We start from the raw sequence: 144,179 nt of genomic DNA, 5'->3' as shown, positions 1-144,179 counted from the left end.
ACCATCTAAGATGTTACTAGGCACCAATGGAGATGTGTCATCAGTGCCACCACACCTCTTTTCAGGGCTTTGTGGGAGTCAATCAGTTGACTCTCTCAGTCTGTTATGGAAGAAAGACCTGAACTTCTAAGCATGAAACTGAAGAATGAAAGTCAAACAAGCTCCAGTGAGGATTTATTTCCTTAAATACAATTGTTCATGGATCAGAAGGCTTGTCTGTTATTCCTTTGGCTGGTTTTAGCTGAGCTCTATGTCTTCATCTTTACACATTTAATTGTCATATGCACTTCAGCAACCTGTTTGTGGCTGGGCTGAAGCACCAGGCCGGAGTATGCAATGACTCCTCAGGCATGCCCTATCTAATTTCCTTGGGGTAATGTTTACTTATGGCAGCTGCCAGGTGATGTTTGTACTTTGCTAGACCTCTGCAGTCTTTTGCAGCTAGAGCTCTGTATCTACCTGTTCTTGCTACGTTAGTGGCTGTGGCAATGTAAAGGCATATCAGCCCTGGGAGGATTGAGGGATGCTGCAGGTGGAGGACAGTGCATTGACAGAGGTGCATGCGCCTGGGCATCTCAGGTGGGAGGGCTCCACCTTATGCAACACAGATGTGCTTGTCCCTCCCGTTTCTGTTTTATGTTATTGCTATGACATCACTGATGCAGCGCTATGAACACGTTATCTTCTACTTGTGAAACCAGGACGAGGCTTTCATACCATACAGTGTTCCCTCTGCCTCATTAATGTTATATGCTGCCCTACTTATGGGTCGTCACCCCCAGCAGAAACACATGCACATTCTTCTCCAGCCTTTTGGGTAGGAAAACATCACTGCTATTTAGAAACCCTCAGAAAGTCTCAGGGAGCCTGATACTTACCAATCTCATGAGATTAAAACCTGCCCGTAATCAGACCAATGAACCATCGGTCTCATGATGCAAAAGCTTCTTAACACAGTTCTCATCTGCATCTAGCCTACAGAAATTTTCTTAAAGAGCTATTTGAGTGACCCCCTGCTCTTTTCCCCGTCTTCGAACAGCAGGAATTTGAGCAGACAAGTGAGATTAATAGCACCAGTTAGAGACAGATCAGGTGTAGTATAAGTTAGAGAGGTGGAAATTTCACACCCCTGGAACTCAAGCTGAAGTTGCCATGACTTCTGCAAGTCTAACCTTCCATGTAGCACTTTTCAGGCACATTAGTTTTGACATACAACAACCTCTGTTTTTTTAGTTTGGTATCCTCATGCTGTCTTTCCTATGTACCTTTCCCTTGGCAAACAAAACCCATTTGTTTTTCTGATCCCAAACCACTCCCAGTCAAAGACTGACAAAAGAATTAAAGAGCAGTCTAATTTCAGGAAGCAGAGGAAAACCCATGAGGACAGACTGACTTTGCAAATTTTTGAATGCAGGAAATAACGTGTTTTTCTTTCCTCTAAGCACCCTTTGAAACAAACATTTCCTCCCTGTTAGGAGACTTGTGATGCTGACCTGGTGGCAGTTAAAGTAGTTCTGCATGTTCTGAGCCTTTCTTGGGCATGGCCATGCATGATGCAAAGACCAAACTAGACTTGTTTGTATTGGGCACTCCATCAGCTCTACAGTACACTGAATCCTGATTAGAGCTCTCTATATAAGAAAGCTTTCAGTTTGTATCTTGAATTCTGTATTCAGTAAAACAATATCTTTCATTTTGGGGTCAAAAAGGAACGCTTTATTCAAGCCTAGAAGATCATCTCTTTCACTTGGAGTTATTCAAGGATGCATTATGCTTTGTAAAAATACAGGCTTGTTACATAATGTTTGTGAGTTTTTCACCAGAGACTACACTTTTGGACCAATTTACGGTTTCTAAAAACAGTTGTCAAACTGTTCACATTTACCAACCTTGTTTGTATTCAGGAAAGCCTGAGACAGATAGACACTATGAGCAAAAGTCTGATGGACAACATTTTGAGATCAGTAGTTCAATATCTGATTTGATCCCACATATATTGTTTAGCTCTTCAGTTTACTGTTCATGGTATTAATAGCAGAGGGAAGCTCCGGAGAGAAATGTCATGGCAGTTGCACTGTGTCCTAGTAGCAGTGAAAAGCTCCCTGTCTAACATCTTGAAAGGTAACTGTAATATATGAAGAGTGATTTAGTTTCTCTATGTTTATTGTACCAAGTACTGCCGAATATAAACCCTCACTGATCATGGACTTTACAGCATGGGTTTATTTGTATCATTTTGGGAGACTTCAATGGCTTTTGCATTTTCATTTCATAATGATAAATTACCTGAAGTCATTCCTCTCAGAACAGATTCCCCCAGCTTTGGCTCCTGCTAGGATGTTTCATTTTGTGTTGAAAATTGCAACAGAAAATTTCCTTGAGCCGTTGATATGTCAGAAGAGAGTTTATTATCACTTGCAGTCCCAACATATTGGAGCTGTGTGAAAGGTTTTGTAAATAATATGACACGGGTAGGAACTCATCTGATGCTGTGATAGGTGGTGAATATTCCTACCCAGGCAGGCAGGGTGAAACGAAGTAACAGGAAGAGTGACCTTTCCCGGTAAGAGGCGTTCTCGCTCTGTAATGCATATTAGTAATTAATTAGTAATTTTAGTAGAGGAAAAAAGATTTCAGTGGCTGACTCTGCCTCATGTTAAGGGAAACAGCACAATGTGTTGTCCTGTCGTGGTGTTATTATACCTCTTTGTGGATCTTATACGTGTGTTGTCAATCAGAAGCTGGTTTCTGCACCTGGTCGCTTAAATTCTGTTCCTGTTCCTGCTACAAGTAAATTTTTTGAGAAGGTATGAAAATTGCTGCTTAACACATTTGGCAGAAGAGGGTCTGACAATAATTATCGCAATCCACATCCAAAGGGGATACAACCTCTTAGATCGCTTTGGTGAATTAGACTGTTGGCCCTCTTCACATGGCATTTTCCCCAACTATATGTTAACAACATTCATTAAATATCAAGATACTCAAAGTTAGGAAAATCACAGAATTTGAAACAATAGGATATTTAAATGCATTTATTTCAGCCATTGTCCCCTTAAAGATGATTGTTGCTCCAAATGCCACTCTTGCAATGATCTGAGTCCTGTAAGGGCTACTCTGCTTTACTGAATGGAAAATGAAAGGCACTGCCTGACAGAGTCTACCTTGTAGCGTGGTGAATTAACAAATTTGTGTAAACACTGAAACCCATGTCTGTATTATATTACAGCTCATACTCATCTCTCATTTAAATCAGGCTAAAGCCATTCATCTATTAGCTTTCAGGTGAATGTAGCAGAAGGAAATTAATTTTAAAAAGTATCCCTGGTTTGCCCAACTGTCATTATCCTGGTATCTAATCATAGTTCTTAATCTACATATGAGGAAATTGACACATGGAGAGATAAATTTTCTCATTACCAAATGAATATCCAATGTTAGGCAGCTACCTATTTATTGGAAATTTTAACCTTTATATGTCATATGTCAAGTTTTTCTCTGTGGAAGTGTCTGTAGGGCCAGGGATTAGCTGTTGACCAGAACTGGAGTACAAGGCTACTGATTTCTTCGGAACAATGCTGCTGAATCAATGGGAATGATGCTTTCAGCTTTGGCCTGTTTCTAAGCTCTTTATTTCAGGTCTTGCATGCTCAGTATTTGTGGTGCATATCTCTCAGGCCATTTCTCTTGGGCAGTTAGTTGTTCCAATTATTTTTAAAGAAATTTTGTGCACAGCTCAGTTCTGTATCTTTTCCTTTTTTCTCTACTCAGGGGTCTCCTGACACTTTCTAGCAGCTTTAGCGTTAGTTTATATGCAGACAGAGTATGGATTTAGTCTTCCTTCCTTGGGTTTTTGGTGGATTTTTTGTCAGTGCATTTGTCATAGCCCAAGTGGTGTTTCCAACTGGATGCCACTTATCATTTACTATTCAGTACAGCTATGAGATTTTATTTTTAGGTTCTGTCACTTCATGTCTTCCCATTTTGAGATAAATCCATCTCTGATGACTCGTGTTTCTGAGTTACAAAATCTAGGTTTCATTTTCAGCTCCAAATTGTAATTTCATTCATGTATTACCTTAGTTGCTAAGATCTCTTGATTTTTATTTATCAGACTTTTCCAGCAGTTGTTTTCATTTCACTGAGCCCCAGCAGAGCGGCTGGTGCACACTGGCTCTGTGGCAGGCCTTGCATTGCAAAAGGTCTGCTGATTGTTGACCACGTTACTCTGTTACCTTCAAGTAACCTTAATTTAGATCCCGAACTGTGATCTTAATACATTTAATAAGGCTGTTCTTTCCTGAGGAAACTAGTCATTCCTTGAGGAAGCCTGTGCATAACCTTGTTGGTGATGGGAAGAAGGGGAAGTGAGGGAGTGTGAGTTCATCCTCTGGGAATTTTCTTTAAATTTCATCTTCCTACCAACCTAAAATCTCCCCAGAAGTTCTCTCTCCTGATTTGGTTTCCATCCAAATTCTTCTTATGAGGGTTTATAGTATCAAGCAAAGAACTGGAGACTATGGATATAAACAAATATTTTTCAGACTTCTCCAGACTTCAGTTTTGGAAATTATTACGATTTAATATAGTAATATGCATTTTTTCAGGTTGATCCTCTTCCTAGTGACGCTGCAGGCAAGATTTAGACAAGGCAGCGAAGGACAGCAATAAAATAAGAAGGGTGTGTTTGACCACATCGGCCACAATGATGCAAAACCATAAAAAAGTTAGATTCCTCAGGTGTTTCAAACAAATGCTGAAGAAAAGGTCAGATAAGTGGAGCGAGAAGGAAGAAAGAGATCTCATGGAGCCAGGCAGTAGTGGATGGTTCACTGAAAGCTTTGTAAATATTTGCAGGCCTGGTCCTAACTTCAGATTTATAGAAGAGCCCAGATCACTCAAGCTGCGCCTGATTGTACTGTGGACAGTTGTATACAGCTTTATGTGGAAGAGCAAAGCTTGTTCTGCTGCTTGTAATAGCTTTTCTAATATGACTGAAAAGCTTTTCTCCTTGTTGCCATTCTCTTTTTATATTTTATTATTATTGCATTTCACGGAGGGAGGACTATCCTTATCTTGTACTATTTTATGTTGTCATTGGAAACTGGTTTCAAGAAGGTAGTTTTTCGCCCTCTCTCTTTCCCTCTTTCCTGCAGAAGCAAGTGTGTCCATGCAATCAGTGCTGTCTGCTCTACACCTACAGTTCTGTTGGGAGAGCAAGTCTGTCCGACACAGTCGGAGCTACTCGTATTTGCTCTGCAGTTGTAAGGGAAACAAAATGAACCCATTTTAAACTTTCTGAAAAGAAAATGTTTATTTCACTGCCTCCACACAGTGCTGAAAAATTGTATGGCCTAATGTAGTCAGTCCCAAATATTTTGAACTTCAGACCACTGATGACCCTCCACGTTTCGCAAGGGTGAAACTTGCGAATGAAAGCAGTTTAAAGATGATGCGTTTCCGTGAGCCACATGCAGGCAACTTTCTACAGCTTGGGGAATTACCAGTTGTCCTACGGCCAGTTTGGAAACTGTTGGCATAGGAAGTAAAGAACAGAGCTGGCTCTCATGAGACCTGTGTTTTCTTTCTGGATTCCTCATTCTGCCACAAATGGCTTGAGGTAAGTCACACCATCTCTCTGTGCTTCAGTTTCTCCATGTGTGAAATGGAGTAGAGCCTACACTCTTTATAAAACCCTCTGACAGCTACAGCTAGGATGTATCTGACAAAAATGAACTGGCCTTGTGATCACTATTCCTACCATTCAGGCACTGAGTTTCCTCTGTGTGTTCAATGTCATTTTTATCCTTGCAGGCTGTTTTGTCACCTTTTTCAAATTCCACACTTTGAGCCTTTTGTCTTGTGTTTTGCAGCCTGGAAGATCTCTTCTTTCAGAGAGTTGTACCTTGGACTCATTAACTCATTTAAAATCTAACTCAAGTTCTTTTATACATTTTTCCCACCTTGTCTAATCTCCTTTTATTGTTGCTTTATGTGCTTATCCATGTGCTTTGTGAATGGCTTGTTTTTCCTATTCTGCACTGTGCTTTGACTCTTGTGAAAGGCACTATATTAAATCTCTAATAAAGTGTGTGTAAGCTATTCATGTCACACTCGGCACCAGGCAGCAGAGTTCCTTATGCTAATGGTCAGTGCAAGCTTCCTATAAATTACATATACTCAAAGGGCGCTGTCTTTATATTAGCCTTTAGCCGATATAGAGGTAGAGTATAGAGAAAGGAATAGGGAGAATATGGGAAGGAAGATCTCTTCTATCGAGTTCTTACAGACTGCTTCTTTCCACAAACACAAATATCCTAAGGAGACAAAGCAATAGTTTTCTAACTCCAGGTACGACACTGGGCCTGCTGGCATTAACTCAGTGAGAGTCCTTGTCACTGAGCCCACTGGATTTAGTGGGGTATAGTAGAAAATATCTCAGGCTCACTAGTCAGGAAAGCAGTCAGCATTGTGTGGAATTCAATGGGGATTTTGGTGCCTGTAAGAGCAAGTTGTGCCCGTGCCTCCAGTGCTGCAGTAATCTGGGCTGTGTGACAGAGCAAGGTCAGAGAAGCCCACTGTAGCTATGATCAGCCTTGCATTGCTAATATGGCTACAATAGAGAGATCCTCATATCGCACAGATCTACTTTTAGCTATTCTTCAATGAACATTGCTAAAGGCATGCTAAGCAGATTTCTAATGCGCTGTCCTTAATATCCACGCTGGCTTCCAAACCCAAAAGCCTCTCATCCAATCAGAAGAGAGAGCCACATCACGGGACGTGGGGAATTGCTCAAATCAGCTCACGTTTTGAGCAATGCACACCCACAACAAATCCTTCAGAAATGGCCCATGATTAGACACATAAGTAATTGTCCACTGACGAGTTCCAAATAATGGACACATTTGAGAAAATGACAATCTGCTGGCAGATAGTTTGCAAACAGAAAAAGAGATAAAATTCGTCAGCTAAATGATTCATTATGGCTTTCTCTGACTTTTTCATGGCAAAAACAAACCATGCATAGCTCCACCAGGCAGTTTCTGAGCTTTGCAATTTCTTTCTGTGATTGTCATGCATATAATATCTTATTACATTTGATATTAATGGCAGCATGGTGCTCAGGTATTGAAAATCCATATGGCCTGTATAATATTTACAGTATGACAAAGTAATAAGTCACAGCGACAGCCTGCTGTTGTGCACTTCTAGCATTTCGCTCCAAGCAAACGCAGAGAAGTACCATGATGTTCATTGGGATGTGGATGAGTCTGGCTTTTAATTAGCTGGATTTGTGGCTTATGGTGGTGGAGATGTGAAGAGTGGGGGTTGCCCTGCATATGTTATCACGGCATGAAGATTGATAGAGGAATAGCTAAGTGCAGTTTGAAGGCTGTGGTTGTTTTTCAGATCTTTACTACACGCTGGCGAAGTGGGCGGGGGAACACAATGAGAACACCCTTGCTCTTTCTGGTAGATTGCCTTGTTTGCTGGAGACACGAACACAGAGAAGGGAAGAAGTGCTTCTCTCTGTCACCCAGCAGATATGGGAACATCACTGTTTAGCTGATGTACCAGAACTGGTTTCAGGAAAGGAACGTTGATCTATGACCCTCAAAGTGCGCAGGAGCTGTGGAGACCAACCAGACAAAGAAAAGGAGAGAAGGCAGGAGGAGACGTGTGCAGATGGCTGCCAGTGGCACCTAGGTAATACATCTGCCAAGCAAGGGGCAGAATGTCAAGTTTATGCTGTCAAGAAAGGAGATCAGGTGAGAATTTTAGCAAAGCCTAGATCTGAGAAGACAAAAATCCCACTGAGATTTATATACAGCTTGGTGTGGTTGTGTGCAGCCTGGGAGGAGAGGAAGCAGGTCAGAAATGGCTGATAGAAGCTGGACCAGAGCAACAAGAAGGAAATTGCTGTTGTGAACAGGAGGCACAGAATGGAGGCTATAGAGACAGCCCCAGGAGAAAGGTCAGGCATTAAGTACTACAAGATGAGCATGGCTAAAAGTTCTGCTCTACAGGAGAGGAAGTGAGCAGTGTTTTTAAGTCCCCATGACCCCCACATGTGTAATGAGGGACACCTGCTGCTCCGTTTTTTTGTAAAAGCTGTGGAAAACAGACCCCATATCATCATGCCCTGCAGCTGTGTGCAGCTCTTTCTCTGCACAATGTCCATCTCAGCAAGCTGGGAGAGTACTGTCCTCACAACCTGTGAGGACATTCAGCTCCACCATGCTGACCTGGGATGAAGTGATTTTGTGGTTCCCTAAAGCCTGTTTCTGACACAGGCAGGTTTCTGAGGCTGTGTGCCCACATCTGTCACTTAGGTTTTGCTCTCCTTTCCAGCTAGAAGACTTCTTATAACAATGGGAACTTATCAACATGAAAAACATTCCAGATATAGTCTATTCTTGGGGGGACGAAGTGGAAATGGGATCTCCTTCTCCAGAATTTGACGGCCTTTACCAGGGGACAGTTTAATCTTTCAGAAACAGATGAATATGAGACTCAATAATCTGGTAATACAGGCAGAAGATGAGGGGAGACGGAGGGAATTTCAATAAAGCAGCTGAAAGTCAGCTGCTCTAGTATCCTTCAGATCTCTGGATAATAAACTGGGGTCAAGCTCACCCAAAGCAAGTGGCAAAGTATGGCCTCATGGGCATAAAGATGCTTTATAAGAGATTAGTTAGTCCATTCTGCTCTTCCTTTGCATGTTATGGCCCCTTATGACTTAATTGCCTCCCTGTAATCCAGTTCCCCTATTTTTATTGCTTTTCAATATCAAATCCAGTGACTATGTACCCTCATATCTCTCAGGCACTGTATTTCTGCTCTTCCCTCCTGTAGCCTCATTCTGTACTCTTGCACAGGCTTTTCCTTTCCTCAACAAGAGCTTGCCTGTGACCTGAACTATCTTCAGGTTTTCTGCTGACTGTCAGAAAAGGGGTGGATTTTGTCTGGACTGTGCAAAGCAGAGAAGCAGGATGGGAGGAAGCATGTCAGTATAATTTCTGCTTTCAAAGCACTAATCTTTCAGTAACTAACAAAGTAACAGGCATTGAAAACCAGCTAACTGTACGTGCGTGTGAAAGAAGGCTCACTCATACTATTTTTTATGCTATTACCTTGCATAGCCAGACCTCTCTTACTTGCTATAGCACTTAATGTCCCAACAAAAACTCAAGGGCCACTGCATGGATGAGTTATCGGAGTGTTGCTTTGCCATGCCCAACCCAAAATCCCTCTGCAGAAAAGTCACTGTCTTTAACCCCCCACAGCAAATCTGGGCCCTTGGGTTGTTTTTATTCTAGTAGAGATGTCATGTCTGACAGCTGCTGTCACCCTATGATTAGGCCAGCAATCAGCCCTAGCTTCTTTTGATAGAATATGAGCCCTGACTGATTAACAAAGTGGCCTTTGGCCTCAGGTTAATAACAGATTTCACAGTATTGCTGGAGAGTAATTATTATTTAAAAAGGTCTTAGTGGAGGTTTTGATATTCTCCTACTGGCTCCTGTCCATTTGAATGCAGAATCGGAAAGTAACAATTATGAGATGAATACCAGCTCAACTGGAGCTCTCATGGTCCTGCTACATCAGTATTCTTGGTATATCAGTCACAAATCTGTATTAGATGGACTAACGTATTGCGTTTGCTCCTTTTTATGACACCTCAGTATATTAATCAACCAACGTATAAAGTTGTCTCAGTCCATCAGTTATCTGAGTTATCAAGTTATCTAGTGTATCACTTTCTTCCATCTGTCGGTTGTCTCACTATATCAGCTAGCACAGTCCATGGCAGGTCTGTCTTCCGGGTGTATCTCATTCCCTTGTTTTTTGAGTGTCATGGAGATATCAATCAGCAAAGCAACAATGATCGTTGCCTCAGTATTTTAGTTAGATGAATTTATCAGCTGTCTGGGTGGATCTTTTGCCTGGGTGAGTTGGTCAGCTGAATGGCACAGACTTGTCTCTTGCTCTTATCTTGTCTTTTCTTTTCTTCTTCCCTCAATCTCATTTTTACTCTTCCATCTTATATGTCTCTTCCTACCCATCAGATTGTCTGGAAGGAGTGACAATTAAAACCAAAGGGAGGTGTTTGTGCAGCATGTTTTGTGAACTGCAGTTCAGGACAGAGCTCTGTCTACTACAGATTTTTGTGATGATACGTATTTGAGAACGGATGGTCAGGTGGATGGTCCTGAACTGGCCCCAGCCCATTTTGCAAATACCTAATTCTCCCAGACTTAGAAATTAGCATGTTGCATGCTGAAGAGGTCCTGAGCGATACCTGCTGGCTCCAACTTTGCTATGTCACAAGCGCTTTCCTACAGCAGTGATCCTGAGATTTTTAGACCTGACGAACCAGTAGCGGCCCCAGAAGACCGTCACATGGCTCTCTTCCCAACAAGCGAGCACACTGTAGAAGAAATGTGGATGATGATGCACTATAATTACAGAGATAACTTCAGACCACTCACTGTGACCCATGTACCACAATTCAAGAACTGCAGAGCTGAGCAGTGTGAGTCTATCCCTCCCTGAAACACCTTGGTGCCTCAGTCTTCAGTACAATAATCTTACGTTAGTTCAGCTTGGTACAGAAGTGCTGTTACTGTCATGTCTCAAAGGGTGACCTGAGAGCAGACACTCTAATGTCCACATTCATAAAGGAATTTCTGCTCAAAACCATATGAGTTGAGTGATTCAGATGTCCAAGTGATATATTCAGAGTGATATATTGAATTAGGAGCTGAAGTTTAGCAGAAAGTTAATGGATTTAGTCTCCTAAGTCTTATATATTGCAGCACTTAGCAGAGCAACGCCTAGGTATTGCACTTAAGTAGCTTATTGGGAGGCCCACAGGAAGCTTGTAGTGAAAATGGGTACCGAATCCAGGTCTCATTGTTCGCAGGTCAGCTTTCTTCCAGAGTATCATTCTTCTTTTCCTGATAAAAAGAAAAGGAGTAAACAGAGCAGCCATGCCTGTTTTGCCAGTTTTGAGTATCTCAGAAGCTAGACACTAAAAAGAGAAAACGGTCACCACTAAATGCCAGTAGAGAAGATATGGCAATTTCTTCTTCTACGTGTTGAATGGACCTCATTGAATGTGCTCCTTTACCTGCAGACCTCTTCAGCTGAGCAAATGTTTTGCCAATTAAAGAGTTTCCTGCTGCTGTGGTTGATCCACATAAATGGAAATAGAGGGGAGGTGTGGAGGAAAGAATCATTAAATCAGCAGAACAAAAGCATGAGGGCAAGTTAAAAGACCTGATCTGAATAAAGGAAGCTCCTCAAAATATCAGCTTCTTTGTCCTGTCTGTCCTTCATCCATCCAATTCTCCTGAATGCTGTAGAGAGGCTTTGTCATTCTCAATGACATGGCAGGAGGAACCAGTCCTTCAGCACACTACCTAAAATAGCAACAGACAGGAGACAAAGTGCCCAGAGATTCAGTTAAGTCTACGAATGCTCAGAATTTCAGGGCCATATCTGGATTGTTCAGTTCTCACAAAAAAGATACCTCATCATGGACACTTGGTATTTTATAGATTGAGCTATAAAGATGGCCTCATTTATGGTTGCCTGTCTCGTGATTGTTATCTTTTCAAGTTAAGGTACTGTGTGTTAGACAGGTGATGTACCAATGCCACAATAGTATTGTAATTCAAAATTGCGGCCAGATTATGAGGATGACTTTATTAGCTTTATATGCCACTGATGAAATTGGGATCTGCTTTTCCATATCTCCAAAATTGCTCATTAATTAGATGGTCACTCCAGCATCCTTACTGTGTTCTTTCCAGATTCTTGTACAAGGTTTATCACTATGACATTTGAGCAGCTTCCAGTGTTTAATTAAGTGACTTAGGAGCATCTGAGTACCGAGACCACTACAGATACAAAATACTCTATATGATCAGAATTTCCCCTACTATTGTCTTCCTCTCCCATCCTTTCCTTTCCGATTTATCTAGTAATTTACCTTGTGTGTCTGTGAGATATATTAATTGTGCAAGGTTCCCAAGCTGAACGTGCCAGTTACTTATAGGTAACTGTTAATATTAGGTCTCCAAAACTTGCTTATAAGACATGCCCTGTGTCAACAGTCTGCAACAGTCATACAGGACTTTACATCCTCACACGGTAGTTGCACCAAGAGGCCTTTTACAATCCCTGATAATATCTTACAGTGGTCTTCCATGACATTAAGCAATGCAATCACATCATTCCCATAGATCCTCTCCAATCCATTGTTCAGTGTATACTTTCGTGCATATGAAGTGTGGGTCCTGTGTACATGGACAGAATAAAATAATCCTGCTAAAGTCATTGTATTTCAGATGGAGGGATCAGACCGTTGGAAACAACATCCTTGTGCCACACTTCCAAAAAATATCTTGTGTTTGTGTCTCCTTCTAGGTTGCTTACATAGAAGATAGTATCCTATCGTTCACAATAGATGGAGTTACTTTTTCAGTACAGTGGAAGATATGGAAGTTCAAATCCCTGACACCTGAATCACTGACGCCTTCTTTGGAAGTCATGACTACTGCTAGAGATTTTTTTTTTTTGGCCAATCCACGAGCAGAACCTAGTAGGTAGCAAGACTGTAAGTACCACTACTTTCTGAGCAACACCAGGGTTAAATGGGCCTTGCTGTGGAGAGAGTCTGTGTGTGCATAAGCCTTTTCAAAGTCCCTGAGCATTTATCATCGTTCCTGTCTCCCAGCTAATGAGCAGCTAAAGTGATTTTCTATTGCTTGTAATTCACCAAAATTGTTCTAACTGTTCGAAGAGCCAAAATTGACAGGCTAATGTGGCCGCTCGCCTGACTGTCTCAATGGCTCATCGAAGAGTGAGCTGATTGCTGCCTTGGTGATCAGCTGAGGTGCTTCAGACAACATCATTTCTGTAATACATCAACAATCTGAAAGCTGAAAACAAAGGCCAGAGGAGAGCAATCATCAGTCACAATGCAAAGCTGAAGGCTAAAATAGGTCAGTGCTGAATACTAAAGAACGCAAGGAGGAAAAAAAAATACTCCCCCGTTCTAGTTCTCTCTCTCTTTCTTTCTCTCCTTGTGTTAGTCCTCATGGATTTGGACCTTACCTTACTTTAGCAGGCTAGAATAGAGTGGAATCAAGGACGGAGTGGGCTTATTTAGTCTGTTGTTATCCTGATAGGTTTGTTGCTGGATCTGAAAAGACTGTAGGTGGAAGGACTCCCCTCCTCTTAGTCCCAGATAATATAGCAGTTAACGAGTTAGCTCTCATGACTGTAAAAAACAAGATCCCACAATGTGGATTCTCTGGCATTTAATAATATAGTTGACCTCATATTCTAGCCATTTCCTGAGTGAAGGCCTCTAGGATCTCTCTTTTCTACTTAGCCATCTATTTTCACAAAACCTGCTGGAGCTCAGTGTGTTTTAAAGTGCTTTACTCCTCTGGCCTGCAGGCTTCAAAAGGGCCAACATACTCCGAAGTTATTCACGGGGAGGGAATGAATTCACACAAAAACAGTGGTTGCGTGACCATCATTTCTTTAGGAATCAAGACTAAATCAAAAAAAAAAAAAAAAAAAAAAAAAAAAGAAAAGAATAAAATTCTTACTTAGTTCTAGATGTGGAGACTTTCAGAGAATTCCCTGGATGTTTGGGCTCAAGAAAATTATCACAAGCATTGGGAACACTGAAGCTACAGAGAGGTCTTCCAGGCTAAGATGTTTAGCATTGTGGAGCTAAATCCTTCCTTCTCATGCTCAGAATACGAGTAAGAATGACAATCTCGTTTCTTGTCCAGATGCTCCATCGCTAACTTTGTGGACCAAGAAGTGCCTTTTAGTCAGTTTCCTTGCAGACATAGGTGTCACTTCTGTGAGTTAAAGCTTCTGTCAGTGTGGTCTCCAGGGTCACTGGAACCCCAAAACTTTCTCACATCATCAAGTGCAGACCCCAGGGAAATTATTTTAACACGGTGGTTATGCACTCAGACCTCCGGCTGAGCTAGGCAGCTTGAAACCTTGAAATACTATGGCAATTCTTCTATGTCCAGTCCAGTCTCTTATTGTTACTGGGCTCAACTACAGCTGAAATATGAAGGGATTTATCCTGTCCCTTTCATCAAAGCCAGCCATTACAGAGAGCTCTGAATATTAACCCCTTGCTGTGTATTTTTATTCAACAACGACAAAAAAATTCTTTGGAGGCCAAATTATTTTTTGAATCTGATTTTCAACATTTGCTATATCTAGTGTGTAAAGCCTGAGTCTGTGTGAACTGACCACAGGGCTGCCTTAGCAACCACTGCCTTGTCCTCAACAGAAGGACAATTACACTAATTTAGCCTGATAGAATGATGGCTCTGCCTTCAAACTTTAGAGCTAAATGACTATCAAAACCTAATGGTATTTAAGATCAGAGTCCTGGATTCGATTGTGAACTTACAGCCACTGTGAACTTACAGCAGTTGTCATTACAGGTTGTGACTTAAGAGTGGAGTCAAAATAGCCAGAGACATATATGATCAGGTGCCACAACCCAGGAATACGAATAACCTGTGCTGCAGCGAGGATGGAGGTCTTTAGATAAAGGGTGGTGGATGTGTATGAACATAATGTAAAACATTTACTATCTACAAGAACTTGCAGACAAAACAGAGAAAGATAGGAAAAAAAGGAGTGGTAACATCTCCCTTCTTAGAAAATGAGCTGATTGGTAAAATGACTTGTCAAATTTCATGGAGAAGCTGTAGCAAAGGTAGAATTTAACATGTATCTTCTTTATCTCAGTAAGTATTGCCCAAAGAGTAACATAAATACCACCATTAATTGCTTTTCTGAGACCTGTTTGTATAGGTTCTGGTTGTAGTGATGGTAGAGGGCATGCAGGTATTTCTTGAAAGGCTTGTATATGTGCTAGTCTTTCTTGGCTCCTACTGAAGAGAAGGGCTCTTCTAGAAGCTGAGATTATGGTTGAATTACTGTTTTGAGCAGAAGATTAACATAGAAGGTTTAAAGCCAAAGAGAGAAGCAGAGAAGAAGAAATGATAGAAAACACATCTGCAAATGAAGCTTAAATAGAAAGGATGCTTAGTTTAAAAAATTGTCCCCATATCCAATAGTGACGCATTAAATCACTGAAGTTTCAATAACTCATACAGTATCTCCATGGAGATGTGCACCATATGGAGTTAATTAGTAGAACAACAAAACAATCAATTAGTTCCTTAATTAGTTTTACTAAGAAATGATAACAAACACAAACAATTTATTCAAACAAATGCCCAGACTACAATAGTAGTTTAATGGGCCCTGTGAAACTACCTCCATGCTGGGCCCCTTAGTGTTGCTTTAATTGATTTTGGAGATAGTGAGGGTAAACGTCAGCTTTGGTCCAGCCAAAATGTTTTATCTGTATGATCAATTATTTATAGTATTAGAACATAGTGAGGAGATTGCTGAGAGCTTTTCATTAGGAAAAAGCCCAAACTCCTCCCCCCTAGAAAAACCTGAAATAGCATGGTTACATCAAGCCAAGAGCTAAAGTGGCAGCAATTTGTGGGGATTAAGACAATAGAGATTTGCCCTGACTGCCACAGTCCTGTTTGATCCTAGAAATAGAATGTTTTTCTGTATGTTATCCAAACTGGCATTTTTGATACATTCATTGCTGGCGAAGACTGGATCAGGAATACACAGGTCATTCATTAACTCAGACTAGTTCAAACCAAAGTGATGCTAAATGGAAAGTGGGATATTGGCGATAAAGCAGGTGGATATAGATCACATGAAGCAGAAAGTGCAAAAAGAATTTGCTTTTTTTTTTTTTCTTTTTTCCCCTCCACTGATTTATATCACAGGTATAAGAAACAAGAGGTGTTTCTTGGGTGAAGAGTGAAGAGAGGCAGCTCTACATATCATACCTGACTTTTACTGATCTTAAGAACGGGGCTTGAGAGTTCTGAAGAATCTATTACCTATGCCACTAAGAAAAGTAAATATCAAAATTAGCTCCTTTGCTGCACTCAGCAGCTGTGATTAATCTCTTGTTAACAAGACATTGAAAGCACAACGATTTGTCTGAATTTGATCAGGCAGATTATAGGATATAACATTTTAATACATTTATTCTGACTATAGGTATATGTTAAAATGATAAATAGGTCAAGCTACTATAGATGTTTTAGTTCCAATAGTTATTTTTAGAACATGTTTATGTGATGGAATGACCTATTATTTATCCAGTTTCATTTTTATAAACTAGTATTTTCCTAAAAAAAAAAAACGCAGAACTTTAGAATGGTAATTTATTATTGCCATTTTTTTGCATAATTTTTCTTTCTCCAATAAATAACTCTCTTTTTTTGGCAAAACAGCCTTTCTTTGCAACTTTGGGAGAAGCTCTGCCTTGCAGCCAAAGGCTGTGTGGGATTGACGCTCAGGTTGGAGACTGAGCAATTATACCTGGAGGGGGCGAATCTAGCAATACTCTTTTCTTTCTGGGGGAACTCATCCACTGAATGGCCTTACCCAGCCAGGACATTTGCCCCAGGGGATTAGCTGGTGAAAGCCGCTGCCAGAGAGAAATGCAATCTCTTGTTAAGACATCAAAGCCGGTATAAGCCTGTAGTCTTCATTTCTCTGACCACTGAAGTGTGTGCATGTACACATGTCTGTGTGTCTGTCCTCTTGCTAAGTCAGCAAGCACAACGGCCCCTATCTCTCTTTTTATGCCCTGCACAGTGGCTCCTTTTGCTAGTCAAGATGGCTGTAGGTGGGTTTCCAAGGTAGCCTTGTTTCAGGAAACCCTCAGTCAGGACTGATTCCTACCTTGCAAAGGAGGAGGTGGCACTGCTGGTTTTGTTTCTGGTGTATCAGCTATTGCTACAATCCCCTGAAGGTGCTTATTTAAGAAAAAACTAATACATTCTTTGCAAGTCTCAGCACCTGTGGCTTCTTTACAGTATCTTCACTTTGCTCTGCTCTTTTTGTGGAGGCCGTATTTAATAGCTGTTCTAACCTTGTGGATAGAGCGGATTATTTTGCTAAAGAAGAGGAGTAAAATGTCATTTCAGGACTGTGTAAACTAACTCTTCCTCTCGGCTTCGTCCTGCAGGTCAGCGTGAGGTGTTCCGGCAACTGAGCCAGTGGCTTCAGCTCCCTGGCAGCCTCTGGTCAGCGGCTGAGTAGCAAAGGATAAATCGCTGCTTGCAGCTAGGCTGCTGGTTAGAATGTAAATGTCTAAACTTTGGAGAAGTGACCCCTGTTAAGTGGTTTAATGTAGTCTGTTGCCAGGAGCTCATGAATTCTGTATTACAGCAAGTAGTTCCATGAGATTGCAACTATCTTGCTAATAATACAACCTCAACATATTTATCACAATAACTCAGGCACAGAGAAAGTCTAAATATCTTTGATACTGGGAAATGAACTGTCTGCCTATAGGCATCCTCCTCGCTTTATTGATTTAACCTGTTATAGGTGTCTGTGTCAGAGACTAGTGCAAACTTGGTGCAGAGAAACAGATTTAAGATGGATTAAACAATGATGGTGTGTCTGTGTACAACATACCTCATTCATAAATATCCAGAGTGTTTTGCAGAAGTTACCAGTGGATCTACAGTTTGGATATGAGCAGGCTTGCTTCATAAACCACTGAAATGCAGCAATTTATGCATTTATACATTTTTACTTTTATATATAGAGCGAACTAGGTTTCTCTCACTCTGCAATATATTTAGGGCAGGGGCTGAAACCTGCGTCCAGCACCATGAGTAGTTTCAGGAAGACAGAACGCCGGTCCCGCGGGCTGGTTCATACCGTCAGGCCTGGCACAACGCTAGAGACTCCCCCCTGCTCCCAGGCCCTGCAGGTTGGACGCTGCTGGTGGTGGATCTCCACTCACCCGTGACAGCTGCAAAGGGTGTAAGGTGCCGAAAGGGGAGCAAAACCACAGCAATCTTTTGTGAGCGTGGTAATGGGAGAGTCACTGGCTGCTTTTGCCACGTAATACGTATGTTTAGATCACTGTACTACTCTGGAACTGTTATTAATGACCTTTGTTTTAAGTCCTCTTTCTTTTTTTCTTTTCTTTTCTTTTCTTTTCTTTTCTTTTCTTTTCTTTTCTTTTCTTTTCTTTTCTTTTCTTTTCTTTTCTTTTCTTTTCTTTTCTTTTCTTTTCTTTTCTTTTCTTTTCTTTTCTTTTTTTGTTGTTGTTGGAGGATCAGAACAGACCCAGAGGAAACAATGACACTGCTAAACATAACCACCATTTACTGTACCTCATTTTGCTCTGGAGGTCGGATGGTGCCTGTTTGCTAGCACTAAACCTGTCTGACTCATGGGATCTGATGTGATCAGAGACTGTACTGCTACCTGATAGTTTTTAAAGAACATGGATATGGTCAGGTAGAGCTGATTTCTCCATTTCTAAGGGATTTAGGAAAGAAATAACTAGAAGTTATTATGCACTAGCTAAAATCTTTTGTGTGTAATCAAGTCCATGTGACAAAGATAGTCATGGTCCGTTGTGATAAAAGCCTAATTTCATGGGCCATCCACACTGTTTTTTTTGAGATAGGTGATGTTCCTACCACACACACTTTCCCAGCCTCCTTTTTTTTGGTTAAGATCTCCTTCTCTGTCTACTTCTTTTTTAAATGAAATAAAACTTTGGAGTTGCTGAAGAAATACCACTTTTTATAGGCCTTTTCCCCCCTCAAAAAAGGTCTTCCAATATTTCAAGCAGCAGCAAACTTTGATGAGGAAAAAAAAAGGTTTTTGAGGTTCTTTTGATCTGAAATATGGACTGGATACAGACAGGAGAAGGTCAGGGCTGCAGTGGCTGAGACAGCAGAGGAGGAGAAAATGTCAGGGCTGCTTTTTATTGTTTTTATGGTACTACTTAGACCCAATAAAATGTGTCAATTTCAGATATAAACAACTTGAGATGGGTCCAGAAAAATGTGATGACATTATTGAAATGTGGGCTGTCCTGCTGAGCTGCATTTCGCACCGCAGTTTCACTTGCTGATGGGTGCACAGACCCTCCATTGAGTTTGGTGGAGTAATTCTTTAAGAGTACATTGTTCTTGATGCACAGATTTAACACTTACTTATTTATTTGTCATGGAAGAATGTTTTCAGCTGTGAAATCCCTGTGAAATTGAGATTTCACTGTATATTGAACTTCAGGCCCTCTGGATAACCAGGGCTCTGTTTCCAATGGTGCAATGTGCTCTGCAGACAGCCAGAGCTTCAGTCGGAGTTTGTGCTCAGCATGTTCAGGGCACCAATCCTGATAGATACCAGGCACTTCTCAACTTCTGCAAAAATGTGAGCAATGCTCACAGCACCACGTCTTCTCTGCTGACTGAGTCTGGAGGGAGGTTTTAAAGAAAATAAGAAAACCACTCTTTAGCTAACCCTAACATCTAATTTCGTTGGGTGTGTGGATTCTTTTAAATTCGAGAGTGCTTCACGTCTAAGCAAAGTCTACTAACAGAGAACCACATCTCCAGATTAGAGATTTGGGTAGGATCTCAGTATGTTTTTTATTAGCCTGGGTCATCTTTGGCAAAATCGGTTCAGGTTGCCTGTAGTCTTTGCTACACGGCAGTTACTGCAATATTACCCAAGAGGGATGAGAAGCGGCGATGCCAGCAAGAACCTATTAAGATAAGAGGAAGATGAAACCTCTTTCTTTTGCCAGTTTTTCTGCAGCCAACCCACTGATGTACATTTGCTCAGCCACCCTTTTTAAGGCACATGTTGCCTCAGGACATTATAGCCATGTTACAAAGGAAAAGGGTTTTCTCCTAGAGATGTAACTATCTCCAAGTAAAGTGCCTGGTAGAAGATCCTAAATCCACCCAAACTCCCCACAACATCATCCCTGCAGGTGGAGACCTCTGAATCTCAGAACTTGTCTCTCCCTTATTTATTTTTTATTTTTCTCCTGGGGCTCTCAGATTGATAAAACCTCAATTATCTTAAACTTGAAGCTAGGCAAATTGAGACAGCTATATCTGAGGACACCACCACTCTTGCCCATTTAGATCAGACACTCTCCCTCTAGTATTTTGAAAATTTTCTAACACGTGCTTTATTTTTTAATGTCTGACTTTTTTCCCCCCTGAAGCTGCAATCTTTTACACCACTGACAACAAAAATCCTCTTACTGTTTCTGATCCGTGCTGTTTTCCCAGCCCGGGGACATCTGCAAAAATAAGCAGCCCCACTGAAGACTGATTTTTTTTTTTTTTTTTTTTTTTTTTGCGTAAATATGGTGGTTATGGAAAGGTGTTCATTCTATTTTCTGCAGCTGTCATGTTGACTTTATAATGAACTGGTTACTCAGCTCTGGAAAGCAGATGGAAACCTCTTCTGACAGCCCCTGTCAAAGGAATAGGCAGGAAGAAGGAGAAAAGAATCGCAGGATATGAACTCCTAGTTCTTACATGGACAGTGGTAGCAACAGAGGCAAGATGTAGTTTTTGAACAGGATTTAAAGGTTTGATCAATTGTAACAATGACAGAAATGTTGCCATAATAATAAAAAGATATATAACTGGTTTTACCCCCATCAGTTATTTTTTTCCCTGGTGAAGACAACGTAAAGGTGATATTTTGAGAACAGAATCAAGAAGCAGGTAATATTGATCAGTATGTTTACATACTCGAAGCCACAGGGAATATAAAAAACCCGGGGAAACAGCAGAAATGAGTATTAGTAAAACTGATCTAATCTCTGGTGTTATTAGCTGCACAAACCAGGCTGTTTGATAGATATACATATATATTGCTTCTCTCCTCTTCCAGCCACGGCCTCATAAAACATCTGTCATCTTTGCTCGTCCCCAGTGATGGAAACAAGGCCTTCTGAGTTACTGAGCTTGCCCTGCAGATTCGGCTCGTAAGGATTGTCTTCCCTGAGCAGTAAAAGCATCGCCTCCTCCATGGATAGGGCATGATACTAGCAGTGAATTCTGCTCGCAGCATAGGTAGCTATTCAGCCCTAATATAAAATGAATATGTTAGCATTTTGCACAAGAAGGAAATGCTCACTGTACATTATTACAAAAATGTAGGGATGATAGGAGGCTGAAGAGCCTGAACACAGGAGTTTTAGTCTGGTTTCCTAGGGAATAGAGATGCCTGTGATATAGTGTCCAGGCATCCGTCGGTCCTCATGTAACAACTTCTGAACCTGTTGCCAAAGTCAAACAAACTTTGTAGATGGGTCAAGCTCCCAAAAATCTTAAATTCCTACAAATTTCATGAAAGCAGGCAGATGGATCAAGGAGATGAGGAGCCCTAATAATATTCCCAGGCTTCAGTGTTAGCTCAGCCCTTGCTAGATACCAGAAAATGTGCATGGGCATTCAGTCCTGACACATAAATCCACTGAATGCCCAGCTTCATTGGTTCTGCTGCTCAGGGAGCAGCTTCCTTAATCTAGCATTACTTCTAAAATTAAAAACCCTGAAGAGAGCTTCCTGACAGTTTCATTCTTGCTAAACACCTTTTCTTTCTCCCCCGGATGATATAGTTAGAGCAGAAATCTCCTGAAAATAACCCCCCCCCCCAAAAAAAGATGACATTTCATGTGCTAAATCCTAATGTTAAATGGCAGAGACAGCCGCAGCCTTCTTGATGATGATCAACAACCTCAAGCAGAGATGACAACCAGTATTAAGCAGTACAACAGCCAGATGATTTTTTTTTTGTAATTTTGTTGTGGACGACAAACAACAGGAGGAATCTGAAGAGAGGTGAGCATGTTTATGTCCTACTCCACTGCTTTGTTGTGATGGGATCGTGCAAGGTCTTCGACCACTTCAGTTATCGTTAGGTCAAGGTCAAGGGTCAGCATGTGCTCAGATGCCATCAGGCTAGCTTGATGAAGGCAATCCAGTATCTACCGCTAGCATTCTGCCAAGGTTTATATAGCTAACATCATCCCTCTCTGCCTTTGACTTTCCAAGTGAATAATCAATAAGTGTTTATAGCGGAAGGCAGCCTTGAAATTCACGTCTAGACCCAGAGGATGACACCTTATCCTTTTCCCACCATGCCTGTTAGTTACACATGCAAAATCAATTGTCAGTATAAGATGATGGGATTTATTGTTAGAGAAGCGTAAGGGGAAGAGGGTTCAACTACAGCTGACAAAGGACAAAATAGGTGGATTTTATCAACTGAAAAGAAGGATGTGCGTGGAAGAATCCTCTCCCTTACTTTGACTCCCACTGAGGTGACTTAGGAGCCTAAAATAGCTTTTATTTGGTCCCACTCTTACTTAGATGCACTACAAAAGTGACTGTGAGCTGTTTTGTTCCTCCTAATGCTACAATCCTTTGCATGTAGCACTAAGACTTGTGGTTGGTGGTAAAGGAGGAGAAAGATGCAGAGAACCCTATGCTACGTTTTCTGACCGTTATATGATTTTCTTTCCCTGTGGACTGTGAGACAGTTGCCTGGACAACGAAGAGCCAAAGGACAGGAATCATAGGAAGGTGCTGGAGGACTGGTAGTATCTTGTGTCAACACTGTGATTATTATAATGGACAGTAATGTGGGTGAACTCAAGATTTATCCTATATATCCACCAGCCAAATCAAGTTAAATAGCTCCAGCACGAAAAAGAAAAGGGATTTTTGACATGAAAGGGGTTTGAACAAGGAACCAGTCTCAAATGACACAAGCTGACTTGCATATTGAGTTAGAAGTAAGGTTGGCCCAGGACACACATTTATCTCCAGGGGTTGTGGGGTGCTCATTACTCTGGATAGAGGTTGACTCAATAGCTGGCAAGGATGGTTGGGGCTGCCATGGTCATCTCAGAGGAACAGACTGAGAAGTGAATACAGGAGGACAGTGAGGACCTTGAAGATAGGATGGAGATAGGGTGGGCAGTATTCTAGATGTAACCGTGAAATTCTGCCCACTTTGACATGCGCCTTCTAACACATCAAACAACGAAACCATGATGGAAAACGTGCTTGGAATAAATATACAGTCAAGGATAGGAGGACTTCAAAGGATGCTAAGTGCTGGGCACCTGGATCCTATAAATAAATCAGACTTGAACACCTAGCTGCCCCTAAGATGCTTTTTGAAAGCATCAGCCAAAGAGCCTACACCTGCTTGAAGAACGTCAGAAGTACTAGAAGGGGCAGCTGAAGGAGGAGAGCTGAGGAAAGAAGGACTCTTTCCCTTCTTTGCAAGGAAAAAACATCTGCCAGCACTTTAATCCAGGCTGATCTGTTCTCCTGGGCTGAGAGGGAGCGGTTTCTGGTGTGCAAAACTGGTGTGTACAGATGAAAGTGCTTTCAAATATTTTTTAAAGAGCTCTGAAGAGAAATGTGATTTTTCTGTGAAACTCCTGAGAGTTTTTAAGCATGGATTTGTTTGGGTAAATTGTGAGTGAGTGCCCTCCTGTGAGCACATGGGAATGGCTGTTTAATTGGCCTACACCTGGTGTTGATTATAGTGTTTCTATTTTCTTTTTTTTTTATTCCCTTCACTATATCTCCTTTTGATTGGCTTTGCTGCTGCACCCCATAGCTTAGCTTGGCAAGCTGGTAAAAGTATAAAACGGCCTCCCCACCTTGATATAATTCTATGTTAAAAAATGAATGCACAAGTTGTTCAGCTTGGCTGGGAAGTGTATGATTTGGCTTTGAGAGGGAAAGAAGAGCTGGCTTTATGTGTGGCTGCTGTATTTGCTAACCTGGACTTCCCACTCAACTATGAGGTGCACAGCAATACTTAACTGTATGGACCTGGAAACGAATCTCACCTCACCCAGGCTTCGGGGTGAGGATTGAGGAAAACGCCATATTCCCTCGCACCACCTCCCTTGTTGCTAGCAGCTGTGGGCTACCATGGCTGGCTCAGTGGGCTAGAGCAAAGGTTTAAAGGTTGAACCTTGCTACATTACAGTCCTTTATTGTCTACTAATTAATTGCCTTGCAAGTAACTAATTGGGCCTTGATGTGCCTCAGTTGAAGTAGGTAGATCCCAAGTCAAGGACTGGCTGCATTTATGTGACTGTTCTCAGAAGACACTGTGGACTCTGGCTGCCCAAATGACCCTTTGGGGGGCTCAGATTTTGTTGTTACTAGCTGTCCATGGCTCCCTTGACTTTAGTCAGATCTCTGGGGACTCTCCTGAGAATCAAATCCCTTCTTAGATCTAAAATGAGACATTTCAGACCTAGAATCTTATTTATAGGGCTCTGAACTGTTGCTCTACTCACAGTTAAAGGCAGAAAAAAATAGACTTACACTTGACATTGTCTTGGTGTGAACTGAAAGGGGAAAAAATACTAGCTGCTTCTTCAAATATTGTCATTTCATTTTTATCCAGGGCTGTAAAGCTAAAGTAATCTGGCTTTGAATTTGAATAGAAACTGAAAAGCAGGAGAATTTGGGAAGGGGTGGTACTCATGCAAGGCATTAGCTGTTAAATTATAGCCTTGGTATGAAAAGCAGTTGTGTGTCTGTGTAAGTGTGTAGAGAGGAGTTAGAATGAGAAGGGGGAATGGGCTGGAAAATATATTTGAAATAATACACAGATTTTGCTTAGTTCCTTGGAGACCACTTTTGGTGCAAAGAAATAAGAAATTTTCAAGGACTAGATTCTGCATAGTATTTCAGGATTAAAGAAACAAACAAAAAAAACCCCAACCCAACACTGATGCTCTGAGTAAGTACCCTTCTCATGGGCCGTTTTGTTATTTTCAATTCTGAAGCTTTTCTTTTTCACATGGCTCCAATCTTTATTAAAATGATGAAACATCTGGAAGTGCGTGTGTGTTTGTGTTTGTAAAGAGATCCTCAGCACTGAGCCTGTGTCTCCTCTGTGCTCATTAACTGGCTGCATATTCTAAATTAGGGCTGTGACTGGAGCTGGGAGAAGTGCAGAAGAAGCAAGACTTGCTATTTATTTTTCTTAAAGCCATCGAAGTTTACTCAGCCAGTGAAAGAACAAAGCTCATTCTTCAGCTGAAATCTTAAAAGAAAGAGAGAGAAGGGAAGAATAATAAAAAAAGCAAGTGGAGGAAACAGAGATGCAAAGAGGAGGGAAGAAAAGGAAGGAGAAAATAGAAGTATGGAAGATGAGTCTAGAGAGAGTTGCCCATTCTGCTGCTGGCTTTGCCACTTGCTGGATAGCACACAGGCAAATTACACCAGCATTACACCAGTCAAAGAGGTTTCAGTGCCCTGGAAGGTCTCTTTAGCATCTCATCATGGGCCATTCATAGCAAGATTCAAGTCTTTTTAGTCCTCACAATTCCTTACTTATATAAACACTGGATTTGCAGGCCCTAATTCCAGGTCCATAGCCAGAACACAACCTCTCTGCGTGAAACTTCCCATGATATGAGAGGAATATTGTAGACAAAGCAATCTGATGGATCTGTCAATTTATCAGACAAAAGCCACCAGTCCAGCTGCTCACGGAGGAGGGACATCAGCCCTACAACACTCCTGCAGGACCCTTCTCACTCTCCTGAACCTCCCAGCCCACCAAGGACAGAAACCCTTAAGCTTATTACTTCAAGCATTAACTTTTTCTTTGTTGTGTTTGTTTTCCTTTGCCTTATTCATTTTGTTTAGGACTGAGAATAAGTTTTGTTCCAGTCTAGTAATAGCCCACGGGCATGAGCTGGAGAGTTGAGATTTCAGAGAGATAAAAAAACACAGCAGAAGAAAATATATGAAAAATTGCAATGACAAGGTTTCTGCTGGTAGCTTGTGATACAGAGAAATGAAGTCCCAGGCCAATGTGCTTTGGCAGCTGAGAAAGTGCTAGTGCTGGTGTTGTCTGTCTGGCAGACAGGCAGGCAAAGGGGGTGAGTTGAGGGGGAATCAGGTATAGAAAACATGTTGCAGCAGGCACTACAATACAAGCAAATCTAAATTTTCAAGCAAACACTCAGTACAGTCTCCTGTGTAGTATAGCTGTGGGTCTTAAACACATTTATCTCTTCCTCTTTAACCTGGAGAGCCCTCCAAACGCAAATAGGGAAGGTTGTTTTCATCTAGCCTGGAAAATACACAGGTCTCAGGGTATTTAACTTTGTAAGCTCACTGGCAATGAAGAGCACAGAAAATGTTGATATACCTGTTCCTGTGAATTTGTAGGACCTGTAAGCTATGCACAGACTTCCTCTGTGGAGTTCAGTCTACACAACGTGTTCTGCAGTGTATTGTGCTGCGTTATGGCTCCAGCTCACAGGAGCATCTGTGTATTTTGAAAACTTGTCTTCGCACATCTTAGGAAAGTGCAATGCTCTGCCAGGCTCCAGCAAACTGAAGGTCAGAAAAGTTCCCTGTGGACTGCACTGATAAAATCCAGCTCTTGCAGACAGCTAGTACTGGGGAAGATTGGGCTGGGGGATTAAAAGCTCATTTCTGTTCCATCTCTTTTGGCAATCCCATTTCCCAACTCACAAATCGCCTTTGTTCAGTGCTCGTCCCTGCCATGTGGCATTATCCATACGCAGGTACCACTGGCAGACTCTGTCCTTCTCCTAGCTTTAGCCTTGTTCTACAGGAAAAGGATTCATCCTCCCTTTTGTAGGAAAAAAAAAAAAAAAAAAAAAAAAAAAACTTTCCAAAGAGATTTTGGACCACAGCTCATTTTAGATGCATGTAAGCCTAGTTATAGTGAAAGGTGAAGGATAAACACAGTATTGCCTACATTTATATACCTGCATCATAATGACAGAGCAGTTTCCCCTCTTGCTATAGTGTTTAGAGGTAAAAGTACCACTTGTGAATAAGGTAAATTTCTTTCTCCCTCTCTGACATTTGGGCTTTTTGTGGAGGTGATCAGCTGAAAATATCAACATGAAGTTTGTTGATAAAACTGATTTTAAGATGGCCCACAACTAGCTGCCTCCTGGAAGCATCTCTTGCAAAAGTCCTAGGTTAGATTCGAATCTGTGGTCAAATTAAAGGAGCCACATCCTGCTGTCAAACCACGGAGAACATAGTCCTTTATATGCAGTAAGTCCTCGATGGCAGCTAGCCACAACCTCACTGTATTTCTTCTGCCCACGAGAACTATCTACACACCTACCTCCTCCTCAGCTGTACGTGATGTATTTTGGGCACGAAGAATTATTTGCAGAAGAGCTGCGACTCTGAGTGGCTGTAATAAACACGCTGCCACGTTGATGATTTATTGAAGTCCCACCAGCACCCAATTATGTAAATCCGATTATCTGTTGAGGGAAGCTTTGCTGGAACAGCTTGTAGTTGTAACACTTTAATTTTTGTTGGAAATTGGAGAATTTAGTTGAAAGTGACTTTTGAGACTTAAGCATTAGGCTCCCACAGCAGAATACGGCCATCTCACATGTAGCTCTGGAGGGTGGGTTAGTGTTTTCAACAATAATGTTCTTATGCAGTCTGAGGCTAGTGGGGTGCTGTTGCTTTGTACCTCGACGGACGACGTGATGCACCTGAATGAACACAGGTGGGGATGCCAGACCTGCTGCTGGCAGCAGATCCCAGTAGCTGGTCTGGGGTGGGTTTTTTGTCACTGATAACTTGCTCTGCTACTATTACAAGGATTGTGCAATACTAATGGAGGTACCTTATCACCGCAATAAACTTACAAGGAGCTAAAGCCATGCTTCTGTCTCACCATTGCGGCTAGGTGTTTGAAAAAGCGATAAAGTCAAAGAACAGAGAGACAGGTTAATTACAAAATAATAATGACACATTTATGGAAAGATCTGCTGCTGCAAAACACTTAGCTTTAAGTAAGTGCCAGAAGGCTGTACAAGTGCAGAGCTGAGCAGTGGTTTCCTTCCAAAACAGCTGGGGGACCTAGACACCCTAATGTCTTTGAAAGCAAGTGAGACCCTAAAACCATGACTAACAAAGAGATAGACTCCCGCTAATGTCAGTAGTTTTGTGTCAGGCTTAGGAGTCTGACGTTTTAGACTGCTTCTTTTAAAAGACCTTCCACAAAGCACTATGTCAGCCATTTAAATCTACTGATCTTCATTGCACCAGTGCAATCAGGTCAGTAAAATAACATGGAATCTCTTATAGGACTGCCTTATATCTCCAGCTGTTTGGTCACAAGATGCTTCCAGATACAGAGTAGCTAGCTCCTCAAGTGCTGAACTGACACACTAGACCAGTGACTTATGTCAAAGTTTTGGGAGCTGCTCAACACTTATGTATCCGCACCAAATCAGCTGCAGTTGAGGGTGCCCATGGCCCCTTTAAGAAACTGGTCCCTATTGAACCATTTACTTCCACTACCACTAGCAGGGCAGATGCTTGCTGGCAGCACACAGATTCAGGAGAAGATTTTTGGGACTTGCCAAAGAAATCATCTGCTTGTTAAGAAGATATAGGGGTTATGCTGGGAAGTGAGCATCCTGGAGACAATAAGGCACTATGAAGGACAGTTGGACAACTGCTGGCAGAGCAGGCTCCAGGCTGCTCAGTATTTCCAAGCTCTTCCTGTTGGGTGGCTGCAAGAAGATGAAGGTGTGAATACCCCTCCCCACTTGTCACACGCAGAGCTGTGAAGCAGAGTCCAGCCTGGCGTTCATGTATTTGCTCCTCATAGGTTGATCTATCCAGTGAGACCTTGTGCCTGGGCTTCGCTAGAGGCAGAATTTGACTAAAGGAAACAGCACTGGTGCTTCAGAGACGCATGAGCACTGCAGGGGTGTGAAGAGGTAGAAAAAGTATATAGACACCCAAGAGGCTCTTCTTGGGGAAAGATAGACATAGCCTACCCTGGACCAACTAGATGCACGGATTTGGGGAGGTTATGATCGCAGGGGATTGCCTTGCTGAGATCCAGCTCTGTGTGTATGTGCGTGAGATAAGGCTTGTGGCTGATTTTACATACGAGTATTTTATTTGACTTTTCTAAAGCAGAGGGAAGGTGGCAAACAACCTTGCCGCTCCTGCTAGCGCTTTCTTAAGAAATCTGTCAGCTGCGCTGTCAGCACGGGGTAACCCATCTCTCAGCACCCCTGTGAGCCCACCAACACGTTTTAGGGGCCCTGGTGTTCCTAGTGAAAGGCATGGTGGCTCGGTTAACGCCGCTGAGGTTAGGTTAGTCTTGCTGCCACTCAGGGCTGTGCCGAGCTATAATCACTGCTCCCGGCTAACGCTGGGAACGCGGCATGCAGCCCTTTGCCCCCCAATTTCCCTTCTGTGTGGATTTACATCCCATGTAGGAAGGAAAAAAGAAAGGATTTATTGTTTGTGAGCATTAAAAGCAAATGTTCCAGCCAAAAAAAAAAGGGGAAAAAAGAAAGAGCAATTAAACATGTAGCAAAGGGACAAGGATAACAGCAGACAGAGGAAGCCTTAAGTAACTGGGCTTTTTCCAGACCGGCTGAGCACCACCACAGCCTGCTGCCGCACACCTCGGGGACATATTCCTTTTCCTCTGTAATTAGAGGCTCTGCTAATGCCTCTGCCTATTCCTCCCTCCCGGCTCGCAGGAGCTCGGCTGGAGCGGAGGGAGGGCGGCACGTCTCAAAGCGCCAGGAGACCGAGAGAGAAACGCGTTTGCTGTCGGCAGCTCCGTCTTGTCACTTTAATCAAAATACGATGGCGCTTCACCAACAGCCACGATCCCTGTCCAGCTGGTGGTGGGCACGGCGTGAGGACTAGCCCCGGCAGCCCGCTGGCTGCCTGGCAGGCAGGAGAGGACAACGTGTCCTGCTCCCACTGGCGTCCCAGGAGGATTTTCTGTCGACTTTGCTGACGGCGGGAGCTGGATGTGGCTTCCTCGTCTCTCTTTCCTCCCCCAGACTGTGATAAATTTTTCAGTGTTGTATCCTGCTCGTACCTGCTCCAGGATGAGACTGGCTACTGCTTCCTCGCTGTGCCGATCCCTTTCAGAGCCATTTGAACTCATCGTGGGGAGTTAAGTTGATCAGGACTTTTTTCAGGGGCTTTTAAAAGAAAAATAACAAAACTAGCCTTTTCTAAAGTAGGCAAGTCTGGAAAGATCTACTTTTTGTGAAAAGCAAGAGTGTTTTATTAAAATATTCAGTATTTCCTGAACCCCTTGCACTGTAAACATTTTCAAAATGTATACGACATACTTTGTTTATTAGCACCTGTGTTTTGTTTTGATTAAAATATTTCACCATAAGTTTCTAAGAGGAAAAAAAAAAAGAAAAGAAAAATAAATGATTTTATTTTTAACCTTTCAGGATGAAAACAGTTTCGAATTATTATGTGAAACTCATTTCTCATTTTTTAATCAGCTTTAACCAGGTGGAGGAGGAATGAGAAACAACTTACGGACACCGAGAAATGAGAATAATGCAGTCGTCAGGCTGGATCAGACTGAGGCCTGTGTAGTCTCTGACCATAGCTAGCACCAGATGCTTCTAAAGAAGCTGTAAGCATGGCACAATAAACATATGTAGGATAATCCATCTCCCCCTCCCTCCCATTTATTCTCTAATATACACTGTTTTCTGAGAGACTTGTTTCAAGGCCTGTTGCATGATGTGTGTTGTCTCTTCCAAGGGTTTGTAGCATTAACTGTTCTAATTTGGGGCATTCTTGTTATCCATATGAACAGCCCATCCCTGCGCAGTCTTGTTAAATTCTTATTCTCAGAGGCTTCCTTTGGCAGTGAAACAAACTGTGAAGAAATATTTCCTTTTATCAGTTTCAAATTTGCTGCTTCTTAATATTCCATCAACTGGCTCTTTGTTCTCCTGTCATGAGACAAGGGGAATCGTTCCCAACCCATCCTCTCTAGCCCCTTCGCCATTTCATGTAGTTTTCTCATATTTCTTTTACATTTGTTCTCCTTCCAAAACGAGCATTTTTTTTTCATGTGGGAATTTTCTCAGATCCCTTTAATGAACTCTAATTTCGCAGTGCCCTTTCTCAACTGGGGTAAACTGTACCACACACAGTACTCCAGAGGTTACCTCATTGATTTAACTAATGGATGCATAAAGCTATCTGTATAAATTTCTTCTGAAATTCTTCCTCATTCAGCTTCCTGGGCTTCATTTTTGGGAATGTTTGTTTAAAATGGCTTTGAATAAAGGATTAAGTCTTAGTTAAGCTGAGTGTTGAGTCACTGCTTACAGGGCTGAATGAGGCAAAGCAAAGCAGTAGGCAGGATGCTGGCAGCTCCCTTAAGTGCTACGCGTGCTGCACAGCCTTGGTTCTGCTCCCTTCATCGTTGTATTTACCCAAGACCTTGTAGAGCCTGCTCCAGACACATGAACTGGCACCTCCCTGCAACAGAGCTGCTTGCTGCATGCAGAGGAGAGGGTTCTTCAAAGTCTTGCTGGTGTGAATTCCCACTACTGGTGTGATTATAGGCAAAGCTGTTGCTTCACATTCACACCTTGCAGGTTCAAACCCAAGAAGAGATGGCTTGGTCCAGTATAAGGCAGCTCAGATAAACACTGTGAAGTGCCCATGAGGGTTTTGAGTGACAGAGTCCAACTTATACTGAACAAAAATGAAAAAGCCTCACAGTTGGGGCTTTCACTAGGAAGAAGGATTCATGTCTACGATGTTTTTCTTACCAGCACTCCCCAGGCTGCTGAAGGCCAGAAATGACACACTGGCCTGAGATACCCTCCCTATCTGATGTACGAAACAAGATGAATAGGCTTCTGCAGGAGTACCTCCTCTGGCCAGTAGGAGACTGGTGGAAATAAGTGAAGAAGTGGAAAACATGAAGAAGATCAAAGTATGTGGCACTGTGCATCATACTGAACTCATGAAGCAAAAAGACGAATGCAGCTGAATAGGGAGCTATCAGAAAGATCTCACTGGATGATCCAGAGAAGAGGGATGTCCTTCTGGAGCTGTTTATTAGAAAGGTGTGAGAAGTGAGGCAATTTGTGTATTGGCTGTGATAAGAAATGGATTCGCCAAAGTGAAAATCACAGCAGTGTTTTTCCTGTCTGCTTCAACCACAAGGAGGTGGTGAGCAGTGGAGACATGTTGTGCAGACTCAGGTACATTTTTACATGAGGGGAGATACGTTCCAGAGAAGTATATGAGTGTGGGCAGGGAGAGAAAACCTGGGGCAGTGCTGGGTGAAAGGTGTTGGCAAAACTCTTCAGTGTGCTGAAATAGTCAGCAGCCGTAACTCATGTTGAGGTGGAAAAAGGCCAGCTATTGCGAAGACATCATGGTAAAGGATGAGAAAATATCCTGAAACTGTATGTGTATAAGGCATGAGGATTGGACAAAATGTCCAGATACCGAAGGGCAAAAAAAAAAAAAAAAAAAAAAAAAAGACCAAAATTATAAACCACAGGAGACCAAGGAAGATGACAGGAAAATGTTATAGCAGTGGTTAAACTCTGGGGAAAAAGTGAATAAAAAGAAGAAAAAAAGCAAAATGAATTAATGACAGTTTTGAATAAGAAAGAGTTTTAGGAACGCAGTAAATATTGGGGTTTGTGTGCAAAAGGAGTTGTAAGAGAGATAAAGCAGGCCCTTTAATAAACTAGAAGAGGAATAAAATCAATGATGGCTGAGTTACAAATAAGACAGCTGAGCTACTGAACTCCTCTTTTAAAGCTAGCCCTTCACATAAAACCACAGAAAAATGGGACAGACAATTAGGAAGCAATGAAGATCTTGTCAATAGAGCTGTTGATAAGGAACAGATAAAATAGATACTTAAATTGAATACAGTGGAATTCCATTTTACTGATCACTTCTCCTAGCGATCATTTAGCTCCCTGGATCAAACCTTCCTTTCAGAAGCCAGTTCCCATTTGTATTGATATGTTTGCTTCTTATTTAGACTGCTTGGCAGGGCTTTTGCTCATGAAGATTAGTCTGAAAAGTTATTTCTTTGATTTCTTTTGATGTTTACAAAGGTGGAAAAAGCTGGTGCTCTTGAGAGTCCATAGATCTCTGTGCCAGTATAAAGGAATGTTGGTTTGAGCCATTTATGATTTAACTTATCTATCTTGGCATTAAAATGCCCAGCAGAACTCACTTCATCCTCCCAAGATGCAGATTTTGGTTTTACACATATGCCTGATTTGGAAAGCTTACAGTTTCATGGGTCTCATGTGGTAAGCATTCAGTCTTAATAATCATCACTCACTGAAGCCAATGGGAGAGTTTTCACTGAAAGTAATGGAAGGTAGTTTAGCATCTACAAAATCAGCTTTTTAAATAATTTTTTATTACAGTTCATCCTTTATGGACAAAACAGATAATATAGGTGAGCAACAGTCTAGTGCCTCAAAAGAGATACCATTTATTGACATTGCTAGAAGAATTTCTGAAAAATCACTTGGTGATACCAGAGAAGTGGGGAAATGTTTTGGGCTGGATGGTTTGTAACTGGTTCACTACTAATATGAAACTCTGTGATATCAAAATTGGATCTTGTATGTGGTACTATACTTAAAAGGACCAAATAAGAGCGATACTGGCAATTACTTAGCTAATTATATCCGATTTCTATTCATAGTGATGAGCAGTGAAACAGTATCCCAGTCTTAGCTCTCTCCGCCTCATAGATGACTGTAGTCAAATAACATCCTGCTGGATACTAGAGTGTGTGAAGCAGTACTTGATTTCTTAGAAGGGGGTTTCCAAGTCAATGTGAGGTCAGGGGCAAGATCCTTTTGAAAGTCCAGTTAAGCACCTGTTTATAGAGAAGGATTTCTGCTGGCCACTTCAAGCTCCTTCCAGTAGTGTATTTAGGCACTGGATATCTTTACAGGTCAAAACTTTAACCACCTGTTCCCATCCTTTGGTCGCTTTCGTTTAGATGATGACCTCTTTACTTACCCTGCAGACCTCTCTTTACAGATATGTACAGCACCCACCCAAAACAGCACCATGATTTTGTTGGGGGGACCTTAGTTATTTCTATGCTTTGTATGGTAATGACAGAATAATATACAAATGATAAGAGCACGTAGCCTGGTTTCACAAGGGAGCATCTCTCAGCTCTCTACTTTTTGGTTAGAAATATAAAATGAACATGGGAGGAGACCCTGTTTATTTAGGTTCCAGTGAGACAAGTGAGAGTACACCCCACCAACAGTTCTTCAAAGCAGAAAGGATATTGGCTGAGATTGGAAACTGCCAGCAAGACACCAAACGAAGGACAGGAGATCGGGCGCAGCAGCATGGATGAAAAGATTGTCCAACATAATACCAAAAAAGATCAACATCACCGCCATTTTTATTCCACATCAGTCTTAATGACAAGGAGGAAGGCATAAATAAGGTGTTCATTATGGTTGCAGATTATACTCCAGGGCAGTGCTTGCCAACACCGTAGACAGTGAAATAACACAAATCTACTGAGATGATCAGAAGTATAAGTCAATGAAATCTAACCCCCTGCCATATTCAGACTAGATTTCTCTAGCCTGTTTTATCTTTTACTTATGCTGGTGTAAATTGCTAGAGAAGTGAATTGAATTACACCACAAAAAACTAACAAGCTCACCACAGAGCTCCTGCATAAATCTATTAAATTCAGCGGGATCACAGAGTTACTTATTGTTAACTTCTGGACTCGATTTAAACAAAGGAAGAATGAAGACCGTGCACTATAATTAGGGATAAAACAGAGGAAGAAGACTGGAGCCAAGCTTCTGCCTGTTTTATTCCCACCACTGTTGTACCCAAAGGAAGGTGGGAATAGGCAGTGAGTTGTGTGTTGGTTTCTAGCAACAAATCCTAAGTAAGTATGCAAGGATCATAAAACAAGAGTATCTACTCCCGCCCTCTTCCCTTGGGGTGGATGCAGACCATACCATAATCTGATTTTCACTTATATTTCTTAAAACTAGTATTAAATATTTCATTATTTATTAACAGCAATAAAATAGCTGTTAAAAAAACAGTGCCTGTGGTTTGTAAGCAATATTTATCTACTTTGTTCTTACACAGCGTATCTCAGAGATATTTCATAGTCGTCTTTATAATGGTGATGCTAGAGATATAAACTGCATTAATAGAAAAAAATGCATAATAGCAATACAAAAAGGGCTGATTATTAATAAAACACTGTCGGATTAACTAACAGTAAAGTAAAGCCTATCTAGTAAGTACTTGAGAGATAATTCTTCATTCCAAAGTGGTATTTTAGAGTTATACACTAATAAAAAAAATTGCTTTAAACTTTCCCTGAAATTAAAACTGAATAGTTTTTTAAAATTTCTGGTAAAAATTTAAGTTAAAAATAAGTACTAAATAATAGATGTTAGTGTAAAAATCGTATTATGGGCAGACTACATTTCAAAGAAAGGGTATTCTCTACATTTTGAAGTGGCATCTGATATCACAGCATCTTCATGGTTAGCTAAATCAGCCCTTCAGTGCTGCACCAATGATTTTAAATGACAGTAATAGTCTTGTCTGTAGCCAAATGAAGGCAATAGATTTTTCTCCAGGCTTTTGCTGGGCTGTGAACTCACTTCGTAGCACAGCAAAATTAGGTGCAGATGCATGTATGTGACCATGAGGCCTATACTGATGACCAGCTTAGAGTCTCAGAAAGCCTACAGTCCAAGCACTTTCAAGGAACCAATTTGGTAACAAATGGGCTCCTAAATAAACTTTCTGCCCCTCTTCACACGAGACAACCCAGGACACCTCAGAGTAAATTGGAAAAAGATGTCAGAAAGAGGGTAAAAAGCAGTGGTTTGTAAGATAAAAGTGAAAGAAATCTGAGCCCAAACAGTTCAGAATATGGTTGTCCCAAATCAGACACTTAAATCTTATGTTAGTATTATGAAGCACCAATGTGAAGAGGTGCTGAATGTGCCTGTGAGTCTGCTTATCAATCTACACAGTTAACTGCAGCTGCACTGCACTGGAAAATTGCAGTTAAAACACAAACTGTCCCTTGGCAAAACAACAAGGAAGCAACCCATGCAAGAATTTTGGGAATGCGAAGCACATTTGTGTTCTAGTCTGAAGCTAGGAGTTACAATAATATAAATAATAATGGTAAACAGTAAAGAGAATAATTTTGGGGAGTAAAAGGGTAGAGACAGTTGAAATAACTATAATAAATCATTCTGGGATATAACCAAATGAAGAAAAACTGAAGATGATTACTGGCAAACACCTTACACGTGAGCATTTTCCCTGTGTACAAGAGCTGATCAAAGAAAATGTAGATCCAGTAGTTGATACAAACAAAACTAGAGAGGAGATAAAGCTGGAGAGAATTACCCCATGGCAAGGGGATGGACAACACGACCAGAGGAGAACTGATCCAGGACAAAAGGGGAGAAATTTGCCTGATTAAAACTCCCATTCATGACTCTATTTTGTTAAACTATTGCAAAACTTGAAACAAATTATTTTGCATCAGCAATAAAGCTGGTGGAGTATTTTCACACAAAGGCTACCAATGTTCTCGGCTGGTTTGTGCTTCTCAAAATTTGCAGAGAAAAAAAAATCTAGAATCTCTCACTCTCTCCCCCTATTCCAAACCTGATCCACTTATGGGCTCTGAATTTGATAGATCTTCTGAATTTGGGGAAATACATCATTTTTAAAGGTGTTTATTTAGTTGCATTGTGCCTGGGGACATTCCTTGTTGATAAAGAACCTCAGAAACACTATTCCAGCTTAAGAAAGGATTTTCACTAAAGACAGACAGAACCAAATGGTTGTCTGTTTCATGCTAAATGATATCAATTGAGCATCCAGCCTTGAATGTCTGGAAGGTAATTTTTGAGACTTTATGGCAACTGCAATCTGCCTGAAGAAAGCAAGGTGAGTCCTGAAACCTTTGGAAATGTCCAGGCATCTAGGATTCACCAAGGGGAAATCCTGCTTAACCAGTCTGATAGCCTTCTGTGATGGAGTGACTGGCTGGGTAGATGAGGGAAGAGCAGTGGACGCTGTGTAGCTTGACTTCAGCAAGGCTTTTGACACTGTCTCCCATAACATCCTCCTAGAGAAGCTCAGCAAGTCTGGGTTAGACAAGCAGAAAGTGAGGTGGATTGAGAACTGGCTGAAAGGCAGAGCTCAGAGGGTTGTCATCAGTGACGTGGAGTCCAGTTGGAGGCCTGTGGCTAGTGACGTCCCCCAGGGCTCAGTACCGGCTCCCATCCTGTTCAACTTTTTCATCAATGACCTGGATGAGGGGACAGAGTGCCTCCTCAGCAAGTCTGCTGATGATACCAAACTGGTAGGAGTAGCTGAGACATTTGAGGGCTGTGCTGCCATTCAGAGGGACCTGGACAGGCTGGAGAGTTGGGCAGAGAGGAACCTCATGAGGTTCAACAAGGGCAAGTGCAGAGTCCTGCACCTAGGGAGAAATAACCCTAGGCACCAGTACAAGCTGGGGGCTGACTTTCTGGAGAGCAGCTCTGCAGAGAAGGACCTGGGAGTGCTGGTGGATGACAAGTTGACCATGAACCAGCAATGTGCCCTTGTGGCCAAGAAGGCCAATGGTCTTCTGGGGTGCATTGCAAAGAGTGTTGCCAGCAGGTCAAGGGAGGTGATCCTGCCCCTCTCCTCAGCCCTGGGAGGCCTCATCTCGAGTACTGTCTCCAGTTCTGGGCTCCCCAGTACAAGAGAGACATGGAGCTACTGGGGAGAGTCCAGCGTAGGGCTATGAGGATGATCAGAGGGCTGGAGCATCTGCCCTATGAGGAATGGCTGCGAGAGCTGGGCCTCTTCAGCCTGGGGAAGAGAAGACTGAGGGGGGATCTGATCAATGTGTATACGGACCTGAAGGGAGGGTGTCAAGGGGACAGGGACAAACTCTTTTCAGTTGTTCCGTGTGACAGGACAAGAAGCAATGGGCAGAAATTGAAGCACAGGAAGTTCCACCTGAACGTGAAGGGGAATTTCTTCCCTGTGAGAGTGACGGAGCACTGGCACAGGTTTCCCAGAGAGGTTGTGGAGTCTCCTTCTCTGGAGATCTTCAAGGCCCACCTGGATGCAACTCTGTCTAACATGCTGTAGGTGACCCTGCTGAGTGGGGAGGTTGGACTAGATGATCTCCAGAGATCGTCACTAGACCTGCACATAAGGCACTCTGTCCTCTATCATGAGGTGGTGGCATGGAAGCATTTTCCGCAGTAGGATATGAGAAAACTTAAAACCTGTCAACCCCTATCACAGTTGTTACCCTCGGCAGTTCTGGAAAAAACTACGGAAAATAACTTGTTTTAGAAACTTGTGTTTTGCTGCCCAAGGTACTCAGTGTTTCTTATGCATTGTCCCAGATGATTCAACAGCAGCAAATCGAAAGAGATGGAGTTGGAGGAAAAGTAAAACAGCTGGATAGATAGAGGGAGGTTGGGAGTGAAGCAAGGAATCTCTCTGGTCTGTCTAGCATTCCTTATTTCTTGTTGTTAGAGTTCCAGCAAGCAGGTATTAATAATAAATAAAAAGAATTGTGAAGGTTATCAACAGCGACCCTTTCCCTCTTTCAAGTAGATCTTGAATTCTTTTTATTGATTGGAAACAAACTTTATCACATTCAGACCAGTTCTGTCCTCCCTTTCAAAAAGACTGTAGTTTGAGCAACTCAGGCCAGAAACTGCTCATCTCTCCCCACCTCCTCTCTCACTTCTGATGAACAAAAAAAAACCTTGGACTTCTGGGAAATGTGGAACCAAAAATACAGGGCTTTGTGTTTTCAATTTGCTGGCTGAGTGCTGGTTTTTTGATGTCATTTAACACAAGAGACATCATGTTGAACAGCATTTTATGATGCTATTCCTGCAATAGTACAGGGATCTCGCCATGAGACCTCACCTACAGAACTGATGTTTAGCAACTAGATTATGTGCAAATCATTGTTAATGAAGACACAAATGTCATTTATTACATATCCCACTGTCCACTGCACCACATGCAGGTACTATCCCTGTCCTCGTTTGAATAATTTTAAATGAGCCCGAATCTCAAATGAAAGGATGTTGAAGGTCAAAGCAAGCTCCTAACATGGTGATGTCCTCTCAGGGCAATGCAATGAGCTGTTCTACTTTCCTCCTCACATCCTTTGCTTTAATTTTAATGGGCAAGAGAATGACGTGGAAGCTACTTCCTACTTTTTTAATATGAATATAGCATTATGAAAAGTGCCAGATTCAGAACTTCTGAAAAGCCTTTCAGAGTGATCTGGATGATTCCCCTCGGAAAGGCATGTTGGCAGTTGTTTGAATGCTGTGTGCTATACCAAATCTCAGTTCTGAAGCCAAGAACTTTAAAAATGAGCTCAATAATATCCAAAAGGAGAAGAAGCTTAAAGTTTGACTATTTTATAACCTTGTCAAATATGGATACTTACAGATTTGAATGGAAAGTGGGGAAGAAGAGGAAATAGCAAATTACAGAACTTAATATCCCAAATATTTGCAATTACTCCTCCTATCATGTCTTTGATACTCAGTATGGCAGCTGCTGCCCTACAGCCATGACCTCCTCTATATTTATATCACTTTGTACATGAAGCCTGCAGGGAAGAAACAGCCTCAGATTGCTTGAAGACATGTTCTGCTACCCTCAAGTTTGGTGGTGTGTCTCTATTGGAAACATGAAGCAGTGTATGTGCCAAATGTTGTAATATCAGGGCTATTGTTGGGATAAAATACCTTGGCCTGTTCTAAATGCTTCACAACCAAGAATCTGCCACTTAGCTGAAGGAGAAACTGTGGCATAGCAGGTGCTTGTGTGACACAACACAGCCCTGAAATGTGTTAGGAGAAATCCAATATTACAGAATTTATACCTGCAAAGTTCATCTTGTATTCTTCGCCCTTAGATACCTTCCTATATTTCAGGCCTGTTGAATCGATGGAACCAAGGGGCGATTTGTCGTAGCACCCTGTAGGATGATATTAAATTCTTGCTCTATTACTAAAATCAGCAACTTTTTTAGACTGAGACAAAAAAAAAAAAAAAAAAAAAAAGAGAGAGAGGAAGAGAAAAAGGAAGAGTGTCGGGCAGAGACAGAAGCTGCAAAGTACGTTGCTTATACTGCTGAAATCTTAACTAGGGACAAAAGGCCATGCCTCGTTCAGCAAACCTTAATAACAGAGGAGGCCCACCATTCTCTAGCTCTGTATCAATCCTCTATCAGCCCCAGCTAGATGAGACTGATGATGACAAGAAATGCCATTACACCCTGTCTGGGTAATGCCCAGAGTAGCTCACAAAGACCCTGCCAGCAGTGTTAAGCAATCTCCGTGTCCTATTTTGCCACTCTCACACAATTCCACCACTGAAAAATGCTGTTTTGGTCCCTCATTGTTACAGAGATAACATCCTGCACACTGACTTGTTACACACCATTTTGGGTCCAACTCTATCAATGCTACGCATAGATGCTATTTCTATGCTTCAGGGGCCCTCTGCAAGCTCCCAATAGCCATGGTTCCCATATCGTGTTGAGAAGAAAAGCAGACATGGCCTCCCTTTAGACGTCTGAAAAGTTTTACTGAAAATTCAGGAAGTTACTAGTGTGTCTAAGGATGGACTTGGTTGTTGTGGTAAAAGGCAGCAGTACTTGTGTCCCTCACTGTGACCCTTGCAAGCTCCTTACATCCTACCATCCTAAACCCTACTAAAGCTCTGCCTGGGACCCAGAACCAGCATACCAGAACCAACTCCCTAACAGTCCTTTCTGAAAACAAGACCTAGTATTGATTTTTCCAGCAGAATTATAATAGTAAGCAGTAAGAATGAACTGGTAATTGATGCCAATTCATGGTGAAAGGAGGAGCAACCCCTAAACCATATAGAGTTTTTCCCACTTATATCTGTGGTGAATTTGGCCCACCAAGCCAGCATGTGTAACTGATGGGCTTTCTGAGATCTCATTCATTTGTGGTAGTGCTCTGCTTATTGTGCAGTATGTATTTGATCTAATTTCATGGCAGCTGCATGGCAATTAGAGTCATTTCATATAAAAGGCTTCTTCAGAGAAGGCATCAAGACACTGGCTGGATGATATGGATATAATCTTCGCTAGGATTTAGAACTAATGTTAAGCATGATGATAAAGCCTAAAGCTTCATTGGGGGGTTTTAATTGCTCTTGGAGCCCTAAGAAATATTTTTTTCGCTGGTTAGAACTACAATAATATTTCATTCCCACTGCATACCCTAAAAAATGGATTTCCTTTCCCTTCTCAGTTGGTGATTTGTTTTGCATTAATGCCTTTCATAACTCATACATTTTGCCATTAAAAATTAATGCTTGGTGCTGACATAAACAAATGAAATTTGTATTATTAATGTTTTACATAGGTAAGACTTTGTAATAACAGATTCATCATAACAGACTGTTTTAATTAAAAGACTTGCTCGTTCCCTAAACTGATTTCAGACATAATTTTGGGCTTTGGGAAGAATGTCTTGTACAACTGCCTGTAAAGGAGTAATCAATAAGACCTCAGATGCCATTTTTATAGGTTTTCATCTGGATTTAGGCAAGAGATGTGCTCTCTTGACTCTCCTTAGTGACAACAACAAGTGGGAAAGGCACTAGTGGTGGCTTTTTCTTGGTGAAATATCAGGCCTCTACACCGTTTAAATTCTGTGCTTGAGGTCCAGGCAGATGTCTAACATGTCTTTGCTGCATGGGAGTACATTGAAGGTGAAGAAAATCTCTGAGTTGTGGAACTGCACTAAGGATTTGGCTGCATATCTCTGGGCTCTTTTCCATTTGGTTAGAAATCCAAGCCACAGCTAACAGTGCATCTCAGGATGACTCTCACAAGGAAAGTCTGGGGGATGTTCCCCTTGACTGACCTTTGAGAGTAGAATTTTAAATTTGCAGAGATGAGGGTTAGCTGGCTATTGCTGCTTTTACAGTATAATATAGAGCTTCTGGTAGCATCCATGGCTCAGTAAAAAGGATACTCTTCTCTTCACCACTGCAAAATTGGACATTAAGAAATAGAATGAGAAGCATCAAGTTTACTGATAACCTGCCTCCAATTTCTTTCCTTTAGCAGAATAGTATGTACAAGAGGTCCACGTTGAATATAATGCCAACCACAACTTTATTCAAACATTTCACTTTAAAAATTTGCTTCTGATTCTGTGGATGATAGTGTTGACTATCCAAGAGAAGAAAACGTTTCTCCTTAACTGTGAGGCTGCAGATGATGTCTTCATGATATGGTCATGTGATATATTCCTAAGCAAATGGAGCTCTGGTTGAGAATAACTCAGTATAAACTCCATTAAAAAGCAGCAGGAATCATCCCACAAGTCAGGACTATAGTCCTATGAAAGTCACAATTAAGTGAACTGAAAAAGAAATTCAAATATATTAAAGCATGGAGATGGACAGGTAAGAAAGAGAACGAAAATAGGAATGCACTTTATAGCAGAACTGGGAGCAGTGGCACAAAGCATGCTAATAAGAGAGAACAGGGTGATGGGAAAACATCAAGGGGGGGAATTTCTAAAGCCCAAAGCACTTGCCTTACTCTTTCCCTGTTGAAATCAATGGAAATGTGCAGTTCGGATTTTCTGTACTAGTGACTTCAAGGGGAGCTGAATTAAGCCAGGGCGCTTTAAAGTCTCCCACCTTCCATATCTATAAAGAACAATTGGAAGAGTGAAGAGCTAAGAATTGAAATCATTGTAAAAAGCGAGCCCTAGAAAATGGTTCTGGGAAACTAGGAGTGCTAAAGAGGAAAAAAAAAAAAAAAAAAAAAAAAAAAGAAAAGAAAAGAAAAAGGAAAAGATGATAAGAAGAGACTATCTGTATTGGACATCAGGAGCTTATAAAAGGCTACGGGATGTAAAATGGCATCACTCTGGAAGGAACATTAATGTGATGAAGTGAAGAGCAAGGTTATATGATGTGCTCATTAATGAGCAAGATGACTTAAGCTGTTTAGTTACCTCGAAGCAGCTGATAAAACTACCCCCTGGAACTATATTTCTCTACTTTATTGCTCCAATTCTGACCAGTGCAGCTCCACAAAAAACAGTGGAGATGGATCCAGGCAAAACTGATATTGCAGAACAGAGAAGGAGGCTTGCATATGCCTGACATGGCATGGGAATGCAGGTGTGTACAGAGCACAGGTATGCATCTGTCTCCATGTAGAGCTCTTACTATCCACATCAAGCAGTTTTAAGTGTTGCTCTTTTTTACATTGCAAGGCGATTTCCACTAAATGTAGTTTTTGCACCTTTTACAAGTGCATGTTGCAGCTCCACAGCTGCGTGTCTAGCATGAGATTGCAGCCATTTCTGCAGTCTTTGTGCTCCTGAACCTATTTAATTAGGTGAAATTGAATTGAATCTGCTAAGCAGTTATTGTCCGGATTGCTTTCTGTGCACGGACATGTTGTTTGGGAACCCGCAGGAGTGCCGTGCTGGACATAGGAGAGCTGTGCCTTCGGTTGACCCCCAACCAGCCCCACAAAGCTATGGTAAATAAGCTATGGTAAAATAAGAATGAGATTTTATGTACCAATCTCAAGTCAGAAATTCAAAAAGAGGCTTATTTTTCCAGCACAGTGATCACTTGAAAGGGAATACGGTCTACCTCTGACAGAGGCAGATAAGAAAAGCTGGTTCTTTGTGGTGTGATTGCACCTAAATTTCAGGAGCTCGAAAATGAGCTCTCCAAAGGACATTGCTGTGGTGGGGACTCTGCCCTCCACGAGGAACCCGGATCTCCCACACTAATGAGGAGCTGTGGACGGGAAGGGGAGGGGGGCTCGAACAGCACACTGTGCAACAGCCACCGCTTCATCTATTTGATAGGGCTGTGCCAAGACAGAGCGAATGTTCATTTTCCTAACTTTGCATCAATAATTAATCAAAACAGGTTTTACATAAGCCTGAACATAAAATTATTAGCTCCTGGAGGTTCTTCCAGCAGTTACAGCAAGACCTCTGTCAGCAGCTTTAGAATTGATGTGCTTTAAAAGGACAGAAACACTGATAAATACTCATTTCTTTCCCCTGCTGTTGCTCACTCAATCAGCTCTCACCTCTCATTCTCTTTTTGTCTTGTGTTTGGAGGAAAAGAAAAAAAAAGGAGAAGAAAAAGGAAGGGTTCTACTTGGAAGGGAAAGGTGAAGAAGGAAACTTTCTCTCTTGACAAACATGAGAAAACTGGTTTGCAGAATAATGCAATAAACTAAGCCCTTCCTCAAATCTGGGGTGTTCCTGAAATTTCAATTAGGTTGTAAGATCTCTGGGGCACAGTCTACCTTCTCTATTCTCTTTCCTTAAGATGTTTAATACGACAGGGTGTTGATCCTTGTTTATTTCTCTGGGGTGCTTTTCTGGTAAAAATAACGATAATGAGAGGATTATATCTAGACTTGGCTAGTCTGATGTCTGGTACTGAAGTGGAGATCTCAAGCAGTGAAAGGACAAATCTCTAGTCCTCAGGCAAAAACACTCATTGCTTTAGCTGGTAGCTTTTGTGGTGTTCTTTCATCTATTTGTGGGGAGCAGTCTTGAGGTCTCTGCCTCTGCTCTCGTTATCTGCAACGGACAGTTCAGAGCAGAAGATTAACATCAGGTGCAATGAATTATTGTCAGGAAGAGACTCCTTTTCTCCCTCGTTTATCCCTCTACTCGGCATGGAGGAGCCCAACCTCCCCAGATTAAAGCCAGCTTTGTGGAGACCTCTGCAAGACTCGCCTTCCCTCCCTGCCTGGGATGGACTGTGAACGTCTGAACCTCATCAAACATTTTAATCTCCGAATACCCCCACTTCCCTGCAGAGAAAGTCTACTTTCTTAGGAGCTTTCCAGAAAGTTTTGACAATTCAAAGGCAGATTCTTAGGAGATGAAATTCAGCATTATTCGCCTGACTTCAGGGAAGGAATAGCAGTTTGCACCATATTTATTGGCCTACTCATCTCAGAGTCTCTGTAGCATCCAGCCTTTCTAGTGTCCATGCCCTAGGGCATACAGAGTCTTGATCATCACTTAACTTTTGTAACTGAGCTGCTGAACATATTGGGGTGAATCATGTTCATTAAAAATTTCCTTTCTTTCATTAATTCTAATCATAGTAATGCATGGATATAGGATATAATTCTCAAAGTAATCTGAAGGGTTTAGAGGTCAAATTTCCATTGAAGTGAATGATAATAAGGCAATCAAATCCCTTTGGTGGCTATGAAAGATTTCTTTCCACTGGTTTATCCTTCAGGATTCACTCTACAGGATGAAAAAAAATGTAGATATTGGACTGCTGGAAAACTGTCTTACTGAGCAGTCAGTCAGCTAAGACACTAGCCAATTCTTCTTGCTCACAGTGTAACAATAGTAGAGGTGAATAATGAATAAAAATATGAATTTCAGAATTTCAGAAACAAACAAAAGAAAAACTCTGGAGGTTTACAGAGTTGAGACAGCTGTCTCAAACAGCTAATACTTCCTTAACGACCGCCCAAAAGAAGAAATCCAGCCTTGCAAAGATGCAGTGAACAAACCCAAGTTCCTTTAAATGTGAAAATATGCATAGGAGCGTTTTAAAAAAACAATGTTGTTGAGATACATCTACTATTTTCTCTTTGATTGCTGGTCTATTTCCTCACAGCCTTCAGACAGAATTGCATGCTCTTTTTTCCTTTTAATTTCCTGAATGTAGTTATTAACTGGAGTAAAAATAAATAAATAATCACAATGACAACATGTAATTTCTTGCAATGAAAACTTCAGATACTAGTTATTTTGCAAGATTAATCTGAATGTTTGCAAGTCTTTTTCTTCAGCTAGATGGAAAACAGGACTATCACCAGGGTTCCTTTCATTTGCTTACTTTTCGTTCTTTTAATGATCACACTCCTATTTTTTCCTTGACTGCAGTAGAAAACCTTCTTTCTGATAAATTTATTTTGTTCCCCTTGATACTTTCCAGAAGTCTGTCAGGAGCCCAGCAAGGAATCACTCATTTCTGCCAGGAGCTCCGTATTAAACATTAAATGTCTTCTAAAAAGCTACTCTGATGACAGCAAAACACAGGGTCACGCTTATTTGAACAAGTTTACTCCCTTCCACGGCAGAGAGAGAAACGCTTGGAACTGGAAGCTCAAGGTGGAAAGAAAAAACCTCACCACACACGTGCCTTAAGATGCTGGCGTGATAGGGTGCTCTAGAAATAAGATTACATTATGGTGTAGTTGAAGGGAAATGAGATGCCTTCGTGATCATCTGAGCAGCACCATCAGACCTGAATGGCACCCGCTGCTCCGAAGGTACGATGTGTCACTCACATGCACAGAGAGACTGACTCACAGCAAAGAGCAAATGACATGGAATAGCATCAGTCTCCCTCCCTCTTCCTTCCTACCTCTGCTGCATGCTTAAACCAGTGCCTAACAGGGGGGGCAGACTGTTCTTTGGGGAGCCTCTAAGAATCTTAAAGATACCACAGATATCCAAAGCAGACAAAGAAAAGCTCTCTATGCACAGACATCACTCACTGAGCAAGTGGCAACTGAACTCCAGCTGGAATTGTGTTACCATTTCTGGCCTTGTCCATCTTCTGTTCTGAAAGATTTTCCTAGACACTAAAAGATGCTGCCATCAAAGGTGCTGAAGGGAAGAGAGATACTTGGTCTTAAAATGGCATTTTCCTTCTGTTCTTTCTGATGCTATGTATTTTCATCACTATTACTGATAAATAGCCTGGCTTCAGCTATCACTTAGTTTCTTAACTAGAAGATCACTCATCTTTTCTGTATTACTGACAGGTGACACTTATGGACGATACTAAATAACAAAATACTGCAAAGCTGTCAAGGATTGCAATGTTATTGGTGAGGTTTTGGGGACTATCAGTAGAAATATGGCACACTTTCTGTCTCACTAATCTTGCCAAAGCTGATCTGATCTTGTGGGGCTGGTGTGTTACCAGCTGATTTCACCCTGTCAGTGCATGGTGCAACAGTCCTGCTTTGCTTCGGTACTTTGACAAAAGAAAGGGAGATACCACTAAGTAGAGAAGCAGGCTGTGCACCCAGCTCCTGTCTCCTCCCTACACAGAAGGGAGAAGTTTGGTAGAAAGCAGCACCCTTAAACTGGTTGGAGGGGAATCACTGGGGATTACATGGTGATGAACAGTGCACAGGGAGGTCAATGACCTTGCAAAGATCTAGTTTCACAAACACCTTAATGTGTCTATGCCTCCCCCTCAATATTTCTGATACAGATTTGTGAGATTTGCCCATCAATCTTCTGTATTCAACTTGACCTGTTCTCCACTGCCAGGAGGGTAGGTAGCAGATTCCTCATGAGGATGAATATTGTGTCTAATTCACTTTTGGAGAAGATCCTGGGAAATTACCTTGGCCTTTCTAATAATAATTATAAGAAAAATAGAACTACAATAAAAAGGAACATATTGCCAAATCACACAAGAGGGACCTCAACGCACTGGGAATTGTTGTTAGGCAAAGCATTCCCCATTTGTTCCTGAGTGACGGGTAACATCAGCCCACTAGAGAGTGACATTATCTCTGCTGCCCTTCCTATATCCTCTATAAAGTTGGGAGAGAGCAAGGGGGTAATTGCTGCTGGAAGTATCTGCAGGCTCCAAAGTCTAGAAGCATATTCAATACAGGGAGCATGAGGCAGAGGATGTATCTGTTTCTCATGTCTTCCTTCTTTATCTGTTTCTTGCCATCAGTATCTCAGATTCTGCAAATGTGTCAGAAAAGAAAAATCAATGTAAACTAGACAAGAGACTTTCCAGGTTGTAAAGCAGAGATGGCATTAGGTGTCCATTAATCCCATGGCTGTAGTAAGTCCCTGAAGTGATGAAAATAGAGGTGGCAGAAGAGGATGGAAATGGCAGGAGACAGAGAACAATCAAATCCATTCTTTATGGTGGTGGATCCCCCCCTCCTTTTCTTCATTTTTTAATTTATGGTCTAAAGAAATCTCATAAAATGAGCTAATGTAATATTCTATTTTCTGTGCCTCCATGCTATATTCAGAATGTATGCAATGGTTTCTATTGTCAGCAGGTCCAAATAAGATCATTTGCATTAAAAGAAAGCAAAGCTTGCAGCTACCCGCTTAAAAAAAAAATAAAAAGAAAAAACTAGCTTTTAAAGTAATCGATGATGCTCAGGTTGATGCGTGCATAGAAAGACTAAACTGAAAAAAGCTGCTTGTAATCATGAAAGCTCTGAGTGAACTACAGATTGGCTGTATTGAGGATTAATACAGCTCCTTCTGTAATCCACTGTGCTTGGTCTATGGCTCGGGGATGCTCTTACTTATGGAATCAGTGACATCTAGCATGATGTGCTCTTTGGAGAAGCTGTCTTCCTCTTCAGTGGGCAGGATGGAGCTTGGCATGCCCATGGAAAGCAGGCAGGGAGACAGCTCTTTCTGAGGATCTAACCTGTAACCACCTTTTCCCTTAATTATATGCAAAACTAAGACACATATTTGCACTTTTTAGTGCTTAATCTCAGCATTCCCTCAGTAATGAAATGATAAGTATGTTAAGGGTGGTGAGATGGCCTGATAGATGTTACCAGATTAAACTGAAACCAGAAATGGAGATGACCTACGAGTTAAGTTGCACTGTTCCTGCTATGAAGCCGTTTCCAGGATGAAATTTCTCCTCATGGTAGGGTAGCTCTGATGTTCTCATAAACATCCCTGGAACTTCTACCAGCTCTACTCTTGCTGACTCTAGTTGTGATGAAATGGCATGGTGTACAGTAGAAATATCATTGCAGTAAAGTGCTGTTTTGTGCATTTATCGTACACACTTGCCTAACATCATTTTCAGGGCCATAATATTGTCCTATGGCAATTTAATAAAACAGCAATAAAACTGCTGCCTTGGGGAAGGATATATCCATGATGAAGTACTCTGTGGTGACTTTGCCATTCAGAGTGACCTGCCTGGATGCCTGCCTGCAGGCATCTTCCCTTTTGCTTGTGTTTCCTCAAAAGAGCAGAACTTATAGAAGCAGGTGCTTAGCTGTAGCTGAGAAGCAAATGCTACAGTATAGGACTGGCTGTGGTGAAGCAGCTGTTAATGACTTCTAGGGGTAACATGGAAAATAGAAATGTGCTGCTTCCTCAGCTATTTCACCAATTGGAAGTGTCATAAGAGAAAACATCAACTCAGTGTTATATGAGAGTCCAGATATATTTGTTCTTGTAGGAATTTATCATTAAATCTCCACTAACGGAGGACGTCAGAAAGTGATCCTTGATATGACCACTCCTTCCTCTCCAAGCATAACACTTTCCATGAGTGGGGAAACTAAGACAATAGATGAACGTGCTTCTTAATTTTAGAATAGGGCTACAAAGATGATTAGGGGACTGGAGCATCTCTCTTATGAGGAAAGGCTGCAAGAACTGGGCCTGATTAGCCAGGAGAAGAGAAGACTGAGAGGGGATCTTGTCAATGCATAGAAATATCTTAAGCAGGGGTGTCAAGAGGATGGGGCCAGCACTCTTTTCAGTGGTGTTCAGCAACAGGACAAAAGGCAACAGGCACAAACTGAAACACGAGAAGTTCCACCCAAATATGAGGGAAAATTTTTACTGTGAGGGTGACCGAGCACTGTAACAGGTTGCTCAGAGATGTTGTGGAGTCTCCTTCTCCGGAGATATTGAAAACCCACCTGGATGCGATCCTGTTCAATGTGCTTTAGGTGACTACTTGAGCAGGGAGTTTGGACTAGACGATCTCCAGAGGTCCCTTCCAACCTCAGCCGTTCTGTGATTATGTGTGTGATTTTCATTTGACTAAAAGTAATAAGCACTGGGACAATATTACCCTGGAAGAGGAATGGATTTCCATCTTTCTGGTAAGGTAATGTGACACTCGGAATTCAGATATTTGAGAATACTCTTTTAGAGGACCTGTTGCTCCATGTTCCCAGTTATGTTGCTGTGGGAGAACAACATATAGAGGCCAGAACATGTCCTGGGACTGGGGAAACAAAATGTTCCAATGGTCACTAAATAATTGTATAATCTCCATTAGTCTTATCATCTCAATCCACTTACAGAAATTTTTCTCACTAGTTTTCTCACTAAATTTTATCTTTTTGAAAATAAAAATAGACATTGCGCAGTACCGCCTGTGATGGGACAAACTGCTTTAGTTAGAATCACATGAGGCAAAAACAGAACTACAGGTTTCCCCTCTGTTCCTGTTTCTCTACCCTTGCAAACAGACACTAAAGATATTGGGTCTTGCTCTGGGAACTGATTTTTGAGACCCCAAAACCCAGCAGCTCTCATGGGGATGAGAGGAGGGAAGATCTTTGTCTTTTCCTAAATCATGGTTGCCAGATCCTTTAGAAAATCTCTCTGAAAATCCTGATCATACTCCTTTTCCTAAGTTCCATTTTTCCTTACTTATCGAACTTCATTATAATTCCTGAAGCAACCCTGCAGGTGGGCAGTCCTACACTTTCTTTCTTTCATTCTTTTTTTTTTTTTTCCTTTCAAAGAAGAGGCCCATTCCTATGTTAAATTCTGTGCAATTCTGCAAGAATATGCAAACAGACCCCCTAAAAGAAAAGTGAAAAATCCATCAAGCCTGTACTTTCTGGTTCTTGTCCATTTTGATATGCTCCAGCCACGTCTCAGTTTATAATTTCTAATAATTTCCAGTGTTAGTGAGGCTGAAAAAGCCATTGAGTGTTTTCAGGACTGAAATTGAGCCATCAATTATGAAAATGTTTCTTCTGCTCGGTTTCCCGCTGAGCCATTATCTAATAAAAATCACCAAGAAAACACCTCACCCACCAGAGGAGGAAACAGTTAACAAACAAGAACTGCTACAGGACTGCCCTGAAAGCCGTAGTGTTGGGCTAGGTGAGGACACCCACAAATTTGGAGTGATCACTGGCCCTAGCAGCATGCAAAGAAAATTGCAGACTCTAACAGTCTCAGCCGGCGTAATTTTCTCTATGAACTTGTCCCCTTTTCTTGAAATACTAGAATTACTTTACAATATAAAAGCTCTTTGCAATAAATGGCTTTTTTTTTCACCATGAATCTTCCCTATCATGCCTCCTCTGCTCAGCACACATTGGAGGGAAAGTTTCATTTCCATGTAAGTCTTGATCATCAGGTTCCTCTTATTATAGGACAAGAAAAAGTAACTCCGTTTAGAAGAAGAGAAAGAGAAGTTGTGGGGGCAGTGAGAAAAAGTGTAGACACAGTAAATTACTGTGTGGATTAAATCTCCAACTGACTGGAAATGGAGCTGTTTGAAAACTCCCTTTGATTTTTTGCAGTGTAAGGTGGGGAGACTGCCATTCTTCTATTTTATGTTTGCTGATCCTTTCTTGCTCCTTTACGATCTTCGTCACCCTATGGTGTGTGATTTAGGGCCATTTCAGGAGCACAGAGAACTGCAAGGTGGGCTCACCTGGGCAGGAACAAAAAAGACCAAGGTTCAAGGTTGAAACCAAAGTACATACATGAGCTTCCTTACTGCATGTGTAATGATTCACTCCAGATGTTTCTACCAACGGTCTGGGTGAGCACATGCAAACAATTAGGCCCATCTTACTAAATATTTTCCTGCAGAGTCAGGATTTCCTACATTCGAACAGTATGTTTTTTCAGAGTCACAGATTTACTGGAGATGAATATAGAGTTTTGATTGGACTAACATAGCCAAACAATGGCAAAGTAGAGAAATAAAAACCAGTTATATCATTTCCCAGCTTTCTACTTTAATTTTAAAATGATGGGGAAAAAAGAGTCATTTTTCAGATGGCCAGATCTGTTCTCCACCTCACTGCAGTATGAGGTAAGAAGAAAGTATGGGAAGAAGAGAAAAAACAAGTAGCGTAGTAAACAGAGAGAAAGGACAAACACAGGGTGGTGGGACGGCTGATGCCATTAGACATATCTGTTATAAAATGAAGCTACTGGAAATAACCATGATCAAAAAGGGACAAAACAAGAATTATAAAGACCACAGGTACCTTGTTAATGGTGGCACCATAAAGAGATGTTATTGAGCTATTGTACCTTGTATCCCTACCCTTGCCCCTGGAGCTGTTCCCTCAAAGCAGCCGAGCTCACTGTGGAACTGGAGGGATTATGGCAGGATTCAAGGCTTTCCAGATGTCTCTCCTTCCTGTAAAGAAGTTGTATCATCTACTGTCTAGGAAAAGCTGAGAGTTCTCAAGTTAACTGTGGGAGAATGGACACTTCAGATATTGCCTCCTCAGGCATCTACGCTACCCTGTCTGTGGTAAGTAAGAGGAAGTTTGTGGGTTTGTTTGACAGCAGGGCTTTATTAAAATTGACTCCAGGTGATACTGTAGCTGGGCTAGCACAAGCCATTTACCCTTCCACCAGGTGGAAACAGGTGGTTAATTTCAGAGCTGATGTGAAACACAATTGATGTTAGTGGCATCTCAGCCACTTACCCAAAGCTCTGGATTTGGTCCAGGGCTCCAGTCTACAAAGCTGTCTTCAATAATGGCTCTTAATCCACAACAAATTCCTGCCTGAGCTCATCATACAGTCTCCAGACGAGCTCTCCACTCTCTGTAAAGCTCTTTGCTTTCTTACATCCTTGCTCGGCTGCCAGTGCAGGTCACTGCTGACTGATGTTGGCTGCCTGTAACGTACTGTTCAGCATCACTAGATCTTTAAATCTCTATTCTTTCATGGAGAAAAAATGCCAATTATCAGAGGCTCCCACGTGAATTCTGTTGATGATGGGAATCACTTACTGTTTGTCACTCTCTTGCCTATATCTGATCATCCATTCAAAAAGGTCTTGATTTATATGTGCAGCAAGATACGGCTTCATTGGTATTCCTTCAGTGGCTGCTCTTCCACTCTCATCTTAATAATCATCTCTGTTTCTTATCTAGCAGAGACTTACATGGAAAGAATGAGGGGCAGTGAGGGGTGAGGGACAACAATGTAGGATACACAAGGTTATTGGAGCTCCTTTTCTGCAAAGATGTGCATGGAGTTAACAGAATAATGCCCATCAAATAAGCCCCCTTCACAGGGGACCCTCTTTTCCGCAAGCTAGGTTTGCTTCCTAAACTTAAGAGTGCGAACGTCACCTTGTTCTACCCAGCCTCCCTGAAGTTACCGTATGAGGCTGCCCCTCTTCCTCGGCTGTCCTTAGATCATCCATCAGCCTACCAGCATGGCATGCCAGCTCACACTTAGTTACATGGGCTCATGTTAAATTATTTTGATTTACAGCTGTGTGGCATAATCCTGCATTTATGTCACCTTTGAATTGAGCTCAACAGCTAATGCCAGCTAGCACTATGGTACCTTTCACACAATCCTATTCTAATGAGCAGAATTTAAATAGAGGAAGATAGAATTAGAAACCAATATAATTACTCTCTGAGCTTTTCCGGAGTGCTCTACATACTTTTGCTTTACAGTCGAGCAGAAGTAGAAAACCACAGCCTGGGTGTGCAAGGATATCCAGCCAACTCCCTTTCTTACCAGTGCTTATGCACAATATGTTTTCTTGTGCTAGTGTTCTACTTCTGTTCATTAATTGTTCACTAAACTGAGTCAAAATTCCAAGAAAGACTTGTGCTAATTCACCCTACAGTAAGGAAAAAACAAATAAAAAAAACACATTAAGGGATGCATCCAAGCTGCACAAGCAAAGGCGGCAGACAAATGGGCCTCTCTTGTGGGAGCTAGGGAAGAAGACATGCAAGCCTTAGCCTGAAATATTTGGGCAGTATGTTGCTGAAACCCCAGCATGGGAGGCACAGAGGCAGAAACCCACATTGCAATTCTCAGCTGTGGAACTGTTGTCATGGAAGAGAAACCTGAGATATTACCGGTTCAAAAGAAAACACACACAGTGGATGTCATTTAAATGTAACAATACAGCCAAGACTCTCTTCATCCTCCACGCAGCAACCATACGAGTCAGCGTCTATGGGCACACTGAACCACACAGAGCAGTGCAAAATTTCTGCAGTTATGACTGCTCCTATAGCCCCATCAGGTGCTTCACAGATATAAAGATAACTGAACTTTGTTTTGTGGAGTCCATGATCTAAAACAGACAAACGAAGACAACATTAAGGGCATGTAATAAGACATATTCGCAACTGATCGCCCAGATCTGCTGAAGACACCATGAATATTCATGCTTGACTCGTTCATGGTGGAATTAATTCAGAATTTATCCTAAATTCTGCTGTTTCTAGATATCATTCATGTTTCTGAATGATTCCCCTCAATGAGCAGCACTAGCTGAATATCTGTCTCTCTGTTTATATTCAAGCCCAACAGAACAGTCAGAGGACCTGAGAAATCCTAAAAAAGTGTTTCTTCCTGATCTCAGACACATGTAAGCTGAACTCATGCTTGGTGCGCTGCTTGGCCAACTTCCTGCAAAGTTAAAGCAGCAAGTTATCCATTGCATTCAAACATTTTGCTCTGAATCCCGTGCAGACAACACATGAGTCCCATTACGCAGTGCTAATGACAAACAATTGCAAAATCTGCAAGTGATTTTTGAGCTGGCTTGTATTAAATCTGTTTCTGAGAATTAAGCGGGATCGCCTATTTTGGGGACATGAGTACGTCTACAGTTTGCCTTTGCAAATGATAAAGAAACTTGCACTGGCGTGCTGTCAATCTCATAAACAAAGGTGTTGTCAGGCAGCCTTATTTAGAAGTATTTTAAATTAACCTTGACAGAAGAATTAATAAATAATAAGAGCTGAATGATTTATAAAGAAATCAATTACACTATAAATTTTAAAATAGCACAGTCTCAGCTATTGCAGGGTGAGCAATACTGAAAACTTCAGGTGGGCTAAAAGTCCCCTGTAAGGTTTCTAATGTCCTCTCAGGGTCTCCATGAATCCTGAAGGAAAAATGAAAGAAGTCACAGACTGAGAGGGATGTTAGAAAAAAACCTGCACACCGTATAAGACTGTACACTAATACTTGATGCTCTGAATACTCCTTTGCTCTGTGTGTGACCCCAAGGGTAACAGTTCAAATATAAGTAAAGTTCATTCCTTTTAGGGTTTCCAGAAATTAAGACAAAAAGTGTTAAAGATGGTGCCTAATTCTGGCTGTCTGCTCTGAGCTGGACTTTGTAGTTCCTTCTCTAGTTATTAGAGAGAGAGAGAGGGAGAGAGAGAAGTCCAGAGGCCAAGTTATCCGATGTATCACAAAAACCTGCTTCGGGATGGACTTTTGGCAGACCTATTTAAGCTTCCAGGAAATGTCTTGCTAGCCTGCTCCCAGGCTTTGGCAGTCCATCTTCTGGGCTGCTGGAAACTCGGGCATCTGAGATCAGCAAGGTGAGTGCAGCCCATCAAGCCTATTGCACTGAGATGTTATTTGAAAGTCTGAGGAAGTGACCACATCAAAAGTTGCATTCTCACGGAGAATTTCAACACCTTACTTTCCACTCCAAACAGAAAACTCTGCAGACATTGACTTATTCACAGCATCACTGAAAAAGGAACCACCTCTCTCTGCCCAACTGTAAAATTTATGGACAGTTTTCAACCACAGAAGGGCTGGTCTAAGCTTATCTGAGTGTTTGACCACATAGAAATGAATATTCCTGCTAGTCAGCTTATTTTCTTGAATACCTGAGGAACACAACCCCCCCCCCACCACAAAAACAGGAAAAAAAAAAAAAAGGCGGTTCAGACAGTGGGGTAGTGGGCGACCTTATCAAAACTCTTTAGTCAGGTGGAAATTGGTTTAAAAATTCAAATGACTGTTCTTGGAAAATGGCTTGCAGGATTCACCCAACTGTAATAGCAATTCTCTGCAAATGATTATGCAATTACCTCCAGGAGGTCAAAAAGTAATTACCATGTAACCTGCTCTCTTCTGCTGGTTGCCTCTAATAAATAATAGATGCAAGCTGTAGTCTGTTTTAGAAAAGAATTTGCCATTTCTTTACCCTGTAATTACATTAGATTATTTACCCAGCATGGTCAGCTGTGACCATGTAGGTCCGCTAACATGATATGGGAAGGACTGATGAGAATGTTTTATGTTCTGAACCTCCTCCAGGAGGCAGGATCAAAGAGAACCTTGGTTTTCCTGAACAAAAGTTTCTCATGTACCCAGATCTAGACCTGCTCACAGGCTACAGCTGCACTTGTGGGTGCTGAGCACTCCCATGTGCAGGCTTGGCATGATGCTGAAGTGCAACGCAATATGTTAAATGCAGCTGAAGCCCCTAGCAGCTAAATCAGCCAAGCTGCTCAGTAGGGTTTACAAGGGAATCACTGGAGGACGTTTTGTTTCACACGTTGTAATGTTGTCAGTACATTGGGCCTCAATAAAGAAATAACATTTTTTCCAGCCTCAGGCTTATGAAGCCTAGGAGACTAGGGTCTCATGTATTTTCCCATGGGCAAGGAAGCAGGCTATCACCATTTTCATCTTTGTCAGAAATAGTTTTTTTGTTGGCTGAATTTCACACCGAGGCAATTTCTTTCTGAGGACCTGGAACAATGGCATTTGCTTTGTTTCTCTGACTCTCACCTTGGAAGATGCAAACCTCAGAATATGCTGCCTCTTTCTGGCAGTCTGTGAAATTGGGTGCTTTGACCTTGTTGAAAAGAAAAATCCTTGTTATTGGGGATCACAGAGAAATGTAGGGACAGAGAGTACTCAGAGCTCTACAGATATAGAGCAAGAAAAGTTGATAAAGACAAACTACGCAGCATGTGGGAGAAAGGCTAGATTGTTGTCTTCATTTTACACAGGGCAAATGAGTGACAATAAGACTGGGTAGCATGGCAAAGGTCACACAATAAGCCTGTGGCAGAGCAGTGCAAACAGGATGCTAGTCCAATGTCTACATGGAAAAAAACATTTTCCCTCAAGTATTCTCCCCATTAGGAGGTGGCTCAGACTAAGTAAGAAAAATTTATGCTTCCCCATAATATTTTTTTCCTGTTGGAAGATAAGTATGTCTCCTGCTCTCTGCTTACTATAGTTGCTGTTTAATAAATTGTCTAATTACATGGTATAGGAGTGATGTTGTTATACAGATGCAGTGACTGGAAACAGGACCAAACTCCAATGTTCCAACAAAACACTGTGGCCTCTGCTCCTGATTTTTATTTTATGGTTTATGATTGGAGTGAATGAGCCACAAGGTAAATTCAAATTCAGTTTTACCATACTCCGTGACTGGTAGACAGCAAGGGCTGGAATCTTAGTGGTCTCTCCCCTCATCTCCATGCCTATAGCTTTGATGGAGGTGCCCAAGGAGATAAGCAGAACTAGTGGATATTATTTCAAGCAGACATGAGTGATTTCTCAGTTGTGGGTGAATGCAGGTAGGGGTGGGTGTAACCTTCATGTGCATGTTACACCTTAATAGCAAGCTGTGAAGGAGAAGGTGGCAGGTTCATTTCCTTCCTCTATGAGCCAGCACAATAAGCCATGGCTGAGGATTGCTGAGCTCTACATTATCAATAAAGGGCAATCACACCAGTGGGAGTTAATGACAGTTTTGCACATAATAGAAACCTTTGAGAGTAATTACAGAGTCCTTTAATGCCAGTGGAACCCAACACACATACACACACAGAGAAATCTCCTGTTGCCTGGCTCAGCTCAGCGCGCCGCACTCGGGCTCAGCTCATGGCACAGAGGTAGCCCCACGTCTGCATTCTCCAGCCCATGTGCTGCCCCCAGGCTGAGACCTGGCTGTCAGAGCTCAGGACATAGTGCCAATGCAGATGTCATAACTGGGGGTCTCTTTTGGGGGAGATGGAGACATTTTTACGATTCTTTCCTTCTGTATTGCTGTGATACTCTAGTATGGTCCAGGTCATGTTGTGCCTTGTGTCAGTGCTGACATTTAGTGGGAAGTGAGGGTCTGACTGAGGTTTTACTGAATGTCAGAGACAGAGGGATGACAGAAGTGTGAACAGGGATCTCAAAGAGCAAGACTATGTACTGAGCAGGGAAACAAAAAAGAAGGAGATGCAGGCAGATCCTCAATAATAAACTCTCTAGGCTCTAAAGCCTGGAATGAGTTTTAAAAAGGCCAGTGCTGGGCCAGTCCCCCCTCATTTCCCTTTCTTTGAACCCTACAGCTCTGCATAACCTCCTTCAACATGCCTGCCATTAGCAACAGTTACCTTCTTCCTTCCCTAGCAGAGAGATGCATTGAACTAATTAATGTGCAGTTTGTGCAGTCCCATTTTGGTGGCTTAGCACTGGATGTCCCTCAGAGATGACATGGCCTGAATGAGAAAAAGGCCACAGTGGCAGAAAGCAACAGCACCAGTCTCTGTGCTAAAAGGCACAGAACCAGGGCTCAGGGAGGGTGATGAGTCCCTGGGGGCAGCTGTATTCCGGGGGGGGGGGGGGGGGGGCAGAATCAGATGACTGCAGGGAGGGGAGATGCTCCTAGTAGCTAGGGAGAGAGAAGGAAGGAAAAAGGAGAAGGAGAGAAAAAATAAGAGAGAGAGAGAGAGTTCAGCATCTATACTGTGCAGAACTAATGGGGTGCTGCATGTCCTGTTTATCCTTGCAGTTCTTTAGCAGAAGAGGCACCAGCTCCCATCTCAGTATTTGTATTTCCCCAGAGCAGCACCAACTGTATTTCAATATAAACATAATGTACTTAATTGAAATCAGGAATTTCAGCACTCATTAATAACAAATCTCTAGGAAGGAATATTCTAGCTACAGTTAATGATCAGCATAAAAAAGACCTAGGTCTTTAACAGTGTAACTGTGAGCTCAGGGTTCATTTTATACTTGATTAGAGTGAGTTAAACTTTGCCTTGGCCTGTAAGTTGTATATTTAAATATGAGAAGTTGGTGATATTTGAAGTTATCAAAATACCACAGTTGCTCTGGAGTGAATTCAGTCTTCATGGCTGATCCTAAAGAATGATGTGATCCTGAAGAAAGGCAAAGGTGGAGTTAAACAGTAAATAGAAGTAAGAATGGACCAAACTCTACCGCGAACCTCAGTGTAAAACACAGTAGAGCCTTGCTGAAATCAGTAGAATTCCTCCAGATCTATGAGAAAACTGGCAGAATTTGTCCCAGCCTGAGGCTCATCACTAGAGCCTGTGAGATGCTATTGCAGGTGATGGTTAGCTCTGCTCTGAATTGAAGGAAAACCCTGAATTTCAAAAACTGCCTACGGGATTGTGCTAACATTGTGAATTCCTTTGGAAAGTGGAGTTTGTAAACCAAATGGATTCTGTTCCTGTGGGTACTGTGTAATCAGAATTTCCACTATGATTGGGGCAGTAATTCAAAGAAAGATCAACCATAATACGAAAACGGAAATCCAAATGTAGGTTCTGAATTAAATTTTCTCTGTTAGGATAGAAAGATCTTAGAACGACTTTTCTCTAATGGCCAAAAGCAAGAAATCATCTTGAAAGCCTTGGGAGTAAATATACTAAGTAGTGTAACTGGGTTGTGGAGTGGGCATATATCATTTCCCTCTACAAGACGAAATCAAGGCCCCATTATTATCTGAGTTTATTGTAGCTACTGTTGGTTTGCACCATGTAGAGATTAGGTCTACAGCAAGGGTGCATGCACAGCTGCAATCCTCTGTCATTGAATGAGTGGCATTCAGAGACCTAGCTGAAACTCAGGAGCTGTCTTCACTGGATCATGCTAGAAACTGGGGGGTTCCTTTTCCTAAAATGCTCTTCTTGCTTTCACCATACAGGAACTGCATTAGGAATGGCAAGTCTCATCCTTTTCCATAACAATCTTCCCAAGGCCATCATTAACAATAAAACCCTGCTCCTCTAATTAGAATGAGAAATGAGAAATTGGAAAGGTAAATTGCAGAAAGTATATGCATGGCAATTACCTATAGAATATGCAAGGGAGGAGTCCAGGAATGATGGATATAGAGCGACAAGCGTCTTAAGTGGATTATCTACTGCAAGAAAATATACTGAACACTTAAAAATGAAACAGACTCAAAACCGGTCTCAAAGTATGCTCCACTACAGGAACAGAGATGCTCCTTTCTTCCAATTAAAGAGACTAGCCCGCCAACTCCTGTAGTAAGTGTCTGTGTGGCAGGGCTGAATACTGTGGATCCAACAGCTACACAGACTTCGCATTGGTGACAGCTGTATAGAGGTACTCTGAAAAAGAAACCAAAACACTGTGTATATAATGGAATGATGGATCGTTTCCTAAACCTCATAGAATGCGTTGCTTTGCACCCTCCATGAAGATTTAGGTTGGGATTCTGCCTAGAATTGCTTTAGTCTCTGTGTCATCTGAGTGTTTATATCCAGCACTAGCACAGCTTTGGTACCTAGAAATGGAACAAAGTAAAAGCGTTTACCTAGATTTTAACACCACCTGTGCAAGAAAGCTTTTGAGAAGAGATTATTGCTTTGGGAAACCCAGAATCACATCTGCAAGAATCTGCTTTTGAAAAGAAATACTGAGTATTCAGAGAGCTTAGTGCTCCTGATAACATTTGTGTAGCTGGAGATACAAGAGGTTGGTGAAACTTGCTTTCACCTTTATGGCTTTTCCACCCGAAAATCCCAAAAGTAGATCACTGCTGGATATCAAATCTGTTCACAGCCTGCTTCTGTTTCTTAGTAACTCCCTGAACTTGGATTTGTGCACCTGCAGAAAGGAAGCGTGGTCACTCTCTGTGTCACCACACAGGTACCATCAGAGACTCACCAGTAAACCACTACAGTACCGGAGGCATACCTGCCTCCGTGTACAGAAGACAGCATAAACATTTTGTAGCTTTTCTTTAGAATACTTTTCTAACTGCAGAGATCAGTCTTACTGGCATCTCACTACTCTACCAGCATTTCCTTTATTTGGTTTGGTAGAAGCCTTTGGAACTGTACGTGACTCACTCGCATGTGTGCCTATATTGGCTAATAATGGCTGAATCTCAATACTTACAACCAAGATGTATTATACTATCAGAGCAGCACTGCAAGGAAGTCAGCTGGAGAATGAGGGCTGGTTTGGGAGCTCTCCATCATCAGATAACAGCTTGAGCTTCATAAAATCTCTTTTTAGCACAAAGTTCCATTTCTGGAGCACAGCAAATCCATGGACAATTACTAGTTTCATCATGGAAGTCAAAACATTTTATCCTTTCAAAATCAAATTTTATTTCCTTTGAGTTCCTGTACAGCACCCAGAGCCCATGCCATTTGTTTCCTTCACTGTATTTCTCCTGGTAGGCTACAGTAGGGACAGACAGGATGGAATATCATTTGAACAGACGGTTTTGGTTGCTCTTCCTACTGAAGAGGAAAAAGGAGTTTCTGCTGTTAGAGGAGATCATCAAGAGAGGGACAACCCTGCAGCTGGTTCCCCAAATGCCGCAGCTGGAAAATTCTGGCTGAGCCAGCAATATAGTGAGTGCATGGCTCAGCATTGGTTTCCTGTCAAGTAGGAAGAGATCTCCTTCCCTTCTCCATCTCCATCATCAATTAAGATCAGGTCAACAAGTACTCTGTAGAATAAACAGTACACATGGTGGAGGCAAACTGTCCTGATATCCCTGCTGTCTCCAGGGGTTGTATGTATTTGCCAGGTGATTGGGAGTTTTCACAGCAATTAAGCAATAGAGCAGATCTTGGCACATGACTGGGGACTGAGCCCTGGGATCTGGTCTCAGCGAACTGGACAGCAAGGAGCAGTGATGTTTGCAAAGAAGAAACAGGAGAGAGAAACAAGAATGAAGAAACGGAGCCCATAACAGAAGAAAAACTAATGAGCTGCACAAGCTGGCATAGAGCCAGTCCCCAAAAATCATTAACATGGTCAGGTTAAGGCAAGCTCTATTAAAGTGTCTATCAAAACCCTTGCTCTCACATGGATTTATTGGATGAGAAGGAGAACCTGGGGTCCAGAGTAAATACAATAATAATAGACCTGGCCTCACTGTGCCAGCAATGCCTAGTTACTGGAAAAGCTCTGTGAGAGCAGAATGATTTTCTGGGAAATGGGAGAAACTGAATTTAAAATCAGACCTTGGAAAACACCGAGATTCAGATCTTCTGTACCAACCCAAGAGCTAGAGAGGCCAGCCTGGATGAGGGCAAAAGCAGACTGCTACTCTGACAGCTTCCTGAGCTTTACAGGTGTTGTCCTACCCCTTGGGGAAAGAGGAGATTAAAACGTTGCTCTGAACTGTGCCTGCTACCGGAGGACAAGGCATGCCATCCCAGAGACTGGGATGCTCTGGGAACAGGCAAAGGGTGCCACAGAGCAAGGAAAAGGATTGGCATGGCTTATGCTGGAGTTTTTTGAGCAAGAACAATTCATTACAGTGGTATCAAAAGCAGTTTGAAAGACTGTGTTAGCACTTAGAGAACAAAACAAGACTGGCTGGCTGGAGAACACAGCCTTGTTCCTCCAGAGAACTCAGGTCTGACTCTTCTGCCTGGTTTTACAAGCACATAAGTCCAGCAAGCTTCAGTGCCCTTGCTCCTCATATATACTGACACATGGAAGAGAAATCTCATGCACGCTGATCCAGTTTCCTTGTGGAGTCCCACATTTACCCAGGGCCTGCTGGAGATCTCCCGTGTTTGGAGCCAAAGATCTGCAGTGACACTGCTCCAAGAGCTAAAAAACAATCTCCTTTACATGTAGCCTCAAAAGTTTTCAGGAATGACACGCAGTGAAAACTGCCTCAGGGGCTCATGCACATACGGAAGTACAGGGAAAGCACTGTTACAAACAGCAGGACCCATGCGGGCAGGAGGGTCTCACCTGCATGGCACAAGGACCTTGGCCCTGACCCCTAGTGGTGACACTGTCCAAGTCCCCTCACACCTGGGCTGAGACCACTTAATTCGGTCTTTCTCCTTCGCGTAAAACCTATCTGAGAAACAGCAGGGAAACAACCCTGCTTGTAGTGAAAGAAATCTTAATAAGTAACGTTCTCATCTGTACGTGAGGATGCACCACAGCCCTGCTCCGCTCTCTGCTCACCCCATGATAGCTAGGCCAGGACGCTGTCCCTGTGCTGCAGCCACTTTCCTCTGCATCGTAGTGGAGCCAGGCTGAAACCCAGAAAAGCTACTGAGAGTCTTGGTAATTTTGATGCCTTTTGTACCAGATTATGTGGTGCTAAATCAATCAACAATCTCAAACTTGACAAACACTTCAATGTCTCAAACTTTAAGCACAAGGGCAAGTCCCAGGATATCTAAAGTTAATTCTACGCATGAGTATTTTCTACAGGAAGGGTGGATTTGAGCACATGCTTAAGTGTTTTCTTGAATCAGAGCCCTTAATGGCAAAGAGAGAAAAGATGTTATTGGAGATGCCGTTTATACCTAATACTTGGCACATTAGGCAGCACTCATGTGTTTAAAACACACTTTTTCATTAAAAATTATAATCGGGGAAAAGCAAATTAGAAACAAAATGAAATAGGCTTTTTATTTTTTCTCCTTTTACCAAGAGATTATATATTTCCCAAACACAATTTCTCTAATCCATATCTAATGCATTAGAGGCATTCTGCTATTTTGCTCTAGACAAACAAATTTCCCACCCAGTGTGGGATCACAGCCCTGTTCCAGAGAGAAAAACAAGTCATAATAATACAGAGGCCACTAAAGGAAAATGTTAAAATAATTAAAATATGAAAGAAGCTGCTGTCTTCCTGGGATTTCAATTTAGGAGATGCCTGAGGGGAGGGGGTTGGATATCTCACACTGATACACTGTTTGATAAAGTGTGATAAAGACTTAGAAAAATTGGCAGATTAAACTGAAATAAAAGCTGCGGATTTTTGCATTCAGAAAGCTATTAAAAGCAGTGTGATTGAGCAGCAAGAAGCTTCTCTTTTATGCAAGAGTGCACCAGAGTGGGATGTTTGCTGCACCGATGTCAAGGAGATCAAAAGAGCTGTTTTCGTTAGTGGCACTAACTGCTCTTTTCGGTTGTTGGCTTGGCTGTGCAATGTAAAACGCACAGGCTCGTGCCGCGCAGCGATGCAGCCTTACGGGAGGACCGGAGCTCTGGGAGAGCCATACGGCTGCCTTCCGCGCAACGCCTCCCTTCAGGAGATGCTTGCAGCGCGCTGGTGACAGGCATACGTTAAGGACGCCGACCCGTGTGGCACCAGGACTGCCTCACTCCAGGGTCTGCTTTCTCAAGGACTCCGTCCCTCCTGCGGTTTTGCCCCTGTTCAGTGAGCACCTCCCAGACAACTGTCCTTCTTAAAGCTGGTTCAAACCCCTGCAGCCAGGCTACTGCCCAAAACTGGTTGAACAATTCCATCCATCACTGCTTACCACCCTTTTTAGTTAATTAGCCATTTATTTATAGAGGGACAAGGACTGCATACCCAGGTGAATGTCCTCATTTCCATACAAAAACCACAGGCTGACATGCAGACAGGAGAGTTTAAACAAGGGAATTTAAAGGTTCTGGACACAAAAGTTGTGATGGCTTAGAGAGGGAAACGAATTCACCTGCCTATGTGATGACACCTGCAGGGAGCAAGGGCCAGCTGTGCAGCCCCCTCGCCCTTGCTCTGCGGGAAGGTCGGGGCAAGGATGCGACCGGACGGGCACAGATGCCGTCGAGGGCTAATGCGGCCAAATAGCGTCTGCATGAGCGCGGGCTTGAGCCTCACTGTCTGTGCACGAGACAGGCAGCCTGCTACGGTGGACTCGACTACGCTGCACGTCCCGCTGCTCCCTTGAAAATGATGTAGTCATTTAAATACGATTTTTAGGTTATCTATTACAAAAAAATAATCAAAGCAAGCACTGATTCAGCAGCAGTGCAGGTCTTGCTCACCTGCAGATTTTAAGTTCACAATGAGCAGTGCTACTTTTCTAACTCTCCCTCTCTGCTGCAGCCCAGACTACTCTCCTTTTCCAATTGCCTCCGTCTCGCAGCTTTATATTGGTGACCTGAGGGTGCAAATTAGGTGTTTGAAAATACAGCGGTTAAATCAACAACTCTGAAGAGTAATAGAGGTCAGGATGGTTTGCTTCCAACTCAGTAGCTCAGTTTCTGCTTTGGTTCATGCTATCTGCATTTTGCAAAATCCTTTGATTTCTGAAGAGGGTGAAAATGGGGCCCACTCCTGCTTCCCTCCAAACCTCTGAGGGGGGTTCCTCCAATTTTCTCTTTAGGCTTCTAAAGAGAGTCAGTGCTTGCCTTGGTTTACTCTGAGTAATTTTCTGGGACAAGCTCTCAGTCTGGCCTATGTCCTTTGCCCTGAAGCTCTGCTAAGTCCATCAGACACTGTGACTGGGCAAAGGAAGACATTTTCCCATGAATTTTCAGTCTGTCCTGCTGCCAGTCAGCGAGAGTGTCTGGTCCGATTACATCTCGTCTGTCCTTAATGGGCTCGTTAACATTTGGATATGCTGGTGCGTTCTGCTGACAAAATACCCCCACAGCGCTAAATAAACACCACGAATCAGGAGAACCATAACCCAGAGCTGTGGAATGGGGCTTTAGGGGAAATATTTCACGATAATATCTGAGGCTTGTAATTGAAGGCTGACTAGTGTGGGGGAAGCAGTGATTCAGCTCCACTATCATACACTCGAGACTTGATTCATTTGTCTTGATTAGCAAAAGTTTAACTATCGCCTGCCTTTAATTAGCGTTTTTCTCAGAAGACTCATTGGCATGAACAGACAGAGCCAAGTAGAAATAAAGGCCGGACCAGAGAGTGGCTGGTCTGTGCGGGCTGTTTGGCGGAGGTCTGGGGTGACGGTCGCTCAGGCTGTCGGAAGAGCGAAGGGAGCACAGTCTTTGGCATGAGCTGGCCTGAATATTGCTTTGCAGGCACTGGTTCTTCACGTAGCAAAGGAGAAGTGCTGCAAAATAGGCATCTGCTCTGCCATCGCAACTGGGATGTTGCACTGGTGAAGAGATGCTGGAAGACAGAGTCAGGCATGAGCACTGACTCAGATGGTCCCGATATAAGGCCACAACCTTTGGTTTCAGTCTCTGTAGTGCATAATTAAAGGATCTGCTGCTTTCAGGGTAATAGCAGTGAAAGCTGCTACCTACAAGGCATCCCTCGGAGCTGCTGAGACTCAAATAATCCAAAGAAAAAGAAATTGGTGAGCATCGTCTGTTAAGTGATTCTAGGAGGCACTTTTGCAGAGGTGCTCTTTGAAGAAAAGGAGCCCTGGGATAGAGGGTGGTTTGCTCTCAGCCCTTTCTCAGTCGCACTGTGTCGGAGGAGGGCTGCTTAAGGTGTTGCTAAATATTGACACTTCACTGTGCTGTCATCAGTGAGAGGTGCAGAGACAATGTCAAACAGAATTGACACCTTCAGCAGAAGCTAAGGTCCTTCAGAGTGGGCTGACGTGGTGTTTTGGCTGAGCACATGCTGCTGCACACTCGCAGGGCAGGGAACATCAGCGGGGGAATTTAAGGAAGGTCATCGGTAACTTTGGGTAGCTTCTGTGCATAGTTATTTGGCTTTGAAGAGGTTTCTGTTAGGAGAACATACCCCAAGCCTCTGGATTCTTAGATGTCTGTTCTCTTTTTTGCCAAACAGGCACAAATTTATATCCATGTCAGGAGTTCCAGCTGAAGGCCTTGGTCTTCATGTAAACAAGACCATTAAATAGAGAAAAAGATAAATGATGCTGGTGGTCCTGTGCTTCGTTCTGTCTGGGAAGGCTATATCCTTTGACGGCTAAGCGATCCCACATGCGCCTTGGAAAGGTCTGGGCGGTCAGAATAAACACATCCTCACTTCACCTTTCCTGTCCTGTGTCTCTTCTCCTTCTCTCCTTCCTCCTTCCCCACGTTCCACATTCCCAACTTCCACTAGCCTTAATTTCTTATCTTTCAAACCGCATATCCTGGAGGCAGAATATATTTTTATCAAGCAGGATCTCTGTACTTCTAAATCTTTTTATTTTACTTGAGAATCTTTCTGATCACCTCCAGGCTGCTTGTGCACACACCTGCCTACATACGCATTTGTATACATCTCTGATAACATTTTCTTCTCTTTTTCTTCCCAAGTTCTTTTCACATATTCTTTCAGTTTGCTAGTCCTATTTCCACAAATCTAGAGATGAGAAGTACACTTTATCCTCCCCTTTTTTTTCCTTTTTTCCTTTCCTTCTATCAATCCGGAATAAAAACCAGGCCAGATTTCCTATTTCTCTGACTACTTTTCCAGGAGAGCAGCTGCATTTTCTCTTTCTGGCTTTCTCCCCCCTCCTTTCAAAGGAATCATCCTTTTCCTCCCTTGGTCCCTGGTTCTCCTCCAGTGTTTTATTCAGGCTTTGGATGATTGTCTCTGTACACTCCTTTTATGCTACAGAATGAATTGCTAATGCAACCCCTGCCGAGAGAAGCATAGTCTGATCTTGTCCTAAATAGGCCCCTGTTTGCAGGGGATGATGTATAAATGTATAGATTGCATCATTATTTATTCACTTAGCAGAACACAGGCTTCAAAAGAGGCCTCTGCTTATTCCGTGAATGAATTCCTGGGGAAAGGAGATGCATCCAACCTGAAGGTACCTTGAAGTCCATTCCTGCTCCCTCAGCGTGGCCACTTAGTGCAGCCCTGGATCAACCAACTGCATACTCATTGTGGCAGGATCTGGGAAGGTGAGGGGAGAAGAGTCCCTCACCTCTGTGTGGCCATGCCATCTGCAGGGGCTGCAGCAGGATGCATGTGCCAAATAGGCTATCTACTCGCCAAGGTGCCTTTCCCTAAGCTTGCTGGCAGATGGGAAGCCCTTGCTCAGAGCACGTCCAGACAGCATCTCCATTGCAGCCTTCTGGGCTAGGGCTAGCATCCAGGCCTGGTGAGGGGACAAGGGTAGATTTAGGGCTCTGAAAGCTGCCAATTAACTGAACAGCCTGGGGGGATGCTGTACTGATTCCTCTTTTTGCTGCAAAATGTGCTAGCAGAGCTAAGCAGGATGCAATCCACAAACTTCCACTGAACACAATGATAAGTTCCCTGCCCCCTCCCCGAGCTCTTATGGCTTTAGACAAACTCTGAGAACAGGGGGGCTGAGCAGGATACAGGAGACCTGAGTTCAGCTCCCAGCTCTACCAGGCTCTCAGTGCCCGATCCTGGCGCAGACCCAGCACTGCCCCACGGTATTCTGACCTGCAGCCAGGATGGCCGCTGAGATGCGGCAGTGCCTGTGGGATGCTCCTTGGAGGGGCATTGGGTAGTTTCCAGCCAGATCCTACTGTATTGTTGGTTTGGATAGTACTGTCTGGCATGAAAGGAAAAAAAAAATAAAGCTGGGTTTCCCCTTGTTTCATTTTATTGTTTCCTTCTGGACTAGGCTCTGGGTTTTTTTCAGACAAACCCTAAACTGTCCTATTAAATCAAGTCACCATAAGGCAACACATAACACAGCCACTGAGTGCAGTTTGCGGTTCTGCTACTATCAGGTTTTATTCATCATCCTGGCTCAGTTTCACCTGAGTTCACTCTCCTCTGAGCTAAACTCCAATCCTATGAATAATCTCTGTCTTCCTTCTCCTCCTCCTCAATATACGCTGAGCACAGAATTACTTGAAGCTCCAGTAATGTACTGTGCTTGTGTTTGCAGGAAAACCACTTGCTAATGGGCAGGGTTCATGCTATTTCCATTTGTGCTAGTCAGACTCCTGGGGCCTGCATTTTTTTTTTTTTTTTTAAGGCTGCATATTTTAAAGTGTAAACAGGACCTGGTGTTTTATTAAATAAATGTGACAATTGCGATAATGTTTTGTAGATTACAGGAGAAGGAACTTAAGGGGAACATTTCCAGAACCTCAGCACTGCACTTTGCTGATGCTTAAATAAGCTCTCCTTTGATACTGCTGTTTTTCTGCAGTGCTGTTGGTTTGCTGCTACTTGAAAACCTCAAGCACCTAGCTGACCTTCCTGGATGGCAGGGATATTCCTTTCTCCCTTCCAGGCTGCCCAAAACCTCTCAATTCCCTCAGTCTTTGTATTCAGAGGCAGAGACTCAGCTTTTGCAACTCTTTCTTTGCCCATGTGTCAGAGACTCCCTGGACTCATATTAATAACCCAAACGAACAGTGGCAAAGTTGAAACCTTAATCCTGCCCTCATCCAGGCAAAGTCCTCTCTGACTCAGCAAGTGCAACGCCAGCACGTTCAGTTCTTGGGCATGACTGAAAGTCTGATCAGTCTGAGTCCCTCGGCCCTTCCTCATTAGTCTAAGAGCAAGAAAGAGTTCTCAAGCTGGAAGGCACCTAACCACCTTTAAGACAAGAGTTTAATGGGAAAGCAAATAAAGGCCATTTCACCTCCTTTAAAGCCTTTGTAAGAGTAGACTCTAGAAGGACAAGTAGACTAAAGCCATTAACCTAGGCTTTCCACAGAGAAAGAAAACTCCCTTTCCAGTCCATTCCTGGAACTCACCCTACCCCTAACCACAGTGCTAAATGCAAACCTTACCCCCCACTAAAGCACATCCCTTTTATAGTGTGAGGGGCTTTCCCACATCTCCAGCTGTACTCACTCTGCTACAGCCCAATTAGGCAATTAGGGCAATTCCTCCTGCCTGGGGGAAGCTGTTAACTCTTTTCTGCCAGTGCCAGGATGACCTTGCACCTGCCTGTGTAGGAGCAAGGTGGTCTCTCCTGCATCTGTCTTAAGCCTCAGTTTTCCCTCAGTTATTCTGGTTTTAAATTGTGCATAGAGTGCACAGTTGCGCAAAGACTGTTCTCTGAGTGCCTTCCTTAATATATCCATATCCCTGTTCCCAAATAGTGTAAAAGAGAGGAAAAAAAAACCACCTTGCTTTAATTTCTGGGTCTCTTCTGCTGCTTAAAACACAGTTTTCTTTTCTGGCTGGATTCACAAAAAGTGTTGTTAGGCTGCCCTGAGAAAATGTGCTGAAGGTAAAGCTGCCTGCATGGAGGTCAGGATGCTCCTGCTCACTGCCAAAATTCAGGCTGGAGCAGGAGCTTTGCAGGGCTGCCGGGGCTGCTGGCTGACCACGGGGAAGAGCCAGGTGCACTGCACAGGAGTCCCGTGGTGATGCGATGTGACAGCTCTAAACTTTGCCTGCGCAGCCTGTCAGTCTGGCTGATGGGTGTGCGTCAGATGAGGCCGAGTGTTAAAACTCCCTGTGGAAGCTTGGGGAGTGTGTTTGAGAGGGACAGGGAGCAGGATTGGGACTGGGGAAGCCCCCAAACTCTCCAGCGCTGTCCTCCACCGTATGAAGTACGAGGTGACAAGGGGCTCAGCCTAAGCAGCAAGTCTCTGGTTACAGTTCTTCTGCCTTAGACACACTGAGCCACATCTTTCTTTATTAAGCATACTTATAGAAAAAATTAACAATGTTTGATGCTGTATTTGAATACAAACTCATTAGTTGTACAACTAGAACTTAGACTGATGCGAATCATATGTATAGTCACCGTTAAGTCCGCTGATGGTGATGGTGAGAAGATGGAGCAGGGGGATAGTATACCAGGCAATCATAGGAGTACGGGCCTGAAAATCACTTTGCTCTGCACAGAGGTGAATAGTTGTTTGACTCCTAGTCCACAGTGGACTGCTGCTGACCATATACTGCTGCAGGAAATGATTTCCTAAGACTGGAATAGGCCATGTCTATAGTATGACTTTGCAGTGGTGTTCTCCATGCTGCTTCATGTCATAGAGGAAGCCAGCCAGCTCTTCTGGCCCAAGGGGAAAGGCTTTCACTGGAGCTTTGTTCTTCCAGTGTGGTTGTGACTAGTTCCAGCCACTTGGAACTGTAGCCTCAAACCTGATCTCTGGAGCACAGATCAAAGATGATAGGAACCTGCAGAGCCCAGGAAAGCAACATACAGTATCCATGACCTAGTGTTGCCAAACCCATACACTGAGAAGGGAGAAATACCTGACAATTGCAGGTGCTTGGCTCCGTATTGTGTCTGCATGTCCCAAAGTCTGAAATACTCTTTGCCCTTTTCAACTCTAAACAACTCATCTGGCACCTTAGCACTGTGCTAGGATGGCTTTAGGGTCTCAAGTGTTAAGTGTCCATTACAAAGAGGTCTCTCTCTGGCTGGTCTCTCCACACTGAGAAATAGGAATGATAATAGGGATGGGAAGGAATAATGTCTCCCATTTAGGAACTCCCTTTCCTTTAGTGGCTTGCTAAACTCCATGCTCATTTCTGTCTCTTCTGTCTTATCACCTTTATTTGCCAGATTTCTTCAAGAGCTGCCGGGAACAGGAAGTTCGTCCAAGTGGAGGTGGATGGATCAGAAAGTAAGCTGGGATGCCTTTCTGCCTGTGGAGCAATCTCTGACAATTTACAAATGTCGTCGTTGTCTTTTTGCTATTTGTCACAACCGCTTGGGGCATCTCGATGGCCAAATCTGGAACTCAGAGCTGAAGACCCCTGCTCTGGCCATGTGGCTGGGCTGTCAGCTGCCTTGCCCGGCACTGGTGGGGGGCCATGCCACATAAAGCTCTCCTGAGGAGGGCAGTGCTGTACTTTCCCACTAACTAGCTCTCACTTGCACACACGTACAGAAACTCCCGCTCACTGATGCTCACTCATCTCCGGGACGTAGAAACTGTTTTCTAAAGCTCAGTGACTTTAAAAACAGGAATCAGGTGAGAATCATGAAGTAAAAGGTAGCTTCTTTTGTCTTACAATCTTCTTTCAATTTTCTTCCCTCTGTGTTTGGTGTCAGAGTCCCTTTCGACCTGCACACCTCATTGGTATGGATTACATGCCTCTACCAGTTATGTCCCTTAATTTCCACTTTGAGACCTGCTTACACCACCTTGCAGCTTACTCCACCTTACTCATCATTTCCAAATTAGCTAAACTTGATTGAATCAGATCAAACCGCAGCCCTCATGCACCAAGGCAAATACAATGTAGTTGCTGCACTCCCTTCTCGGTAAAACCGTGCTCTAAAAAACACTGCTCTGAGAATCCAAACAGAGCAGAGGCCACATCTCTGCTGATGCTTATATCAGGTTTTAATAGGGTAAAAACGTTCACAAAGTTGAAAGGCTAGGAGGGGTTCAGATGCAATTACTGTGTCGAACCTTTTTTTGCTTTGCCCTGTATCTAGATAACACCTTAATAAAAACAGCAGGGACTGCCAGGAAAGGCGAGGGGTTCATGTTGCTTTTCTATTGCTAGAGTAAAATCAGCCTAACAGCATTAGTGCAAATTTGTGGAGGTGTAAACAGCACCGAGCTCTGGACCTGTGAGCGTATGTGAATTTGCTGAATGTTGAATGCAAATGGGTGAAAAAAAAGTTGGACAGGACTCCAAAATCATGAGCTAAAAAGACAAATTGATCTGAACTACATACTGCCTTTGCCCTTAAATGCCAAGGAAGCTTTTCTGAAGATCTGTAGGAAGAAACTTTTTGTTTTTCTCTCTCTCTCTCTCCTTTTTCAAGTATTCGGAGTACACTGCATAGAGCTTATTCTTTTCTGCAGTGCTCCCATTTTTGTTTCTCTTCTGACTCTTATTTTGTGTTTCATGCTTCTGAATTGCTGCAGTCATCTCCCTTTTTGTACCTTCCGGTCATTGTCAGCAAAAAAGAAAAAGCCCCCCCAAAAATCTGCAAACTAACTTTGCTCAGAAACGCAGATGCCTACCCTGATGGAAACTCAAGCTTGTTTGCTTTATTTAAGCCTACTCCCTTGCACATGTGATATAGCTTCACAGATGTCTGAAGTCTATTTACCTTCTGGCATGTTTATCCTGAAATGGCCAATGAAAACTGCTCACATTTTTGTCTTGATAAGAATCCAATCGCAGAAATTGATTGAACTTCTTCTTTGAGCTTTTCTCTTGCATTTACACTTTTCAACCAGCTTGAATTGTTTAATCTGCAGTTAATTTAGAGACATACAGCCGTGGCTCTGATACATCAGGAGATCAAGATAAATGGCTGGAGTGTTTTTATGAGCAAAAATCTCTCTAGATTCCAGTACATAAATCATCTGTTGTGAAATCGCTCATTGTCTTTAGGCAATGTCGTAGTGAAAAATTCAATCTATTCATAAACAGAAAGTGAAGGGATTAGGAATGGTTTGAAGGGAAAGACTCCACATTAAAAAATATATATAAAAAAGAAAGATTTATCTTTTAATACTCCACTAACATAGCTCCCCTGCCCTTGTTTTGCAGTGTGGACTCTTGAATTCAATTTCACACTCTTTGTCCTCAAAGTCTAGTGAAAAGGAAGCAATGAAGAAATCTCCCGGGGAGGAGGAGGTGTCTTTGTGTTAATTTCAGGAATGTTTTCTCTATCCTTATCTCCTGATGCAACAGAGTAAGACTGGAAAGAGGCCTACTGGTTATTCTCACTGAGGGCCAGACCATGATCCCCATGCTCACTATGGGAAATGACTTACTACAGGCTAGATTCTTTCTGCAGAAATCGGGCAAGGACTGGGTAATATCTGGGGCTGCCAGGCTCTGGTAAGCACTCCAAAACCTTAGTGGGCAGGAACTTTTCCCATCTTTCACCATTTTCTCCATTACATAAAACATCTCCTTTCTTTCAGCTTAAAACCTTCCAGGCTTCCATCCTGAGCAGCTTGTGAAGGTGATGGATCACTGTTAGGATACTGTGGGACTATTTGGTAGAGGATGACCAGCAAACTGAACGTTACATGTTCATCATTATAGGAGGTGAAACCAGTGCAGTAGAAAAGTGAGCAGGAATGAAGCAGAAGAGACCAAAAAACCCACAACAAAAGTAAATTAAGGCTAGAGTTTGAGTAATCCAAAATTTCTAAATCTGAATGATTTTCAGCAATTTCCATCTGAATCTAAATATTTCAACTAGGTTTTCTTAATACTGAATCATAATTACAGAAGAGACTTATCTCAAGGTTGGGGACATCCAGATCTGGAACCAGACTAGGACTCCAGGTTTGGAGCTGTTAGGAAAACAATGGCAATAAAGACGTAAGACCAATATCTTTCCCTGTTTCAGAAAATATTGCTGTGGTAGCAGAGGCTTGACAATTTATCTCTTATATGGTTCCCAACTCTTTTCAAAGAGATGGCAAGGGCTTGCTGCCCTGCAGAATAAGAACGTGAGTTATATATCCATATAGGATCAAGGCTATCTTTATGAAGATTTTTTAGTATATATTTAGATGGCCCAAATTCTACCCCGGCCTTTTTGACTTTCTTATTGGCTGGTTCTAGGCCTTCCTGTATCCCTAGTTAATAGGGAAACATTAGGCTTAGGGACTTAGAGATTTAGGCAGAATTTAGGCCATCTGAATGTGTCCCTTTGAGCCTTTATGCTAATTCTAGTGGCTCCATTTTCTCTCTCTGCCCTTTGCTCAGATGGATTAGTGTAGCTTTTCCCTGCCTCCCCTTGCCTTTCCCCCCCTCCCTTCTCTCTCCCCTATCCTCTGCTTTGTATCAAAACCTGGAATTGTCTGCAGACACGGCAAAAGAATGTTTGTTATTTATCGCCCCAAATCCATGGTCTCATGAAAAAAATGTTTATTCATTCTGAGTAATTTAGCCCCTGGAGTCCTTCAAGCATTAAAGTTTTAATACTTCTCACCTGGAACAGCTGAGCTAGCCAGGAGAGACGAAGCTTTGATGGGAATACTTGATTCAAATTTCTAGCCAAGTAAGGCAGTAATGCTCCTGTACACAGGATGAAAATCCCAATTTAAAGGAGCATACATGAAATTGTGAATCATTTAGCTGTCCTGCTGAAAAAAAACTCTCCAGTAGTTGCTGGGAAACTTCTTCTTAGGCATGAAAAAGTAATTCAAAATCCCCTCAAAAAAGCTCCGACTCTTTTCATCTTTGCCACTCATCACCATCACCCAAGTACCTTCCCTTACCATAAAGTGGCTCCATCCAGCACTTCACAGACTGAGCTGTTCACTTTGTGAAGCAGAAGCAAAGCGGCTGTACTGCGTGGCTACTGAGGGCAACAACACACCTAACAGGGAGCCTGAGGCCAGCTAATTTCACTCCAATATAAGGCAACAGTCAATGTGACTGCTCTATGCTCTAGCTGCTTCCCAACTTTAATCCATTTAATTTGGCAAAGTGATGCTAATAAGATCTCATTGACAGGAGGGCCTAGATGCAGGACTGCAAGTCTTGATAGTGGATGCTGAGGCAGGTGCCTAAGCTCCTTGGGAAATGCAATTTTAACAAAGTGTTTCAAAATGTTCCACAGTCACTGGCTTCCAGATGAAACTCTAGCAAATGTGTTTATTAGCCAGGTACATGGTTTAAACTGGGATTTTATGGCTACTTCAGCAGACACAAAGTGCAACAAGCTTCCATCTCTAATAAGTAATAAATGTGTCTCTTGCCACTACTTTTCCCTGCCATCCCCAACACAGGTCTATCCCGGTTTTAAAGATCTGGGAAACTAAACAATGGACAAAAACAGATTCACTATTCAAATAGATGAACTACCTTTCACCTCTGAACCTACTGTTCAAATGCAACCTGGGGTAAAGAGATCAGTGACTCTTGAGATTTGGTTATACAAGTTGGTCCTCCTGATGTGCAAACAACATCTGAGGCAGAGTACAGCCTTCCTGAAACAATTTTGAGACTGTCTACAGAACATATCTGTGGCCCAGACTGACCAAGAATCAAACTATAGAATCCTTGAAATGTAAGACTGGAATAGCTTTTAAGAAATTCATCTAGTCTTTTCCATTTAGTTGAGGTAGCTTCAAGCATACCAAGGATATCCATGGTGGATGTTTGTTTATCTGATGCTTGAAAACCTTTCTGACCTCTTTATGTACTTGCTTGATTACTTTACTGTCTTCAGAATTGTAACATTTTCCCTGCATCTGGAATTAATTTGATTTGTTATTATTCTTCCCCAGTGTGTAAAATTGAACAACATCTTCATTCTAACGACCTCTTATATATTGAAAGACTGTTATCATGTTCCCAATTTAGTCTTCTCATTCCTGGACTGAACAAACCCAATTCTTTCAGTCTTTCTTAAATCACATTTCCAAAAAGTCTAATCATTCTTGTTGTTCTCTTTTGGACTCTTTCCATTTTGTCTATATCTTTCTTGTGGGTTGGTGCCCAGAAGTGTGCTCAATATTCCAGCTGAGATCTGACCAGCAGCAAATAGAGCGGAATAATTACCTCCTGTGCCATTCATACGACACTCCTGTTAATACTATTCCAAGATGAGGTCCGTCTTTTTTTTCACAAGGACGTCATAGTGTTGACTCACACTGAGTTTGTGATCCACATGAAATTCCAGATTCCTTCTAATGGCACTGCCCCCAGCCAGTTCTTCCCCAGGATCCGGGAGTCAACCTGCAGCCCGTGGGTGAACCTGCCCTATTCCTCTGAACTCTCAGTTTTACAGCCTGGACAGTGTTACACCTACCATGAAGTGTGAACTACCGCTTTTACATGGCACCATTTACAATGTGCATCCTCACACTGTTGTCCCTTCCTATTAGCTTAAATAGTACTGACAGCTCAATTCTCCTTGGAGGATCCTCTGGTCTGCCTTTCTCCTCAACAACCTCCATCTTCACTGTTCTCCTAAGAAAGATGGTAGAGCAAGGGGAAAAGGTACATGAGTTTTGGAGCTAACAGAGCATTTCTTTGCCAGGTTGTCTTGGATCCTGTGAGTGACAAGCAGTGTCTTTCCCAAGGCCACATTCTGAAACATTTTTAACAAGGAAGAAGCAAGATCTGAATATAGTGACATTAGACCTTGTCTGACAAAAACATCAATATCAGTGCATAATTAATGGAAGGATCTGAGGTAACGTGGACTGAATATGGACAGAGTACTTTCAAAAATCAATTTGCTACCTGAATTACAAACACTACCGATTAAACCCGACAGGGCAAAACTCAAACAGAAAAAAAAAACGAAAAAAAAAAAAAGAAATGAAAAAGCCCACAAGCCAGTGTGCTGGAACATGATGCTGGCCCAATGCCCTCAGTTCTCTCTTTCTTGCCTCATTCTGATTTTTAGGAACAATTTCTTTCACACAGGCATAGTCCAAGCATTGGGGTGTAATGCTCATGAATTTTCTGTTCATGTTTCCTCCAGTTTCACAAAAATACTGCAAACTGCAGTCAGACCCTCGGCACACCCCTGGGTGCAGCACCCCAGCAATACCCAATGTGCTGAGGCTCCTGCACAGATTCAGCACATGGTTTATGCCCCTAGCCCAGCTTGTAAACTGGAGGATCCCAGCCTATAGACAAACCCATTTTATGTGGGGACTTTCATCAGTCCTCCCAAGCCAAGCAGGATCAGGGCTTGGTCTGCTCCAGCATGGGGAGGACTCAAGGAAACCCTGCAGCAAGCAGCGCTCTTCCCTTCAATGCAGCACCTAAGAGATGATCTAGTGTGTGGCTAGGGGGCACTGTGCTATTGAAAGTCGACTCTATTATTACTATCTTTTGCCATCAAACACTGCTTTAAGATTGGTAATCCTGACTCTAGAGATTTGATTGAATCTGAGTGATTATGTCCTCTCTTTCTCTTACGCCTTTGCATCAAGAAGGGCTGAGGAATGCAGCAGCTCGTTGTTGAAGTGCTTCCTGCAGGTGATTGCAACTAGTCCAGCTGGAAAAGCAGGGCCCCCCAGCCATGAACCATTGCTGATAGATTCCCTCTGCATAATGAGATGCCTTCTTTTCATTGTTTGCTCTGTGCAAAAGGGTTTCAGCAGGTTCATCCCAAGTTTGCAGCTGCAAGTCAAATGGCAGCAGCATTTGCCTTGTGCTAACCCCGCTCTGATGAGATTCATTATTGTAAAATTAATGTCCTAGCTGTTCAGTTTAACCCCCTCAGTGCCACAAGCAATGTGCAGAGCAGGCTTGCAGAGAGCCTCTGAGCTCTGGAGGGGGCAGCTCTCAATTGCAAAAGCAGCCATCCTGTGGAGGAAAGTAAATTAGGCAACACTGCACCCTGGTCTCTTGCAACTAGCCTGGTAATTGTAACTGAGCTTTCTGGGGTCAGAATACTGCACTCAGTCTTATGCCTGACGTGCAGATGAGGCTGACAATGCCGCATGCATTTACTCCTGCACATCTTTCTCTGTCAGTCCACATCCATCTTCCCTCAAGAACTGCAAAGCATCCTCAGGGCCCTGAAATGGTTAAGCCACTTATTTGTCTCTGCTTGCTTACTGAGTTCTCCCTGGGAGTTCAGTCACTGCCATATGTTATATTACAGAGCATGAGAAATCAGACTGAGGTGGCAATTTTAACACCCTTTATTCATACATCCTATTTTTACACTGATAGATGTAAGATATGCAAAGTGTAATTCCCAGCTGAAGCAGACTCAGCACATGGTTCTTGCTGCCTCAGCCAGAGATGGAGGGGGACCAGCTAGGAGAGCTGGCGGCTGCTGATTGGGATAGGCAGCCCTGCAGGCAGAGCAAGCTCTCCCTGCTGCCTGGGAGTCTCTGCTGGGTGCTGAGTGTCTCTTCTTCACTGCTGTGTGGGCACAATCTTATCTGCTACAGGTGGTCAGCAGCTTGAGGGATGTGATCGGGTTTTTTTGGAAGCAGCCTCTCCTGGCAGCGAGAGGTTCTCACATCAGTCCTTGGGTAAAAGCCACCAGCCTGACAGTAAGGACAGTGACAATGGCAATGGCCCACTCACCTGCCTCTGGGCCGCTTTCAGGCATGAGGTCTTGGAGGTGTTAGCAGAGCATTGGGATGTTGAATTGGTGGCCTTTCCCTTCCAATGTCTGTCACTGAGATAATTTCTCCTTTTTTTTCCTTTTTTTTTTCTTTCTTTCTTTTTCTTTTTTTCTTTTTTTTTTTTTTTTCCGTCAGAAGGAGTGCAAGTTGTTGAAGTTTTGTACTTCTGGTAGTTTCCTGAGTTAGAGAAACTCAGAAGAGAAAGTTAAGTCAAAACCAGAGTTCTGCTATTCTGCTTTGTAAGGGATGCAAAGAAAGACCTTCTTACAGGCGAGGATGTCAGTGCCCTTTGCTACCACAGAAATAGAGTCACCACAAGGAGAAAAGCCCAGCAGTTTAGTGAAGTATTCCAGGAGGAAAAATGGGTCCTGAACAAGGCCAGCAGAGCCCACTCGCCTCTCCTTTAAAAAGTGCCATTGGCCATTTCATGCCACAAGGCTTGCTGAAATGGTTGTGAAATTCTCTGCTCTGCAGTGTGACTCTTTAAAGAACTAGTTAAAAAGGCTAAAAAGGAACATTTCTAAGTTTAATCTGAAGCACCATGTGATTGCTAAACAGATTTACATGAATGTCTCAAGTGAGGAATTTTGGAAAGACCGTGGGGGTGGGAGAAAGGAGAGCAAAGGAGACCGTAATTATATCACAGCACTGACACAAGTGCTGAGACAGATGCATGTGGCCAGGAAAGAGGTCAAGCTAAAAGAGGATGGTGGGAAACTTCCTGTCACAAGGGAAAAGTATGTGTCCTGGAAATTGAGAGTAGAGATGGTGGGGTAGTGATTCTACCCCAAGCCCTGGGAATGGCCTGAGCTGAGAAAGAGGCTCTTCCCTGATCATTGTGGATGTGAGAGCTGCTCCCAATAGCAGCAGGTGAAATGTGCTTGTTGGAGAAAGTCAGAGATGGTTCTGTGAGCAAAAGACTGAAGGGAGCCTGATCCCAACAGATCTGTTTCGTATGGACTCATGCCTGAAGCTTTTCCTGCAATGGGCATCCCTGTTCAGTGTGGATACTCTGCTGGCTAACCCAAGGGCTAGGGCTAACTAATAGGGCTTTCTCCTTTACCTGGAGACTTATTTCCACGAAACATGTCAAAACCTCATACTCTTGCCCATTCTGACAGATAGTCAGTTTGAGACAGATTATCTAAGCCTCCTTTCATTTGGAAATCAGGCTAGAAATGAAAGGCACATGCCAGATGCTGCCACATAAAGTCTGGTCAGGAGGGACTCAGTGCACGGACACAGTGAGGAGGATAGCACAGGCGTTTAGACTAGACTGGAATTATTATGGCAGCTTTTCCGTGACATCATGACAGGCTTTCGGTGTGCCTCAGGCTGCTGAGCACAGTGGAAATGGGAGCAGAAAAACCAAGCTGTCTGCCAGGCTAGGACACGGAGTCTGAGAGCCTCTGCCTCTGTGTGCATTCGTGCCTATGTGCATGCTCACATATGTATAGATAATAGATTCACCTACACAGGCACATATATATATATATATATATATATATATATGTTTGCATTTGTTTTTCTAGACACACATATGAACTTGTGTGTGTTTCATGCATTTATGAGAGAGAATAAAAGAGAAATCTCCAGTTCCAAACTCAAAACACAGAATAGCAAAATGCTTGTAACACTTGATTTAGCCTTTCTCTGCTTTATTGCAGTGCACAAAAAAGATCTCCAAATTCAGGCTGTAGTTTCCGTGTTGCCCTGATGTCCAGGACTGTGGGGATGCTTCTTTTCCTTTAGGCCTTAAAATGTCAGGACCAAAAATTATGCATTCTCAAATCTCCACCATACAAACCCCCAAGATGAGAAGAACAATAAAACATCCCTGAAAGATGGTGGCATTTGGAAGAATTTGGTACTCCATCCCATTAACAGCAGGAATGGATAATTAGACTGGACAAAACAGCATAAAGTGTGCACCAGGGAGCCATCCTGAGAGGCAGAGAGAGGGACTGCATGATCTAAGAGGTCATTTCTAGTGGTAACAGCAATGAACCTGATGTTTTTGAGCACCTGTTTTCACAGCAGTGCTCAGTAGTGGGTCAGGGCAAGGAAGACATGATGTATCTCCGACTAGGACCTGGCACCTCCAAAGTGGATTCCTTTTCTTTTTCCCTTCTCCCTCTTGCAAATGTTCTCAAAAAGACATCAATAGATCTTTAAGGGAAAGAGGCAAGAAAAAAATAAGAGACACCCACTCTATGCCAATGGGAATGAGTGGAAGCAGGCCAGGAGACGGTGTCTGGTGTGCTAATTAGAAGATATCTCCTGCCATGTTAGTGCTGTTATTTAAAGGATTGAGTGTGATAGTGTGTGAATCAGTGTGATAGGGTGTGCGTGTGATAGAGTATGAATGAGAAACTCCAAACTGGGTGCCTCCAATTAGAGAAAGTCTTTGATGTATTGTAAACCTGGCCATTAAAACCCAGTCACTTAGAGGATGGGGGCACATACGTATGTATATATATATAAAGTCCTATTTATGCAAGTAACTACTGGTGTGTATAAATAAGTCAAATACATGAACTCTCATGCACATAGCCTTTTGATGTACAGATGTGAGAAAAAATGGCTGTTTTCAGTCTTGGGTTTAGCCCTTTTCCTCCCAAGAAATGACAGTCCCCTTTTAACATAGGAGCTCACCCACTTTAACATCCTTTCTTTAACCAGCACAGGACCTGCAGCTGCTGAGCTTACCAACCAGTGCAGCTTCCCCAGTGCAAAGTCCGCTGAGCATTCGGGCAGGCTCAGAACGAGGGGCCAAGTCTGCGCGTCTCATGCAGTCTGCTTGGCGGGGCTTGGAGAAAGCAGATGGTAATGCATGCCTCCGTGGGGGTCATAAATCCACGCTGAACAGGCCTTGCCACTTGGAACGACACCCTGTTCCTGAAGCTAGGGATTTATTTGCTGCATTTTACGCATTCCTCATGTCACTGGCACAGTTAAACCTGTGCAGGCTGGCACTATTATGAAGTACCCCGTTGGTTTGTGGTTAAATTGGGGTTCGGATCTGAAAGGAGATTATGCAGAAGCAGCCTGCACTTGCTCATCAGTTCTGTTCCTTCTGGGTGTTCAGAGACGTGGCAGTTTTTGCTGCTAATTAATACAAGCGTATAGTGCTTTTGATTCCCTTTAGCACTGTGGAGCTGCCATTGTGATAGGAGCGTGAGCTGGCATCCCATCTGGCCCATTTTCCCAAAGTTCTGTTTGGAGGGATAAATCTGGCTTTGCATTGCTTACCTGAGGACGGATGCAGCAGGGAGGCAGATACCTGCTGGGTTTTTGTGAATGATGATCACACATGATTCAAAAAAAAAAAAAAAAAATAATAAAAAAAAAGTTCCTTTTCAGAGTCCAAACACTGAAGCCAGTTGTGGAAACAGTTATTTTTTCAATCCAACACAGTCTGAAGAAACCAGGTTAGGAAACTATTATGCACACAGTTGTGCTGGCAGGTGTGGAGAGGGGGTGTTCTCTACTGAGGGTAGTGAGGATGGCTGTGGGTTTTAAGGGGGAGGCTGAAGGGCTGTAACCTAGCACAGTTCAGCTGTGTCCAGAACAGTAGGTCATACAATCACCCATGGGAATTGTGGGGGAAATGGCTTTTTTTAAATCTGAATCCACATAGCCTATTTTTACTGGCAAATGATTCCTCATTAAAAGCAAAGAGCTGAGAGTGGGAATCCATTTAGGTAAAAAATGATGCTGGAAGGAGACTTGATGTCTTGTCATTCTGCTAGAAAAACTAAGAACTTCCTTTCTTGCTTGGGGATCACAGAAAGCTGCTCTCTCCCTGTCTGATGGGTAGCAGCCACATCCACGCCTGTGAGAGGTCACCTGCATGCAGGGCTGGTGTTGGCCACCTCCTGGGCTGAGAAGTGGTTTCCATACCTACTGCAGAGCCCAGGGCTGGGCGACATGCAGCTGTGGCAGTGCCCACTGCAGAGTCCCCCTCACCTGCCTTTCCCTCCAGGGCTAATATCGTTATTCATGCCAGAATATGGAGACTCTCCTTGGCGTCCCGAAGAATCCGGGTGCATTATGTCCTGCAAGGCCATTCACAGGTTCACAATGCAGCGTGTAAAACATGATTCCTCGTTCTTTTCTCCTGATAACAAAAAGAGCTGCTCTGACTCTGGCTGCACCTTGCAGTGTGTTTGGTGCTGAGACAACAGCAGGCAGTTAGCACCGTATGTAGGATCCAGGAGACATTTTTTTCCCCCTCTCAGGTTGCCAGGTGCTTTCTCACGCTTGGAGCCACAAGCTGTGCTTGCAGAAAAAAAATACCTGGCTTTCCCTGGCCTCTCCAGAAACTCAAGGGGGACCTGAATGACCCCTTCCCCTTGCACAGGGCTGCTTCCTGCTCATTGATGATCAGGCTTTGGGCAGTTATGTGAGTTGTTTGATGTAATTTCTTGTCTTCTTTGCTAGAAGGAGGAGTCAGACTTTGGTAGATTAAATGTCTTTGTTTATGGAGTCTTTTTTATTTCCCCCTTTCTTTTCTCATTCTCCTTCCCTTCTTCCCTTGACACTCTCTCCTCTCCTATCCTCACTTTCTCCCAGAGTCAAGCTATGCTTCCTCATCGGGGGGCTCTAATGGGATCACATATTTGACCAGCTGCCAGGGAAATTTCCAGTAACCTTTGAAACCCTAAACATTCCATTTTGGAGGATTACAGGGGGGAAAAAATCATCTTTCTGATAGTGAAGCACCAAAAATTGAGAGTTGCCAGCTCATCTTCTGCTGTTCCGATGGAAGGAGCTTGGGCGGACTATTTTTAGGTTACAAAGCTGTACTTTGCAAAGATAAAAGCTGGGGCTCTTTCAAAGCAAAAGCCTTAAAGTGTGAAATCCATCAAGTCCGTTATCCCAGGGAGCGCTGCAACATTGTTAGGCTTTCCTGCCTGCCACCCTTGCTTTAATGCAGAGTGTGCATGGCTCCTCCCTGGGGACACTGCAGACCAGGAGCTGATGGTCCAGATGGTTTGAGAGCTTCTGCTTCTTGCTAGGAAGGAAGGAGAGGCACACATCCAGGTAATACCTACCCAACGGAGACTCCTATTAACTTCCGATACATAGATGAAGACTAAATCCTGTGGGAAATGGCCTATTTAGCCCCTGTAAGTGGAATTCTGCAGTGAGTGTGCCAGTACTCAGTTGGGATGGAGTGGGCAGGAAGAGGATTGGGGGAAGATCGCACTGTACAGGGGCTGTGTGAATATATGTAGGTAACAGCTAACCTGAGAACATTTAGCTTTATTTACACTAGAATTTCTGATGTCTTTCTTATCCCCAGGAAAAGATCCGTTTTGACAAGTTTGTCAATTCAACAAATACTAAAAATACAGCTTTCCAAACATTTTGAAATTGTCAGAAGTGTCCCAGTTAGGCAATTTGTGAACGATAATGTATTCACATTTTTTTTTCATTTTGATGTTGCAGTGAACTCAAGGGGGAACAGCAAAACAAATGTATGATCCTGAAACAACCTGACCTGACCTGACCCATTCTTGTCCCCCTTTCGCAACCAGGCTCAAATTTTCTGTTCACACCAAAAGGTACCACTCGTCTCCTGTATAATCTCAGAAATGCTCACAGCACAGGACAACTGCTTTCCAACTGACTCTACACTTACATTGCCCTGTCCCTAGATTTGTTCTCATTTAAAAATGGAATCGCTTCTTCTGGAGATGGTTTCACTTTATTTCTTACCATCTTCTTGCGCTGATGCAGGATACGTGTTTTGCAGCCGCCCACACCCAGTCTGCGGTGCTTGGCTAGAGATCTCAGCCGCGGCGCCCAGCTCTGCACTCCCAACACGTCACGCATAGCTGCTGGGAACTTGCGGCCCCAGCGCTGACAGATCGCTCAAGCCTTTATGTACAAGTAACATATGTGACATTTGCATTCTCTCTCTTATCGTAAGGCTTTGTACTTATGTGAAGATGTCAAAGCACTTTAGAAATATTAATTAATGCATGCTAACGGCATCTCAGTGTTTCACAGATAAAGGATGTTGAAACAGTGAGACATAAAGTGGCAAAGTGAGACACGGCCAGTGAGGCGCAAAGCTGGCAAAAGATCCTCGAGTATGTAATTCCCAAAGTGCTACTCCAGACACAGCCAAGGATGATCAAATAAAGTATTTCGGTTGCTATGAAGTGAGTGAAATGTAAACAGCTCAGGTAACCATGTGTTCCCTCAAAAAGGAAAGAAAATAAACAAATTGCAATGATTTAATTATTTAACACTCATGTCAGCAACCGAACACAGAAAATATATTTTTTCCTGTGGAAATGCAATTATTGCTTATTCTGCTGAACTGATTTTGTGTATAAATGAGGGTCACAGTTCTCTGCCTAGGAGAAAAAAATCCTTCCAGAAACGGAGTTGAAAACCAGCAAATTACAGAAAGCAGATGAAGTTCTCATATGACTTAAGCTTCAAGGATGGGATTTTCAAAAATAACGAAAGGATTTAACAGTCTGACTTCCCAATTTGAAACCCAATTGTCCTTGAATGAGATCTCCCCAGACAGACATGGTCCAGGGGGAAATAGATCTACTGGAAAGGAAAAGAAGGTGCCAGATCTACAAATAGGCCTATGGAAAAAAATATCTTCTAAGTAATGAGGATTTTCAAGAAGCTATGAAATGTTACACAGGCAGCAACAACGCATAAAACCCATGAGCATGTTAATTTAAAACATCAGTGTTCAAGAATGAGCTAAAAAGGAGAGGGTGGGATGCTGTTCATTTCAGCTGACAACATCCAATAATTCTAAAGCGATAAAAGATCCTGAAATGTGACAAAGCTATTGCTAACCTTGCTTTAGGGAAAATTCTGCTATCACTGACTTGCTGGTTAGAAAGACATATCTGGGACCAAGATTTGAGGGAGGCAGCCCCCACATTTGGGCAACCTCTTCCAAGAAGTCTCAGAAGACTGTTAGGATGGGTCAAAGGAATCTTTTCTCCTCTAGCTGCTATGATAAAACTTAGTCCTGAGGCCCTGACTGAAATTTCTGGCTTTTTGATGACCGGTGGTTTACATGAAATGAGGTAGTGACAGAGTCACTCTTGACGTACGTTCAGGCCTTACAAGTTTCTAAAGATGAAGTATAAGAGCACAAAAATGAGATCCTAGGTCAGACCAAATGCCTATGCAGCCCAGTGTCATCTCTCACGCCCTCTTGCAGGGGAGACTGCAAGAGTAGAGCACTCTTGTAGTGCTGCTTCCCCTGTGAGCTCTTCCTGGCACTGGCAGTTTTCAGCTCAGCGTCTTCCTGGGCTATGTATAGGCTCTTTTTCTTTAACCTAATAGCTGTTGATAGATTAATTTTCCATGGAGTTACTCATCCTACCCTTGAATCCATGTAAACATGCAGCATACACAGCATCCTGTGGCAAGGAGTTCCATTGTGTGAAGAAAATATCCTTTTAGTCTTTTTTTTTTTTTCAATTTCTGCTAGTTTCTTGTGTCAAAAGAAACAATGAAATACTGATTCCTGCTCACCCTTGCTATGCCACTCAAAATTTTGTAAGCATGTCTATCCTCAGTTATGTCTTTTCCAGACTAAGAGATGTCTATACCGTCAGTGAGATCATTTTCAAGTCCAGTTTCACCTACCAAATGTGTTGTAAAACTTAATGCAGATGCTCAGTGTTTCCTCAGTGTAAACTCTGTAGGAACAGATTGCATTAAACCCCAGGCTCTCCCTTGGCTCATCTAGATGAAGTGGGCAAAGGTGAGGCCAAGCACGTCGGAGCCCTGTTCTTCCAAATTGGCTCTGGAACATGGTGATGACTGAAGTCTAAGATGCAGCTGGTACAACAGCTAGGGATGTGTGCGTGCTGTAAAGTACTCAGATGATGGAGGTCAAGGTGCTTTCCTTCCATTTGTTTTCAAGCCATCTCCTCGCCCTGGTGCATAGGGTTGCTGTCCTGCAGGCAGTGTGAGCTAACAGAGCCAGGTCCATGGGCTCAATAGCATCGAGGTGAATGATCCTTTTCTCTCTATTAAGCCAGCTGGAGGTGCACTGGAGGGGTGTTGGGGAAGAAGTGTCCAATGCCACTACTGGTACTAAGTGTATGCAGAGACGAGTGAGCTGAAAGTCTCGTTCCAGTGACTGGAGCAGTGCTAAATTCATGTGTGGATCCCAACTTTCTTTTCTCCCTAGCCAATGCCACACATGGATCTGTGCCTGTGCTGGAGACATGGATTTTGAGCTGCAAGCACAAAGCTTTGTAATTACACTGGGAGTCTCATTCCAAAGGGGAGGAGGAAAGGGAGGCAGGCAAGGAAGGAACTGCCAAGTATATTATCTTGGGGGTTTTTGTTTTGTTTTTTTGTTTTTTTTTTTGGCTATAGATGACAATCTACACGAAAGTCCCTTTCGTACATTCATTACTGGAGATTTTATAGCCTAATGAATGTGACTCATCTGCGTAATCGCATTGTTTTCCAGTACTCCAGATGTTCTGTGGAGCACCTCTGGCTCGTGATCTCCCATTTAAACATTTCTTGTAAACACCAAAAGCTGTTTGTTTGTTTTAATGTTCCATCACATCCCATTACCCAGTGAAGGTGAAAGATTGAAATGCAACATTGTCTTGCCAAGAGATTTTTTTTCCCTCCTCTCTCCCTCTGCTTCCCCTGATGTATCTGTGTCTAGTGTCTAATTAGTATGCAGTGGGATGCAGAGATTCCTCTGTTAAATAGCTTGTTGCTTTCTGCTTGCCTTGATCTCTATAGGCAGGCGGATGCTAAACGGAGATATGGGGCCTTGCGCATCTCAGGTGCTGAACAATTTTATATCTTAGTACTTTATGTGAAAGTTCAGTATATCATTGTATGAGAGATACACTCCCATAAGACTCAGGACTTTCTTGCATAGTTATTCACAGCAGGGAAGAATAAAAATCAGAAGAAAACACTCTTGTCCAGTAGCACTGAATATTTGTTGAAATGACATTAGAGTTTGGCTAGAGGCTATTTTCCATCCTGTAGGTCAGTCGAGCCAGCTTAATTCTGTGAGAGCTCCTCTCTTAACAACAAAGTAGATATGGTTTAACACCTTTGGCTGGATGTAACAGTCTGAATCATAAACTAGATATAGATATAACTCAGCAAGGAAATGCTAAGCATAAGTTAATCAAAAGTAATAGCAAAATGGTGCAGCGGACTCTGGGAAACAAAGATTCCCATTATTTTGCAGGTCAGAGCAGTCAAAGGCATCTGTTTATTATGGGCCTGAACCTGCTTCAGATCTGATCCTTTGAATGACATGAGATCTCTACACAGTGGAAAGACATTTTTAGTTTTACAGGATTTAATGCAGGAATGTCCAGCCAAAAGATTTTTCTTGTAGTCGTCGTAGTAGTAGGTACTGACTGTAGCCAGTAGGTACCCAAAGACCATGGAGCACCAGGGACTGGTTGGAGGAAGGCAGAGGACACTTGATACGAAGTATAAAAATGTGGATGGAGAAATGTAATGGTAGAAAGGAAATTCTGAAGCAAATCTCAGGATGGGATGCAGGAGCGTAGAGGAGTCTTTGGCCAAGAGATACAGGATACGGTCTGATACGGGAAAAGGGAGCACAAAAATAGGAGTCCAGAAAGTGCCAAAAAAGAGCAGGGATGGTTATTTCACTGAGGAATTCAGAAGATAAGCTTTAAATATTTCAAAATGATTACCAACATATTAGGGATGAGAGATTGATTTAGTCTTATGTTCTTTTGAGAAAAATTATGAAAACTAATAGCAAGTCTAAAGTACAGCAGAGCTGCACCGCTTGCTTCAGTCTTAGCAGATAAAGCTTAGAGGATTGTGGGAGATTAACGGCTGATGAAATGAGTCTTCAGAGTCTGTCAAACATGGAGCAGAGAAGCTGTCTGAGCTCTCTCTTGCTTAAGCGCTGCAGGGTTTTCACCAAGGAAAACGTGAATGAGAAGCCTTGGGGAATACTGTACATAGAGAAGAAAAACAGACCGATCCTTGGAGAATTGGCCGAGTAGGGAAGGGCAGGAAACACTGGGAATTTGATGTGTTACATGTATATATACAAAAAAAAAGGACTCTGCAGAAATCTTGTAGATTAAACAGGACACCATGAAGGTGAAGACTGAATGAATTTATTTGCTTCTGATACGGAAACGGAGAGATTCTGCCCTGCAGAAATTACAAGAATTGTCTTTGTGCCTCTGAAAGTGGCTCCCATAGCCTGATCTATCAGCAGCAGACATGATATTCGGAGGTGGTTTTGTTAACAACATGTCAACGGAAATGCTTATGACACAAGGTTTTGTTTTGCTTTTCCTGCTCATGTATGAAAACGGTGGGTGACATATAAAAATGAAGATATATCTGCCTCAAGTTAAATGCTTCATGCAGTGGCGCTGAGCCAGTGAGTTTTAACCTTTCAGATTTGGAGGGTTTTTTTTAGGGATGCAAGCGAAAATTTTAGATTTTTCTTTTAAAAGAAGTCTTCTAAAAACATAAGTTGTGGTTATTCAATATACTATTTTTGATGAATTCCAAGTACTTTCTTTTAGTTTAAATATTTTAAGCATTACCAGTCTGCATAGAATATTTTTAATGGAGTTGTTTCAACTTCCAAAAATTTGAAACATTCTGTTCTGATAAACTTAAACCTTATTGGGAACACTTCATTTCAGTTATAGTTCTTAAAAAAACAAAAAACAAAAAACAACTCCCCACACACTTAAATTAACATGTTCCCCACAATAGCTTGATTTCAATAAAATGACATTGTTTGACAGAAAAAATATATTCCAGTAGAACATTTTTCAGCCTGCTCTACTTATGAGCTATTGCATATATACTCACTGTTATAAAAGTTACATTCATGGTTACATTTTTAATCATTTCTTTTAATTTCATCCAACTTTTCTGAGGTCCTTCAGATGTTAAATGAATGTAGGCAGGCAACTTCCCACCCATTTCTCCTAACATTTTGTTCTGTGTAAACTTTGTTTCCCTAGCCATTCCTTGGTTTTATGTTATGTTGAAGTTCAGCTCCTGTAGTTACTGGAATCCTGAACAAGTATTTGTATTACTTATAGCACTGTAGTACTAAGATGCAGCTGAAGTCCGGCCCTGTTTCACTATTTCTTTTAAGGAAATATTTAAAACCCAGTAAAGTCAAAAAAGCGTAAGAAGGCAGTATTGTCATTAGCATTTTATATGTGGGAAACTGAGGAACAGAGAGAGGTGGAAGTAATCACACCTAATTTTAGCCATCTGGAAGGTGTCTAGGCCAACCTAGTCATTAAGTTTCCTGTTAGCATTAAAGAGAGAAACACCTCCAGAATGTGAATCATCTCACATATCTTAGTCATGTAGCTCAGGGTGGGGTGAAACTCTCTTTGGAGATCTCTCTCACACCTCACTGACTATACCAGAAACCTGGGCAACTAACTTCCAAACATTTTATGTAGCTTATGTTAGACAAAATGAATCTCAGCTTTTGTGATAAGCCTAAGGCTTCTCAGAAGATCTGTGGTAGAGTCAGAAACTGAGTGTACGTCTCCTGAACTCAAGGCTAATGCTGTAAGCATGAGATGGCACTTCCTATCAGACTCCTGACTCTTTATCATTTCAGTAATTCAGCGTATTTCTCTCAAAGGAGTAAGACATCTGTAGAATGCCAAAAATGCAATAATTTAGTTGGGCAACCCAATCATACCAAACACTTCTGCACACCCGACTTTTGAAACCATGTGAACTATTGCAAACGCTCCTGAGAGATGCCACAGGGAAGTTTTCTTTTTCAGAGAAATGATTTGAGTGAAGAAAGCATTTCACACAAGAGGAAGCAACATACGCTACCACAAACAAGGAATAAGAAGGGAAAAATAACAGGGAAAAACAGACTCTTCTTTTGATGGCAAGAATGGTACTGCCTGAACAGAAAAATCCCATACAACACAAGACACATCATTTGGTGGCAGATCCTGTCATTGGAAAAACCACTTGCATCACATTTATTTCCTGCATAAGTTTACAGGAGGACTCTACAAGCACACAGTCAAGTTCAAATGATGAATCCTCTGCAGACAGTCAAGGTCTTTTTTGGCTTGCACATATTGCTAGTATCTGATGACTTTGGCAGAAAATACATGGTGTTCAGAAATATCTCAGTGTATTTAAGAGAGCGTCCCAGTGCCTATCCAATGCGTTTTCTTCTCAGTGAGTATTCACATTTCATATCCAAGCCAAGTTACTGCAGTAACCTTAGCGCGCATCAGTGAGGTATGATTTTACAGCACTGTTCATCTTGATTGCCTCTTGCTATAATTTTCATTCCTTTTGCTCAGCTGGTGCCTTGCTTACATGATATGTGAAAATATTAAATTAGTTCCCTTTACTGGAAATTATATTCCATTAAACCATTGTCATAGCTACTAAGAGACCTCTCAGCCTCCTGGTAGACTTTGTTTTAGAAACATCTGACAAATTCTATGGCACTCTTACGGAGAGTTCAAAGCAAAGGCATCATAAGCTTGAGCAATTACAGATTAAGTGGTTTAATATTGCAGAGAACAGAACAGGGAAAAGGACAATGCTTTGGATATCTATGGCCTTCCCCAGGTTGTACTTTGCTAGGCTCTTTGTGTTTGAACCATTGTCCTTTGCCTTTTACATCCATCTGCAATATTATACCACTTAATATGAGCAGTAATTATTCGAGCTGATGATGCTTTTTCTTTGAACTCCTTGCTGGAGTGCCAAAGGATTTGTTAGATATTGCAATGATCTGGAGTGGTTTGAGGGACATTACTCTCACCCCCTATAGAGCACCTGCAAGACAGAACATAATTGGACCACAAACTTTGAACTTGCTGAGGTTTTTCATCTTACTTTTGGTGTGCACAAGTGGCTATTAGATACTTTTCTGAATCATACTTTGCCCATGGTAGCAGAGAACAATAATAATTTTAATACCTAGCTACCATATGATAATTTTTACATATCAGTCTCAAAGACCTCACAGAGCAGGGAGGGGTCAGTATTATTTTTTAGGGGTTAGTATAAAGTTTTAAAGAAGTAGTAGTTTTGTAGCTGGACTAAAAATAGCCAAAAAGTCGGGTCGAATCTGATGAATAGTTCTGATCCCTGCTGCCTCCCGCAAAGAAAGAAAAGAGGTGGATGGAATAAGTCTGAAGCAGAGAAAAATTCTTTGAGACATTTTCAAAACATAGTATCTCAATGGTCTGAAATGCCTTTTTTTTTCTACAGGCTTAAAAACATTTTGAACAAAGAGCAAGATTTCTTTTTTTCAATGAGTAAGAGTCCTACGAATAAAATGAAATATTTAATCTGGGTTTAAATTAAACGACTTCATGGATGTTTTTCTCAGCCCGTAAGTTCCCCCTCCCATTGTTTTTTCATTTCATCAGATACATTTAAAAGACAAAAAAAAAAAAAAAAAAATTAACTAGTTTGTTTTAAGACAAAACCCACAGATTTGTGTGCAATCATTCTTGCACATGGTCTCTGTGTGCTTGTCCTCCCTAGAATAACTTGTGAATCCATTCTCCACTCCCACCAAATCCACCAGCCACTCCCACCAAATTGAGAGAACTGCTTAAGCTATGAAGACATTAAGTTCTTATAAATTTCCTCAAAGTAGGCATCTGGGCAGCATGAAATCCTAGAAGTGCCCTTGAAGGACAACTGCAGTGTGAGTTTGTCACTTACTCAACAGTAGAGAACCCAAACATGAGGCCAGAGAAAGTGAGGCTTTGTAAAAACCACTTGTTCAGCTGTCCGTCTCTTTGTTTTCATTTCTTTTAAATTTGGCCACAGTTCAGCAGAAGTCTTTGATTATTTGTCCAAATCATTTTAGTGATGGGGAAACTGAGGCACAGGACAGTGAATTTATTTGCCTAAGTTCAATGATAGAGTCAGCAATAGAACTAGGAAGAAAACTTAGGTACTTGAAAAATGAAATACTTCAAATACTTAGGGATTTGAAAAATGAAGCTTGAAACTTAAAAATAGAGAGGGGACAACTGATGACAAATTTAATTAGAATTCTCCCTCTCTTCTCTTTTGCCACTGAGTTTTCAGATTTTTTAAAAAAATACACAAGTTCTACTCATATCTTTTCTGTCAGCTTTTTTAACCTCAATTCGCCAAAGCACTTATCAAAATAGAAGACTGAGAAGTGACTTGATTGAAGTGTGTAAGTATCTTCACTTGGAAAAAATATTGGGTACTAAAGGATTCTAATCTAGTAGAGAAAGGCATAATAAAAACCAATGGCTGGAAGCTGAAGCCAGACAAATTCAGATTAGAAATAAGATGTATATTTTGTAACAGTGAGGATAATTAACCATTGGAACAAAGTACTAACAGACATGCTGGATTCTCCATCCTGAAGTCTTCAGGTCAGTACTGGCTACCTTTCCAGAGGCTTGCTTTAGACAGGAAAATTGGCTGAAATTCTGGTTCAGCAACATCTTTGCCTTTGAAATCAGTGCATCTACATCTGCACAAGTGGGCAATTAGGTTCCAATGGGAGAATTTGAAAAATCAGAGTTGAAATGAGACATGGGGGCCACATTAAACAAACCCTCTTTATTTACTCTCTGAAAGGACAGCACCTGGTCTCTACTGAGGACATAATGTTGAGAAAGGGCCCTCAATCTAACAAGATCTCTTGAGTGTAGAAAAACCTGTGGTTGATGCCACACATGTTAGTGGTTGAAGGAGCAAATTAATTGGGAAAAGCCTGTGTAACTTAAAAAAAAATCTCATTCAACTTGGGAACCATGCAAGAACTTCACTTTTGAGCTATGTGAAGAAAAAAAATCCATGAAGCTTTTCTTGTTGTTAATTTATGCTAAGTATTATGTTGATAGTTGTACTAAATCTTTGCTAGAAAGATCAATGTATAGATAAATAAAGTAGATAAATAGATAGGTGTGGAAGGAGTAATGTTAAGCAATAGGAACTGCTTTAAAGCAAGTCCTGGTCTTGTCAGTTTTGTATGCTTATGATTTCTGCTTCAGTACTGATTTCATCCCCTCTCATGTTACACCTTCCTCTGAGCTGCGTCTGCTGATGGCTCTCTGGTCATCAGTTTTTCTGCCTTATCTTCTTGTGCTTACCTAAAAAACAGATTTTTTCTCCTCTGTCACTGACTGACTCCAGTAGAGAAATGGAAAAAAAGAAGAAAAAAATCTGTCTTAGCTCTTGCCCCTACATGGTTTCTCCTGTCTTCCTCTGTCTGATCAGTGTTTTCAGCCTTTGAAGATGACTCAGAAGGAGAAGTAGTCACCTGCAAAGAGACTCTGTCTACCCGCATAGCTGAACTGAAGTATGTTTAGGTGGCAGTGTTCAGGCAAGCTCCCAGCTCCTAGGGGAGGTGGGTGGCTTTTGGAGAGGAGGAGAGGAGAGAGACCATTGAGCTCATTTATCCATCTACAGGACTTAAGAGTTTACAGCACAAATTACTACACGCAGTGATAGTCAATGTTAATAAAGATCATACACCTGTTGTGCTAAGAGCTTCACTGTCAGAAATACCCTATGTCATACTGCCATCCAGTTGTGCATATACTGAACTGGTGGCTACCCGTTTTTTTCTTTTTTTTTCTTTTTTTTTTTTTTTGTTTTCCTGAAGGTTTCACAGCAGCAATGGCCTGAAGAGCTTAGTCTGTCTTGTCCACATGTTGCTTAATTCCTAATTGTTGGGTACAACCAAATCCTTTTTGCTTTTTGCCTATATAATGAGAAGAGATTTAGGCTCAGGAGCATGTCCTGTGTGCTTTCTATTAACACTTTCAGGTTTGGTAGGGGATTAAAGTGTCCTTAGCAACAAGTGGTCTGAGAATAACTTTACGTTGCTTGAACTGGAAAAGGTATGATCCCATGTAATCTCACTTGTCCAGATCACATGGATGAGAAGCTGAGATTCTCCTCAAATTATTTTAATGAATGCTGATGCTTTCTCCTGTAATCAGGATCCAGAACTGGGAGAGAAGAGTTTCACAGTAGAGGCTTTGAGATTTCCTACGTGAATGAGAATGGGCTTAGATCTACGCTTAACGAACTGGCTAGACTTACTTCTGTAATTCTAAGGGGAAGGATCACCCCTGGAGAGAAGACCTACACAAATCATGCAATCTGCTTATTGCTCCAAAGTCTTATGAGTTACTGTGAAGTTCAGATACAGCAAGCTGGTCTGGAATTATCTATGAGAAAGAACAGAAAGAGAAAGGCATTAAGGGACCACACAGGATGGAGTAAGAATGGAATTAAAGGTTGTGACGTCTTTGTAACCTCTGCTAAAGCCATCATGCAGCCATATACATTGTATGATCAAGTACAGTGTATTTTTGCTAGGAAAAGTAGTTTCTGACCTCCTTCCCACAACGTCTGTGAAAGCACAGGACTAAAATAACACATTTTCATTTGCAGGGGTCATTCCACTAGCTAGTGCTAGGCTATTCTTATGCAATGAAAAAACTCTTGTTAATTACTGTGACTTCTTTACAATCATAGGATATACACATTTGAACCCCGAAGGGTTCTCTCCAGAGAATAACCTTTATTTGCTTGATTGCTTCTGTTCAGTTAATTCTACCTAATTACTATTTTCTTCCTATTAGATCCTAATTATATACAGTATTTTCATTATAAAGTGTAATGTTTCCCAGAGAACCATGTCAATTACGCAGACGATATTACCGGAGGTCTCATTTACTTCATTAAACTAGAGAGCAGTCTCTCCTCTGATTAAAACTGCAGTTGGAGGTATGGACACACTAACGTCCTATTTCTATAGAGTAGATATTAGAACTGATCTGATGACGATTATAAAAAAAATACGATTCACATTTTTGCAATGGATAAAAATGCCTCACTGATTGCTGATAATTGTAAGATCGTGTTATTTATTCAGAGTGACTGTCTTTGCAAAAAAGTCAGTTGTGTAACTTCGAAAGTTTCAGAATTTTTATTACGAATTAATGTTATGTAAAGCATGAATAAATATTGTGTAAAGAGAGATCAAAAGATTTGAAAAATTTACTCTCATTAGAAGAACTGTGTGAGCAAGCGCATAGTAATATGGTGGCAAGTAATGAGTGGAATACAGAAAATCTGAGAACACCTATTCTGTCTTCTAGAAAATCAGTCTACTTTTACCTAGAAAGATTATTGATGTGAAAAGAAATACGTTTTGATATAATGGGTAATGAGCTGATGGAACTCACTGACACAGGATCTCTGCTAAGTCAGTACCTGAATTCACAAGGGAATGAAGACTTTCCATTTCCAAACATGGTGGGTATCTTCTTCAAGGGAGTAAAAATCACTAACTGATGATGAGTTGAGAGCTTATCTGCTTTGTGGTGTGCCATCAGGGCTGTTTAGTTTCCTCTGAGCCCAAACATTATCTTCCATCTGTAAAACAGGAGTACCATTTCCTTGCTGGCTCCTTTCAGTGTCAGAAGGTATAGTGCATTAATGACCTAAAAATTGTAAACCTTGTTCAGATCATCACATGATGATGGAGCCATCTATAGTAAATGAAAAATATCATTCTCATTCAAAGGCTGTAGGTAATAACATTATATCGGAATTCAGTAGACTCTGTGCAACTCTAGCGTAACTCAGTATATAATCATATAAGCATCTAGCACACACTCAGCACTTCATAAATAATGAATAATAATATTAATAACAAAAATGCTGGCACAGTAACTTTCAATAATAACTAGATTTTTAAAAAGTGACAGAGCCAAATGGGATACCCAACACGCCTTGTGTTTAGCAGAGCTTTACAAGCCTTTCAGGAGAATATCCAGAAATCCCACTTCAGCCACAAATGAGAGGAAGCTTGGGCAGAGCTGGCATGTGAACGCAAAGCAATTGGCAGCTCAGGTATCCCTGACAAATGCCACAGAGACTACATTAAAGTACCCATAAAGTTATAGACTTACAGAAGGCATGGATGGACGAGATCTGAGGAGGTTACCCACTCTGTTCCCCTACCTAATGCAGGATTAGCTACACTGTCTCCTTTCAGATTTTGATTTAACCAAAGACTTCCAGTGGCTGGAAGCACACCTAAGCAATCCGTTCCAGTGCTTCATTACCCTCATTGGAAAGAAGTTTTTCCTCATGCCTAGCGTAAGTGTCTCTGGCTGCATTTAAGCCCAGTACTGCTTGATCTATACCTTGCTCTGCGAGCCTTAATTCTTTGGCAGGTGATTACCTCCTGATTCTTCCTTCATCTTTTCTGCTAAGCAACTTAAGTCCTTATGTCTTTCTTTTTTGTCTTTTGATAATTCTCGTTGCTCTGGATTCGCTCCACTTTGTTTATATTTCCCCTAAATGCGGTGCCAGATTTGAATATAGTGCTCCAGCTGAAATCTCACCAATACTCAATCAAGTGGAAGGACCACTTCATTTCTCTCTTAAGGTGTTTTCCGATTGGTGTAGTTCAGTATATGCTTTGTCCTTTTTAGGTGTGATTGTACATTAATTTACAAGCTATAGATCTTTTTTTTTTCTCCTAAGAACTTGACTTTTTTTCCCTTAATTTTCCCTATTTTGAGATTTAAAATCATACTTTGTTTTAATAACATAATTTGGCTAGCTGACAAATATAGACGTGACTTTTTTCACTACTAAGCATATAAAAAAAGTGTTGTTGCAATAAAGTGCTCTTGAGTAAGTGAGTTTTCTTCCTTCTGGATGTTTCAAAATAGATAGCTTTTATACCTCCATAATTGAATAACAATTAGAATAGTCCCAAAATATTTTAGCCTCCAGAACATAAGAAATGCAAAGAAAAAGGAGGTAAAAATAAGTGGAATTTGGGAAAAAATACAATTTTTATTTTCTATAAATATTTTCTTTCCTGTGAAGATTCAACTGGATGTTATTCTTCTTGCCTGGATTGTAGACAGAAGTTTAATGCAGTTAGATGTTATCTTGCAGAGATTCAAATTCCTAAATCCACTAGGATCTTGGATTATCCTGGTCCTTTTATTCACACTGGCAAGCATGTCTCTAAATGATAACAAGGCAGTAGAGTATCTTGTGGCGAGATGCATCTAAATGCAATGAATTGTAAGATTTCATCTATGCATGAGGAGAATGGAAATGCTGCATAGTGTCTGAAATAATGTTGGGAGATGATGTGGAAGTTCCGTGAAGGACCTGATTATATATCAAGGATTTGTGCATAACTCTGGACTGGGTGAGTGGTTGTAGGAACTATTTCTGGCCTATTTCTGGGGTGACTGAAAGAAGACCTTTGTCACTGTGTCGCTGCCTTCTCACTGGACTTTAGAGTCCTCCATTCTCTTCAAGTCAGGCTGTTCCTTTCCAGCCAGGTTTACAAGCAAACTGGACTGCATCTCCAGCAAGAAAAGCAGTGAAAGACAGACAATCTCAGGAGCTGGCCATGTCACCTGAGTGGGCAGATGGGGACGCTTTGGTGACAAGGCATCCTGTTTCATGCAGCAGCTCGTTATACAGGTTAGTGAAGGTTTTACAGACCATTATAATGATCTGATGTGGATTTAAAATATGTAATACCATGGGGTACTCAAATGGCTTTCTGGCCATCTCTGCCTTTTTTCAGTGAAATCCCAGACAAGGAAAAGCCAGGCCCTCTGCCAACATACTATGAAAGCCAGAAAAAAACAAGGGGATGAACAAATACGCTCTTTCAGTATCAAAAGAGTCTGTGGTACTTCTGATGGAAATGGATAGTTGCCCACATAATTCCTGCTGCTTAAAAACTTTGTCTATCCTAGTCCTTAAATGTAAACATATGAACGTTTATGGTCCGGGCCATCCCTGAATTTCAGAATCTTCTCTTGCTATCCTTCAGTTAAAACTGCAAAACTTTTTATCAAGCATTTATCTTTGCCAGCTCATTTCTGTGCTTAGAAAAGTATGATTGGTCTCCAAGTCTTTGGTGGATGTTCTGCTGGTAGAAAATTAGCTCCATGGAAGGGTAAATGGTGTTATCAAGGAGCATACGGGTAGCCAGATGGAGAGACATAAACACGGAAAAAGCTGGATGAAGAATAAGACTGAGAGACTGTGTGGATGGATGGACAATGATTCACTATGGACAGATGGAAACTGAAGCTGTTTGGAAAACAGAATTTCTGTTCATCTGTGGCACACTGGAATTTGTTTCTGTTCAGAATGGGAAAGAAGTCAATATGTTGTCATTTTTTTAACAAAGTGGGAATGCTACCCCCAAAAAAATTGCTTCAGAAAAATAAACATATTTCAATAACATTAAAACTTCACAATATAACATGAAATATATTTATGATGTTAGAAATGCTGGATATAAACATGCCATAATTAATATTCTTTATGATATAAAGGTTGACATGAAATAAAAAGCTGAAACTAAACATGTTGACATCTGAGAGAGCAATGAGAAAATGTATTCTATTAAAAATCAACACATTTCCATAAAACATTTTAATTTTTATGAAATTGTATTGTTCTAGAAGAAAAAGAGTTCCATTCCTAATCATTTCATCCTCCTCTAAAAGCATCATGGAATAAAAAGTCTAGAAAGAGACAGTAAAGTGTGGTGGTGGGTTTGAAGAAACATAGAGGATGGAACAGTGGAAAGGTGTCCAAGACGTGTTACTGGAAGTGCAGAAACTGTCCAATTGCAGTCAGTGATAATTCTTATCAACCTCAGGGGGAACAGCTGAGAGTTTGCCCAAAGTTGGCAGTATCGAATGGAAAACCATAAGTCACCTCAGACTGTCTCAGTATGGGGAAGGAAGGCTTTCAGAGCAGATATCGCATGCATTTTGGTGCCAGGGTTTCCAGATGATGTTCCTGAACATCCCTGCACTCTCATGCTTTGCAGAGAGACAAGCCAGGCTTCCTCTGCCAGAATTCTTTTAACTTGACTTTTCTTTTCAGGGGAACATTTTTTGTGATCTCTCTAAAACATATCTGTGCCATATGAATGGCTGCTTTGCACATAGGAATCCTGATGTGGTAAGTTCTGCTTTCAGCTCCCAAATTGTTAAGTGATCAACGGATAATAAATCACTCCCCTGAACTGTACCCACATTCTCCTAGTGCTGGTGATACTCTGCACTCTAACCTTGGTGCACAGCTCACGGTATATGGGAAAGAAAGACGAAGCAACCAGGAATCAACATCAGCATGTGAAGAAGCAGTAAAAGGAAAAATTTCTGCTACGTTCCATTTAGTTTGGAGCCCCCCCTACAGCAAATCCAGCTATCTCCTCTTTGAAATGAAGCTGCCTAGAGATACAGCTGACTGCCTGGCAAGGCAGCACACAAAACTGGTGCCAAAGAAGTATAAGAAGAAAGAAGTGGAGCCATAGAGGTGACTGTTGGTGAAGGGTGCAGAGCATGAGCGTGACTGAGAGTGTCTCTCCGACAAAAAGGCGTCTTGTAAGGTAGAGCTGCTAGGACATGGAAACTCTAGCTCTCTTATGACTTGTTCATTATTTCTGTGGGAATCGTGTATTTTTCATCCTCAACCCTGCTCAAGTGGGTATGGAAGGAAAATCTCTGCCTATTTTGGAGCCAGGAAGGCTTTAAACCAGATGGAGAAGCACTTAGAGAGCAGCTGGGGGGCCTGAAGAGAAGACCATAGAGCCATGCATGGAGTGGGATCAGGAAACCTCCTCCCAGATCAGCTTTCTAGCAATGACCCCAATATGTGATACACTTAAACATTTATTCTGTGTTCGGCTTTTCGCTGATCCCTTGCAGGAGGCAGCTCGCTGCTGCGATTGCCCAAGAAGGAGGGCACGTGAGCTGCAAAATCCGTCCCTTGGTGCTGAACTTTGGAGCAGCTTCTTCTCCCGCACCGAGACGGGGCCCAGGAGCCGCCTGAATCCCCATCGCGGTGTCGTGGTCTGCGGCAGGACTTGTTGCATATTCTAATTCCCTCTCGCTCTCTGATTTAGTGCTACAGTTAATGCTTTTGATGTCAGCCTGAGTGAGACAGAAAGGTTTAAAAATTCATAGCTGACCTTTCACTGACATGTTCCGTTTCCGTTAGGCGAGCGCCGGTCTAGGGGGGGAGGGCGATTTCTTTTGCCTTTTTCTTAAAACAAGGGGAAGCATTAAGGGCATGGGGGGAGTTTAGCGTTTCAGTTCTGTACAGGGGGGAAAATAAAGAGAGATGGGAATGAAAGTTAAATCGAGGGAGAGAGGCCTCAAAAGCAGAGGACAGGCTTATGAAAAATATATACCTTCACCAAAGTACGATGGAATACAAATTGGATCCCCTTTAAAAATATGCCTTTAAAACAGACGTTTTAAGGGGCGGGAAGGGGGATGAGGGGGAGTGAGCGAGCAGGAGAGAGAGGGGGGAAAAATGTCTCTTAAATGTGTTCAGAACATTTCTGCAGCCTGCAGAGCTGGGATTGTTTATTAGAAGATAAGATAGTGAAAAATGTATTTTGCAGAAAGAAAATAGTAAAGCTGGTTTCCCAGCAGATAAGAAGCCAAATTTCTATTTTATGCTCAATTGAATGATTCAGTTACATTATCTGGGAGGCAGCAGTGAAATAACACCCTTCGGAAATGAGACTGCGAGGACACGTCGCTGGGAGGAGGCGGCTGGAGGGCCGTCATCCCGCGGCCCGGCACATCCCAGGCCGGGCCGGGTGCAGCCCCGCTCCTGCCTGGGTCCTGCCACGTCCCCGGGGCCGTGGGCTGGAGAAACGCGAGGTTCGGGCCTGTCTGTTCCCGTTATCAGGTGGCATAAAACGCCGCTGTTTTGCAAGCGATGCTGCGTATTTAGGGATGTCTCCCTCCCTCCCGGCTGCAAAACAACCCCGCTGGAGGTTTGGAAGAATTGATGGGGATCGAGCGGAGATTGCGCAGGATGAACCGCTGCCGGGCCGGGAGCGACGACGGCACTGCGCGCTGGTTTTCCCTCTACGTCGCCTGCGCGTTTCTCAAGTCTGATGTCCACAGAGGCAGCTGCTGTCTTGTGCTGCAGAACAAATGTAACATGTGTCAGGACATGTGTTTTTTGCAGTTTTACAATGAGTTCTGCAGCTTTGGGGATTTTTCTTAAAGCTTCAGCTTCTAGAAGAAAATGACTGGAAGGAAAAGGAAAAGGAAAAGGAAAAAGAAAAGGAAAAGGGAAAGGAAGCTATTTGGCCTTCTAGCACAGCCTGTTTACACAAAATGAGTACACTGTATAATCTAAAAATCCAGCAGAGAAATATCTATTGCTATTTTATAATAAAAACTCCACCGTACAAGCACAAAACACATCTTCATGTTTTTTACCCAGTGATTCTTAGAGGATGGACTTTCCATTTTTAACTGCTCAAGTCTGACAATATTGTTGTGGTTCTTCGTAGAGACTCTACATTTGTCTGCCTTTTCTTTCCCTTAATGCAAACATCATTCCTCTTTAAAGCTTATGGCTCCCTCTGTAAATGAAGAAGCAAACAAAGCATGCAGCACATTAGTACCCATCTTTTCCTTGCAGTGGAGGGCTGGGCATGCAACAGTGGTTGTTGTGTCCTTGATAAGTCCATTTTTTATTTACTGAGCCATTTAATTCATGATTCATGATTTCTATGGGCCTGTCCACACTGATCATCCAAAGAGAAATCCATTATTAAAGGACATAGCAGCTCTTTGCCAATTTTTTCAGGGTTTCTGACACAGGCTATCTGAAGAGCTAACAGAAGCTGCATCAGACTTTGAAATGATGCATGGGTTCAGGAGTTAACTGGACTTTTTGGAGTACATAAAACTGAAGTCCTTCATTACTTATTGTGGAGGAGAATGTTCTTCTGGATGGAGACCATAATGTGGTGACAGTCATGGCGAGGAAGCAGTGAGGGTGCTAGCAATGGGCTGGCACCTACGTCAGAGAGGGTTAAGAAAAGACTTCTTCAACCTGATGATGTTTTAGTGACCAATGATTATAGTCCAACTATCAGAAGCCAGATACGTCCAATTGTTGGTTTAAATGGGCATCTTGGATAATGTCATAATCTGGGAAATTAAGAAATGAATGCCATGGAGAGGAAGGATTATTTACTGAGAAGAAAGTGTGCATCTTTGTAGAGATTCTATTGGCCAGAACTAAGATGGAGATTTAAAGAATGATTCAGAGAAAATATTCCTTCTTGATCACCACAGATCTGAGTATGCCTTGAGGGACTGCATTTGATTATCTGTATAATGTTATAGTTTATTGTATGATTTACAGCTAAGGGTTCCAATTAAGACTGACTTGCCATTGCAGTAGGTGGGCATTGCTTAGACATGTGAAGAAGAAAGTCCTTGCTCTAACCTTAGTTTGTGAGAGAGGATAAAAGATAGAAAAGGTTCAGGTTCACAGAACAGCTTGGTGGGGATTAGAACCCAGTTTCTTTAAATCACAACACTTACTAAAACTTCCCTGTCATTTTCAATACTGAGTTTCCTTTCAACAACACTCCTATGTATCAGTTTGATCCACAATTTTGACAACAACATGTCAAAACAAGTCCTTCTGAAAAGGACTGAGGGAATTTTCACTTCTACTTTAAGGATATACTTCAATAGCGCCGAACTTTCCATTTCCACATTGTATTTTTTCATTATAGTATAACATAAAATGGTGAGCTGATAAAGTTCTGTGGAGACATGCCACACATTTTAATCTTGCTTAATGGTTTAATCTTTTCCACATGAAATTCTAGAAGTTTTGCTGTGCGGACAGTTTCAAAATGTTGATTTTCAGCGCAACAGGAATGCTGGGTGGTGGCCTGCTGCACTGCTTTCCTGAGCCAATTTTCTTCTTTCAAACCCACATGAGATTGCTGTTAATAAAGGTGCCTGACAGATTTTATTGTCACTCTCATTGCTTTCCTATCACCATTAAAGAGCTTGAAATAAATGCCTCTCCTCAATCTACTAATAAAATTAAAAGTTTTGACCCTACTGACAGAATTTTCAGCAGAAACTCCAAAATGAGGGAGTATTTAGAGAATGGAGCTCTTTTAAGGGGAGGAGAGATTGAGAATTATAGAAATTATTTATAGCTTGCACCCTGCTGTGGGTAAGAAAGCACTGCAGTGCCTGAATACTCAGTAATTGTGAAACCACTATCCCTGCTTCTCAGAAACACAGGACGGGAAGGCATCTGAGGTGATCAGGAAAAGAGAAGTAATGTCTTTTAGACTGCACTCTCTTTACAGCAGACCTCGGCAGGTTTTTTCTGAGTACAATACGGTCTTTGTATGGTACTGGGACTCCAGAGCATTACTGCCACACAAAATATAAACCATATTTTGAGCCTTTTAAGGTTTTCACCTCTAGGGTAAAGGCTGGACTGGCTTGTTAGGAGAGCCTGTTGTATGCTGTAAAAAATAATTGACAAATACTTCCGTGAATAACCATCACAGACTCCCTTCATTATGCTTTGTGGTTCAGTCTCTTGGGAAATTCAGTCTCAATGTGAAATTGCTGGTAAATCTTGAAAGTTTGGGAAAAGGTTTTCAAAAGCCTGTAAGGAAGTGGAAATCTTACCCTTCCTGAGCACGATCTGATCAGACCATTCACGTATTTGTCTAGGCACAATATCAAAACAGACACAGACATTACTGAAAATAGTACCCCTGGGGAGGCAGAGAAGCGTTGTGCCTGTTCGCGTTGTGCAGAGCGGGACATGGATGTGCAGATGCATGCAAAGCTGTTGTTGGCAAGAGGTGCTGGTAACAGAGGAGACTGAGCTGATGTTGAAGATGGTTTAATGGTAAGTTTTGCTAAGTCTGAACTGCTCAAACCATGCTCCCAACCTGTCTGATTAAGTAGAGAAGGATATCCAAGAGTTTATGAATTCTTTTGAAATAAGCGTATGATTTCTATTGACTGGCATGTTTCCTAGTTATTCTTGGTGTATTTGCCTGTGTCTACTCATGACTGAAAGACTTTGATATCTGATGGATACTCAGGAGTCCAGAGTATTGTGAAGAGCAAATGGATTTTCTGTCCTATAGGAAAGCCGGATATTCTGATATCTGTTTTTCTCAGAAGCTACAACTGAAATAAATTTAAAAAGGTATGTATTTATGGAGCAAAAAAAAATTATGATCATTGTGTCTAAAGACTTTCATAACAAGTTTAATTTGGTGCTATGGTATCTGACATGCAGCAGTGCTCTCATTCCAGCAGAGACCTCATTCCTGAGTGCTGTAAGGGCTAAACCGCAGGATCTGCCTGCCTCTGCTGTGCTGCCTCATGGCCCCAGGCTGTGCTGCCATGCTGTCTTCATCCTGATCCATCCAAAAATGGAGGCAGAAGTGTTCAGGGAGCCCACCCTACAGAGGACGATAGGCTCATAACCACACTGCAGCTTCCAATGGCTCTGCCAGAAATTCAAGTCAACCAAAATCATGAAGAATTTCAATTTTGCAGAAGCCATAGCTTCTACCCAAACACTGCTGAAATGGAAAAGAATCCCAGCCTGTGTAATGGACCTGTCTGAGTAATGCTTTCAGGAGAGATGCAAAAAGGTAGTTTATTAATGGTGTTCCCTAACTGACCCATCTGGTCAAAGGCAGAAGAACTCTGTTGGGAAAGGTGATGGGAGAGATGCGCTTGCAAACCGTGACTGTGTCTGTGAGGCAGCAGTGGGCTCCATAGGCTAGGCCTGGCAGCACTGCCTCTTCTTGCAGCTGAACTTACTGAAAAAAGAAACCCTCAGCAAAATATAGAAAGCTCTTGAGGGGAGGAGGATTATTCCAGGACATCTCAGTCCTCATCTGTCTTGTGTCGTAAGCACTGGAAGGGGAGGGGAGGCTGCTTTCTTACATAGCTTTCAGGGGCTGTTATTCATCTTCGTTTTATAGTTTCCCCATTTCACCTCCTTGTGCCTGAGTGCAATGCCACTGCACCATTTTCAGCCCATAGAACCACGGAGCAGGATCTTTGCCCTTCTGAGTCATTAATGACATTATGTCACGTAGCTCTGAGCACGACTTTCTTTTGCTCTGTTGGTGCAGACAATGTGGAGTTCATACAAATCTCAGTTTGTCTTTTGCGGTATTTTCACATGCCCCTAAACTATCGACATGGCTGTGTTCATTTTTGGCTAAGATCTGATTCCCATTGCACTGCAGTGGTGTGAAGGGACTTTTACAAAAATAGCAGAGAGCAGGGCTGGGTGTTGGGGCCTCAGCACTATTTTATTTTGTAGACTCTTCTTTACTATTCTCTGTTAGGGTTACGAATAAAATATTGATTCAGTCAAACAATTGCATTATGTGAGCTGAAGAACAGAAAGAAATTCTAGCTTAGCTTGAAACTGGGAAACAAATTCTTCCAAACTGAACAGGCACACTAGGAGTTAATGAAAGGTTGAGAATATAGCCGTTTTTCTTAGTATTTTGCGTTGTTTTGTTAATCAGTAAAAGAGACGTTTCTCCAGGCCTGTGGGACTAAAGTAGAAGCCCCTGAGATGATTACATTGGATATGAGTTAAAGTATCCTTCCAAGAGATAAAAAAATGTCTGGCTGACTAATAACCATGAGACAACAAAAAGAGAGAGAAGAAAAAGAAGGAGAAGAGAGAAAATGTAATGCAGTCAGAGTCACAGAGGTCTGCTGTGGGAGCATTTTAACATGCACACAGTCTCCCCTACCACACACACACATAACTATCTCTGTAATGTTTCTGTTTCTCTCACTCGCTTTGTAAAAATACTGCTATGAAAGTGGGAGAGTTAATTTATAGAGAGAGTACAAGAAAACAAATGTTTCATTTGCTGAACTCTAACCTCTTTCGATATTAATGTGTGTGATAAATTCGTCGGCTAAAGGCAGGAGATAAACGAACTGCATTTAGCCACCAAATTACATTCCTTGCTATCCTTCAGCAAGAAGACCGACGGAAATACCGGCAACGGGCATTTCGTCTGCACCGCACCTAGCATGTTATGAGCAATATCAGCGACTAATAACAGCAACTCTGTAAGCAGGTATTTTACTCCCAAAATACCCTAAGAAGGAGACTGAATTTTGTTCAAAAACGATGCCCAGAATTGGGTTTTGCTTCTGCAGGCTGATCTGCATCCTGCAGCTACCTGGAGCCCTATAGACACCAATTACACTCAATATGGTCCACCTGCCTGGGTAAGATTTCAGGCTCTGCCTGTGAGAATCACATTGGAACTAGTCAAACAGCATTTGCCAGGTAATTTATTCAGTTGTTGTTATACTGTTTTGATAGCATTATTTGCCAATTTTCTCCTCCCTCTTCCTCCATTATATATCCAGTTTATAGAACTAGTGACACAATTTGCAAATAAGTTTAATAGATTTGATTCACAGCACTTTGCAAACAAAGTATTGTAGGAGTAATTTCCTTGCTTCTAACCCAGAAAGTCAGCAGCAACTAGAAAAGAAAAGCTTTCTAGTTCTTATTCCTCAGTTCTAGCTCCTGTTGGGAAAATATGTGCAGGTTTCTAGGAAGAACATACTTCTGCTGCACTAATACTTCCTATGTGCAGATTAAGGGCCTTAAATAGTCTTCAGGATTAGTTCTCAAAATTTTAAAACTTGCAGGAAAATCGATAGTAAATTATGTATTTTATTTATTTAAAATGTCGTTTTATAACCACAAAAGGTAGTAAGTATAGGTGCATGAATGAACGAAAATGACTGAGAAGATGTTTTTTTATTCATATCTGTAGCTATCTGAGACTGATGGACAACTGAGGGATGTACAAGGCAATATGAACTTTCTAAGTCTTGCTATAGCTCACATCACTTTCCAAGGACAAAATTCGCCTCTCCACTGTGGCCGCTGTCTTTGACTCGGTTGCTGTTCCCAGACCTGTTGGGAGGGTTTGACTAGGGACATCTATCTTCAACTACAGTCACATTCCTAAAAAACAAAACATTCATGCTCCTTTCTAGGAGTGAGTGCTGGCAGTTAATTTATTCATTTTAGCTAAGTGCTCTTTCAAAAAAGGAGAGGCAAAAGAGGAGAACCAAAACTTCACCACTCCTGTGAGCTTTTCTGCCCTCAATCCACTTGCAGAATAGGCAACAGAACGAGGTGGGGGAGGATGACTCTTGGATATAATTTCAATTTGGTGGAAGCCTACAAACCCAGACTTTCTCCTGTGTCTTCAGTAAGTTCTGGCTCCCTCCTGGGCACTCAGTACATCTGCACTCAGTGGTGAGAGTTAAGAGGAAAACAAGTTAAGCCATTCTGAGCTCGAGGTTGCAGGGCAAGGCTGCCAGCTGTAGTCATTGAGCAAGAATAAACTCATGGTAGCTGTGCTTCTACACAGTAATTCCTTCTCCCCTCAAATCAGATCATTCATTCACTTCTAATTTTATTTTATTTTATTCTGCTGATTTAGTAGTGAAATAGAACTTAATGAGCAAAGATCTAACTGTATAAGACTGACTATTTTAATGGTGTTAATGCATTCTATAGAACTTAGGCAGAAAACAGACCACTTATCAAGGTCACTGTATATTTGTTTTTGTGCAGCAACAGTATCAATCTTCACTCTCAATCTAGCAGTGTATATAAAGCCAAGTTAAGTATTTAAAACCTAACTTAGAAATATGAAAAGGGCATGTTCTCTCCAGGTATTCAAATGATTCTTTAGAATTAGCAGATGATTTAGTGACATTAACCTTGAAAGGCCCCAAATCTATCCAGCAAATCTAAAAGGAATGGAACTGATTTCTCTGGACTGGTGAGGTATAAAATTACATCGTCAGTGTATAATAGCTGAAAGTCTCTTATTGATGATTAACCACATTTATTAACAGCAGGCTATAATCCCAAGATGTTATTTGTACAATGACTGAGATGTAATGTAGTGCTTTCTAAAGGATCAGATTGTGAAATGCACCAAAGGTCACCATGAAAACCTGTGCAAATTAGAACATCAGTCTTGGAAGAAATCTATAGTTAGTCCTGTTGGCCCTTCCATCTAGCACAAAACAATTCTGACTGGTTGAATCCTCTGGAAGTTTTTTCCCTTTTAATTCAACAAGTGATTGCAAGCTTAGATTGAGGCCTTGATTATACTGGTGATTTTAACTAACAGTGCAGCTAATACTAATGTAAACTTCCAGGCTGGAAAGAGAAGCTTTGATTAGCCTTGGAAAGAAAATGAACTAGGGAGATATATACTGCTGTTCTGACCATCTGATTTTAGAGTTTTGCTGGTGCAGGTACCTCAAGGACAAGGAATCTGTGGAGGGAGTCCACAGCAAGTCTCCCTGTCACAACTTCTCTAGCTGTCCTCGAAAGCTTCCAAAAGAAGAAGAAATCTTTCAAGTTCCAATCCAGAATACTTGCTCAACATTCTTTTAGAATATGTAAATTCTAAAATAATCTGAAAACGAAATTCTAAAAGAATCTGAAAATGTAAAATGGGTAGAGCGATGAATCCACTTCTGAGGACTGATGAAGACTTGCAACGCTCAGGGCAGAGGCGTTTCAAGTGGGAAGGTAGCTTGAGACAGGAAACAGTGCTTTCCAACAGGGCAGCCATCTAGCCTAACAGCATGACCAAGAGTTCATAGGACACTAATCACTGCAAAATATAAGCCCTGAACAAGAAAGGGAGGGAAATACATGCAGTATCCCTGAGCACAGGCTTACTTCAGTTAAAACATATGGAAGTAAAAACAAAGAGGTCTTTGCTCAGTAACCACCTACAGCAAAACAGTCTTCTCTCCCTCTCAAGACCTGTGTCATATACTCCTTCCAGAGAATCTGACAACTTCATTATATTCCATAAAGGCTAAGCAAGGCTCATCAACCAATATTAATAGACAGCAGCCTGTTTCTCAGGTGTCTCCATTCATGAGGTAAGCTGAAAGTGTTCACAGGTGTGGTTAGCAGCTGAGGAACACCAGCTCCCACATCTCTTAAACGGTGCCACTGGTCCCCACCTGCGTTTGTTCACCAGGAGGACTTTTGAGTAGGGTATAATTAGGAGTTGTAGGAAAACAACTTTTTTTTGCTTATGGTTTGCTAGATTGGAGGTGTTAAGTCTTCAGGAACTAGTACGCCTTTGTATTCGGAATAAAAGGTTCAGAGTGGTTCTCAAGCAAATTTTCGTTGTGGCTCTTTGGCCTTGACAGTAGCTTCAGTTCTTACAGTTTTGTGTTGAAGTTAGGTAATGTTTTAGGTTGCCTTTAATTAAGCCTCAATCAAGGCTCCTTTTCTGAGTCACTCTATGTAGGTTCTTTTTGCTGTCTGTTATAAGGGGATCACAGGGAAAACACACTCCAAGCTTGGATCCCCCAGTTAGGTGTTCATACCCTCAGCCTCCTCACTTTGTGCTACAAATAATGTCCAGTGGTACAAATCAGAGACAAAAATGAATGTTTACATGGTGGCTGTGGGGGAAAGTCATAGTGAATGTGTGCAGCTGCTATGGATGTACTGCAGCATTATTCCCTCAAGGCATGACATTTCTGGGCAAATTGCAAGGGCCAGTTCTAGGTCTGAAGCTTTTTGGAAGCCACATCAACACCTAAATAGCAGATTTTGGCTGGCTTTGAGCCTTCAGCCATTGCTCTTTATTGGACAGAAGTAGAAACCAAAGCAGTATGCATAGATAGCTTTGTGGGGAATAAAAGGAGATGCATGACTGCTTAGATATTTCCACCTTCTGGTGAAAAGGCATCAGGCCATGTGAATGGACATCTCAGCTGGACTTCTTCTGCTGAGGTAAGTGTGCCTGGACCCTTCTAGAACTTGGATGGTTTTCCATGAATCCTACAAATCCTAATTGGGGGAGGAAAGAGGAGACTTCAAAGCATCCATCAATACTGCCAATTTATTTAGTGAGGTTTATTAAGTCATGCACTTTGCCAGGGAAGCTTTGCATAACTCAGAAGGTCAGCAGAAACAGAAATCTCCAGTTTTATGTCTTTATTCAAATTCTTTCCTGATCCCAAAGTGTCTGATGCTAATATCTGAGTAAATTAATTCCCTTGCAAGTTATGACATCTAACAAATCGCTGGGGTAAATTACCTTAAGGCCCATTAAGTGGGTAGTTTCTCTCCAAATTTCCTTTATGCTGGAAAACACATATATGTAATATGAAATAACAGAAGTTCTGCTGTCTTCAGTTACATTAAGAGTAATAAAAGACATTTTTAATACAAAAGAATTTCTAATAAAAATGAATTGGGTTGCCCCTATAACATGATGTAGACAAGCTCAATTACCAGGTCTTAAACATTGTGTAAGGGACCTAATCATTAAAGTGGATGGAAGCATCATTAGGGGATATGAACCATTTGCAGGGAACAGTTGGTGAAGTGCCTCTACCCTAAACAGAGTTTCATGCTGGGTTAACTTTCAACTGGATCAGTTTCCTGTTCCTGCTGCTGTGACTAGCTAACCACGGGCTGAACACCAGGAATTCCCCCAGAAAGAGGAATTGCAATAGTAGTCGCAGCTGCTAGGTAAAGTTTTGATGCACACAACTTTGTATTTGCCTCTTTAAATCCTCTTTCAATTTCATATTAAACTCAGGACTTCTCCGTAACCCCATGTTCACCCTTGCGAAGAATTGCTCTATTTTGTTCAATAACTGCTATGTTCCACCTCAGAGGTAGTGGCATTTTGGTGTTATGATGTCTGTCCTCACACGTGTTGTCTATAAATCATTTCCAAATATGAAGATAAAATTACAACACAAGGATATTCAGCCCACCTACCCAGAGAAGATGTACAGTGCTGCAAAACTGCATCTCCTTTTCCACTCTGTCCCTCTCTACCTGCATGAAATTGCTAAGGCACAGAAGAGAGAATTTGTTCTGAATTTTAAATAACGTTCAATTTCAAAATGCTAGGGTTAGAAGTGGCAGCTAAAAGCTCTGCCTTGGTTTTCTGAGCTGAGGGAGAAATGCAGTCCAATCTACAAGATGAAAAAAAAAAATTAAACCCAGTACTGAACTATTCTCTTGAAAATCATTTCAAAAGGGCAAAGTATTGGAATTTGAGACCATAGGAAGAAAAATGATGTTGGTTTAGAAAGTCTCTTTGCATTCTAATGAGAGAAGTTATTCTTGGAAAAGCAGGAACCTTTACTAAACTCCTTCAGTAGAAGTCAGTATGTCAGGGACGGATATCATAATCCTTTTGGCTTCTTCGTGTTGGACAGACAAAAATGATAGTCATTAACAGTAGTTGATGAGAACCCCTGAAAGGACCTAGTTCCAATAAAGGAGTCTATTGGAGCTAGAAGTGGCTTTCCTGATTCAAAAATTCTGTGGAAAATTTGAATGTTTTCCTCTCTTGAATTCAGACAAGCAGCAGACATCTTTGAAACCTTTGCAAACCTATAATCCGAAGAAATATTTTATTTTGAAAAATTGAAACTGTTTTTGTCTGGTATTTGAACAGCTCTCCCCTCCCCAATTAAATAGTTAAATATAACTGTTTATAATAAAATTGTGACTTTAATAATTCTGCACTAATTTAAAAATGGAAAGTCATGTTCAAGTGGAAAATTGGCATTTTTAAGAGAAAACGTCAGAACGAAATGTTTTGACAACTCTGAAACTTAAAAAATATGTAGTTGAGGAACAAGTCAAAACCACATCCCATCTTGCAAAGTTTCACCATCCTGATTAAAAATGTTTTGGCAAAAAAAAAAAATCTCTTTTAGAGTTGGCTGTGATTTATGTGTGCTGTATGGGTACAGCCAGGCTATCTAGCACAGCTGCTGATCTGAGCACCTCCTTCCATGTGTAGGAGGTATTTGCAGGAGTATCTTCATCCACATTTTCCTTTTGATTTCCTGTACTTGTCTACGGAGGGACCACGTGAAAAATACTTTTAGAAGAGAATTCTCCACTCCCACCACTGGGAGCATTTTACATCCACTTTTTGTATTAGGCCTGATGCTGCTCTACTTTGGATAGCAACTACTGAGACCTTCATGGTTCAGAGCTACAGAATTTCTCCTCACAGTCTGTCTAAAAGCCCTTCTTTTTGCACTCTATAATCAGATTGGTATGCCAACAATCTGCAGGAGAGGGGCACACTCTCTGCAAGGACTGGAGACCCGAGAATGTCCTCTTCTTTGGTGCAATGCTCTTTAGTGAAGCTGGCCCTTCACAGCAAAGCTGAGAATACCAGCAAGCCCTCATGAATGCTTGGAGCGGAGCTTTTGGACTTTGACTTGCTTTGGTTCCTCGTGGCATAACCTTAACTCCTCTTTGTCCCTACTTCCCACCCCATCTGTCTAAGAGGAATGCCACAGAAACATCTTTTATGCAGACCTGTGCATCTCTCCCTGTAGATTAGTCACAGTAGCAGATAAAGAGGGTTGAATGACTGAGTAAGGCTGCAGATGAACTCCCATTAGCTCTTGCTGTATCTCTCTGGTGGAGGGGTTTGGTAAACAGTTAGCACTTATCTCTCTGCTCAGCATTTAGCTGATTTCCATAATGAGCTCCATTGAACTGAGAGGCCTCGAGGTGTCCCAAGGCTTCTGAGACGCAATGTGTTCTCTAAATCTGATTTATGTAAAGGTGAAGGCAATTGTGTTAACAAAGGAGAGGAACACGATCAACATGCAGTCTACAGCAGCTGGGAAGACAGTGGTGTCTGTGGCTGGCTCTCTGAGAGGGATCTGACAGGCACTGGCTGCAGGCTGTGGAAGTGTTGAGATGAAGCCTTGGAAAACATAGCCAGGAGGAAGATGCATGTGCATGGGTTTTTTTTTTTTTTTGTTTTTTCGTTTGTTTGTTTGTATATTTTGTGTGTGTGTTCTTTTTTTCCTCTTTTTTGCTGCTCCCTCCTCCCAACACAGAAAAGCTGCAGCTCTGAGGCATGCAGAATCCATCTTAGAGGAGAGCAGAGGTGAATCAGCCCGGGTTAAGCACGGTTGCATGGTGCCCCGCTGAGCCACACTGCCAGTGCTCAGTTCCAGCCTTAGTCCTATCTCAGCCTGGCAGGTTCAGCAGCAAAAACCTCACTTTAGGCCTCAGCACAATCTCAATTCCTCTTGTTCAGTCAGGCGCAAAATCCTGCACGCACTACGGTCCTTTTCGTGGGCCTGTGTCTATCTGTCATAACCATGAACAAAGGAAAGAACACTCATACAGACTTTTACAAAATCACTTATTTCTTTGCATCACCTTTGAGGGCCCTACTTCCATCCAGAGTCAATGGACTCCCTGCTTACAGCTGGAGGGAAGGACCTCTGCAAGGTCATGTGCAAGGGCAGTTATTTGAAGGAAGCCCCGAGAGAGTTGGACCTTGGAGGTTTTTTGCTACAATTCGGAGACAACTATTAAACTATCAAATAATTTCACAAGGGAGAAACTGGGAATCTTGTCATGTGACTGAATAGAAATCAAGACTCTTGGAAAGAAAAATCACAGGAAAAAGATGCTATCAGTGGGAGTAATTCTACTTTGGTTGTAATGGGAACTGTATGAATCAGTGGAGCTTTTGCATGGCTGGATGCTTTAAGCAGGGATAATCATAAAGAGAAATAACAAGAACATGAAGAAAAAAGCATCAAATACATATTTTTCTTGTGGTAAATTAAGAGAAGAGTGTAGGAGTGGAAATTCAGACAAGGGAAATGCAATGGAATACCATCGCAACAGAACTACCAGCTGCCTCTGCTTTAATTCCTGCTCATACGATGGAGATGAAAATATGAGCATGTCTGTGCCTCAAGAAGAGGAGAGGTGCTTTTCTGCTAGTTAGCATTTAATTGTGTATTTTGCAATTTCTTACAACACCAGCTATTCTGCTAAACTTGGTTTAATATGCAACAAACACTAACCGTATAAACAACACGTCTGTCCTAAACCCTTATTATAATTCCCAGAACCACTTGCAGGCTTTCTGAAACCCATTATTATAATTATAATCAAGAATCATAGGACACTGTGATTTGCAGCAGAAATACATATCCACTGAATTGTTCGTACAGGCCACAGATGGAGTGAGTGAGAGATGGAGACAGAGAAAGGAGAGAAAGAGAGAGAGATGCAGCTTCAGTGCTGTTAAATTCTGGATCAGTAACTCCCACCCCATTTAATTTTTCCTCTTTCCTTCTCTAATTTAACTTGTAGCTGCTGAAATCCAGGCTAATATTTGCTTTGTCCTCTGCGCTCTCCTTTAGTCTCAATCCGAGGAACCTTGACTGTGCCCTTGTTTACTGCACCTCCGTCTCCTCCCAGCGCGGCACCCCCACCCCCGGCTCTCAGTAGCCTCTACCCCTGGGTGAGGAGGCAGGTTGGTTTGGCAAGATGCAGTGCTTAAGGCCTGTCAATCACAGCAGAGGCAAGGAACACAGCACTTCGGAAATTACTGCAACAATACTTAGCAGATGCAAAATGCAGGCAAACTCAGTGGAGAATGCAAATGCAGCATGGATCTTAGTTTTATTAATCTTTTGCACACAGTTCTTTCCTCTTGAAACACTTTGCAATCAAAAGACATTGGAGTGGACTATTTTAAGCCTTGATTCTTCATGCTAAGAGGTAGTGCTGATTAGGTTTGTGCCAGCACAAGACCCCGGTATCAATATTCCTTCTAAAGATTTTCTCAGAGCAGAATATGAGGCCTCATTCTGATCTTATGTATAGGGAGTAGCATCACCAGAGAGAAGCACAGGAACAGTTTTAATCTTCTCAGGTCTGTGTTTTAAACAAGCAGTGCTTCAGTGTTTTATATATATATATATGTATATGTATATATATGCATGTATATGTATACACACAAAATATGTGTGTATATGTGCATGTGTGTATATATATATATTTATATAAACATCAGAATGTGCATAAAGAAGATGATGAAACAGAACCATACATCTTCTGCCATGAAAGCTAGGGAGTGCCAAGCACAGCTCTTGCTTATAATGCAGCTCCCTCTCCTGTCTGAAGAGCCATCTCTGAGCACTGCATACTTCCCACTAGAAATTCTCATGATGTGCTTCTCCATCTTTCTTTCTTCTGGTCCAATTGCTCATTGGGTTCCTCTCATTCTTTCTGGTTTGTTCCAAAGTGCAAGGTCTCCTCTACTTTTTACGCTTGCTAGATGGTCCAGGCTAGCCCATGTGCAGATAAGCAGCCTTTTCTAGAGAGGATGAGGCTAGAATCTTTTCCATAGTGCCCAGAGATAGGACAAGAGGCAATGTGCACAAACTGAAACACAAAAAGTTCCATTGGAATATGAGGAAAAACTTTGCTCTGAGGGTAACTGAGCACTGGGACAGGTTACCCAGGGAGGTTGTAGAGTCTCCTTCCTTGAAGATATTCAAAAGTTATCTGGATGCAGTTCTGGTCAATGTGGTCTAGATGACCGTGTTGAGCAGGGAGGTTGGACTAGATGATCTCCAGAGGTCCCTTCCAAACTCAGCCATTCTGTGATTCTGTGATTTGCATTCTGTGGGACTGGGATAATTTCCTAGCTTGGAACTCTTAAGCATAAACTGTCAAACTGGCCTGCACACCTGGGTTTTCCTTTGTGTGAAAACCAAGACACAGAGATGGATGACATGTTTTTGGATCCCTTCCTACATGCAGGGCTGGGATGCAGCCAAGCCATGCAACTGGTACAGGGGAAGTAAAATACTTCTCTGTCTCAGATATATTGACAAATCTCTAGTGTGTCATTTAAAGCAATGTCTCTTTTTTCATACTGTGTTTTATTCCCAGATGCCCTATGTTCTCCTGTGAATAATCAGGCTGTTCCCAAGCCTGTCATATTTCATTCTGAGAGAATCAGGTAAATGTGTAACAAGCAGGCTTTGGAAATGCAAAATACAGCATTTTCTTTGTTGTCCAAGATTTTCAGCACTAAACATCTCTTAATAAAATATGCATATGGACTCAAGCAGCAGCTGATACACTGTGTACCTCTTGATGACCTTAACTTCATGCAAGCTGTTTATAGTAAAACTCTAAACTAGCTATATCTCTCCTGATTTTGAACTGGAATGAAACTCATAATTCTGTAAGAGTTGAAGAACCTCCTAGCCAACAGTGGAGATGTTCAAAAAACACCCAGAAAGGGGGTGACCTCATTTCAGATCTGCTAGAACAAACCTTTTCAGGAGGCTTCCCTCAAAAAGTTCAGTGTATTGTTGCCTTAAGTATTCGTTTTCTTCTGAAATGTAGTTTGAAGGCCTTTTTCCCTAAATTACTTCCACTAACTTTAGTCAGACACCACTATATAAAACTTTTCTTTCCCTAGCTGTTCCAGGATGTTAAGCTGGGCTGTTTTCATACATCCTGACATAACAGGACTGGAAGAAAACTGCAGCTCGTAGTAGGCAAACCCACTCTATGACCGTATCAGAGGTGCCCTCCTGTGTTTTCTCTCTCTTTGGCAGATGCTTCAGCTTTATCTAGGACTCAACCACTTCAGTGCAAATCTTCTGTTAGAACAGAAAAGCTTAAAGTCCAATGTATTGTCTTCAGTCAAGAAATGGAGAGCAGAGAGTAAGAGGGAGGTATGTGTTCAGATGCTGGACACAAGAATGGAGGATCTTTTCTGGTTCTGCTGCAGTATTTCTCCCAAGGACGTGATAAGCAGGAGAGCTGGAGTACAGTGAATGTGTTAGTGGTCTCTCACAAGCTAGGGAGAGGTCTGAACCAATTGTTTCTTTGACAGTGCTTTGACACTCAAATACCAAGAGTAACCTCTCCTCTGGGTCATGTATGATCACCAAGGAATGAATGACAATCAAAATCACTATGCTACACTGTGGTTTTTACATCCCTATAGCTATTTCCTCTGATTTGCTCATAGGATAAAACATGAGGACTCTGGCACATAGCTAAACTACAACCATTTTCAGTACCAGACAACCAACCAGTATATATAACCATTTATTTTCTAAAGATTATTATGCTAGATAGCACACTCAGTTCAAAACCCCATTTACACCAAGGGTGGCTCAAAAGACACTGCAGAGGACAAAAAGTAGGACAACGCAGTTTGAGATCCTAGAGTTTTACATTTCTTCTCTTCAAGTCTGCAAAATTTCACTTAAGTCTGTTGGCTAGATTCAGCTGCTGACATGCCCAGGCAGAGCTCAACTGGCTTCTGCAGAGCTGGGTTGACTTACGCCTAATGAGGATTTGGCCTTTTGTGTTTAATGGCCATTGACAACCCAACTCGTAGAAAAAAAATCACCCTGGCTGAAGCTGAGCCAAGATGACCAAAGAGGTCACAAAGCTTTTAGAATTATTAACTCCTGTTAGTATAATAATCCTTTTTACAACACCATAAAATCACATGGTGCTTTTCAGGACGTAGATAAACTACATTCCTGTGCTGACGGGCCACCTCACTCACAAAACATATAGCATTTCATGTGTTTGTAAGGTCCTGCCCTTTCTCCCGTTTGCCATAGGACTTCATCTGTTGATGAAACCTTCCGTGAGAAGAGTCCTTTGGCCCTGTATCCTCGAATCTCTCCCCCAAAATTTCTTTACAAGAGTCCCAAGGGATGTGGAAAAAACAGATTCTTTCTATTTTTACCAATCATCTCAAAAGTGAAAAAATTTTCTATGGACTATAGCGGCTGCTTCTCTCTTGTTCACAGGGATATGTGGGGTGCAATGGGAGGACTGAAGTTGTCTCATTATGGAAAATTAGGATAGATACAGTTTTTGCACCTAGCTTTCCTGTGAGGTGACTAGATGATCTGAGGGATACTGCAGGAACTTACTATCAAGCTTTTATTAACGTTACGAAAGTGGTGAGATTTTTCTAGTCCCAAGTACTGATCACTACAGGCAGGACTGTACAGCTGGAGTGGGAGAGAAAATCTCATGAGGTCGACAAATAATGCCATAGCAGAGTATCTTATTGCTGGACAAAGGTAAAATGGAGTTTCTAGGGAAGTGGCTTTTTCCCACACATGAAACTCTGGAAGACTTTAGAAATAAGACATTGACATGTCTTATTATGCCCTAGTGTTAAGAGGTAGATGATGTAGAAAGTGGAGTTTGTATAAAAAAGTGACTTACCAATCCATGAATCTCAAGGTTTCAAACTGCAGCAAGAACCCAAATGAACTTGAAAAGGCATCAAAGTTTTCAGAGACCCAAGCAGTCTATTTTTGCAGCTCATCTAAGTCATACAAATAGAAAGCATCAATTGTAGTACAGTCCTGCAGAGTCGGTGTGTCTGAGTCATATGATGTAATATGTTACAATCTGGTGAGAAATCCAAGCTAAAATTGTTTGTTGTTGTTGTTTGTTGAAAGTATTTTAAACCTAAATAATTACTCAAACATGGACTTCTGTGAAATAAATCTCTGTTGACTTCTGGAAGAAGAATTTCTGTTTATGGAGACATTTCAGGCTTTTGTGACTAAAAATTAAAAACTGATTATTATTTGTGATGTAGACAGTGAATGGACAAAATTTCAGATTTCCCATAAAATAGATGTTGTTTGGGAATCCCCAAACTTAAAACTGTTACTTAAGTATTTTGAATACTTATTCTTTCTCTGACTTGCTTCTGAAATTGATAGAATACTTATTTTTGATTTCTTTTTTCTTATCCCTGTTCCTCCTTCTCCCTACAATACAAATAGTGGCTTTGACCATTTTTATTCTGGACATCATATCTTGTTTCAATTAAAAAAAATATTCCAATGCTTTGAAAGCGCAGAAAACAAAACTCTCAATTTCCCCAGGAATGCTGCCAAAGCAATAACAGTGATCCTGTCATTGACAGCCACACACTTGAACACCTTGACCTCTGCATATACAGAACTCAGAAATCTCAGATTCTGGCTTATACTAACGTGAAGTAAATGGGAGTCTCATTGCTTTGGATTTTTCTATCTACAGTGAAAAAGAAAAAAAAATCAGCATGTGCTTAATGAAGATGAATAGGTCAATGGAAAATGGAATTTTCATGTTTCTAGGGATTTTAAAACAACACTGAGTAAAATCTTCCTAATAACATATTTTTTTAAAAAAATAGCATGTGAATGTCAAATTAATCTATGTTATCACTGCATTGACTTTAACAGGCTTTGGTTTTGGGGAGAATTTAGTTCATAGAGAAATCCTGTGTATACCCATGCCAGTAGAAAATGACTCTCACGATCTGTGCTGATTTTGGTACAGGACTGAAACAACATTCATATTTAAGCTCTGCTCTCTCCATGCATATTCAGAGCATGATGGAGAGCCATGTAGTAAACGAGCATTGCTGGGATGTTATGTGCCACATGGATAAGGGATTCCCTGGGACATAGGAGGTTAGAGCAGCCCTGACTATAGGGGTCATGGGATTCCTAGCTTATGGACTGCACAGAGTGATTAGTACATCCTCCCCTTTGCATTTTCTGCTTGCTGCAAACATGGGGAGAGGACAAGAGAAAAGAGGAGCTGACTGTACACAGAGGCAGCCCTTCCTATGAGAAAGAGCATGGGGCAAGAATAGGTGTTTGGGTTCTGCTCCTTGGCTCTGTGCATGGTTTGCTGTGTGAACAAGGGGAAATCACTTTATTTCAACTTCCCTAACTATAAAATTGGGAAGTAGAAATTTGCCTTTGCTTTTGTCTAATGTCTAGATGTTTGTCTGACATCTGTGGATGAAAGGTGCTTGTTACGATTGTTTTGCCAACACAATGCTCTCTCCACCTTCAGTTGTACAGACAAGTGAAACCATTCTGCTGAACCAGAGGACAGTATCTCGGCTAGTGGGCGTTGTTTTAAATATCCAGTAAGAAAATATAATCCTCCATCAGGTTCTCTTTTGTAACTTCTATAGTTGGGGTTCCAGCTAGGTCTCACTGACCATTTCCAATTTCAAGGTGGAAATGGGAAGCCGCAGTAGGTTCATGAGGAAATGCTGCTGAGTGTGAGAAGTGAAAAGGGACTAGGTAGGGAGTAGTCACATGGCAGAGAAGAGAAGCAGAAAGAAAAGAGTTAGAGAAGGTAAATATGGCAGCTGTTAGGTACTGTTGCAAAATATTTGGGAACCAAACTCTTAGACAGCTACAAGGCTGCATGGATATAACCCTGACCACAGCAACACGCACTACCTCAGAGAGTGAAAGAAGCTGGAGGCAGCTGAGAGCATCTCTGGACATGGCCTGGTCCAGTCTCTGGCAGCAGCTAGCTCCTTGAAACACCTCTCCATCTTCCTGAAGGATTGTCTTAGCAAAAGCGGTGCTCAGCATTGCCTGACAAAGCAAGTCACATAAGGTCAAGCTCATAAGATATATGGCAGCGTAAGGGGGGTTCAGCTTCTCTAGTGCTGTCGCACAAGGAACTGTTCTTCCATTACAGGGAGATCTATAAGGAATCGCTGCCATTAACGGACTCCATTAAATGCAATACATGTGGGGAAAATTGCAGTTTGATTTAGTTTAGCAACATGGAGATATTGGCAAGATAATCACATAAAAGTGACACCTTTTATGGCCGAGCTCTTTGATTTTATGTCAGTGCGTTTCCATTTCTCACATTTTTATGATCATATATAGGTCCTCATTTTAATGTATGCATTAACTGGTGTAAAGGTTAAGTAGATTGTTTTAGCATTTTGGGATACAGATTGTGGATATGCACAAATCTTCAATGAGTTATTTTGGGTAGGCAGGGACTGTAGGAAGGGAGCAAGAATTATTCCTCCAACTTAGTCCCATCTGAAAAAAAAGGAAAATGAAAAAGTATTGTATATATATGTAACATGATTTGAAAAGCAGACCTGCCGGCTTCTCAAGTACTGTCAGAAGGAGCAGATGGTGTGGGTCACCCTGCTTCATGAAATGCTATAAATATGAATTTTTATTTTTAAATGCAAAAAGTATCCATTCCTTGAGAGGCGGATTGTGATGTCCCTTACATCAGCAAAACTGTCTGAAGATGAGATTGGCACTGGATTGATCCTGAGAGTCCCAGAGGACTAGAGTAGCTGAGACTATAACCTGGTCCCCCGTGGAGAAAGCCAATTTCAAGGTCTGGCTCTGTGGTAAGCAGCTAAGTCTAATTTTCTGTCTTGTTCCACTGCTTCCAAAACCACGGTATTATCCTTAAGAAAATCCTGGTTGGGCAGGTATTCAATGTAGATTTTGAGTCTCCTGTAACCAGTACTGTGCAAAGCAGAAATAACTTCATTTATGTGTATCTGAGATCTTTAAAAGCTTTTCACACTTTCCTATAGTGTGAGGCAGCTGACAGAAGTTTGCTTTCATAGACCAGACTGATACAGACCATTCCTCATATTTAGCCTGGGCCAAACAGACGCCTCAGTGAAATAATATTTCAATGTTTCTTAAATCACCTTGGTGCATTTAATCCCTCAGTTCATCTTTTCTTTACATGTCCTTAGTCTCCTTCAAACCCTCCTCCCTATCTCCCTGCTACTTTACTAAGAAGTCTTTGAAAGACTAATATTATAAGTATGGAGTCTAATAGGTAATTTCTTTTTCATTCTCTCTCTCTCTCTCTCCTTTTTTTTTTCTTTTTTCTTTTCCCCTTTTTAGTGACATCTGAAAATCTTCTACCTCTATCGGTTTCTAAACCTGGATAGATTACTCTTCAGTTCATGAAGGGAATTCAAGTTGTCTCTTTAAATCTTCCTCTTCCCCCATCTCATATATTCCCAACACCTTTACATTTCACCTCATTTAAATATTCAGCCCAATTTCAGGGCTTAATAATGATGAATAAGATTGAGATTAGGATTTAATAAGAGTGTTAAGGAAAGATTTGTCATTCCAGTGCCTGTAGGTCTTGGCTGAAATTGAATTAGCATCCAGCCTCTGGGTATGCACTGAATGAAGCTGTTTGCTAGATCCTATAAAGGTTTTCACCAGAAGAACAGGAAAGATTTTCTATACTGAGCCTTGATCATACAGGAGTGGCTTCCTAGCTAATGGTCCGCTCGGAATCCTCTTCCTTGATTAAAAATCATTTGAGTCAATGATTAGAAACCTTGGGAGCTCCATGTGGATTGAGGTCCTCTTAGTGCCGGATCTTGACTCGCTCCATTAGTGCATTTCACATTCAGGTGTGATTTGGATAGCGGGATCAGTGGTTTCTAGGGTCTCAATTCCCATCTTGGAACAGAGATGAATTTCAGTGACAAAACCTAAATCTACAAATAAATCTCAGACCAAACATCAACAGACTGGATCCTATATTACAGTTTGACCTGTGTGGAGCTGCAGCCTTCACATTAAACCTCAAGGAGGATGCATGTGTGGTGGGCACACTAAACTGCATTATTCATTTATAGAAGTCTACTAATGCCATCAACTACATGCCATATGAGTATAGTATCCTCATTGGGATGCGCGTATTAGGATTTGCAAGTGGTCACAGTGAGCTAAGCAAAACCCCTCTGGACCTGCACGCCCAGTTGCTTTGTGCTCAAGCTGAGAGTGCTGAGACTTGAGATCCTGCAGCCTGATGAGGCTTTGTGCAATTGTGGTGAAGAGTGGTACTGAGAGAACAGGAGCATGCCAGAATTTCTCTGAGAAACTGCTTCCAAGCTTAGCTAATTTTCTACTTTACTGTACCATTAACAGAAGGGTCTGGTTGCAGGAGATCATTTATATCTTCTCCTAAGAAAGATTGTTTTTGAGGTATACCCATAATAATCCAACGCTTGAAGCTGGCCCAAAGCACCTTCGCGCCTCTTTCTTCCTGGGGAGCAACCCTACGGATTGTGCTAGCTGCAATACTTCGGGCTGTACATGTTGCAGAACCAAAATACTTTAGCACCTGTAAAATGTCTATGAAGTCTTTGTGTTACAAAGGCTGCTGTGCATGGACTCAAGATGTTGTACTGGTACTGGCAGCTCAAACTTTTTTAACAAGGGCTTGCTGGAGCACCTGATTGCTTTGTGCACACAAGGTCCCGGAGTGGCTTAAGGCTTCTAAAGTTTTAGGGCTGAATTCCTGGCAGGAGAGAACTACTGGCTGTTTGTTGAAACCAGTGGGCTTGTGCCACTTTACTCCAGGCAAGGGTGTGGACCTGAGGGGTGCTCTAACTGCTTAAATTGCTCTGCGGTTTTAGGGGGTTTACAGTAAGCCTCTTAAACTTCTCTAAGGGCTTACAGTAACTTAAGCCTCTTAAATTATATTAAAAAACTTACAGCATTTGGAAGAATCTACAGTTTGGAAAGATTAAAAGTTAGAAAAAATCAAACTTGACTTGTTTGTAGATTTTACTGAGAATAAAATATGTCTCTATTGTTTTAATAATTACAAAATTAGTAATTTGTGAATTCTTTTTGCCAGTGTACATTAAAAAAATTGCTCATGAACATACATTAAAAAATATTCAAACTGGAAGAAAATGCCATAATTTGTAAAATTACAATTTCCTGTTTAAGTGTTATTAATTTTACAACCATTCAACTAATTTTCTTCAAGCTTGGCTTAGGTTTATGTCACAACTACCTCTGCAAAATAGGAGTTTGACAGGCTTGACAAGTCCAGTTTGATCTATTTTTGAGAAATCGAAGTGCAAAATGTCTGACCAGAACATATGAGGAAAGTACATTTGTTTCCAAACTCAAATAATTCAAAAAGAGGTATGTTAGCATTCCTGAAAATTGAATAACAAACAAAAAACCAAGCCCTTTAGGTCAGCACTAAATTGAGCAGATTTCTTCATGCACAATTGAAAGCAGAGATTAAAAGAAAAGAAATTGGAAAGTTAATGTGACTACAGAGATGATAATATGCTTGTCCTATCAAATTCATTAGCTACTAGATTTTAACACTTCTTTGAGTGTGATGATTTTTTGTGACACGAGAGAAAAATATTTATCTTTTCTATGTTTCATTATAATTCAAGCGACTTTGGAATATACTAATAGAAGTGCTACGTAACTGTCCTAACATGCATTCGCACACAACAGATTTTTATGCTTTCATTCTCCTTCAAATTTCATCAATAAATAACATCTCTTATCTTCCCCATCTGTCTGGCATAGAAGGAAGTGTTTGAAGAAAAGGTAACAAGACTTTCCCATGGAAATCTTGTGCCACCTACTAGAAAGAGCCCTGGCCTTAACAGTGCTGGTGCAATGTCTGGAGTCCATCCACATGAACAAATGGGCACCATATGTGGTTGACAAACAGTTCTTTCAATTTCAGCAAAGCCAATTGATTTGAGTACACCAATTTTATATAGGTCTGTTGGGAGCCATCAGACAGTCCTTGATTTTGACAACTCAATCAGCAAGGTTATGTCCCTCTACAGGGCAAGGGATAAAGTAACTACTAACCTAAATCTTTAGGGCAGACTTGTATTAGACTTGAGCTGAATCTTTTCTGAAGCTTGATAAACTGATTCATTTCCGAAATGAGCATGTTCTGATTGTTTTGCAACCCAGTGCTCAGTAACAGGAATTGTGAATGTAGTTAAGATCAGAAAGCGATCCTGGAAAGCTTGTGTTCAGGACAAACCTAGAAAGAGATGTGCCAAAAAGGAATGAAAGCCTATCCACACAGTCCTTCATTGCACTCAAAAGAAGGGGTGAGGACATGTCTTCTGACACAACTTGAATCTTTCAGCTTAATTTCATGGAGCAAAGCAGTTACAGCATTTTTGTCTGAAACATCTGAAAGTCTGTGTGCTGCTTGGTAACTAAACCTCCAAAACTGTGATTTACCTTTGAAAATTTTCCTTTTTCTGCAGAAGAGAACGAGAAAAATCTGTATATAGATGTAGTTCTTATGTCTGAGCATTTTTTTATTATTGCATGTTGCCATTTTTTTTCAGACTTGCACTGCTTTTTGCATTCTTGCAACTCTACTCTTCTTACACATCGAAAATTTGGTGAATTCAGAATCTTACAACACCTTTGATGTGGCTGAAGATCGAAAGATGACCACAAGCTCTAGGCATCACTTACAAAGGCCCTACAAACCATTCTCGATTAGCTTTTCTGAATTATTTCCATCTATACCCTGCAATCACACCTTTTCTATGCATCTTGCAAGCTTCAGCACCCTTCTAAGAACGTATTTTTGGCCATTTCATTGTTCATCTATCCGTGAGACCCCGGCATATCTGCACTCCATTTTTCTTTTTTTCCTAAGAAATAACTGAAAATAGCAGGTTTTTTTTTTGGGGGGGGAGGGGAGGAGGAAAGATGGGAATTGTTTCGTGTTTATCATTATTATTTTGTAGACATTTTTGTAACATCTTTTAGAGATTACGTTCAATTAGGAAACAGATGGCACCAAAATATCGTCAAACATTTCTGATGGGCAGCAAATTACTGACTTAATTATGTAAATAATTAAAATTTATATTTACACCTGATCATCTAAATGAGGGTGAAAATACCAATTTCAGGGTTTGTTATGATTGCTGGCAGGGTGTCAACCTGTGAGAAAGCCACTTCCCTTTTTCAACTTCTAATGTCTCTCTGATGTCTCTCTTAGATCCCAGAACAGTCAAAAAAAGGAACAGAAAAAAAAAATGGGGGGGGGGGGGAAGAAGAATGAGCAAAGTCTCCTAAGTTTCTGCCCCGTAGGTGCTCTCCTGACATTAAGAGGAATCCCAGTGTTCACTGAGGGAACATTGTTACTATTAGCATGTATACTAGCACTGCATTAAGAGGTATCAGCTAAGATCAAGCTGGCCTTAAGCAAGGGCCAGCATATCTTCTATTCAAAGATACTATGAGAGACACTTCTTGGGCTGAAGAGCTTATAGGTCAGATAAACAGGGCTGATGAGCAGTGAGAGAAAGAGTGAAAGAGAGTTAGGCAGTTTTATTAACTTCTATATTACAGATGCAGACTGAGGCACAGAAAGATAAAATGTGTGATTCTCATTTGCACTAAATTTGCTTTCCACTACTCTGGCAGCATTAATGGGCGATGAAGTGGGTATAACATTTACACTCACTTTTCACTTCTTCTGTGATATTAAAATTCTTCAATATTAGTGAATATCAGACCCAATATGATTTCTCTAAGATCACAGAGGAAATTGTTGCCATTGAACCCTCATTGCCTTAGAGCCACTTCAGAGCCTGAATTACCTGATATGCCTTCACTTCATTCTGGGCCACAGTTCTGTATACATAGCCACACATGGCCCCGGAAGGAAGGATATCATTATTAACCCTATTCTGAAGAGCAACATTTCTGGGCACTGGCAAGGAACCAGAAAAATGAGTCAAGTTTTTCTTCTCTCCTTATCTTTGCTTATTCCTCTAGACCATGATGGAAAAGGAATTAGAAATGAATGAAAAAGCTCTGAGACATTGTTAATCATTATGCTGACTTCTAATCCAGACATTTTCTAGTTTTTCTAGTTTTCACACATCAGTTCTTAACCTTTTTCTAGACACTGGAAAAGACCTGGTAAAACCATCTGGAATCACTCTATGTTGTCTCCAGTTTCCTCTCGTTGGCAAAGATATGGCACCGTAGGGCTGGATTTGTCTTCATAAAACTAATGCCCTGGCTGTTTAGGGCATGAGTTTGCCTCATTTAACCTGCTCCAAAGACTGCGATGGGTAAAACAAACACAGCCCTATGGTTTTGATTTTGAGCCATCTTTGAAGGTCAAAATTGGGCTGCTTTGGTTCTTCCAAATTTTTGTGTTACGGGTTTCTGAAATATTAAGATTTCTATCTTGGCACTATTTTATCAGATCTATTCCCCCATCCTTAATTTGGAGCCAGTGGATGTGTAGAGAGGAGAGGTGGTAAGGAGGTCAGACAAATGCTGCTATTGATATCGCTGTAATAAAAAGAGCTTTATTTTCCTTTCTGCTGATAGCAGTCAAAGGAGCTTTGCTTTTGATAAAATTAACCTTGGAGCCAGAAACAACAGAAGCTGCTCTGATTTCATCAGTCCTCCTATCTGAGGAGACGTGATCATTTACCAGGGATGAAGGGGGACATGTTGCCTACACAGGCAGCTAATGTAATAAGGCAAAATCCTCCCCAAAGCTCAGTGCAGTGGATCCCACCTCTGATGCTTTCTGCTCAGTTTCGGAGACTTGTCCTGCTGCAGAAATGGAGAGAGAGGAGTAGAAAAATAAGTCATTCCTGTTGGATCCTCAGCAGGTGAAACATGCTGTGTACAAACTTGAACACTCCCATTTAAATCTTCACATGGACATGCTCAGGCCTCATCCTGGCATTTCTAATAGGACATTTATTTGAAGTTAATACACAGCTTAAAGCTACTCACACGCTGAAGTGCTAAGCTGGATCAGAGTCTAAAAGAGTATTTGCCTGGGAAGACACTGGTTGGAGAGACAGGTGAAAGGAAGAAAGCCTTGTCTCTCTGACCATCCTCAGCACTACCTGAAAGTCGGGGATGATTCTGCCTCTTCAAACTTGAAGCCATGTTGTTATCACAAGCTGATTTTATGGCTGAAGTGTTCCCCCAACCAGCCATTTATCAAATGTTTCCCAGCTCTAAATTCCTTATTTAATGTGTTAGTAACCACTTTGAAAAAGTACCTGTGCCCCATAATACTGAAGTACTTCACCATAAAAGATAATGATTATGATTATGATCTGCATAAGCAAAGGCCATTGCCTGGTGTATGCTGACGGTATAAAGGGATTTACCACACTTCTCCCTTCACTTAGAAACATTCTTTCGTGCACCCAGAGCTGTTAGCACTGCTCTGAGCTGTTGCCACACACGACTGAAATGGTTCATAGCCACAGCTGTTATTCAGTGGCAGAAATAAAGCCTATTAATTCTTCAGGAGGCTGTGTGTGCTTCCCAGTGTGCCCTGAAGATCATACTTGCACAGTGCAATAGCGCTGGGTCTGAGGGCAGGGAGATGTCTTTGGCCCACTTCTGCATTGCAAAGGAGTGCTACCCACAGGGAGGCTGGCATGGTCTCAGGAGGTGGTGGCTGGTGGAAAATGGTGTTAGGAGTGGCAGTGACCACAAAGTGCTCCCCTTTCTCTCTGCTGCCTCTTCCTGCAGCTGCCCCAAGAGCTGCTTGCAGATTGAGTATACATAAGCTATGGAAACCTTGCCCAGGCTGGTAGTTTCTAAGCTGGTAGGTGTACTAAGATGTGACATCGCCTGTGCTCTGGACTGTAGTTTTTGGTCAGGCTTGGAGCTGTGCTCAGAGCTTTGCTATCTCTGCAGAGAGCAAATTTAGAGTTTGAAGGACAGGACCCCATGTGTCCGTAGGATGGCAGGAGTGCCTATGCAGTGGTTTTTCACCCTGTGCTTGTATGTATCCATGAACAATGAACAACCTGTGTGGAGCTGAGGTTAGGGATAAAGCCGATGGACCTGTGATAAACGGCCAGTTTGGGGTTCTTAACTAAGAAAGTTTTAGTGAAAGAAAGCTTTAGCCCAAGGAGAGTTGTCAGTGGACATCAAAGGTCCCTGCCCCTGCTCAGCCTTGTTAGAAAATCTCCATCATCCCCTGACTGTGGAAAGTCCCCTCCACGCAAACTTTGCTGGCAGAAAAAAATTACCTGCCCCAAAGACCTGAGTCTCCTTTATCACGCATGTCTGCATGCTACCTTTGAATGGATGGCTAAAATGATAGCCACAGGCCCAGAAATGCGCTCTTCCTCCCCCTTCCTTTCTGCTGGAGTGGGAAGATGAGAAGGATATTTACATTCCCTGGGATAAGGAGCTCCACAAAGCTCTGCTGGAGAAGTCTTCCAAGGAGCTTCCAGATGAAAGCCCTGCCAATCTAATGCACGGTCGATTAGAACAGTGGTTTAAGCAGCCTAGGATAATATTTCCTCAGTAGACCGCTGTAAATGCTCATTGTCAATATGTACAAATAAATATTTCAGGTGAAACCGACAAAGACATAACGGCTCACGTCTCTTCTCAAATACACTGCATGCTTTTTTTTTTTTTGATTTTTATACATTGATATAATTTCAATGAAGTCCTGAAGTAAATGAGATTAGAATGTAACTGGAAAATGTAGCTCTTCTGCTTTCACCCAGCTGTTCCGCGCTGGCCAGGTTCTGCTGCATGGCAGTATTGCCTAGCGAGGACAGCACGACGCTAAAGAAATGGTTACTACTGCTCTGACAGTGTGACCCCAAGCAGGTTACATTTGCTCCCATTCCCCTTCCTCTTCCCCTTTGCCTCTCCCCTTTACCTCTCCCCTTTTCTTTCTCCCTTTCCTTTTCCCTTCCCCTTTTTCCCTTTTCCCTTTCTCTTTTCCCATTCTCTTTTCCTTTTCCCATTCCCCTTTCCTTTTCTTGTCCTTGTCCCTCTTTTGAAAAGTGCTGGCCATTTTAGTTGAATCTGAAAACAAATCTATGTCCAGTGAGGATTCTGGAAAGTATTATAATAGAAATAAGAATGTTTAAACCTCACATGGCCAATTGTTTACTTATATTGCTAAGTTGTGGGCTGTACAATTAGTCCTACTAATTCAGCAGGGGGAGTTGGAGTTTCTCAAATTACTTCCATTTTTCTTATTCATTTTCAAAGGAAAAAAAAAAGCTTTTTTCTCTGTGAGTGAAAAAATGTTAATATCTTATTTGGTGTTTTCCTACACAATTGAGGATTGAAAGATGCAGCCACTTCACTGGTTTTAAAATCAAAGCATTCCCTCGATTATGTAGTTGTATGAGAGAGAATTGAAATTTCCACACGCCCATTCACATCCTAATTGATTCTTCTAACAGTAATGCAATTTTTCCCCTGTATCTTTTGGACAAAGCATTTGCAGTGATATTGTTTTGCTATAAGCCCACACTTACGCTGTTAAGTCGTTTAGAGTGAGGAGTTGGGAATCTGGAGAAAAATAACAGCAAAAACATCACGCTGGCCATGTGTAGTTCCTGGATGAGCAACAGTCTGACTGCAGGTGCCTGGTGCTTTGGGACTGTCATTGTTTGGAAAAATGTATAAAGCCTTCAATATCCAACTGGCCCAAATTTTCAGGGCAGGAAAGAAGTCGTCTCCATGAAAATATAATAATATATGTTAGCCCTCTTTGTAGGGTAACAGCACAGTATTTTTAGGATTACAATTTGCAATTGAGATAACTTGTGCCTCTCTAAAAAAATCATACTTGAAAACAGGTTTTGTAGTAATCCACATGCCAGGTAACCCACATTTTTATGTAAGCTCACTAAAATCTGAGGTAGAGACAGGGACAGTCAGAAGCAAGGAAGCTATTTGGAGAGAAGGAGCAACATATGGGCTATCAGGGTTCAGGAAGCCAGCAGAGAGAAAGAGCTCGGGGAGGCAGTGTGCCTTTGTGGTACTCTCGCTCACACATAACCCAGACTGCTGCTAAATTACACATTTTTGGTTGGATGGTTGGATTAATAACTAGTCTATTGCTAAGCCGCAAGAATATGATATTTAAATGCAATGAGCTACTCTGGAGAAGAATTTTACTTATAGTTCTGACTGTAGGATTGTTGTTGCATTCATTAATTCAGAAACCAGCATCTATTCTGTTTATATACACACCTTTATCGATTCTTTCTATACATGAACAGCTTTGCAGTGAATTGGGTGAGAAAATATCTGAGTTAGTTGAAGATCTGTTGGCAAAGCTGTTGAATTGTCTTGCTTTGTCTGAATTGCTTGTGAGACTATTACAATTTTAACCTACATTTAAATAGCTTAACTGAAATAAATATGGCCTGATTTTCACCCTGGATGTTTTCTATGCAGGGCATTAGTCTTTGAGGCATACACAGGATAGTAATTAATTTGTACTTTCTTTCACTGAGAGAGATGAGAAATGAGAACGTCTCTAGATAGATAGCAATTACTATTTTACAGTACACCAGAAGATTTCTAAATGCAACATCATCTCGTCATACAAATTGTTTTCCTAAAGATCAGAGTTGGCCCCTCTACCCCACTATCTCTTTCTCTAGAGTTTTCCTGGTAAATCTCTTGTGTGATGGGAAGAGGAGGGCCTTGCAGAACGACAGTCTGTGTCTTACTGCACTTGAAGCATTTGTAAACAACTCACAGTGTTTGCTCGGAGTTCTTTTTTCTTTTTCCTTTTTTTCCTGCTGTATTTCTGATGAATGCAATGAAATGTGAGGGAAATGAAGGTCTCCTAAGTACATTTTAATTTAGATGAAAAATTATACATTATTATACCATTCTGGTGATTGTTCTGACATAATTGATTGGGAAGGCCATCCGCAAAGAACAGCAGAAAAGCTTGACATTGAGAAGACTACAGAAACTGAATGAAGTGTTTGGAAGTAGGATGGAAAGCAGCCAGATCCAGTGGCCTGGACTGGGAGACAGAGAACTTGGATTTTAGTTCCAGCTTTGCCACGCACTTGCTCTACATCTCTGTGGGAATCACTTCCTTTTTCTATGCCTCGGTTTCCCTATCAATAAAATCACAATAGAGATTTTTATTAATTCTTGATTCTTGAGATAACAAATACGAAATTTATGTATTTGAAAGAGACTTTTTGCTCTGTAATATCTACAAAGTGTATGATGACATGGATAGGGGAAGGTCCAGCTCTGCTTGTCCTCTCCTCCAGCCTGGGACCTAGACTGCATGGCAACCATCACCATGATGTGGTGATGTCTCTTAGGTGCAGGGGTCTTGTCTGGCTGTTCTCCTCCTAGTGTTTTACCAGGCAGACAGCCATGATGGACATTGAATGGAGGGAAAGGATTTTCATCCAATAGACTAAGGAAAATGTCATAACATGTAAAACAACTGTGAGATAGCTAGCTTTCTCCTTACATTTGAAGAAAACTCTTGCATCATTGAGCTATGCAATCCAAGTTCTAATAAGAGTAGACTTTAGCTGATACTGTAGAATAAAGTAAACCACTTCTTAAAATAGCCCACTGTCTCTCCAACCAGTTATGCAGTAATAAATTCCTTCCTGACCACTAGAAGCAATCAACATACACTCTGAAGCATAAGGTTTGATTATCTTTAGGACATTTTTCTGCTCGTCTGCTTGCAGGTAGTATTACTAATACTTATAAAACAACATTTACCAGTGTATATATGTTTATGTTATACCTCTTTAAACCTGCACTGCTAGCTTACAAGGTGAAAATGCAAAAAAAAAAAAAAAAAAAAAAAAAAAAAAAAAAAGAAAAGAAAAGGAAAACAAAACAAGTAACCCATCCCACTCCCAATCCACTGCTACTTCCCAGAAGAACACTTACTGTGTTCCCAAAGATTTTTTCCGTGGACTTTAGGACAAATGATTTCCCACTCCCCTCTAAGCCTTCAGGTTGTTCACAGATTTAATTATAATTCTCTTCATCTTTCCTGGAAAGATCGTCTTAAGTTGTAAAGATAGTGTGCAATGGGAGACTTTACCTGGAATGTTATTGTTACAAAAAGACAGCTATGCTGTTGTTAATTTACACCCACAACGTGACAGTAGCACCTGGTAAATTCTGCTCCCTACAGTTTCAACCCTGAAATATTAGTGACAGAGAAAAACACATGCCCAGGACTGAGGTTTGTAACTACCAGTTTGCAGGGCTTATGCATTGCACTGGGCACCCACAAGGCCCAGCTAACATCCAGGCTCATCCATAGCCTGGCTGCATATACCAGCCAGGCATGATCTAAAAGGACAAGTCAAAGAGAGTGGGAAGCAGACAGTGGAAATGACATGTTCTTGATGAGAATTAAACAAAACGCAAGACAGATCTTCACAGGGCTTCCTAAGCTAGCAGTGCCGTTGGTCCTTAAGATGTTGCAGGAATTACAAATATAGAAGCAGAAGTCGAAAATAATGGGAACGTAAGAAAGAAAGTTAGCTTTGGGAAGAGTTTTGGGCAAGTGATATGGATTATTTTGAACCGCTTTCCTTGTGCTGCTGAAATGCCTTATCTGCCTGTAGTAGAACCTAGTATTCAGAGGATGCTGTGAAATAGAAATGTTTCTTGCAAGTGTTTGTTAGGACAGAGGGGGATGTATCTTACTTTGTATGGTGCAATCTAACAGAGAGCCTCAGTTCATTCAGATCCTTATGAAATTGCTACCATAAACTTGTTGAGTAAGAGGATGCATTTCTTTGAATGCAAAGAATTTACACTATCTGCAGGGAACCAGCTGTAAGTTCACATCCTACATGGTCCTCTTGGGCAAGAAGAACAGATAACACTGAAGAATATGTTCTGAGTGAGACTGAAGAGACCATCAATGACTTCTGCATAGCTCAGGCTCTGGGATCCTGCTCAGGTTTCAAAATCAAGTGCCTAAGTCTAAAGGCAGCTGTAGCAAATCTGTGTAAAAATGTCCCATCCTGGCATGAAATGATGGCGTTTTCACAGCCTGGCCAATAAAAGAAGGCCAACACAAATCTCTGTGTGTTTTATATTGTTAGAATCAGTCCTAAGAGGTCTTTATCTGATGCATGAGATGTGTGCTGCTTACTCCATGTCACCCCATGAGAGCAAATGCTCTGCCTCACCTCTGCATTTTATAACTGAATGCATGTATAATAATCACTTCTATGCTGAGTTTCATTCTTTCTTTCATGTGTCCAGTTCCCTTGAACTCTTCTCATGAGCATTAGTTTCCTAATCCTTTTTACATATGAATTCCCAAGAACTGCTTCTTTGCTCCCCCTCACCTTTTTTAATATCTATGTGTATAATAAAGCGCTGAGTTCAGAACTGAGCACACTCTTCCAATTAAGGCCCTACCAGAGCACAGCTGAATGGAATAATTGCCTTGCTTGTTTTACATAGAATACTCTATTAGCAGTTTGATCTGGGACTCAACATTCACCTAGAGTATTTGGTCTTTTTTTTAGCCCTCAGCCGTACATGAAAAGGCAAATGTAGTCTCTACTTGGGCAAGTCTCTAAGACTACAACAAGCTGTTGGTAACAGGCAGCATAGTCTATTTGTTTCATCTTTCTCATTCCTCTTTTATTTGGAGGATTTTGCATCTCCTTACTTTATTACCTTGACATCTTTATACCCATGGAAGGTATATTTTTTTCCTTGAGCTTTCGACTTAGTTGCTGCATAATGTGTAATGCAGTGCACAAGATGAAAGCCGTTATCTGATTTGAGTTTAATGTTCGAAAGTCCTCAAGCTGGTTTATCTAAAGATCCTCCCTGTATAATTGTATACTTAGAATTCAGCTGCAGAGTAATAGGGTGAGCGCTCTGTGTTCTGTCTGGAATTACAGAAAAGATACTATTTATTTTTAAGCAAATAGGAATGGGGAAAAAGTAAAAAAAAAAAGATTACAACATAAGAAAATTTATTCAACCAAGTTTCAGAAAAACCTACCCCAGGGTTTGATGTGTGATGGAATTAGATTGGATTTAAGGGCAGTGAATAGGAGAAAAACTAGCAGTCTGGAGAGATGAGGATTAAAACTCAAAAGTAATAGAAAGACTTTAGGCAACTCTAATCATTGAATCAATCCTTTTGGGCTAGGCGCTGTACAAAATGTCAAAGTGATCCTGGGATTTATATCTAACTCCTGTATATATTTCCCTTCAGATGCATTTTTCAGCCACTCTATTAATATAATAAAAGCAAACTACTTAAACAGGAAGGTGAATTAACTGATTGTAAATGATCTAAGTCAATTGATTCCTTAGTGGAGTTGTCATTGTGCTGGTTCAGGATCCATTAAATGATCTTCAAATCCAAGACTAAATGTATTGTTGTTATGAAACGTATTTACAGCCTCCAGCTCAAATACACAGTGAAAACATGGCAGAGAAGTAAAACAAATAAATCATAAAGACAAAGAAAGAGGAGAAAGGAAGCTCTACTATGTCATTTTATTGGGGGAACTGAACACAGAGAGATTAATGGTTTCGTTTGAAGCTACAGTACAGTCTGTGACAGGATCAGGAGCAGAATCCAGGTCCTTTGTTGAAAATTGGATTTTTGATGAAAAACTTCATGCACTCTCTAAAATTAGGAAAATTTTGCCTCACCTCAGATAGGAGTTCCTTCTGAGAGGGGCTAGAAGCTAGACGCAGAAGGAAGAAAGCTTTCTCTGTAAGCTCACATCAGTTTCTGTCTGTCTGTTATCACCTTATAAAAGAACTCATTCCAGCTTTGAATTCAGTGGCTAGCTGATGAAGCTGATATTTAAGGGTCAAAGCTAGGGTGTCAGGCCAGGAGACAGTTCACAGAAATTTTATATAAAAAAGTAGTACATTAAAATAATGTGAAATTTTAATGCCTTTCTACTGGAAAATATCAGCCCTTGTTCAAATGATAGGTAAAAACATTTTGAGATATATCTTCCTGACTGATGAATATCAGTTTTCACATAAAACTGAAACTCCCTTAATTTCACACCTGTCAATACTAAAACACCATCTTGCGAAGGTTTTACCAGAAAAAGAAAAAAAAAAAAAAGAAAACATTTTCTGTAAGACTTTTGCAGCATTTCTCAAGCAGCCGTGAAATGTCCTGAGGTATAATTAAGAAAAAAAAACTTCATGACATTTTTTTGGGGGAAATATATATTCAACTCTACTCACACAGTTTCAGGAAGGAAATTAATTTTACATAAAATGGTAGCCTCCTTAGACTAAGTAATGAGAACAACTGTCTGTTAAAGAAAGCCTGAAATAACGATGAGGGTTAGTGCTATTTTAATAGACCAGCCTTGCTATTCCATTCTGGAAACAGAAAAAAAAAATCAATAAATCCCAGATTGGGAAGCTGAAAAGCCTCTGAACCGACCACATGAGCCTCCCCTATGGCTGACAGACCTTAATGCCCTTCATGACAACCCTCTTCCCGTAGGAGCAGGGAGCAGGCGCAGAAGGGCTGCTCTGCTCCGTCAGCATCACAGTCTGCAAGCAAGCGGCATCATCTTGGTTAAGTGTAGGTCGGGAATAGGTGCTGAGGGTGCAATAATCGTAATGAAGTGTGATTAAAGGCTGCCACAGAGGCAGGACAGAAAAGGCAGGCTGGTTTCCACAGTCGGTGGTGCACGGGGAGGGCAGTAATTAGTAGCATGTTCCTAACTCACCACTCCAGCTAACCTGGTGCCCAGTTACCTATGAGTTGTCCAAAGACAACCTTCACCACACGGCTTGAACTCACTCCTTCGAATATGGAAATGTCTCACAGCCTCTGCTACCAGACTCTGTAGTTGTGCTATTGCCCTCTGTAGCTTCCTGTCTTCCTCTCAGTTCTTGTTACAGAAAACCCTTCGCCTATACTTTGCCGCAGTCTGTTAGTGCTGAAGCATGCCTGTACAGACGGGCACCCGTGTGCATAGCACTGCCCATGCATGTATATTTGCTCTCAGAGAATATTCACTATGCTCTTTTCCTTTTCCTTTTCCCTTTCCTTTTCCTTTTACTTCGTGTTTTTCTTTTTTCTTTTTTTTCCTTTTTTGGTAGAAGTCACTTGACTGCTGAAAATTCATTGGAGTTTTTTTCCTATACTTCTATTTTGCAGCAGAAAGGGGATAAAGGTGCCAATGGAAAATTGCTTTGGTACCTTGAACTGTAAATGATGCTGTTTTCATGATTCATCAAATCCATCTGAAGCAGAGGTGGCATGTCAGCAGGGCTAGGCAAAGTTTAAAACATAATAGGGCCCAAGAGGTGAGAGACTTGTCTTTCATTTCAGTGGAGCATCTTTGAAGTGACTGCTGGAAATAATTAGGTTCCTTGATTTCCATTGCCGTTTGGTGCTCTTCACGCTAATCAGAGTAACTGCACATTTGCATCAACTGAAGGGAATAGGAGTATTTCTTATTAGAAAGAGCCTATAACAAAGATAAAGGTCTGCTGACTTCAGAATTCGTTGTTCCTGCAATTTGCCATCACACTTCATGCCTGGCCAAAAATGAGGTGAAAAATGGATATTTAATATTTATTAAAGAGCCTCAGATCTTTATAATCTTTAAACTTTGGTCCCGTTAAATATTCCAAACTCTTTTTATTTATTAATAAATGTTTCATTCTGTCTCTTCCAAACCCTGAATGAAGCTCTTAGGTCACACACCCTGTGAGATGAATCACAGAGGGGAAATTGAATAAAATCTGATTTCTAATCACTTTGAAGGATTTTTTAAGGACTTTAGGGGTCCAGTGCTTAAAGAAGGGAGTGGGAGTTGTGATGTCTGACCTTTCCTTTCCAAACTCAGCGTTAATTTATAGTTCCTTTATGATCTTATGCACATCAGCTTCACCTCTCTGTATCTCATTTTATCTATAAGTAAAATTAGAAGAGTAGAAATATAACTCTATCTTGCAAAGGTGCTACAGGTCTTAATAAATTCCTGATATTAAAGTGCTATGAAAGCCTTGCTTTATAAAATACAGACTTATGTTTTCAGAAAAGCTCGGCTCTTATTTAGATACCTCCATGAGAACCTGGGACATGGAGCATGTCTTATGCCCTGGATCTTTGCAAGTATCTGATTATGTGAATCACGGTGTTCTCTGTGGGAGGCTGAGCTCTTTAGGCAATCCAGATTTTACTAAAATGCCAAATTTGAAGCAAGATCATTTGAAACTTTGTCCCCAGTTTGTGGAATCTGCATGTAGGAGAACTCAGTCCTGAGAGCTGTTGATCTCCTACATGCAAATAATTTGGAAAAGGGACTTTCTACAGAGCTCTGAGTATATGGAGAATTCCTGGTCTCACTGCTGACTTAAGAGCATTTTGGATGAAGACTTCTCCACCAAGGCATTTACCTCTGGCCATCCTTGCAGGATTGTTAATGTATGTGCTAACGTACTTAAGACTAATTTTTTTTACACCCTTGGCAGTGCCTACCCAGCTCTTAAGAGACTTGGGCACAGAAATCAATGTTAGTTGTATTTTCTAGAAGATGAATGAAGGCTTTGAAAGAAGAGTATGTCATTGATGCTATATTACCTATTAATGTACAACACAAACCTTAAAAAAGTGGGGAACAGATCACCATCTAGGTCTTCTTTTTTCTTCAGTATACTTGAATTTTGCTCTGAACATGGATACATAAAAACTCTGTAATATTTGGGGACATAGTTATACAGTCATGCAAATCTATGGTAGCTCCACAGGAGCTGGCACAGTGTCTGAATTCTAAGTGGATGAGTGAAATAGATATCTGACTTCAGGTTTCTTAAACTATTAAGAAAACACTTTCAATGAGCCATAAGACTGTATTGCAGGATGAACGTCCCGGGCAGAAGAGGTAAAGCTCTGGAAACAGTGCTGAGCCCTGAAGTTATTGAAACTCTGAGGAACAGGATGTACAGGGCACACAGTGAGCAATTGTCTTTCAGGAGGCCAAAGTGTGAGGGTGTTTTAAAGTAAAAAATATTGTTCCAACCTAGACTTTTCCATGACTCTATGATGAGTACCCAGTGGCCCTAGTGGAGCTGTGAGATGTGTGAATAGATGGTGGAATCAGGACACAGCCACACTGTGATAGCATGACATGCTGCTTAAGTGTGAGATTCGGCTCACATTTAGCTACGTACAAATTTTGGTGTTTTACCCAACCCAGTTTCCTAAGCTCCTTCTACAGCCAAAGGACAGATAGGCAAATTCTCTAACAAAGCTGTTTAAAATAGAATGAACAACATTTTGAGGGTGTCTATCTCTCTTTACATAAATACTAAAAGGAGCCAGGACTACTACTTTTAGCAGTTCACATAATTTCAGATTACTGAAGTGAAATGTGTTACATGCTAACTGTATCAATTTTTCGTCTTGTTGGAGACATGCAAAATTACAGCATCTGTTTCCACCAGATCCATGTGCTCCAACATTCTCTGGGTGGCTGACTTTTAAGCTCATTTAATGGTTATTCCATCATGTTTCTTCCAAAAGAGAAAACCCTTTATTTTTGTCCATAGTTAACCTCTTATCAGATTTACAGTTTATAAGAGAAGCACTGTGCTTATGATGGCTGGAGGGAACACTGTTTGGCCGCCTCAGATCACCTATCTGTGACCTATGAGATTTCTCCTTCCAAATTCAGCTCGATCCACAGCTGACCCAAAGATGATGCATTAGTCACAGTTCTGGTTCTCCTGGTGCAGATGGATTTTGGAAAGAATCTGTTCAGCCTAGAGCATGACCGTTTTTCAGTGCCTCACTATGTGAATTCAGAACATTTTCCCTTCCTTCCCCCCCTCTTTTTGAGGGACAAAATCTGAGGGAGAGCATCTTCCTGTGATCATACTATTGTTCTTAAGAATTCTTGATGGTTTCTTTATAGTTAATGGCACATCTTCTCCCCAAATTCTCTAAAGTGAATCAAAATGAGCATACCTTGCCAGAATAATCTTTTGGCAGACCTGTCAACTCATTTTAGAAACCTATTGGAGGGGGTTAATAAAAAAAATGCATTTAAGAGAGGAAAATTGTATGCAAAACACTTTCTTCTTTCCATATCCTAAAAGAGAAAAAAGAATACTTTTCCCCAAACCATATTTCAAGCTTTCTTTCTTTCCTTTTTTTTTATTCCAAGTTTCCAAACTCTCATGCAGTGACAATGAAATTTTAAGAGCATTGAAGTTGTTGCTAGTGAACTGCATGGGGCCATCTTGATAGCAAAGTCCGTTCACCAAACAGCCTGAGGGAGGAAGCCCTCTCCTGCTAATTTTATTCTTCTGAAGGTAGAACAAAAACTACATTGAAAGGAGAACAAAGCTTCTGAAGGTCCCCTCACTTTTTAATTTGGAAACAAAACATTTATAAACTTTTGATTTAATTCCCTTAGTTCTTAGTTATAATTTTTTGCAACTTTAAATGCAGAAAATGTAGCTAAATTCAAAGGCGTAGCAGAAAAGAGACATAAGCTTGAACCGTAGGTGTTATAATTTCTGATAAACAGTTCTCTCCTTGTCATCAGTCACAGGCTTCCACGGCTGAATGTAGCCTAGGGGTTGCTTACTAACAATCAAGAACTTCTGATCTCTGTAAGCTGACTCCCCAATTACTTGCTATTTAGGAATTAAAGAGGGGAAACAAAATGACTTTGTTAATTAAGTTGGAGAAATCCTTCTCTTGACCTGGGCAGGTGCTGGGATGCAGACTTCTTCTTTACACCTGCAGGATTTCTTCAACAGATTTCTGTGTTACAAGACTGACTTCCAGCTGCTAAGGAGTGCAGTTTGATTTATCAAGTTGGATGGTTCCCCTACCCCAGGGAATCTCTTTTCATTTTCTTATAGGTGGATTTTTCTCCTTTCAGGCAAAGTTTTCTTGCTTAAACAGAAAGTATTGAAGACTGTATTACATATCCCAATGGCAAAGGGCATTATCAAGAGTGGGAGGAGAGTAACACCAGGATTCTTCACATTTCTGATGGCCTTTGTACAGGTTATAGATGAAGTTAGGCTTTGTGGGTGACAGTACATGTGATTTTTTGCTCCCTATGACTGGAAGATAAGTTTCTACTTCTTCTTTACATGCAGGCTATTGGGTGCTCAATGCTTCATGACTAAAAGATGTGGGATCAAGCAGTAAGGCTCTGATTCCACACCAGGTTGCTTTTTAGCCAATCTCAGCTGCCTGAAAGAATCAGGTTGTATGGATAGACAGATGCTGGGGAGGAAAGATCAGACTAAATTCTCTGATCTAGGTCCGTCTGCAATATCCAAGCTGCCTACCAGTTTAGTATTGAGCCTGGGATCTCTCCTATTTCAGTAAAATATAATCGAACATGTTTAATCATTAGCTATCACTGTCTGAGTCTCCCAGGATTAATTCTCCCTTGGAAAAAAGAAGCACTGAGCTGCTCTAATTTCTCAGCGGCTGCTCTCTATAATATTGAAATGATGATTTTGGACCAGGTCTCTGTGGACCTGCAGCAGGGCCATATTGGGCCCTGGCACTGGTTTCCGGAGCCATAGTCCCCTGGCTTCCTGGCTCCCAAGACAAGTGATCAACATGTATCATCCTTTCAACATCTGCCTATCCCAGTGCCAAAAAAAGGGACCTAAAGCTCTTTTCTGCCTCTGACACTCTATTTTTAGGAAAATGTGAATCCAAGCGGATGCATATGGGAAGAAGTCTCCACACACCTCTGCGATCGGAGGATGCAGTTCTTCTTAGCGAGGGGTGCTTAAGGGAGGGAACCAAAGTGTACTAAGCGTTGACTGCTTTCAGTGAGTCCTATGATCTTACTGTGCCTTGATAGGAGACAGGGAGTGTGAATGCTGTGGGAAGGAGCATGTCATGCCCTTCTTACCAGCTGGATTTATCTAACAAGAACTACTCTCTTGTGGCTAGAAATGTGGCCAGTTTGGGGCAGACTTCGTGCATGCCATATATGTCCTCTTGAGCATCTTTTGCTCAGTCATGGACTTCATCCTCAAAACTCCTCCACGAGGTGGGAAAGTGTAACTGCTATCATTTTGCAGAGGTGGAAAGGAGACAGAGAGAGACTCCCTGACTTGCCTAAAATCATAATTTTGGCTTGAGGGGGATGGGAGGAGGCTGTAGTTGAAAAAGGAATTGATCATAAGCCTTCTGATAGTACCCTGATTATTAGACTCGCCTGCTTTATCTGTAGATAGGTATAATTCTGCTCCCTTTCCCAGCCTTTTGTCTGCCTTGTCTTCCAAGATAGCAGGCTCTTTAGAATAGGTACCATCTGATAACTTATATAGCATTTAGAAAAATATATTCCCAATCTCACTGGTCCTCTAGACATTTCCATAATCAGTGCATTAGGGGTCATTTTTTCAGTGAGAGCTTTGAAAATAACTTTGAGGAGTCTTTTGTAATGGAAGTTTTCATTTGTCACTCTCTGGAGAGGAAGGGGAGAGAGGGAATTTAAGTTTTCTCTCTTGTACACATTGAGTAGCACATCTATATTGAATCTTGAAGAAGTAGCAAGTCTTCAGCTCCCCCAAAAGCAATGGAGCCTTCTGGGTATTCTATAGGAAAAAAAAATGTTTTGAAATTGCCAAGATATTTAGCTTTGAAAATTAGCTACTCAGCAGGCCAGCATTAAAATTAATTTAATGGAGTGTAAATTAACATACTTGACACTTTTTTGATCATTTTTTATATGCAGCGCTGACCGATGGAAATAAAAGCTTTCTCTCCCATGAGGTTAGGACAAGGAAACTCACAAATTTACCACTCCCACTCTGCAGGGTGTTTTCCTCTTCAGGAGTCAATGCAGTACATCAAATTTAAGAGTCATTAAATATTAAGCATTGGCATGAGCCTTTGCATATAATAAAACAACTTTTCAAATAAGGTTTCATTCACTGACACTGAAATGTGTAAGGAATTTTTCTTTCAAATACACTGTAAAAAGTTAATTAAGTTCACTCAGAGTTTATAGCAAGGATTCTCTAAAAAGTACAGGGAAATATTTATAACCGAGTCCAAAAATGCAACACGGTGAAACTCTTGATATGTTGATAAGCGATAAGAATGTCATTTGAGGTTTATTTTTTTAATAATAATTTAATTGTCATTGTAAAATGCCTCATAGTTGGGACAGATTAAATTGCCACAAAACCCATTACTGAAATTCATAACCCACCATAAATGTAAAGTGTTTGCTGCTGTGCCATAAATAACTGTACTCATTCCAGGAAAATGAGGTGCAGGAAATAAATTAACAAAATCCAAACACACAGGACATTAGGTTGCAACAATCTGCTGTAGACACTACTGATGGGAATTCAGCTGAGCCCAGAGGAAAGGCAAATTCAATGTTTAATTATGGCCTCAGTAAATCATGCTCCTTCTTTGTGTTTTGCCTTATTGATGTGGTTCAAAGATTATTTCCAGTCCAGTTCAATAGCAGTAGCAAAGTATGTACATTTCAGATGTCATTATACTTGAAAAGGTCTGAAGAGCACAATATTTCTCCAGAGATGTACAGAATCAACTCATGGTTAAATGAAAGATGGTAAATGAGTTTGTGTTAGTCTCATGCAAAAGGCTCTAGATCTGATTTTCCATCATCTGCACCTTGGGTGGTCAGCTTAACTTGTGTTTGGTGGGACTGAAGATACAGTAATATTTCAGAACATTTTTCGATCAGTATAAATGGCCACACAAGGTTCAGGATTCTTGCAGATTAGATTTTTTAACTGGAGTATGGCATCAGCTTGGAAAAGGAATTAGGTTATGATGATACATGTTGGAAAGATGACGGGCAGGCTGGGGAGGGACATAGCGGGTGGGAAAAGGAGATTTTAAACAACTTAATTGTCACACAGAAATGGCATCTGTAGTAAACATATTGAACTGATAAACAATGCAGCTGCTACAGATTTCACACAGAGAAGTAAATGCCATGGCCATATGCAATTCATTACCTGCGTTAATTAGAGAATGAAAAAAAGAAAGAAAGAAATTGTAGGAAAAAGGGACAAATTGGATCACCAGAGAGAATCTGTGTCAGCAGAGTGCACATCTCTCCTGTCCTAGGATCACTCACGGGTTCCTCCTCTGCTCTCACTTCTGGCCAAGGCAAGGAAAATGCCAGCACCTCTCATGCTCCTGATTAATGTACTGTACATTTCCATTAACTTTCAGACATTTGCAGGGGGAGAAAAAAAAAAGCAGAGAAAAGCAAGTAACTGTTGGGAAATGCATTTTTCAAATGCCTGCTCTGGATGTCCGCCTTCACCTCTTTTTCAAGCCACATTTCGCTCTACTGACCTGA

The sequence above is a fragment of the Rhea pennata genome, chromosome 18 (assembly GCF_028389875.1).
Source record: "Rhea pennata isolate bPtePen1 chromosome 18, bPtePen1.pri, whole genome shotgun sequence".
In the NCBI taxonomy this organism is placed as follows: domain Eukaryota; kingdom Metazoa; phylum Chordata; class Aves; order Rheiformes; family Rheidae; genus Rhea; species Rhea pennata.
The sequence above is the reverse complement of the archived record's forward strand: the minus strand, read 5'-3'. Positions refer to the sequence as shown.